Source organism: Taudactylus pleione, unplaced genomic scaffold (genome assembly GCF_031769625.1).
Source record: "Taudactylus pleione unplaced genomic scaffold, aTauple2 ptg001839l, whole genome shotgun sequence".
NCBI lineage: Eukaryota > Metazoa > Chordata > Amphibia > Anura > Myobatrachidae > Taudactylus > Taudactylus pleione.
The window spans coordinates 70,315-179,517 of record NW_028286236.1 but is presented as its reverse complement, the minus strand read 5'-3'; the positions used below and the strand labels follow the sequence as shown (position 1 = coordinate 179,517).

The window sequence follows — 109,203 nt, the reverse complement described above, 5'->3', positions numbered from 1 at the left end:
TTTATAGTCACATGATGTAATTATATACATGGATAACAGCTAGTTTTTTTCTCAACTATAAACCTTTTCTCATATTTTACTTTTTCATTTGTATATGAGTGAACTTTAGCGCCCACTGATAACGTGAGGATGAGGATTTAATAACATGGGAGAAAATGGGGCTAGATTGTATAAAAGTACATAAATATGAAGAGTATATTGTTGACTCTATTAAATGATTGAAAAATAAATTGGAATATACCTTATGAGCAAGTCATATGACAGTGGCTTTGATAATAGGGATAATAGAATATATTAACTTAATAGGAATAGGTATAATCTGAGCCCAGCTCCATCACTAGCAGGTGGAGGGATAGAGCAGTGGTAGTGAAAAGGTTTAGGAAGCACAAGGTGATGAGTTTGAGTCCTGGGAAGGGAGGTGGATCAATATTGGTGAGAACATTGAATTTAAATCAGGATATTATATCTTAAGGATGGCAAACCCCAGTTTTAACTTAAAAAATAGCTCTTCTAAATGGGGGTGCTACCATAGACACAAATTATCAATGAAACAATGGGGAAAGAGAAGCTTTGTCAGCTATGATGCACTTATAGAAACATGTAATAAAATATAACTTTGTATGTTTTATTGTAAAATATGGAATCAAGTTTTAAAACTAACAAAATAAAAACAGATAAGAAAAATTGTGAAAAGAGTGTGCAGTGTATTTTATTCACATTTTCTAACTGTCCATCAAATATGTTATCAATAAAGTTGGATGTGTAAGAAATTGTCAGTGTCCCGTGTATTTTTGGAGTGATTTATGAGTGATTACAATAAATAATCCTGACCTTATATTTGTACATATATTTATTACATATATATTATTTGGGTGGTTTTACAGATTTTTTAATAAAATCTCAATGAGCCTGTATTTATGTATATGGCACAGTATTTGCCTCAGGGATCATATATATCTCCTATTGTAAGGGATTAGAACTACTTATATAAATGTATTTGAACTTCACCAAAATGAATCTGTATGAAGAATCCAACATTGGAGGTGAAAGTACAACCAAAACTATATTATTATATAACCACACACAGATATTAACAATTGGAGATAGCTGACTTCTGGTTCTGACTGCATGGAGTGAGCGTCTCCCTCCCGGTGCTCCACCATGAACCCAGTGAATTTAACTTTTAAAGCTGATTAAACAGTCTCCAAAAGGGATTCCCATTACTATTACATTCTCCGGTGCTTTATGGAGAAATTCTCTCCTGCATCCTCTGCCACTCCAACCTAGACAAGGAAAACGCCGGGCTGAAGCTATCATGGAGGTACTCACACCAGCACACAATAAAGCTGCAACCTTTGACGCTGGTACAATACAGATCTACCTCCTACAGTACAGTAGTAGAGGCAATGACATCCACTATGGGTCCCCTTTTAAATCAAGCTGTTAGTGACATTTTGACCCAGCTACAGCAATTGTCCCACAGAGTCTGACGCAGAGCATAGAGTAGGCTCCCTCTATAACCATATGGCGGATGTTCAATACTCCATAAAAAAGTGGAAAAGGTGAATTTTCAATTGAAAAACAAACTTGATGACCTTGAAAATAGATCTGGAAGAAACATCAGGCTGGTGGGGTCACCTGAGTCTGTGAAGGGACAGGCGCTGGCAGAGTTTGTTCCATCCACGCTACCGTCACTTTTAGGCATTACAGAAGAATGCAAAGATCTGGTGATAGAGCGGGATCTCAGAGTGGGTCCTTCTCCTAGACCCACAGGTACCAGAACTAGGGTCACATTATTTAAATGCTGAAATTATCTCCACAAGGTGGCATTTTGGAGTGTTTTGCAGAAGAATAGGAATATCTCCTGGAAGGACCATAAATTATATCATCCAAGATTTTTCTGTGGATCTCACATGCCCGAAAAGCGTCCTCACCTATTTGCTCAGAACTCATCCGGGAATGCAAGAAATTCACACTGATATACCCTGCTAGACTCCGCTTGTTCCAAGAGGATTCCTTCTAAGACCTCACCTGCCCAGACGACACACAAGTATATTTACATGAGATTGCTCAATAATGAAGTGCAGATATCTCCCACCCAGTTTCTGCTCCATGGGCTTACATGCAAAATCCATATTTCCTGCTTTGCTTAAGAGCTCAGTCATGCCAACCTATTTTTCTGATTAGGGTATTTATATATAGTTTATTATACACATCTGACTTCTCTTCTTGTTTTATGTCACTATTTTCTATTAAATATATGGTTCGGTATACTCGCTATGATATTCCCCCCCTGCTTCTGTACTATAGGGGTAGTGGCTAAAAGCTCGGGATCGGAAAGTTTTCTGTATACGGTATTATAGTTCTATAGATCTGGTATAGTTACCTGCCCTGTTGAAATTCAATTTGATATCCTCTTAAGGACACTTTGAGCTGCACTAGCACTTTGGTATTTTTTGCTGCTAATTTGGTTAACAATACACCTTTCTATTATTTTGACCAGGTGTGATTACTGATTATTATTCCATGTTGTTTAACTTATATATGATGATTATATGATGTATTTTTGTCTCATTTCGTCTTAATTAATTCAAATAAAAGTTAATTTGTAATATTTATGTGACACAGTATGCCCCAGCTCTCGGCAGACTCACATCATACTCTGAGACCACAGATTGGTACCTATATAGGCAGCTCTCGGGAGACTCACATCATACTCTGAGACCACAGATTGGTACCTATATAGGCAGCTCTTGGCAGACACATCATACTCTGAGACCACAGATTGGTACCTATATAGGCATCTCTCAGCAGACCCACATTATACTCTGAGACCACAGATTGGTACCTATATAGGCATCTCTCGGCAGACCCACATTATACTCTGAGACCAGATTGGTACCTATATAGGCAGCTCTTGGCAGACTTACATCATACTCTGAGACCACAGATTGGTACCTATATAGGCAGCTCTTGGCAGACTTACATCATACTCTGAGACCACAGATTGGTACCTATATAGGCAGCTCTTGGCAGACTTACATCATACTCTGAGACCACAGATTGGTACCTATATAGGCATCTCTCACCAGGTACATCATACTCTGAGACCACAAATTGGTACCTATATAGGCAGCTCTCGGCAGACTCACATCATACTACTCATTGAGTTCTTTTATTTCCAGAATTACAGTTCAGTGTCCTGTAGGACATATATATATATGTACACACCCCTGATGAAGTCTCCTATGATGAAATGCATTGGGAGTGGCTTAAAGATGTGGATATAGTGACGTCATCCGCTGCCTCTGGACATGGCGCAGGCCCTTGGAGTTAATCTCTTATGGCTGCCCTGACTGTGTATCAGTAACCGCATGATCCCTGGGAAGCTAAGCTTGCTGTTTTAAACCTTGATGTATGTGAGCTGATTTCCAAGTAAAACTTGTCATTTTTATACTTCTCATGAGTGTGCTCTCCATGTTCAATACACTTTCAGATTTTTGGCTAAGCCGGGAAGTAGCTGCACTACATCTATATGACATAGCTCTGGAAATTTGACTGTGGACTTCCTGCGCATTACTGACAGTATTGTGTGTGTGTGTGTGTATATATATATATATATATATATAGTGTACTGGAACAGGCATCACCGGGCACAGTTTTCCATCTTGTACAGAGGAGTGCCGGCAAGACTGCATATGATCTATATATATGCATTCTGGAACATCATATTTTTTTCGTATAGACATAGCACACCATTCCATGGAGTAAGAATAGCATGTTGTTTATGTGATTGCTACTTCTGTAGTGTTTTTTTTCTTCTATTAAATACACCATATATGGAATGGGCACAAATCTTCCCCCCCCTCCTCTATTCCTCATGTGTTTTCCTATTGTTATCCCTCCTTTCTTTTATACTTTGATTTATTGTAGTGAATTATTAATGGTCCCTTTGTATAGCCAATATAAGTGTATATATAATGTAATTATTGTGATCCCTGCCTATTTTGGCATCAGAGTGTATAATTGTCTATGTTTTCTTGCTTACTCTAATGGCAGGCATGCTGTTCTGTGTGACTGGACATTTCCCTTTCTTATAACACTCAGGGATCAAATATATTTGTACTTGTTATATAATATGGCATACATGGCTATTGTTCTCAGTATTATATTCTGTTTGTATGATGAAAATCTAAATAAAACAGATTTAACTAACTGGAGGTAGTTCTAAATCACAGTGAATATATGGCCTATGTGTTAAATACACCGTGTCTGTCACCTAGAATGTATATAAATCCTTTGGGATAGAATCACTGTTAAAGTGCACAATAAACACTAGCTCTGGCTAGCTGGCACAAAAACCCTGCACTGGTGTGATGTTTCCTGTCTGCTGTGTTTTGGAGGTGTCCATCTACCCCAGGAGAGGGGCCTCTTACCCCGATCATATTACAAGTGGTGGAGAATGTGGGCATACACACTGATAACTGCAGCAATAGGAAAAGTTTATGTTTTAAATGTAAAATGACATATACCAATCTGTTATTTTGGACATCAACTTGTATCTTGTAAAATCCATGGTGATGGCATTGGCAGATGCTTAGGTAAAGCCAGATTCTGCTTTAAACCTACACCCAAAGATAACATACATAGAGGAACAGTGTTAGACCTGGCTCATGGTCACATAACTGCAGGTCACCTAGGGGTAAGAAAAACCACTGAGCAAATTTTACAGGTTTTTCTGGCCCGGGGTTCATAAAGAGGTATCTGATTATTGTGCATCCTGCCCTGAATGTCAGTATCATGCTCCAAGGCTATATTTTCATAGTCCACTTGTCCCATTGCCCATTATTGAGGTTCCGTTTCAAAGAATAGATGGATGGATTTGGTTGGACCGCTAATAAAATCTGCCCTAACAATATATTTGATGATAATGGATTATGCAACCAGGTACACAGAAGTGATACCATTGCACAATACATCAACAAAGACCATTGCTAGAGACTTAGGGCCTGATTCAGACCCTTTCGCAAACGGACGCTCACTCATATGCTACCAATGTTTTTCAATCTGTGTATGTGTACGCTTTGTATTGCACGTGCATGAACTGGTACAAGCGATAGGGAATGAGAGACAGGTCAAGCCATTTGTGTGTGGTAACAAGGGCAGGCCACTAGAAACGGGGGAGTGGAGGTGCGGACGCAGGCGTGCCTGAGAATCCGAACGCCATTTCATAGGCTTGGATAATTAACAGGCAGCTTCATAGGACATGTCATTTGGTTGAAATAGACACTGAAGTGCTCGCAGCAGGGTATAGTCAACCTCAAACGCTGTGATCGTTTCCGATGGTGGTCGATGTACCAATGGTTTTATACACTTCCGGGAGATGACGTACACAAGTGGGAGTCTTAAGACAGGCTGGTGGGCGTCTATAAACACAAGGTGATCGCTCGCCCAGACATAGTGGGCATGCTTATGACTTGTCTTGCGAGCGGCTGCCTTGATGTCACTTAGCCGAATTTCCATATGCTGGGAGCGAGCGCATCTAGCGAATGGGTCTGAATCAGGCCCTTAGTCCATGTCTTTAGCAGGTTGAGAATACCTAAGAAAATCCTGATTAACCAAGGTACCCCCTTTATCTCAAAAATCCTGAGAGTTATGCACCTGTTTAAAATTACTCAGTTAAGAACCTCTGTGTATCACCTCCAGACTGATGGGTTAGTGGAGAGGTTTAACAAAACTTTAAAAAATATGTTAAAGAAAGCAGTGGATAAATATGAAAGAGATTGGATTACCTTATTTATTGCTGGCCATAAGAGCGGTTCCCCCAATCCTCCACAGGGTTTTCACCTTTTGATTTGTTGTAAGGGAGACACCCAAGGGGATTACTGGATATTGCCAAAGAGAAATGGGAGGGGCAGTCCAGTCCATATAAAACTGTTAACATGTTTCTTAAATGCAGGAAAGAATTGCTGCAGTGGTGCCGATAGTGAGAGAGCACTTGGAACAGGCCCAACAGGCACAGCAGCGGGAGTACAACTGCAATGCCCAGTTATGCGTCTTTGCTCCTGGGGACAGAGTGTTGTTTTGGTTCCCACAGTAGAAAGTAAACTTTTGGCTAAATGGCAAAGACCCTAAGAAATCCTAGAAAAATTGGGGGAGATTAATTATAAAGTTTACCAGCCTGTGAAAAGAATGCCAGAACAGATATACCATGTAAATCTTATAAAACCTTGGAAGGATATAGCAGCTGTCCCATCCCCTAAAGTAAACCCAGGTCATTTTGTTCCCAATGTAACAATTGCTAAACCCTATCAACTGTTCAACAGCAGGAGACTAAAGATTTTCTTATAAGAAATAGGGTTTTGTTTTCAGACATACTGGGTAAAACCATGGTTATTAAACATGACATAATCACTGATTCAGGAGTTAAGATTAACCTAAAGCTCTATAGATTACCAGAAGCCCAACGTGAATCAGTGTCCAAAGAAATAAAAAAAAGTTGGAGTTGGATGTAATTGAAGAATCACATAGTGAGTGGTCAAGTCCCATTGTGCTAATTCCAAAGCCTGACAGGAGTTTGTACTTCTGCAATGATTTCTGTAAATTGAATAATGTGTCAAAGTTCGATGCCTATCCAATGCCTAGGGTGGATTTCTGCACCAGAAGGGTTGTTCCAATACAAGATGTTGCCATTTGGCTTACATGGGGCACCTGCTACCTTTCAAAGGATGATGGATAAAATTCTAAGGCCCCATAGACAGTATGATGCTAATTTAGCAGTCTCACTTACCCAGAGTACAAGCAGTGTTGGTCTACATCTATAAAGCTGGATTGACAGCCAAAAAGTGTTGTCTAGGGATGGAAGAAGTAAAGTGTTTTACATAGACCATTTTCAGGGGTTTGATGAAGCCCCAACTTAATAAAATCAAGGCACTAGAATATTGGCCATAACCCCTAAATAAGAAGCAGGTGAGAACATTCTTGGGAATCACGGGGTAGGAGTTTATACCCAATTTTGCCACCATTGCAGTCCCACTGACAGACCTTACCAAAGGCAAAGAAACAGTTATGGTTAAATGGAGTCCTGAAGCAGAAAAGGCTTTTCAAGAGTTAAAAGTAGCATTGTGCACCCAAACAGTTCTGACGATACCTAAATCTGACGAAATTCAGGTTGATTACTGGTCATGCCCCTTTAAAATGGTCAGAGAATAAAGAGAGCAATGGGAGAATAACTAGGTGGTTCTTGGTACTGCAAAATGTTACATTTTCAGTAGAGCACAGGCCAGGAAGCCAGCTGGCCAATGGAGACGCTTTGTCTCATGTGTTTTATATGGTGGCTGCAGTTGTTCCGCCCCACAGGTCAAAACAAAGGGGGGGATATGTGACAGAAGCACTGGTAAAGTGCTAAATCACATATATGTATCTAAGATTTTTGACCTATGTATTTTAAACCCCCAGGAAATGTATGTGTCTGCTTGATTAGAGTTTGGGCTTTAAGTAAAAGCCGGATAATGGGTCCTGGGGGTGTGGATGTGAGAGAATGGAGGGCTCCATTTACAAGGCTGGTTTATGTGTTGGGGCCTTCAGCCTGAGAGCAGGCTAATTAGTGACTGCAGCTGTGAGAGGCTGATAAAGGCTGTGTCAGGGTTTGGCTCAGTGTCTCATACCTGGGAGACAGGCAGCAGACACACTGTGATGTACCACTTGTAATACTGTGCATATGCCTATGTTGGTGGTTAAGGCAGTAGGCCCTATCACTTTGAGAGAGGGAATTTATTATCTAGTTAGTGCCCAGACAAAGATTTATTTTTGTTTTACATTTTTATACTGCACAATAAAAACTAGCTGTGGCTAGCTTGCACGAAAATCCTGGACTGCTGTGTTGTTTCCTGGCAGGTATGTTTTGAGGTGCACATCTACCCTAGGAGAGGGACCTCCTACCCCAATCCTATTATAGCACATACTAACACACACATGCTTACACGCACACATACTTTCTGTGATCATTTTATCCTTAATGATAATGGGTAATGAATATTTGTCAGTGTAACAGCAGTATATTTAGACATTGAAGATATAATAGCTTTAATTTTTATAAAAAATTTGCTATGCATAAAATTTGCACTACTATTGGGGTAAGAATTTGGTATTGGGATTGCGTAGAATAAAAGTATAGGACAATATTACTGTTATTCATATGCTACTGAGGACAATGCCTAGAATGTATTTCATTGTCTATACAGGAAACTATAATAACTGAGGTTAGGCTGTGGGTGAGATACTTAGACTTTGGGGGGGTTACAGTTAAGCTGTGGGGGATAGTAAGGCTGTGGGTGAAAGGCTTAGGCTGTGGGGGGGTTAGTGTTAATCTGTGGGGGGTTATGGTTAGGCTGCAGGTGGAAGGCTTAGGCTTTGGGGGAGTTATGGTTAGGCTGTGGGGTGGTTAGGGTTAAGTTGTGATGTGATTAGGTTAGGCTGTGGGCATAAGGTTTAGACTGTGTAGGGTTAGGGTTAATCTGTGGGGGTCAGTGTTAGTCTAGGAGTTATGGTTAAACTGTAGGGGATAAAGTTGGGCTGTCGGGGTAGGGTTAAGCTGTCAGGGGGTAGTGTTAGGCTGTGAGGGGATAGGGTTAGGCTGTGGGGGATAGGGTTAGGCACCTAATGGAGGATTAGCAGGATACTTACTGGAAAGTTGAAGGATCACGGGTGTGAATTTACATGACAGTTGGGACACGGAAACTGCTGCAGCCATCAGGAGCAGGTAAGTAGCTGCTGGGCCACCAGGGAGAATATGGTGACATTCTACATGGTTAATATTGACATTCTCATTGCAGCATTATAAATGTTGCCAGATCACACCATCGATGGCTTGGTTCCAATGTTAAGTGGGTTACCCAAAAAGGCTGAGGTTCCAATGTTTCCTTATCATTGACAATTCAGTTCCAATGTTAGCTCACTGTGACTGACTCCCGCGGCCAACCTTCCCCCACTAACTTCAGAGAATCTTCAACCAGACATGCAGCTTGGGCAGCGGCCAGTTGTCTGACGTGACGGTAACACTCAGTATGTCACAGCAGAGCAGCTCTGCCTGGCAATGACAAAGTGCACTGCTGATTGGCTAGGCTCAGAGTCCATCAGGACAGTCACATGGGGGTCACAGGAGGCGGAGCAGTGTGATCACTGCTGATTGGCTAAGATCAGAGTGTCAGGGCAGTCACCTGGGTGTCACAGGAGGCAGAGCAGTGTGATCACTGCTGATTGGCTAAGATCAGAGTAAGTCAGGGCAGTCACATGGGTGTCACAGGAGGCAGAGCAGTGTGTGATCACTGCTGAGCATGAAGCACAGTAACAGCCAGCCTACCATTATTAGGAGGTGGTGGCTCAGCTCAGCCAGTCCCGCTGTACCCTCGAGAAGTCTTGTGTAGAGACATCAGAACACACTTATATTTCATAACCAATGTTTAACATGAAATATTTTGTGACCAAAGCTATATACATCAGCTCTATCAATGGTTTCTTCATGTCCAATTCTTACTGTAATACAGACATCAGTAATAGTATCTAAGTTGTCATCCGAGAAAATGTGGAGACTATTTACCAGAGCTGGTTCCAGTGACAATTCCCAGCATCCTCCTCCAGTCCTCAGACCAAAGCTGGGGGATGTGCAGAGGGGCAGGTACATTAGTCCATGTATAAGGGGGAACTGTCCTATTATATCTGTATGACTGACATAGAGCAGACACTTTACTGACATAGGGAGACGCTGTGACCCATCAGATAGGCTCATACACAGGTCCTTGTACCCATTACATGATCCCACATATGGGCTGTTATGGATCACGTGTGGTGGATTCTCCCATGTTATACATTTCTTCATTGCTGATCAATACCATATACTATACACTACATGGGAACCCTGATATTACTATACTATACACTACACGGGAACTCCGGTATTACTATACTATACACTACACGGGAACCCTGGTATTACTATACTATACACGGGAACCTCGGTATTACTATACTGTACACTACACGGGAACCCCAGTATTACTATACTATACACTACACCTGAACCGCGGTATTACTATACTATACACTACACGGGAATCCTGGTATTACTATACTATACACTACACAGGAACCCCGGTATTACTATACTATTCACTACACGGGAACCCTAGTATTACTATACACTACACGGGAACCTCAGTATTACTATACTGTACACTACACGGGAACCCCGGTATTACTATACTATACACTACACCTGAACCCCGGTATTACTATACTATACACAGGAACCCCGGTATTACTATAATGTACACTACATGGGAACTCTGTAATTATTATACTGTACACTACACGGGAACCCTGGAATTACTATACTGTACACTAAACGGGAACCCTGGTATTACTATACTCTACACTACATGGGAACCCCGGTATTACTATACTCTACACTACATGGGAACCCCGGTATTACTATACTATACACTACACGGGAACCCCGGTATTACTATACTATACACTACACGGGAACCCCGGTATTACTATACACAACACGAGAACCCTGGTATTACTATACTATACTCTACACGGGAACACCGGTATTACTATACACTACACGGGAACCTCTGTATTACTATACTATACACTACATGGGAACCACAGTATTACTATACTATACACTATACGGGAACCCCGGTATTACTATACTATACACTACATTGGAACCCCGGTATATCTATACTATACACGGGAACACCGGTATTACTATACTATACACTACATGGGAACCCCAGTATTACTATACTATACACTACACGGGAACCCCGGTATATCTATACCATACAGGGAACCCCGGTATTACTATACTAAACACTACATGGGAACCCCGGTATTACTATACTATACACTACACGGGAACCCTGGTATTACTATACACTACATGGGAACCCCGGTATTACTATACTATACACTACATGGGAACCCCGGTATTACTATACAATACACTACATGGGAACCCCGGTACTACTATACTATACACTACACGGGAACCCCGACATTACTATACGCTACACGGGACCCCGGTATTACTATACTATACACTACACGGGAGCCCTGCTATTACTATACTATACACTACATGGGAACCCGTTATTACTATACTATACACTACATGGGAACCCCGGTGTTACTATACACTACACGAGAACCCCAGTATTACTATACTATACACTACACAGGTACCCCGGTATTACTATACTATACACTACATGGGAACCCCGGTGTTACTATACACTACATGGGAACCCTGATATTACTATACTATACACTACACGGGAACCCTGGTATTAATATAATAAGTTGGGGATGGGATGTTGGCCGTCAGAATACCAACAGTGGCATACAGTCAGAATCCTGATGCCTGGTGGTAAGTACCCTAATCCCCCCTCAGCCTCCTCCTTGTACCTAACCTAATACTTACTATCAGGATGTCAGCGGTGATTTTGGTTCTGGGATTCTGATCGCCAGTATTTTACCGCAGAGCTGCCGACTACATCCCAATATAATAATGGTTACAGGTATATCCCTCATTCCCCCCACACCTCGCCTTTTCCTTTATACACAAGTTATCACTAAACACAGCAGTGAGGCAGAATTTTCTACATCACTCATTTTATTGCAAGGTTACAAGAATATAGTTTCCTTCTGTAGTAACACTTGGAATGTTATTTATTGAATATTTAATACTACAGATTACTATAATACTGTGTGAATGTTTTGCTGCTAGAATAGTGCAAGAAAAGAAGATTATAAAATGAGCAGCTGCTGTATCCTGCAAACCTGGGGGCAGACACACAAGCAGAAGATAAGGTGGGTGGAGCTGGTAATCTGAAACTAAAATTAGAATGGTAACAGCAGCACAGAGTATTTTAGCTCACACAACTCCATTACAACTATGATCAGACAAGACTGACATGGATACAGCTAGGTATCAGAACAGAGTAATGATGTGAGGCTCCCGGCATACTGGTGTAGTGACGCTGTGCTGTGCACCTGTATATAGATAACAGATCATACATCCAACGCTCAGAGATGTGCAGCATCATGGCATTTTCCATCAGGTGGGGTCTGTATGTATTAGGAGCCATCCATGAGGAATAGCTGTCCTGGCTTTCTCTCTTTGGTATAATATGGTCCTTACATTAATGATGAGAGTAACATCCTGCACATAATAGTCCTGTAACGTCCAGTTACTCATACAGAGCAATTCCTGTTATTATTCATGGCTTGTGTACAATGTGTCATTTCTGTATTACTCATGTATTATAAGCTGCAGGATATGATACTCGCACAGTGCTGTCATTCCCTCCATGGCACACATACAATAGAGATTACATATTATCTAATACATATGTACTAACATAATGCTGATATATACCATGATAGAAGGTAATAGCAGGACAGGCCAGTGTATCCATGCAGGTGCCCATCAGAGAGCAAATCCCCAACACCAGAGCGGTGTCACAGTGACAGGAGAGAGGGGCACACGTGTAAGACAAAACCTTTCTTATTTGGGTATGAGAAATGGATACTAAGACAGTCACAGTATAAAGATACTAAAAGCAAATTTAGGATAAATCTAAAAAACAAAACAAAGATCTTACACCTAGGCCATCACAGAACATGTGCACCACCAAAAGGACAACTGGTCACTATTCCAGCTTTACTAACAATGTACAAAAACTTGCAGGTCAAAAAGTGTGGAAAATACTAACAAGCACCACACGCAGCTGTGTTACCCCACATGGACATCAGACAGGTCCATGCAGTGTTTGGTTTTCTTACTTGTTACCAAACTCTTTGAACTATTTTTGTAGGTTTATAACAAAGCTTGTATTGTCCTTTCTGTGATTTCCTCACTACAAATAATCTCCATCTCCTGACCCTGCACATTACTGGTGGTGTCACCACTGTGGGAGGTGAGACAGTGCAGGACATACTGAGGACAATCTGTACTGATCCTACTTATCCTGTGATGTCCCTGTATTATTCCCCAATTACTACGTACCCTGCTCACATCTGTATTCTGCTGGGGATATCAGGAGCCTGATGCACTTAATGGACATCACTGTTAGTGGTTTATACCAGGACCAGCAGCTTCCTGTGTCCCAACACTAATTACATTAACTAATCATGTATAAATTACATAAGTGATAATCATTGTAATGTCCTTATCTTTTGGAATAGTGTAAATAGTAGGTTACAAAGGATCTAATTAGAAGGAACCAGACATCAGACTGCTGTAAGGAGATTAGATCCATTTACCAGGAAACCCAACCAGAGAATACTGGATCCAGTGAGATAAAATCAGAGGTTACAGATGTCATTATATCGCCCATCTCACACCATAACTTACAGCCCAGTCATCACATGATGTCATAGTTTCCCACTTCCCATATTACATCCCCAGCACATTGTCATGGTGACAGATTAGTTATGTCCCTATATTACATCATGTGGTCTTGTTATTACACAAATAGGCTAATAGCACAATAATAATCTAATCCAGAGCTTCCAAACTCCCCCATACAGTCAAGCGTGTAAGGATATCCATGCTTGAGTCCAAATGGTTAATTCAAACTGACTGAGGCACTAAATAAGCCAACTGCGCTCAAGCATGGATATTCTTAATACCCGTCCTGTAATAAGAGGAGTTTGGGAACCTCTGATCTGATAGAATAAGGAAACTGAAAGCCATTACATGAGGAACCTGTTGGAGCTCTATGTTTGTAACATCCGTGTGGATATATAATAAAGTGTAATATATTAGTATTAAGGACCTGAGTCACCCGTGGACACATGATGATGATAGTTACACAGATAGAGCGAATATTTGCCATCACGCCTACATGTAAGTCACACTGCGCACACACAGCGATCACATTGCAAATACGGACGCACAGAGGGAACGGGGGGGTGGACAGAAAACTGCAGGCGTGTCTGTCCGTGTGATCCCATGTCATGGGTGTGTATAACTTAGCTATAGCGATGGCAGCTGTAGCATGAGACCTCTCTGCGTGTCAGGAGAGCTGCAGTGTTTGCGGCTGGTCAGACCTGATGTAAATGCTGCTTGACTACTTTATATGCGCCGATGGTACCGATGATTACACGGGAGTGCGACATTGTACAATGAGAAGGCAGCAGTGGGCGTGGTTATGGCGGCTGTGCCTCGGCATTAACATATATTAGCACCTGCGATCTGTAAGAGACTGCAGCTACATTTGCTTCAAGCAGGGACAACAATCTAGTGTAATATTATATTTATGCTTGTTCTGATAATTCCCAATGATATTACAGTACTGCAAACACCGCTGCAATTTCTATTTCATTGTAAAACATTTCCCACACTCAGGACATGGAAATGGTTTCTCACTTGTGTGACTTCTCTGATATGTAACAAAATGTGATTTCTCTATAAAACATTTCCCACACTCTGAACATGTAAATGGTCTCTCACCTGTGTGAATCTTTGTATGTCTAGTAAGAGCACCTCTCATTATAAAACATTTCCATCACTCACAACACGGAAAAGGCCTTCCAGCTGCGTGAACTCTCTTCTGATGCATAGAAAGACTCTTCTGCTTAGTAAAACCTTTCCCACACTGAGAACATGAAAATGGCTGATCACCTGTGTGACTTCTCTGATGTCTAACAAGATCTGATTTCTGTGTAAAACATTTACCACAGTCAGGACATGGAAATGGCTTCTCACCGGTGTGTGTCATCTTATGTCTAACAAGATGTGATTTCTTGGTAAAACATTTCTCACACTCAGAGCATGGAAGTAGTTTCTCTCCTGTGTGATATCTCTGATGTATAACAAGATCTGATTTCTGTGTAAAACATTTCCCACACTCAGGACATGGAAATGATTTCTCACCTGTGTGACTTCTCTGATGTGCAAAAAGATCTGATTTCTGTGTAAAACTTTTCCCACACTCAGGACATGGAAATGGTTTCTCACCTGTGTGATATCTCTGATGTATAACAAGATCTGATTTCTGTGTAAAACATTTCCCACACTCAGGACATGGAAATGGCTTCTCACCTGTATGACTTCTCAGATGTCTACCAAGACTCGATTTATCTATAAAACATTTCCCACACTCAGAGCATGAAAACGGTTTCTCACCTGTGTGACTTCTCTGATGTATGACAAGACTTGATTTATCTATAAAACATTTCCCACACTCAGAGCATGAAAACGGTTTCTCACCTGTGTGACTTCTCTTATGTGTAACAAGATGTGATTTCTGTTTAAAACATTTCCCACACTCAGAACATAAAAAAGGTTTCTCACCTGTGTGATGTCTCTGATGTTTAACAAGACTTGATTTAGCTGTAAAACATTTCCCACACTCAGAGCATGAAAATTGCTTCTCACCTGTATGAATTCTCTGATGTGTAACAAGATGTGATTTATCTATAAAACATTTCCCACACTCAGAGCATGGAAATGGCTTCTCACCTCTGTGACTTATCTGGTGTGTAACAAGAGATGATTTCATTGTAAAACATTTCCCACACACAGAGCATGGAAATGGTTTCTCACCTGTGTGACTTCTCTGATGTCTAACAAGATGTGATTTATCTATAAAACATTTCCCACACTCAGAACATGAATATGGTCTCTCACTTTTGTGAATCTTTGTATGTCTAGTAAGATCTCCTCTCATTATAAAACATTTCCCGCACTCAGAACACAGAAAAGGCCTTTCAGCTGCGTGTACTCTCTTCTGATGTTTAGAAAGACTGATCTGCTTTGTAAAACCTTTCCCACATTCAGAACATGAAAATTGTTTAACACTTGTGTGATCTGAACTATGTGTAACGCAACTAGGATTATCTTCATGGTTAGAAGGATCAGATGATATATCTGCACTATGAGATGTTGGATGTATACTAGGAGTAAAGGGGCTTTCTCCTGGAGAGTCCTGTGAGAAGTTATTATTGTCTAGGTCACAATCTGGAGATAATATGAGACGTCTCCCCGAGTTATTCCTGCAGCTTTGTCCATCTGCTGGGAAAAGAATAATGATATGGGAATTAGCACCCCTGCAGAACTATACTATACTGTGTAACTATAATAAGACGTGCCCAGTTGTACCCTTACATCCCCATACTGTGTAACTCTAATAAAATGTGCCAAGCTGTACCCCAACATCTCCATACATTCAGTGACTTCATCAAGTATTTGCTGATGATTGTCAAGAGGCGGTTTAGGTGTAAGAGTAACACTGGCCGGGGAGTAGTCCGTAAAAACGAAAAATCTCCATCTCGGCATATGTAACAGAGAGCAGGCATGGTCTATACATTATATCACACACAGGTCATACTAGCTGCATCCTGCTGTGATCTCCCACTCTCCGCATCTCCATCTCACTATGTGTAACAGAGTGCAGGCATGGTCTATACAATATATCACACACATGTCATACTAGCTGCATCCTGGTGTGTCCTCACACTCTCCGGATCTCCATCTCACTATGTGTAACAGAGTGCAGGCATGGTCTATACATTATATCACACACAGGTCATACTAGCTGCATCCTGCTGTGTCCTCACACTCTCCGGATCTCCATCTCACTATGTGTAACAGAGTGCAGGTATGGTCTATACATTATATCACACAGGTCATACTAGCTGCACCCTGCTGTGTCCTCACACTCTCCATCTCAGTATTTGTAACAGAGTGCAGGCATGGTCTATACATTATATCACACACAGGTCATACTAGCTGCATCCTGCTGTGTCCTCATACTCTCCGGATCTCCATCTCAGTATGTGTAACAGAGTGCAGGCATGGTCTATACATTATATCACACACAGATCATACTAGCTGCACCCAGCTGTGTCCTCACACTCTCCATATCTCCATCTCAGTATGTGTAACAGAGTGCAGGCATGGTCTATACATTATATCACACACAGGACATACTAGCTGTATCCTGCTGTGTCCTCACACTCTCCATATCTCCATCTCAGTATGTGTAACAGAGTGCAGGCATGGTCTATACATTATATCACACACAGGTCATACTAGCTGTATCCTGCTGTGTCCTCACACTCTCCGGATCTCCATCTCAGTATGTGTAATAGAGTGCAGGCATGGTCTATACATTATATCACACACAGATCATACTAGCTGCACCCTGGTGTGTCCTTACACTCTCCATATCTCCATCTCAGTATGTGTAACAGAGTGCAGGCATGGTCTATACATTATATCACACACAGGTCATACTAGCTGCATCCTGCTGTGTCCTCACACTCTCCGTATCTCCATCTCAGTATGTGTAACAGAGTGCAGGCATGGTCTATAAATTATATCACACACAGGTCATACTAGCTGCATCCTGCTGTGTCCTCACACTCTCCGTATCTCCATCTCAGTATGTGTAACAGAGTGCAGGCATGGTCTATACATTATATCACACACAGGTCATACTAGTTGCACCCTGCTGTATCCTCACACTCTCCGTATCCTCATCTCAGTATGTGTAACAGAGTGCAGGTATGGTCTATACATTATATTACACACAGGTCATACTAGCTGCACCCTGCTGTGTCCTCACACTCTCCATCTCAGTATGTGTAACAGAGTGCAGGCATGGTCTATACATTATATAACACACAGGTCATACTAGCTGTATCCTGCTGTGTCCTCACACTCTCCATATCTCCATCTCAGTATGTGTAACAGAGTGCAGGCATGGTCTATACATTATATCACACACAGTGCATATTAGCTGCACCCTGCTGTGTCCTCACATTCTCCGGATCTCCATCTCAGTATGTGTAAGAGTGCAGGCATGGTCTATACATTATATCACACACAGGTCATACTAGCTGCATCCTGCTGTGTCCTCACACTCTCCATATCTCCATCTCAGTATGTGTAACAGAGTGCAGGCATGGTCTATACATTATATCACACACAGGTCATACTAGCTGCACCCTGCTGTGTCCTCACACTCTCTGTATCTCCATCTCAGTATGTGTAACAGAGTACAGGCATGGTCTATACATTATATCACACACAGGTCATACTAGCTGCACCCTGCTGTGTCCTCACACTCTCCGTATCTCCATCTCAGTATAAGTAACAGAGTGCAGGCATGGTCTATACATTATATCACACACAGGTCATATTAGCTGCACCCTGCTGTGTCCTCACACTCTTCGTATCTCCATCTCAGTATGTGTAACAGAGTGCAGGCATGGTCTATACATTATATCACAGACAGGACATACTAGCTGTATCCTGCTATGTCCTCACACTCTCCGTATCTCCATCTCAGTATGTGTAACAGAGTGCAGGCATGGTCTATACATTATATTACACACAGGTCATACTAGCTGCACCCTGCTGTGTCCTCACACTCTCCGGATCTCCATCTCAGTATGTGTAACAGAGTGCAGGCATGATCTATACATTATATATCACACAAAGGTCATACTAGCTGCACCCTGCTGTGTCCTCACACTCTCCGTATCTCCATCTCAGTATGTGTAACAGAGTGCAGGCATGATCTATACATTATATATCACACACAGGTCATAATAGCTGCATTCTACTGTGATCTCCATCTTAGTATGTGCGATACACCAGAGAGTGTGGGGAGGAGACTGGTCAGATCTCTGGGCTGGTAACACACAGTGACATGATGTGAGGGGGAGAGCAGTAGTATCATAGGGGCTGATGGCTCCCAACTCCCCCACTGGGCAGATACATTTACTTCATTAGTTTGTACTGACAGAGGAGGGTGAAAGATAAGAAACTGAACAAGGAGAATGTGACTATTATGTAATAACTGTTTATTACTCACCTGTACTGATATCTTTAGGGATTTCCTCCGTCTTAAACTGCTGATTGCCCCACACAAACGTCTCTGCTTCTCCCTCTATATCTTCTGCTTTATAATCAGTCACATACGTCTCTTTTTCTCCCTCTATATATTCTGCCTTCATATCAGTCACATACGTCTCTTCTTCTCCCTCTGTATCTTCTGCCTTCATATCAGTCACATATGTCTCTTCTTCTCCCTCTATATCTTCTTCCTTCATATCAGTCACATATGCCTCTTCTTCTCCCTCTATATCTTCTGCCTTCATATCAGTCACATACGTCTTTTCTTCTCTCTCTATATCTTCTACCTTATTAGCCTGAGCTGCACCCTAAACAAAAATTGATTTGTTTTTTTAATGTTTGATTTCATTAATTGAGATTAGACTGTATAATATCCGTGCATAAAACACACACAGCTTCTCTACAGATCATATAGTGACAGTCACTGTGGTATATTGGTGAGACCCTAAATCCCATCTACCTGATGTTCCTGTGATTCTCCTCTGTACAATCCTGTGAATACAGAGGGTGGGGACATCTCTCTGGGGTCTTTCTGTTACTGGGTCCATCTGTAGGAGACACACAGTGACTGATTACATTGTATATATGTGATTAACAGGTGATGTGTGTATACAGGGGGCCCCCATACCTGCTCTCCCCTGTACAATAAATTACAGTAACCTCTTACCCAGTGATGTGAGGGGCCGGTGATTCTCCATCATCACGTCCTTGTACAGACCATTGTGATCCTCTACATACACCCCCTCCTGCATGAAGACATAGACAGTGACATCCTGACACCTTATAGGAACCTGACATACACAATGATACAGTCATCACCCAGACACATCCCCTGGTGTTACTGTATAATGTCCCATTCCCAGCAGTCACCTCTCCAGTCATCACCCAGACACATCCCCTGGTGTTACTGTATAATGTCCCATTCCCAGCAGTCACCTCTCCAATCATCACCCAGACACATCCCCTGGTGTTACTGTATAATGTCTCATTCCCAGCAGTCACCTCTCTAGTCAGCAGCTGAATGATGTTGTTGGTGAGTTCCAGGATCTTCTGGTCATTGTGTCTCTCATGTATCAGTGAGTGAGGTGGTGGCACCGTGATGGGACTCTGAGTCCTGCTCAGTCCTCCTGACACACGGGGTTGGCTGCTGGGTGTCTCATGCTCATCGGATGTCTTCTTTAGTACTGTATAACCCTTTGTATTGGGGGAAACATGGAAAGGTCACTTAAACTCCATTTAAATGAGACTGTTTATTCAGGTGTTCATTTTACACAATATGCAAAAAACTCTATTTTACAAATACTTGTCTTGTAACAATCTCCTAAATACAGGAAAATGAAGAGTATATAGTATATCCTGCAGCTCCGACATCTTTGGGTCAGTGACAACAACATACTGTGAACAATGTACTAAGTCCAAACTCTAGTGAGGACTGTGGGACTAATACTATATCTGAGACCGGCTCCCTGCTGCTCAGTTATTACTATAGGTATAAGTGATGTCACTGTCACACTCCCAGACTCTCACCTCCCCAGTCATGTCCCTGTATTATTACTATAGGTATAAGTGATGTCACTGTGACACTCCCAGATCCTTTCACTTCCCCAGTCATATCTCTGTATTATTACTATAGATATAAGTGATGTCACTGTCACACTCCCAGATCCCCTCACCTCCCCAGTCATGTCCCTGTATTATTACTATAGATATAAGTGATATCACTGTGACACTCCCAGACCCTCTCACCTCCCCAGTCATGTCCCTGTATTATTACTATAGATATAGGTTGGTTACTGTGACACTCCCAGATCCCGTCACCTCCCCTGTCACGTCCCCGTATTATTACTATAGATATAAGTGATGTCACTGTGACACTCCCAGAATCCAACACCTCCCCAGTCATGTCCCTGTATTATTACTATAGATATAAGTGATATCACTGTGACACTGTCAGACCCTCTCACCTCCCCAGTCATGTCACTGTATTATAACTATAGATATAAGTGATGTCACTGTGACACTCCCAGATCTCCTGTCATGTCCCTGTATTATTACTATAGATATAAGTGATGTCACTGTGACACTCCCAAATCCCCTCACCTCCCCAGTCATGTCCCTGTATTATTACTATAGATATAGGTGGTCACTGTGACACTCCCAGATCCCCTCACCTCCCCAGTCATATCCCTATATTATTACTATAGATATAAGTGATGTCACGATGACACTCCCAGATCCCCTCACCTCCTCAGTCATGTCCCTGTATTATTACTATAGATATAAGTGATGTCACTGTGACACTCCCAGATCCTCTCACCTCCCCAGTCATCTCCCTGTATTATTACTATAGATATGTGACGTCACTGTGACACTCCCAGATCCCCTCACCTCCCCAGTCATGTCCCTGTATTATTACTATAGATATGTGACGTCACTGTGACACTCCCAGATCCCCTCACCTCCTGTCATGTCCCTGTATTATTACTATAGATATAAGTGATGTCACTGTGACACTCCCAGATCCCCTCACTTCCTCAGTCATGTCCCTGTATTATTACTATAGATATGTGATGTCACTGTGACACTACCAGATCTCCTCGCCTCCTTAGTCATGTCCTTGTATTATTACTATAGATATAAATGATATCACTGTGACACTCCCAGATCCGCTCACCTCCCCAGTCATGTCCCTCTATTATTACTATAGATATAAGTGATGTCACTGTGACACTCCCAGACCCCCTCACCTCCCCAGTCATGTCCCTGTATTATTACTATAGATATAAGTGATGTCACTGTCACACTCCCAGATCTCCTCACCTCCCCAGTCATGTCCCTGTATTATTACTATAGGTATAAGTGATGTCACTGTCACACTCCCAGATCCCCTCACCTCCCCAGTCATGTCCCTGTATTATTACTATAGATATAAGTGATATCACTGTGACACTCCCAGACCCTCTCACCTCCCCAGTCATGTCCCTGTATTATTACTATAGATATAGGTTGGTTACTGTGACACTCCCAGATCCCGTCACCTCCCCTGTCACGTCCCCGTATTATTACTATAGATATAAGTGATGTCACTGTGACACTCCCAGAATCCAACACCTCCCCAGTCATGTCCCTGTATTATTACTATAGATATAAGTGATGTCACTGTCACACTCCCAGATCTCCTCACCTCCCCAGTCATGTCCCTGTATTATTACTATAGGTATAAGTGATGTCACTGTCACACTCCCAGATCCTCTCACCTCCCCAGTCATGTCCCTGTATTATTACTATAGATATAAGTGATATCACTGTGACACTCCCAGACCCTCTCACCTCCCCAGTCATGTCCCTGTATTATTACTATAGATATAGGTTGGTTACTGTGACACTCCCAGATCCCGTCACCTCCCCTGTCACGTCCCCGTATTATTACTATAGATATAAGTGATGTCACTGTGACACTCCCAGAATCCAACACCTCCCCAGTCATGTCCCTGTATTATTACTATAGATATAAGTGATATCACTGTGACACTGTCAGACCCTCTCACCTCCCCAGTCATGTCACTGTATTATAACTATAGATATAAGTGATGTCACTGTGACACTCCCAGATCTCCTGTCATGTCCCTGTATTATTACTATAGATATAAGTGATGTCACTGTGACACTCCCAAATCCCCTCACCTCCCCAGTCATGTCCCTGTATTATTACTATAGATATAGGTGGTCACTGTGACACTCCCAGATCCCCTCACCTCCCCAGTCATATCCCTATATTATTACTATAGATATAAGTGATGTCACGATGACACTCCCAGATCCCCTCACCTCCTCAGTCATGTCCCTGTATTATTACTATAGATATAAGTGATGTCACTGTGACACTCCCAGATCCTCTCACCTCCCCAGTCATCTCCCTGTATTATTACTATAGATATGTGACGTCACTGTGACACTCCCAGATCCCCTCACCTCCCCAGTCATGTCCCTGTATTATTACTATAGATATGTGACGTCACTGTGACACTCCCAGATCCCCTCACCTCCTGTCATGTCCCTGTATTATTACTATAGATATAAGTGATGTCACTGTGACACTCCCAGATCCCCTCACTTCCTCAGTCATGTCCCTGTATTATTACTATAGATATGTGATGTCACTGTGACACTACCAGATCTCCTCGCCTCCTTAGTCATGTCCTTGTATTATTACTATAGATATAAATGATATCACTGTGACACTCCCAGATCCGCTCACCTCCCCAGTCATGTCCCTCTATTATTACTATAGATATAAGTGATGTCACTGTGACACTCCCAGACCCCCTCACCTCCCCAGTCATGTCCCTGTATTATTACTATAGATATAAGTAATGTCACTGTGACACTCCCAGATCCCCTCACCTCCCCAGTCATGTCCCTGTTTTATTACTATAGATATAAGTGATGTCACTGTGATACTCCCAGATCCCCACACCTCCCCAGTCATGTTCCTGTACTATTACTATAGATAAAAGTGAAGTCACAGTGACACTCCCAGATCCCCTCACCTCCCCAGTCATGTCCCTGTATTATTACTATAGATATAAGTAATGGAACTGTGACACTCCCAGATCCTCTCACCTCCCCAGTCATGTCCCTGTATTATTACTATAGATATAAGTGATGTCACTGATCACAATACACAGTTCACACACCTGATAAACACTGATACCTATACACAGGTCACACTGATATCACACACTAGATACACACTGATCACTATACACACAGGTCACACTGATATCACACACCAGATACACACTGATCACTATACACAGGTCACACACCTGATAACCACACATAGTATAATACACACAAGTACACAACACCATATGACAAGATATTTCCCCAGGCCAGATCCCTCACAGACCACCCACATTTTCCTCCGCATTCCACCCTCAGGACATTCTCCCCAGTAACCTAGGATAAAGTCTCTGCCCCCATCATCTTACCCTACTTCTCTGCTCCCCCTCCCCCATTATACACCTCCGATAGTGCACCACATCTCCCAGCCAGCCTCTCTCCCCCACTACTGCCCTATTCCTCTGTCTCCTAATATCTGGGTGACTTGTGTACAGTCAGCCATCTTATTTTCTCTGCTCCCACATCTGCAATAATTACTGAGTGTCAGCAGTGTTATACAGTCTGTTACTCCGCAGCTGTAGTGGGACCATAAGTCCCAGCATGCCCTGTCATGCTGGAATCCACAGTTAGCCTATCAGGATGTACATTACATGTATCCTGCCGGCCATGTGTATGTAGCATAGGGGAGAGGATGAAGCATTTATTGGAAGATAATCACTTACACACTGAATATCTAGAACAGTGTTTCTCATCTCTAGTCACCAGGGATTCCTAACAGGGCATGTTTTCTATATCTCCTTACTAGTGCCTTCATTACTGACTGACACAATCTAAATGCTCCAGACGTGGTGATAATTATCTCACTGGTGATTTTGTGAGGAGACCTGGAAAACATGCACTATCATGGTTCCCTGAGGACTGGCACTGGGAAACGCTGGTCCCCTACACACAGGATAGTAAGAGAGAAAGTGCAGGGAGCAGAGGGGGCTGCAAACAGGTTGGTGATAATTAGAGGAATGAAACTAAAGCCTTAGGTAGGTGAGGACTCAGCAGGGCCTATTACAGAGGACGTCTGTGCATCTTATACATCACCCGGTGTACACTATGGTGTCTCTCTGTTTATTCTGTCACTTCCACACTAATAACCACCTATTGAGGGTACTGACCGCCAGCTACAGCTGATACGTTCTGTATGGGGGGGTCTGAGTGCTCCGGACACCTCCCTATCTCTATAGTTTGTTACCCACCGAGCAGTGACTGCTCCATCTGTATTATATATAACACCAGGGTCTGCTCCACCTGTATTATATGTAACACTAATAACCACCTACTGAGGGTACTGACCGCCAGCTACAGCTAATATGTTCTGTATGGGGGGGTCTGAGTGCACCGGACACCTCCCTTTCTCTATAGTCTGTTACCCACCGAGCAATGACTGCTCCAGCTGTGTTATATGTAACACCAGGGTGTGCTCCAGCTGTATTATATGTAACACCAGGGTCTGCTTCACCTGTATTATATGTAACACTAGGGTCTGCTCCACCTGTATTATATGTAACACTAATAACCACCTACTGAGGGTACTGACCGCCAGCTACAGCTGATACGTTCTGTATGGGGGGTCTGTGCTCCGGACACCTCCCTATCTCTATAGTCTGTTACCCACCGAGCAGTGACTGCTCCATCTGTATTATAAGTACCACCAGGGTCTGCTCCACCTGTATTATATGTAACACTAATAACCACCTACTGAGGATACTGACCGCCAGCTACAGCTGATACGTTCAGTATGGGGGGTCTGAGTGCTCTGGACACCTCCCTTTCTCTATAGTCTGTTACCCACCGAGCAGTGACTGCTCCACCTGTATTATAGTAACACCAGGGTCTGCTCCACCTGTATTATATGTGACACCAGGGTCTGCTCCACCAGTATTATATGTAACATTGGTGTTGGATCTACCTGCTTGATGGTAAGGCAGTACCAGAGACTGCTACAGCTATATTATACCTGAGACTGAAATCTTTCACCTGTATTATAACAGACCACTAAAACCTGCTCCACCAGTATTATATATTACACCATAGCCTGCTCTACCTGTATGTTGATAGTGCAGCACCACAGCCTACTCCCCCTATATAAAAAATAGTAAACACCCTTACCTACTGCCAGACACAGCAATGGCCGCTCTCTGCCTTTTCCTTATGGGAGGAGCTAGATCCCCATCAGTTTGAAACGCCCCTTCCAAACCCATCTCCCTGTAGCTATGGCTATAGACTTCTCCCCTTGTATAATAGTAACAGGACACCACAGGCTGCTCCCCCTGTATAATAATAACAGGACACCACAGGCTGCTCCCCCTGTATATTAATAATATTAAGAACAGGACACCACAGACTGCACAACCTGTATAATAATAACAGGACACCACAGGTCGCTCCTCCTGTATAATAATAATCATAACAGGACACCACAGGCTGCTCCCCCTGTATAATAATAATAATAATAATAATAATAATAACAGGACACCACAGGCTGCTCCCCCTGTATAATAATAATAACAGGACACCACAGCCTGCTCCCCATGTATAATAGTAACAGGAAACCACAGGCTGCTCCCCCTGTATAATAATAACAGGACACCACAGACTGCTCCCCCTGTATATTAATAATATTAAGAACAGGACACCACAGGCTGCTCACCCTGTATAATAATAACAGGACACCACAGGTCGCTCCCCCTGTATAATAATAATCATAACAGGACACCACAGGCTGCTCCCCCTGTATAATAATAATAACAGGACACCACAGGCTGCTTCCCCTGTATAATAATAACAGGACACCACAGCCTGCTCCCCATGCATAATAGTAACAGGACACCACAGGCTGCTTCCCCTGTATAATAATAATAACAGGACACCACAGGCTGCTCCCCATGTATAATAGTAACCGGACACCACAGGCTGCTCCTCCTGTATAATAATAATAACAGGACACCACTGGCTGATCCCCATGTATAATAATAACAGGACACCACAGGCTCCCCCCCTGTATAATAATAATAATAGCTGGACACCACAGGCTGCTCCCCCTGTATAATAATAATAACAGGACACCACAGGCTGCTCCACCTGTATAATAATAATAACAGGACACCACAGGCTGCTCCCCCTGTATAATAATAATAACAGGACACCACAGGCTGCTTCCCCTGTATAATAATAATAACAGGACACCACAGGCTGCTTCCCCTGTATAATAATAATAACAGGACACCACAGGCTGCTTCCCCTGTATAATAATAATAACAGGACACCACTGGCTGCTTCCCCTGTATAATAGTAATAACAGGACACCGCAGGCTGCTTCCCCTGTATAATAATAATAACAGGACACCACTGGCTGCTCCCCATGTATAATAGTAACAGGACACCAAAGGCTACTCCCCCTGTATAATAATAATAGGACACCACAGGCTGCTCCCCCTGTATAATAATAACAGGACACCGCAGGCTGCTTCCCTTGTATAATAATAGTAACAGGACACCACTGGCTGCTCCCCCTGTATAATAATAATAACAGGACACCACAGGCTGCTCCCCCTGTATAATAATAACAGGACACCACAGGCTGCTCCCCTGTATAATAATAATAATAATAACAGGACACCACAGGCTACTCCCCCTGTATAATAATAATAACAGGACACCACAGGCTGCTCCTCCTGTATAATAATAATAACAGGACACCACAAGCTGCTCCCCTGTATAATAATAATAACAGGACACCACAGGCTGCTCCCCCTGTATAATAATAACAGGACACCACAGGCTGCTCCCCTGTATAATAATAATAATAATAACAGGACACCACAGGCTACTCCCCCTGTATAATAATAATAACAGGACACCACAGGCTGCTCCTCCTGTATAATAATAATAACAGGACACCACAAGCTGCTCCCCTGTATAATAATAATAACAGGACACCACAAGCTGCTCCCCTGTATAATAATAATAACAGGACACCACAGGCTGCTCCTCCTGTATAATAATAATAACAGGACACCACAGGCTGCTCCCCCTGTATAATAATAATAACAGGACACCACAGGCTGCTTCCCCTGTATAATAATAATAAGAGGACACCACAGGCTGCTTCCCCTGTATAATAATAATAACAGGACACCACAGGCTGCTTCCCCTGTATAATAATAATAACAGGACACCACTGGCTGCTTCCCCTGTATAATAGTAATAACAGGACACCGCAGGCTGCTTCCCCTGTATAATAATAATAACAGGACACCACTGGCTGCTCCCCATGTATAATAGTAACAGGACACCAAAGGCTACTCCCCCTGTATAATAATAATAGGACACCACAGGCTGCTCCCCCTGTATAATAATAACAGGACACCGCAGGCTGCTTCCCTTGTATAATAATAGTAACAGGACACCACTGGCTGCTCCCCCTGTATAATAATAACAGGACACCACAGGCTGCTCCCCCTGTATAATAATAACAGGACACCACAGGCTGCTCCCCTGTATAATAATAATAATAATAACAGGACACCACAGGCTACTCCCCCTGTATAATAATAACAACAGGACACCACAGGCTGCTCCTCCTGTATAATAATAATAACAGGACACCACAAGCTGCTCCCCTGTATAATAATAATAACAGGACACCACAGGCTGCTCCCCCTGTATAATAATAACAGGACACCACAGGCTGCTCCCCTGTATAATAATAATAATAACAGGACACCACAGGCTACTCCCCCTGTATAATAATAATAACAGGACACCACAGGCTGCTCCTCCTGTATAATAATAATAACAGGACACCACAAGCTGCTCCCCTGTATAATAATAATAACAGGACACCACAAGCTGCTCCCCTGTATAATATTAATAACAGGACACCACAGGCCGCACCACCTGTATAATAATAATATCAGGACACCGCAGGCCGCTCCCGCTGTATAATGATAATAACAGGACACCACAGGCTGCTCCCCCTGTAGAGTAGGACACAATTACCTGCTGCTGCCGGAGACCTGGGAAACTACAACAATAGATAAGTCGAGATCGCATTTCCTGTGTGTGGAACGCACATCCCGGAAGAAGAGTGGAACGCACATCCCTGAAGAAGGGTGGAACGCACATCCCGGAGGAAGGGTGGAACGCACATCCCGGAAGAAGGGTGTGATTTCCTCAGTATTGTTTCTTTTCCTCTGACGTCATTAGGTTGCATCTAATCATGTGATCAGACCGTGTTACCGCTCACACACGAGAGGACAACTTTCTTCTTTTTTTGGACCCTCTCATTCTCTTCAGGGCGGTGATTGGCAGCAGGGAGTAGCCAATCAGGCGGCACAAAATAAGGACGTCCTGTAACTAGCAGCCACCTGCACCTGCCGCTCACAGCTTCATCACTAGAGTAATAGGAATTATAGTATAATGTTGTCCTCATGTACGGTGACCGGCGGCCATATTCTTATAGTCTCCCAGTCACAGAGCAGAGGGGGCGGGGCCACAGAGGATCTAACTGCCATTTTGTCATAGACATGCCGGAGCCAGCCAGGTGGAGGCAAGTGTCCGGCAGCAGCGGGTAACGGTGTCCTACTTTACAGGGGGAGCAGCCTGTGGTGTCCTGTTATTATTATACAGGGGGAGCAGCCTGTGGTGTCCTGTTATTATTATTATACAGGGGGAGCAGCCTGTGGTGTCCTGTTATTATAGAGGGGGAGCAGCCTGTGGTGTCCTATTATTATTATACAGGAGGAGCAGCCTGTGGTGTCCTATTATTATTATACAGGGGGAGCAGCCTGTGGTGTCCTGTTATTATTATTATTATACAGGGGAAGCAGCCTGCGGTGTCCTGTTATTTTTATTATACAGGGGGAGCAGCCTGTGGTGTCCTGTTAATATTATACAGGGGGAGAAGCCTGTGGTGTCCTGTTAATATTATTATTATACGGAGGTAGCAGCTTGTGGTGTCCTGTTATGTTAATATTATTATTATACGGGGGGAGCAGCCTGTGGTGTCCTGTTAATATTATTATTATACAGGGGAGCAGCCTGTGGTGTCCTGTTAATATTATTATACGGGGGGAGCAGCTTGTGGTGTCCTGTTATTATTATTATACAGGGGGAGCAGCCTTTGGTGTCCTGTTATTATTATACAGGGGGAGCAGCCTGTGGTGTCCTGTTATTATTATTATAGAGGGGGAGCAGCCTGTGGTGTCCTGTTATTATAGAGGGGGAGCAGCCTGTGGTGTCCTGTTAATATTATTATTATACAGGTGGAGCAGCCTTTGGTGCCCTGTTATTATTATACAGGTGGAGCAGCCTGTGGTGTCCTATTATTATTATACAGGAGGAGCAGCCTGTGGTGTCCTATTATTATACAGGGGGAGCAGCCTGTGGTGTCCTGTTATTATTATTATTATACAGGGGAAGCAGCCTGCGGTGTCCTGTTATTATTATACAGGGAGAGTAGCCTGTGGTGTCCTGTTATTATTATTATACAGGGAGAGTAGCCTGTGGAGTCCTGTTATTATTATTATTATTATACATGGGGAGCAGCCTGTGGTGTCCTGTTATTATTACACAGGGGGAGCAACCTGTGGTGTCCTGTTATTATTATTATACAGGGGGAGCAGCCTGCGGTGTCCTATTAGCTGCAGAGTAATAATATCAGTAATGAGAGGTCAGGGAATAACAGATAATAGGTATAACATGTATGTACTGTATATACCATATGATACATAACAGGAGCTGGGGAAGGATATAAGGCTGCACTCCCTGAGCTGTAACTAGTAAGGTATAATTAGCGCCAGTATCCATCCAGAGGTCAGTATTACACCCACATTAGCAATAAGACAGGTCAGCAGCCTCCTAAGGGCGACCGTGATGTCCTAATTATAAGCAACCGTCAGGGGAAATTGTGGTTGTGCTGTCAGGTGTTATTATATAATAGGAGTGAGGTAAGAGTATATAATAATAACACATTACATTTATTATAGACAATAAAACAAACCAATCCACTTAAAAGTATAATGTCAAGCTCTGAGGTGTATATCTTTATGCTACAAGGAAATATAGTTATTCAATTACCAGATAAAACTGCAGTTTTTTTTGACATGGGTGAAAATGGAGAAGAAAAACCTGGAAAAAAGTTTTCTCCATCCGAGATCATGAGAAAAAAAAAGTAAAATCTCTAGTTTTGGGGATTGTGGGGATTTATTTCAGAAACCTTTGGATCCCCCTCCCAATGATAAATCAACCAAAAAAAAATTCTTATGTTGCGAACGTTGGTGAAAAACGACCTTGCAAAATTGGGTGAAAAAAAAACACGTTGGAAATGATAGAAAGCCTTTTTTTCCCAGGAAATGACTGTCCCATGTAAATTGGGGGTACGTTAAAATGGGCACAAGTATATTTTCATGTCATAAAAACGCAATTTTAAAAACCTTTAGAAAAAACACCTGCTGTGACCTTATGTGATGTTTAAAACATTTGACGCATCCATACCACCCCCCGAAAAATCAGACCCGATACGTTAAAACCATTTTTAATGTTTTTTTTTTATTCACCCAAGATCTGCACGGTCGTTTTTTCACCAAAGTAGACAAAACTTATGATAACCGCGAGGTGTTTTGGATATTATTTTTAAACCTTACTTATTATAAGAAGAAATGGAATAATTCACACCAATACCAACTTTAAAATAAAGGACAATGTTTTACTCTAAAAGCAAATGAATTCTACATGTATTATGGTATTAATGACAAAGCAGACTTACAACATAAATAACAACAAGTACAGCAACAGTGAGAAAATGATTATGTGCAATGCCTAGCAGAGATACACAAGGTGACAGCCAGCCCTGTTTATACTTACAGCCCAGCGCCCCGCCACTCTCACGACCTACGATCTCTCCTGCTCAGCCCGACTGACTGACCCCTCCCCTTTTTGATCAATCTTTTATACTTTTTCCTCTCTGCTACTGACATATTCTAAAATGGCGAATATTAATTAATTAATTCAATATTCATGCGCACTAAACATTTCACTAATTATATGTTTTAATCATAACAAAACCTATAATCTCCTTTCTATGTTCTCAAAATACTGGTGACCGCATGTAGGCCAAGGCTGTCCTGATTAGCTCCCTTCTTGTTTATACGGATCTGGGACCTACTGTCTTCTAGTCTGTTCATACTCAACTAACCCATGATTCTATCTTGGCTAGTAAAGAAATAGTTTTCCACAGTTCTGATTTATACCTATTTCTGTAATAACACTTATACCGTTAGATTATACAATATTAAACAATAATAACTGTTGCTTCAGACACACACCTGCCTACTTTAGAGAGAGGGTAGACCTCATCTCTAGGCCTGAGGCCATTCGACACATGTCGGTCCTCCGCAACTTACAACTAATATATATTCTGAATCATTTCTATATACTTTTGCAATGAAAATAATGAAAGACATAAGCATGCATATATTCGTGAATTGCTGAAGGAATATGTACGGTCACATATTCCGGCGTTATCAGTTCCATCCTCATGAAATTTGAGGGGTCATAACTCCGAAAAAAGTTCATATCTCTGAAGAAAGTTCATATCTCTCATAGGTTGCATCGTCTGATTTCTTCTTAATGCATTGGAACATCTTCTTGAAGCATTTCACTAATATATAGAAAATCAACAACATTATCATGACAAAAAATATTAATCTTCCCGATGCGTGCATAATGTCGCCAAACCAATTTTCAACCCATGCGAACTAGGTACTGGGGTTCGACCAGGTGAACCAACTGTCGGGAATCGTACCGTCATGTTTATTCAGCAAATTCATTTTTAACCTGAGTAATTTCATTTAACCTTTATTTTATGTCTTCTGCATCAGAAGAATTTGTGATGTATGTACAACACTTTAACTCTTATACTGTTTGTAATATGACACAATATCCAAAGTTGCTGCTGTAAGGTCGTGTGTGCTGCATTTTAATTCAGTGTTTTATTGCTTGAAACTCTCTTACCACAATGTCTGCGATATTGTTTATTAATTCCCTATGTACCAAATGTTGTTATGTTACCAAATCCTAAACCAACCTTATAACTTTGGGACAGTGTAAAGAGGTGCTTTTACTTTTCCATATACCATTTGTATTTCTATTTACCATTCTTACACAGTAATTATTCCATATGTTTCTTTTAGATTTTTCTGTTGTGTTACCTTTGCATCAGGTAGCAATGTTCTTATAAGACCCATTTCAAAAGAATTAACCGGTAACCATTTATAAGCCTTATGCCCACACATACAATATAACCCCCGTGGTAGTGTCATGGTTTATTAGACAATGTGTTAGAAAAGCATTATAAGGAACATTACAACGGGCACTCTTTTCATCCACGCTTTCTTCTTGCTTGTTCCGTTCTGCGATATGATGACTGTATGTTTTATTGTACCCCAACATTCCTTCTGTTATTACACAGTTTATTAATGCACTCACATATAATTTTTTTATTAGGTTTTTGTGTATTTAATAATTTCTAAAAGATCCCCAAACAAGTTTAATTCAGTAAGATCCTCCTTGTAAGATTGTGTTACAGACACTGGTTCCCAAATAAATACCTTCAGCTCCTGTACCATTTTGATAATACACATGATGTTGTCCTGATCATACCTTGGATACCTTGTTAAGTTTAAACATAGGGAACCTGTGACATTATAAGGTTCAAGTGTGTGAGTTCCACATAGTGAGTGACGTGATGTTTGATATGAGTGCAATGAGAGAGACATTAGCACAACATTCCCTGAATGACATGGTGACTACATACCCAACAATCAACTTTATTGTTCTTCCTATGAGCTCATGATAAGTGTCCAGGGAAGAAGTGTCAGTTTGTATAGAGATGCTTTCTTTGCACCATTGTATACCCCTTTTCTGAATTTAAACCACAGTATTTACATATACACCTTGGAATTGTGAGACAATCCTTCACACCTTTGCTTTACAGTCATGGCTCTTTTTTTTCCCGATACTTCATCAGATGTATCTTGTACCTAGTACCAGTATGAGACCTTATTTACCTATAATGTATTTCTTTTTCAAACATTTTAATTATTTTTATATAGGAGTTATTAAGAATTTTCCACCTTGGTCTTTTGACCATCCTCTGATGCATACCTATACCTGGGAGTATCAGTAGTAAAATGAGTGTGTGCGTCTTTTATGACTCTTAATGTGATTAAAACCATATCCCTTATGACCATGAGTTTTAAAATAGGAGAGGAGTCTACCAATATGACCCCGGCAGTCCCCCTAGGATAACTCTCCACACCGTCCTCATCAGTCACCAGTCCTTGTCAGCTCCTATTCACTATAAAAAAATGTAAAAATGGAAAAAAGATAACTTTCCCAATCAATGGATACACAGAGACTTGATCACCAATAGCCATCTTTCCTTTTCTTTGTTCACAACCCGCAGAACACTGCTAATTAGGGGTGAGCGGGTTCAGAATTCTGTAATCCGAACCCCCCGAGCCCCCCCGATCCGAGTCAGGCTCGACTTTTCCCGCCTGACTCGGATCTGAAATCGAGGCAAAACGTCATCATCCCGCCTTCCGGGTCTTGCAGGTATTGGATCCTATATAAGGTACCCGCGTCGGCGCCATTTTCTCACTCGGCTGTGGACAGTGAAGAGGGAGGGTGGGAGTTAGGGCTGGCTGGGCTGTGTAATGTAGTGTTGTAGTGCAGTGTAGTGCAGTGTAGTGTTGTGCTGTGCTGCGCTGTGCTGCTGTTGTCCATAGGGGCTTTGTCCACTACTTCAAAGTCCATAGGGGCTGGCTGGACTGTGTTGTGCAGTCAGTTGTCCATAGGGGCTGTGTCCACTCCAAAGTCCTGTGCAGTGTCCCAGTCCTAAAGGGGTGCTGTAGTGTTGTCCAGGGGGTGCTCTGTCCGTCAAGTGCAAAAAAAAATAATATTTTTTCTGTGTTTGTGAATTGTGTGCACTGTGGCTGCACGTGCATCAACAAACGAGCAGCGCCAAGTGTGCGCCTGTGTCCCATAAGTAAAAGGCCGGCTGGCTTGTCCGTTAAAGGGTGCTCCAAACAAAATGAAATTTTTTTTTCTGTGTTTGTGAATTGTGTGCACTGTAGCCGCACGTGCATCAACAAAGGAGCAACGCCAAGCGTGCGCCTGTGTCCCATAAGTAAAGAGCCGGCTGGCTCATTTCTTAAAGGGTGGTGTAACCCACAAAGTGCACTACTCTCCAGCAAAAATAAAAAAATATTTTATGTGTTTGTGTGCGCCTTAGCCGCACGTATATATCAATATAACATAAATGGAGGACCAAACTTTCTCCGATAAAAATAAAATAGGGAAAGATCAAGAACCACTTCCTCCTAGTGCTGTTGTTGCTGCTGCTGGGAGTTGTTCATCATCCCAGAGAGGAAGTAGGAACACCACTACTTTTACTAAACAATTGACCCTCCAACAGTCCCTAGCGAGGAGGATGAAGTACGACAGCAGTCATCCTGAAGCAAAACGTATAACTGAGGCCTTGACTGCTATGTTGGTGTTAGACGTGCGTCCGGTATCCGACATTAGTGCAGTGGGATTTAGACAATTGATGGAGGTAGTGTGTCCCCGGTTCCAAATCCCGTCTAGATTCCACCTGCATCCTCAAAGCAGCAGCGACAAGCGTGCCTCTGTCTGTTAAAGGGTGATGTAACCCTCAAAGTGCGCTCCACAAACAATAAAAAAATTATTCTTTTTTTCTGTCTTTGTGACTTGTGTGCGATGTAGCCGCACGTGCATCAACACAGTAGCAGCGCCAAGCGTGCGCCTGTGTCATAAGTCAAGGGCCGGTTTGGACATCTGGTCCGGACTGAAGGACGTGCCAACAATTTCTGACAAGTCTACTGTCACTGCATATGATACTGTCCTCAAAGCAGCAGCGACAAGCGTGCGTCTGTCTGTTAAAGGGTGGTGTAACCCTCAAAGTGCGCTCCACTAACAATAAAAAAATTCTTTTTTTTCTGTCTTTGTGAAATGTGTGGGCTGTAGCCGCACCTGCATCCTTAAAGCAGCAGCGACAAGCATGCGTCTGTCTGTTAAAGGGTGGTGTGACCCTCAAAGTGTGCTCCACAAACAATAAAAAAATTCTTCTTTTTTTTCTGTCTTTGTGAAATGTGTGGGCTGTAGCCGCACCTGCATCCTTAAAGCAGCAGCGACAAGCGTCCGTCTGTCTGTTAAAGGGTGGTGTAACCCTCAAAGTGCGCTCCACAAACAATAATAAAATTCTTATTTTTTTTCCTGTCTATATGAATTGTGTGGGCTGTAGCCGCACCTGCATCCTCAAAGCAGCAGCGACAAGCGTGCGTCTGTCTGTTAAAGGATTACATCGGTGACAGCATCCAAGTAGGCATGTCAGACAGTCCATACATGTACTGGCAGGAAAAAGAGGCAATTTGGAGGCCCCTGTACAAACTGGCTCTATTTTACCTGAGTTGCCCCCCCTCCAGTGTGCACTCCGAAAGAGTGTTTAGTGCAGCTGGGAACCTTGTCAGCAAAAGGCGTAGGAGGTTGCTTCCACAAAATTTGGAGAAGATGATGTTCATAAAAATTAATTATCAACTTTTCCAGGGAGACCAGCCTCCAGAACGTACAGAGGGACCTGTGGTGGTGGATTCCAGCGGGGACGAATTAATACTCTGTGAGGATGAGGATGTACACAACACTGAAGAGGGTGAGGAATCGGTGAATGAGGAGGATGAGGACGACATCTTGCCTCCGTAGAGCCAGTTTGTGCAGGGACAGATTAATTGCCAGCTTGTTTTGTGGGGGCCCAAACGAAAAAAATAATTTCATCCGCAGTCGTGTGGCAGACCCTGGCGCTGAAATGATTGGTTTGTTAAAGTGTGCATGTCCTGTTTATACAACATAAGGTGGGTGGAGGGCCCAAGGACAATTCCATCTTGCACCTCTTTTTTTTTCTTTGCATTATGTACTGTTTGGGGCCTAGTTTTTCAAACTGCCATCCTGTCTGCCACTGCAGTGTCACTCCTAAATGGGCCACGTGTTTGTGCCGCCCACTCGTGTCGCTTAGCATAGTCATCCATCTACCTCGGTGCAACCTTTTGGACATAAAAACACTATTGTGAGGTGTGAGGTGTTCAGAATAAACTGGAAATGAGTGGAAATTAAGGTTTTTGAGGTTAATAATAGCATAGGAGCAGAAAAATCAACACATTCTGTGATTTTAGCTGTTTTTATGCTTTTTTAAAAAAAAAATAGAGATCCAAAACCCAGAACCCAAAACACTGAAGGGTGGTTTTGGCAAAACCAATCCAGATCCAAAACACGAAGAAAGATCCAGATCCAAAACCAAAAACACGAAAAGTGGCCGGTGCACACCCCTACTACTAATAATTTCCCCGATTCTGTGAACCTTATCTTGGCCTGAACTGTGACTTTGATCAGACCCATCATCAAATAAGTTCGTTAAATTTAAATGACAGTCAATGTCTTTATCTGCGTCTTCTCTGGCTTTAACTGAGCTCACCGCCGGGTCAGCAACCTTCTTGCAGTGAGATTTTTGTGAATCCAATTGTCCTTTTCAGCCACATCGAGGTTGTTAGCAGAATCTGGAACGGGCCTTGCCATCGATCTATGAGACAACCAGAACATAAGAAATTTCTCACCATTACATAGTCTCTAGGCTGGATTCCATGACAAAGACCCTCTGGGAGTCTCTTCATAAGCTTTCCTTGCTTTTCTTCAGATGCTGTGAGAATTGTATAACATAGTCCGTAGATAAATCATATAACAGTGACAAGTCCGTTGCTGGACTTACAATAAGGATAGGCAGTTTTCCAAAAAAATAGCTAACAAGGCACAGGTTAAGTGGCTGCTTTGGAGTGGTGTGAATGCTATACAAAACTAGAGGTAAAAGCCCCCAGTCAACTCATGGCGGTCTCCATACCCACCTTAGCTAACTTGTATCAATGTTAGTGTTTACACATTCAATTTAGCTTTTTTATAAACCCATATATTGACATATTGCTTGTAATACCTTCCCTGTAAAATGTGTACCTCTGTCACCTTCAACAACACATAGGATACTATATTATATCTGGAAACATAAATAACTGCACAATTTCTTAGCTGTGAATGACGCTGCACATGATGTAGGATTTCTGTGACAACATCCGGAAACTGTGAAGTCCTCACAAACAATAAATGGTTAGATAAATGTAAGGTATCCAGGACACATTGAACCTGCTAATGATAGTGAGATTAGTTGCAGGAAGGACACGAACATCAGTAATAATCATGAATTGAATCAGCTGAATCAGACCTAACAGTTCACTTCTGGGGAATGGTCATAAACAAATTGTTGATTAGAATAAACAGGCATAACTACAACAGTAAGCTTAGACATTTAATACCCCTTTTACACCAGAGCAAAAACCTGGGTTTTTGCTGGGTCTAGCCGGGTCGCAGCTCAGTGTAAAAGGGTCCCTGAAAAATAACCCAGGTCAAGTGATCCAGCAATCCAACCCAGGTAGCTACCAGGGTTGGACCCAGGTAATGGTGCAGTGTAAACGATGCAACCCAGGTTATCTGACCTTGCTCATGCCTAAAATGAGCTGATTGGTGGTTGTGGAGCATTCACCTCCCACTTTTTATGACCTCATAAGTTTAGCAGGGCATACCTGAGTTCAGTGTGAACAGGGCTGACCTGGGAGTAACCCAGATTGAAGGTGCAGTGTAAATGGGTCTGACCAGGTTTGGAACCATGTCCAATAACCCAGGTCGGACCTGGGTTTTTGGTGGAAAAGAGGTATAAGTTAGCTTCAGAGACAATAGTCTGTGAGATACAAATCTTGGTATTATTGATTAAAATAAGCAAGCATAGAGAAAGCAATAAGCTTAAGCATTACATCAACATTGTCATCACCAGAGACAGGAGCCTCTGGGGTTCAAATCTTGAAAAAAAACAAAATAAAAAACAAAAGGGGTTTCAGTTGGGCCAACTGTGAGAGCCGGGGGCGCTGCCGGTGCTGTTGTCCGACTGCCACCTTGTTCCACCTCTTAGCCTCCTGTTGCCATATTGCCAGACATTGCAAATACTTAACCCTATTCTTCACCAACTTAGACAAACTGACTGTTGCTTTCAAAGCCTCCAAAACAGATTGGTTAAATGTGCCAGCCATGGGGAAATGACCAGAGGTCCATCCAGTCATCTCACTTCATCCTGCAACAAACTTCACACTCATCTCCATACCTGTCTTTCATAACTGCATACTTGTCATTCCTAATCACATATGCTTTTGTTTTATTATTATTCCTAGATCCCGCATTACACTACCCTCATTCCCCATCCTCTGTTGCATTTCTTTAAACATATATATATATTTTTTTAAATAACTACCCTCGTAACTCTTCGCAACTCACTCGATGCCATATTAAAAAAATGTCTCTCTCTCGCTCTGCTGCAAAAATAAAACTGCATTTTTTTTTTCCTCTCAAATAGCTAATCTCTATGACCTTCAAACGGGAACACTCTTCCAGCTCCTCAAATAAGCTTTTACACTTGCAATGAGAAACATTAATTCTTTCTTTACACTTGCAATGAGAAACATTAATTCTTTCTTAAGTACAAGTTTTGTTAGTGGGATACCTATACAATTTCATGGTAAACTACCCTGACAATAATTTTCCGTTTCACCAAACCAATTCCTTCTCACCTTCATTCAAACAACCATTACCATCCAGGTGCATCACGTGCCATTCTCCCCATACTCTGTAGCTTATCAAGCTACAATCAACCTCTTCACCCTCAAATCACTTGCTCTTACCCTCTATATATCACTTACAAGAACCACCTTCAATCCCATACAAGTACTAGACAATGTTGCCTTTCAAAAAAACAAATGAGATGAACTGTTTCTTTCACTTTAAAACTGTGACACGTCTGTCAAAATGAAAACCCTAAAAAACTACCCTAATCGTGTTTCCTGTCCTTCGTTATCAGGCCAAACACATCTCAGGTACAATCTGACCTCGTTAACAGATTCAGTACTTCAATTACCTTGTGCCCCCCTTTATTAGGGTTCAGGACACCTTTTGCATCACTTGTAACTACACAAGTCTATTTATATACCTGTCTTCGTTATCAGGTATCTGTAAATTATAACTAACCACGTGGATTTCTCTCTTTGTTTACAATATTTACCCCGCAATTCACATAACCAGATTCATGCCTCTCTACTCCACTTCTCATACAAGGCATACTACAGGGGAAAATGGGAAATGCTAGCTCACCAAATGCCTCTCGTCCTAACCCCCTGCTGACAAAAAAAATTTCCTCTTTATAACCACAAAACCAACTACCAAAAATACTCAACAATACTCCCCCTAATATCTGGGAAAAATTACTCAAATACAATTTCAAATTTCTGGAAACCAGAAAACAAACAACAACCAAAAACCAAAATGACAAATCACTCTCTAACAACACTATTGGATCGAAATCCTCAAACCTCAATTTCCAAAAAAACAAAACAACATTGCATATGTCATAAAATATTAGGAAAAACTCATCTATGGTAATCAAATCCTTTACTAACTCTAACACAGCAACACATGCACAATTAAGACACATCTACCACCTAATCAGGGGTCCCTATTAATGAAAGAGAAAGACAGAAGAATGAGGAAAGGTAAAAGACAGTATGCACAACCTTTTTTTTTTTTTTTTTTTAAGAAAAAGAGTTATAGTTCACTCACACAAATTGCATACACTGCTGCCTGTTTTTTTTTTTTTGTCACAAGACCCTAATCTAACCCCAACTCCAAACGGAAGCCGTAAGCGATACTCGGGTGGGCTTCATTCCAGACCCTGCTGCCGTGAAGGTCAGCCAATTACCCAAACATACGTCTTTCAACCAATCATACGTCACTCTTTCATACAGAGCAGGGAAGGAAGAAAAAATGAAGAAAATAAACAAAAAACTGGTTTGCGCAAAAAAATAAAAATTTCTCAGAGTGAGCTACCAATAATTTCAGAAATAGATATCTCAACTAACAAACATGCCAAGAAAATCACTTAACTTGCAAATTTAAAAATCCTCTCTATTCTACACTCAACATATTTCAGTGCACGGGGAAGGAGAAGAAAAAACCCTCAGCAAATACCATTTACCTTCCCTATCTATTGGGCACACTGCCCAGACCAGAAAAGGAGGGGAGAATCCCTCCTAACGCCATTTCTCCAAAATACAAATCTTTCTTATACAAACTACACAATGGAGAAAAACCTTATTTTGAGAAACAAATCCTACCAAAACAAAATAATTCCAAAACAATTCAATACAGCACAATTTAAACTTACCACGATATCAAAGACTGTGGGAAAGAGAAAAACAAAAAACTGCACGTTTTAAAAATAAAAATTATCTAATGAGCAAAATAACTCACTGCCGTGCGCTCTCTCTCATAATCACCGATACGGAGGGCGCCAACAGGTGTATCTCGCTGGGGCCTCCAAGATTGATAACCGCGAGGTGTTTTGGATATTATTTTTAAACCTTACTTATTATAAGAAGAAATGGAATAATTCACACCAATACCAACTTTAAAATAAATGACAATGTTTTACTCTAAAAGCAAATGAATTCTACATGTATTATGGTATTAATGACAAAGCAGACTTACAACATAAATAACAACAAGTACAGCAACAGTGAGAAAATGATTATGTGCAATGCCTAGCAGAGATACACAAGGTGACAGCCAGCCCTGTTTATACTTACAGCCCAGCGCCCCGCCACTCTCACGACCTACGATCTCTCCTGCTCAGCCCGACTGACTGACCCCTCCCCTTTTTGATCAATCTTTTATACTTTTTTCTCTCTGCTACTGACATATTCTAAAATGGCGAATATTAATTAATTCAATATTCATGCGCACTAAACATTTCACTGATTATATGTTTTAATCATAACAAAACCTATAATCTCCTTTCTATGTTCTCAAAATACTGGTGACCGCATATAGGCCAAGGCTGTCCTGATTAGCTCCCTTCTTGTTTATACGGATCTGGGACCTACTGTCTTCTAGTCTGTTCATACTCAACTAACCCATGATTCTGTCTTGGCTAGTAAAGAAATAGTTTTCCACAGTTCTGATTTATACCTATTTCTGTAATAACACTTATACCGTTAGATTATACAATATTAAACAATAATAACTGTTGCTTCAGACACACACCTGCCTACTTTAGAGAGAGGGTAGACCTCATCTCTAGGCCTGAGGCCATTCGACACATGTCGGTCCTCCGCAACTTACAACTAATATATATATTCTGAATCATTTCTATATACTTTTGCAATGAAAATAATGAAAGACATAAGCATGCATATATTCGTGAATTGCTGAAGAAATATGTACGGTCACATATTCTGGCGTTATCAGTACTGTACTCACCACTATGCATACTCTGCCTCTCATATACAGGTATCATTAGCTGGTATAAGTAATGTTACTGGTATTAGCAGTCAGTGATGATGGCGTACCTCACTTTTGCATACGCATCCTGGACTGGGAGGAGTCTGCCTAGTAGCTCCCAAGCTCCACCTCCCCACCTCAATCACTGGGCATTCAGCTGCTAACTCACATGGTGATGTCACTGCACATGATGATGTCACTGCACAGGAGCGCTCTGTGTGTGCTCAGTAATAGTTTGCTACTGGAGAAGAGTGATGAGGAGGAGCGTCACAGTGACAGTGACATCAGCACCAGCAAGACTCGGAGGCCACTGTGACTGAGTGATAGGAGACAGCTGCCTGACCCTGATGAAGGGAGAGGGGGTCAGGCAGCTGCAGATAAGGGTGGGGGAGGGGAGGCTGTCTGCATTGTATATAATCTGTAATAAAGTATAAATAGCAGGAACCCCAGATTTCTTATACTAGTTTCCTGCAAGTTACAGTGAACTAATTTGAACAATGTTTGAGTACAATGTACATTGTTACATATCATTAGAGAGTGTATATACTGTGAGAGAAGCACTGGTAAAGTGATAAATGGCATATATGTGTGTCCAAGATTTCTGACCTATGTGTATTAAACCCCCAGGATATGTCTGTGTCTGCTTGATTGATTAGAGTTTGGGCTTTAAGTAAAAGCCAGATAATGGGTCCTGGGGATGTGGATGTGAGAGAAAAGGGAGGGCTCCATCCGCAAGGCAGGTTCAGGTGTTGAGGCCTCCACCCTAAGAGCAGGCTAATTAGTGACTGCAGCTGTGAGAGGCTAATGGCTGTGTCAGGGTTTGGCTCAGGGTCTCACACCTGGGAGAGCAGTCAGTCTCGTAAAGAGACACTGTGATGAACCACTCGTAAGTACTGTGCATATACCTATGTTGGTGGTTAAGGCAGTTGGCCCTACCACTTTGAGAGAGGGAATTTATTGTCTAGTTAGTGCCCAGATGGGCTAAGATTTATTTTTGTTTTACATTTTTATACTACACAATAAATACTAGCTGCAGCTAGCTTGCATGAAAACCCTGGACTGGTGTGTTGTTTCCTGGCAGGTGTGTGATTTGAGATGTCCATCTACCCTAGGAGAGGGACCTCCTACCCCGATCCTATTACAGCACATACATACACACACATGCTTACACGCACGCACACACTTTCTGTACTCATTTTATCCTTAATGATAATGGGTAATGAATATGTGTCAGTGTAACAGCAGTATATTAGTATATTTAAACATTGAAGATATCTTTCATTTTTTTTTAAATTTGCTATGAATAACATTTGCACTATTGGGGTAAGAATATGGTATTGGGATTGCGTAGAATAAAAGTATTGGGCAATATTAGTTACTGTTATTCATATGCTACTGAGGACAATGCCTAGAATTTATTTCATAGTCTATACAGGGAAATGTAATAACTAAGGTTAGGCTGTGGGTGCGAGACTTTTGGGGGGTTAGAGTTAAGCTGTGGGGGATAGAATTTGGCTGTGGGTGGAAGGCTTAGGCTTTGGGGGGTTATGGTGAATCCGTGGGGGGGTAGGGTTAAGTTGTGAGGGGATTGGGTTAGTCTGTGGGCATGAGGCTGACTGTGGGGGTAGGGTTAATCTGTGGGGAGGAAGTGTGTCTGGGGGTTAGGGTTTAGCTGTGAGGGGTTAAGGTTTAGCTGTGAGGGATAAGGTTAAGCTGTGGTGGTAGTGTTAGGCTGTGTGGGGGATAAGGTTAGGCTGTGGGGGATAGGGTTAAGCTGTGGGGGATAGTGTTAGGTTGTGAGGGATAGGGTTAGGCTGTGTGGGATAAGGTTAGGCTGTGAGGGGGTAGAGTTTGGCACTATATGGAGGATTAGCAGGATACTTACTGGAATGCTGGAGGATCCCAGGTGTGAAGTCACATGACTGGCGGGACACAGAAGCAGCTGTAGTCATCAGGAGCAGGTAAGTAGCTGCTGGGCCACCAGGGAGAATATGGCGACTTTCTACAGCTCTACATGACTATCAACATGGCTAATGTCATCATTCTCATGTCAGCATTATACATGTGGCCAGATCACACCGATTGCTTGGTTCTAATGTTCGATGGTTTACCCAACAAGGCTGTGGTTCCAATGTTTCCTCACCATTGACAATTCAGTTCCGATGTTGGCTCGCGGTGACTGACTCCCGCAGCCTGACCATCCCCCACTTACTCCAGAGACTCTTCCACCAGACACGCAGCTTGAGCGGCGTTCAGGTGTCTATGACGTGGTGGTAACACTCAGTATGTCACTATAGAGAACCTCTGCCTGGCAATGACAGAGGGCACTGCTGATTGGCTAAGCTCAGTCTGTCAGGGCAGTCACATGGGTGTCACAGGTGGTGGAGCAGTGTGTGATCACTGCTGAGCATGAAGCACAGTAACAGCCAGCCTACCATTACTAGGAGGTGGTGGGTCAGCTCAGCCCGTCCTTCCGTAACCATGAAGAGTCTTGTGTAGAGACATAAGAACACACTGATATATTGTAACCAATGTTTAAAACTAAATGTTCTGTGACCAAAGCTAAATACATCGGCTCTATCAATGTTTTCTTCATGTCCAATTCTTACTGTAATACAGACATCGGTAAAAGTATCTAAGTTGTCATCTGAGAAAATGTGGAGATGATTTACCAGAGATGGTTCCAGTGACAATTCCCAGCATCCTCCTCATCCTCAGACCAAACCTGGGGAATGTGCAGAGGGGCAGGTACATTAGTCCATGAATAAGGGGGAACTGTCCTATTATATCTGTATGACTGACATAGAGCAGACACATTACTGACATAGGGAGACGCTGTGACCCATCAGATAGGCTCATACACAGGTCCTTGTACCCATTACATGATCCCACATATGGGCTGTTATGGATCACATGTGGTAGATTCTCCCATGTTATACATTTCTTCATTGCTGAACAATACCATATACCAGTGGTTCCCAAACTGTGCGCCACGGTACCCTGGGGTGCAACGGGACACTTGCAGGGGTGCCTCAAGTTGGTGGTCCAGCACCAAATAAAATTATTTATGGTCAATGTAATGTAAATATGTGGACAAACAGAATTGCAAACCTGTCCAACACCACATAACTGACCCTAAAGATGACAGGTAAGCACAATTTACTTCACTTTACTACTTTACAACATTTCTCAATAACAAACATTTGGCCCAGGGGTGCCATGAAAACAATGCTGTTATTCTAGGGCGCCTTGATTCAAAAAAGTTTGGGAACCTCTGCCATATACTATACACTACACGGGAACCCCGGTATTACTATACTATGCACTACACGGGAACACTGATATTACTATACACTACACGGGAACCCCAGTATTACAATACTGTACACTACACGGGAACCCTGGTATTACTATACTATACGGGAACCCGTTATTACTATACCATACACTACATGGCAACCCTGATATTACTATACTATAGACTACATGGGAACCCTGGTATTACTATACTATACACTACACGGGAACCCTGGAATTACTATACTATACACTACACGGGAACCCTGGTATTACTATACACTACACGGAAACCCGGTATTACCATACTATACACTACAGGGGAACCCCGGTATTACCATACTATAGACGGGAACCCCGATATTACCATAATATACACTACACGGGAACCCCGGTATTACCATACTATACATTATACGGGAACCCCGGTATTACCATGCTATACACTACACGGGAACCCCGATATTACTATATTATACACTACACGGGAACCCCGGTATTACTATACTATACACTACACGGGAAACCCGGTATTACCATACTATACACTATAGGGGAACCCCGGTATTACCATACTATACACTACAGGGGAACCCCGGTAATACTATACACTACACGGAAGCCCCGGTATTACCATACTATACACTACACGGGAACCCCGGTATTACCATACTATACACTACACGGGAACCCCGATATTACTATTATACACTACACGGGAACCCCGGTATTACTATACTATACACTACACGGGAAACCCGGTATTACCATACTATACACTATAGGGGAACCCCGGTATTACCATACTATACACTACAGGGGAACTCCGGTAATACTATACACTACACGGAAGCCCCGGTATTACCATACTATACACTACACGGGAACCCCGGTATTACCATACTATACACTACACGGGAACCCCGGTATTACCATACTATACACTACACGGGGACCCCGGTATTACCATATTATAGACTACACGGGGACCCCGGCATTACTATACTATACACTACACTAGTATTAATATAATAGGTTGGGGATGGAATACTGATGGTTCGGATGCCTAGAGGGAAGTACCCTAATCCCCCCCCCCTGCAGCCTAACCCTCAACCTAGTACCTTACCTAATACTTACCATCAGGATGTCAGAAGTCAGGATTCCGGTGCTGGGATGCTGAGCGCCAGCATCTTACTGCAGGGCTGCTGATTACATCCCAATATAATAATGGTTACAGGTGTCTCCCTCATCCCCCCCACACCTCGCTTTCTCCTTTATACACAAGTTATCACTAAACACAGCAGTGACAGAATTTTCTACATCAGAGTCATTTTATTGCAAGTTTACAAGAATATAGTTTCCTCCTGTAGTAACACTTGGAATGTTATTTATTGAATATTTAATACTACAGATTACTATAATATTATGTGAATGTTTTGCTGCTAGAATAGTGCAAGAAACTCAGATTATAAAATGAGCAGCTGCTGTATCCTGCAAACCCACAAGCAGCAGATAAAGTGGATGGAGATAGGAATCTGTAACTTAAACATAATGGTAAAAGCAGCACAGAGTATGTCAGCTCATATAACTCCATTACAACTATGATCAGACAAGACTGACATGGATACAGCTAGGTAACAGTACAGAGTAATGATGTGAGGCTCCCGGCATACTGGTGCAGTGACGCTGTGCTGTGCACCTGTATATAGATAACAGATCATACATCCAACGCTCAGAGATGTGCAGCATCCTGGCATTTTCCATCAGGTGGGGTCTGTACGTATTAGGAGCCATCCATGAGGAATAGCTGTCCTGGCTTTCTCTCTTTGGTATAATATGGTCCTTACATTAATGATGAGAGTAACATCCTGCACATAATAGTCCTGTAACGTCCAGTTACTCATACAGAGCAATTCCTGTTATTATTCATGGCTTGTGTACAATGTGTCATTTCTGTATTACTCATGTATTATAAGCTGCAGGATATGATACTCGCACAGTGCTGTAATTCCCTCCATGGCACACATACAATAGAGATGACATATTATCTAATACATATGTACTAACATAATGCTGATATATACCATGATAGGAGGTAATAACAGGACAGGCCAGTGTATCCATGCAGGTGCCCATCAGAGAGCAAATCCCCAACACCAGAGCGGTGTCACAGTGACAGGAGACAGGAGAGAGGGGCACACGTGTAAGACAAAACCTTTCTTGTTTGGGTATGAGAAATGGATACTAAGACAGTCACAGTATAAAGATACTAAAAGCAAAGTTAGGATAAATCTAAAAAACAGGACAATAAAAACTGCATAACAAGAACCTGTGTATACAAAGAGCTGGTGTAACCCCAATATATAGCTATAATCACCCCAATATATACCTATAATCACCGGTACCTAAAGTGACAGAGTAATACAGCTTTATGTCAGTTTATATCCAGTTCTGAATGAGTCATAGTAATTGTCTGACCAATACTGACCCGGCTTATGTCTGACTGACCAATAGTGACCCGGCTTATGTCTGACTGACCAATAGTGACCCGGCTTATGTCTGTTCTTCTGTGGCCCTGACCTCGGCTTGTACTAGTCACTCACTTATCCTGTAATTATATACGTGATGGGGATAATCACCGTTATATTGTATTGTATTGCTTGGTACCTATTATTCCTTCACATGGATCCTGGTGTCATACAGGAGGGCCACTAATGCCCCTTTATTTATTTACTGCAAAGAAAAAGAGGTTTTCTACTTTAGTGCACTTACCCCCTAGTTATATACATATACTGTATTATCTGTCCAATGTATTCATGTGTTAAACTAAAACATAACTTTTATTTATATTATCACTTAAAATAAGTTTCCAAATAGCAGCGAAATATTAAAATGATAGTTGTGTATATAGATAGAAATAGTGTATAAAATCTTCCACTTGGGAGGAGAGCCCTCACGTTCCTTGTTATTAGTACTTCCTATAAGAGATTTACTGACAATCAACTGATTTCTTATGAGGTGTTATTTATTCTCTTAATCTAGTTGATGAGGGCTATGTATTACTCCCTATATAATTATTTCATATCCGTGCTTAATATTTTATTTACTTATAATATACCCTCAATAAAGAGCATAAGTCTCTAAATTGATTATTCTACCCTTTAAAGAGACCTAAAATAATATATCTTTATCAGTGACTTTCAGTGTTATTCATTTGCATGGAGATATCTCTGGCTCTCTGTATTGGGCTCAGTGTTATACATTTGCATGGAGATATCTCTGGCTCTCTGTATTGGGCCAGTGTTATACATTTGCATGGAGATATATCTGGCTCTCTGTATTGGGCTCAGTGTTATTCATTTGCATGGAGATATATCTGGCTCTCTGTATTGGGCCAGTGTTATACATTTGCATGGAGATATATCTGGCTCTCTGTATTGGGCTCAGTGTTATTCATTTGCATGGAGATCTCTCTGGCTCTCTGTATTGGGCTCAGTGTTATACATTTGCATGGAGATATATCTGGCTCTCTGTATTGAGCTCAGTGTTATACATTTGCATGGAGATATCTCTGGCTTTCTGTATTGGGCTTAGTGTTATACATTTGCATGGAGATATCTCTGGCTCTCTGTATTGGGGTCCCTGTTATTCATTTGCATGGAGATATCTCTGGCTCCCTATATTGGGCTCAGTGTTCTACATTTGCATGGAGATATCTCTGGCTCTCTGTATTGGGGTCCCTGTTATTCATTTGCATGGAGATATCTCTGGCTCTCTGTATTGGGCTCAGTGTTATACATTTGCATGGAGATATCTCTGGCTCTCTGTATTGGGCTCAGTGTTATACATTTGCATGGAGATATCGCTGGCTCTCTGTATTGGGCTCAGTGTTATACATGTGCATGGAGATATATCTGGCTCTCTGTATTGTGCTCAGTGTTATATATTTGCATGGTGTTATCTCTGACTCTCTGTATTGGGATCAGTGTTATACATGTGCATGGAGTTTATCGCTGGCTCTCTGTATTGGGCTCAGTGTTATACATTTGCATGGAGTTTATCGCTGGCTCTCTGTATTGGGCTCAGTGTTATACATTTGCATGGAGTTTATCGCTGGCTCTCTGTATTGGGCTCAGTGTTATTCTTTTGCATGGAGATATATCTGGCTCTCTGTATTGTGCTCAGTGTTATACATTTGCATGGAGATATCTCTGGCTCTCTGTATTGGGCTCAGTGTTATACATTTGCATGGAGTTTATCGCTGGCTCTCTGTATTGGGCTCAGTGTTATACATTTGCATGGAGTTTATCTCTGGCTCTCTGTATTGGGCTCAGTGTTATACATCTGCATGGAGATATATCTGGCTCTCTGTATTGGGCTCAGTGTGTATAGTTGTTACTAGGTATCTTATTTACTCGACAGACTGTCTATTTGTTTTGATACAATGTATCTAGTTTCTCCCTGATGCGGTAGAGAATCGCTTCTCTCTGAGCTGCTACTGAAATTCCACTTATATCAGTGATATTGCATCTCATTTATACGTGATGCATTTTATTAAACATCTTATGTGTTGTTATATTTCCCATGTATATATAGTTGCTGCAAAGTATAGCTGTCCCCATGTCTATATTATATTCTCCTGCCAACAGTGGCCTAGTGTGACCAGCCCGTGAGACACAGCTCACCCTCCATGCAGAAACCTCTATACTTCCTTGTGACATCTCTGGTAATATCAGTGTTTCCACTAAATCCCGTCTTACAGCAAATCACTAGCTCTTACACCTAGGCCTTCACAAAACATGTGCACCACCGAGAGGACAACTGGTCACTATTCCAGCTTTACTCACAATGTACAAAATCACTCAGGTCAAACAATGTGGTAAATACTAACAAACAAGCGCCACACGCAGCTGTGTTACCCCACATGGACGTCAGACAGGTTCGTGCTGCGTTTGGTTTTCTTACTTGTTACCAAACTCTTTATCTCACATATTTGTAGGTGTATAACAAAGCTTGTATTGTCCTTTCTGTGATTTCCTCACTACCAAATAATCTTCATCTCCTGACCCTGCACATTACTGGTGGTGACACCACTGTGGGAGGTGACAGTGCAGGACATACGAAGGACAATCTGTAAATGGTAATGATGACAGATTAGTTATGTCCCTATATTACATCATGTGGTCTTGTTATTACACAAATAGGCTAATAGCACAATAATAATATAATCCAGAGCTTCCAAACTACGCTATACAGTCAAGGGTGTAAGGATATCCATGCTTGAGTCCAAATGGTTAATTCAAACTGACTGAGGCACTAAATAAGCCAACTGCTCAAGAATGGATATCCTTAATACCCGTCCTGTAATAAGAGAAGTTTGAGAACCTCTGATCTGATAGAATAAGGAAACTGAAAGCCATTACATGAGGTACCTGTTGGAGCTCTATGTTGGTAACATCCGTGTGGATATATAATAAAGTGTAATATATTAGTATATAGGAGCTGAGTCACCCGTAGACACATGATAACGATAGTTACACAGATAGAGCGAATATTTGCCATCATGCCTAGATATAAGTCACTGCGCACACACAGCGATCACATTGCAAATACGGACGCACAGAGGGAACAGGGGGGTGGACAGAAAACTGCAGGCGTGTCTGTCCATGTGATCGCCATGTCATGGGCATAAATTAGCCATAACGATGGCAGCTGTAGCATGAGACCTCTCTGCGTGTCAAGAGAGCTGCAGTGTTTGCGGCTGGTCAGACCTGATGTAAATGCTGCGTGACTACTTGATATGCGCCGATGGTACCGATGATTACACGGGAGTGCGACATTGAACAATGAGAATGCAGCAGTGGGCGTGGTTATGGCGGCTGTGCCTCGGCATTAGCATATATTAGCACCTGCGATCTGTAAGAGACTGCAGCTACATTTGCTTCTGCTGCTGAATCAGGCCCATAGTGTGATAATGTAAATGTAATTTATCCTTCATCAAGCAGGGACAACAATCTAGGCTAACATTGTATTTATGCTTGTTCTGATAATTCCCAATGATATTACAGTACTGCAAATATCGCTGCAATTTCTATTTCATTGTAAAACATTTCCCACACTCAGGACATGGAAATGGTCTCTCACCTGTGTGAATCTTTGTTTGTCTAGTAAAAGCACCTCTGATTATAAACCATTTCCATCACTCACAACACGGAAAAGGCCTTCCAGCTGCGTGAACTCTCTTCTGATGCATAGAACGACTCTTCTGCTTAGTAAAACCTTTCCCACACTGAGAACATGAAAATGGCTGATCACCTGTGTGTCTTCTCTTATGTGTAACAAGATCTGATTTCTGTGTAAAACATTTCCCACACTCAGGACATGGAAATGGCTTCTCACCTGTGTGACTTCTCAGATGTCTAAAAAGACTTGATTTATCTATAAAACATTTCCCACACTCAGAGCATGAAAACGGTTTCTCACCTGTATGACTTCTCTGATGTCTAACAAGACTTGATTTATCTATAAAACATTTCCCACACTCAGAGCATGAAAACTGTTTCTCACCTCTGTGACTTCTTTTATGTGTAACAAGATGTGATTTCTGTTTAAAACATTTCCCACACTCAGAACATAAAAAAGGTTTCTCACCTGTATGAATTCTCTGATGTGTAACAAGATGTGGTTTATCTATAAAACATTTCCCACACACAGAACATGAATATGCTCTCTCACTTTTGTGAATCTTTGTATGTCTAGTAAGATCTCCTCTCATTATAAAACATTTCCCGCACTCAGAACACAGAAAAGGCCTTTCAGTTGCGTGTACTCTCTTCTGATGTTTAGAAAGACTGATCTGCTTTGTAAAACCTTTCCCACATTCAGAACATGAAAATTGTTTAACACTTGTGTGATCTGAACTATTTGTAATGCAACCAAGATAATCTTCATGGTTAGAAGGATCAGATTATATATCTGCACTATGAGTAAAGGGGTTTTCTCCTGGAGAGTCCTGTGAGAAGCTATTATTGTCTAGGTCACAATCTGGAGATAATATGAGTCATCTCCCCGAGTTAGTCCTGCGGCTGTGTCCATCTGCTGGGAACAGAATAATTATATGGGAATTAGCACCCCTGCAGAACTATACTATACTGTGTAACTATAATAAGACGTGCCCAGTTGTACCCCTACATCCCCATACTGTGTAACTCTAAGAAAAATGTGCCCGGCTGTACCCCAACATCTCCATACATTCAGTGACTTTATCAAGTATTTGCTGATGATTGTCAAGAGGCGGTTTAGGTGTAGGAGTAACACTGGCCGGGGAGTAGTCCGTAAAAAAGACAAATCTCCATCTCGGCATATGTAACAGAGTGCAGGCATGGTCTATACATTACATCACACACAGGTCATACTATTCTGCTGTGTCCTTACACTCTCCGTATCTCCATCTAAGTATGTGTAATAGAGTGCAGGCATGGTCTATACATTATATCACACACCCAGGTCATACTAGCTGCATCCTGCTATGTCCTCACACTCTCCGCATCTCCATCTCACTATGTGTAACAGAGTGCAGGCATGGTCTATACATTACATCACACACAGGTCATACTATTCTGCTGTGTCCTTACACTCTGTATCTCCATCTAAGTATGTGTAACAGAGTGCAGGCATGGACTATACATTATATCACACACAGGTCATACTAGCTGCACCCTGCTGTGTCCTCACACTCTCTGGATTTCCATCTCAGTATGTGTAACAGAGCGCAGGCATGATCTATACATTATATATCACACACAGGTCATAATAGCTGCATTCTACTGTGATCTCCATCTTAGTATGTGCGATACACCAGATAGTGTGGGGAGGAGACTGGTCAGATCTCTGGGCTGGTAACACACAGTGACATGATGTAAGGGGGAGAGCAGTAGTATCATAGGGGCTGATGGCTCCCAACTCTCCCACTGGGCAGATACATTTACTTCATTAGTTTGTACTGACAGAGGAGGGTGAAAGATAAGAAATTGAACAAGGAGAATGTGACTATTCTGTAATAAGTGTTTATTACGCACCTGTGCTGATATCTTTAGGGATTTCCTCCGTCTTAAACTGCTGATTGCCCCACACAAACGTTTCTGCTTCTCCCTCTATATCTTCTGCTTTATTATCAGTCACATACGTCTCTTTTTCTCCCTCTGTATCTTCTGCCTTCATATCAGTCACATATGTCTCTTCTCCCTCTATATATTCTGCCTTTGTATTAGTCACATACATCTCTTCTTCTCCCTCTATATCTTCTGCCTTCATATCAGTCACATATGTCTCTTCTTCTCCCTCTATATCTTCTGCCTTATTATCAGTCACATATGTCTCTTCTTCTCCCTCTATATCTTCTGCCTTATTATCAGTCACATATGTCTCTTCTTCTCCCTCTATATCTTCTGCCTTCAGATCACTCAGATACGTATTTTCTTCTTCCTCTGTATCTTCTGTCTTAAGATCAGTCAAATACGTCTTTTCTTCTCCCTCTATATCTTCTGCCTTCATATTAGTCACATAAATCTCTTCTTCTCCCTCTATATCTTCTGCCTTCATATCAGTCACATAAGTCTCTTCTCCCTCTATATCTTCTGTCTTCATATCAGTCACATACATCTCTTCTTCTCCCTCTATATCTTCTACCTTATTATCAGTCACATATGTCTCTTCTTCTCTCTATATATCTTCTACCTTATTAGCCTGAGCTGCACCCTAAACAAACATTGATTTGTTTTTTTAATGTTTGATTTCATTAATTGAGATTAGACAGTATAATATCCGTGCATAAGACACACACAGCTTCTCTGCAGATCATATTGTGACAGTCACTGTGGTATATTGGTGAGACCCTAAATCCCATCTACCTGATGCTCCTGTGGGATCCTGTGATTCTCCTCTGTACAATCCTGTGAATACAGAGGGTGGGGACATCTCTCTGGGGTCTTTCTGTTACTGGGTCCATCTGTAGGAGACACACACTGACTGATTACATTGTATATATGTGAATATCAGGTGATGTGTGTATATAGGGGCCCCTATACCTGCTCTCCCCTGTACAATAAATGACAGTCTCCTCTTACCCAGTGATGCAAGGGGTCGGTGATTCTCCATCATCACGTCCTTGTACAGACCATTGTGTTCCACTACATACACCCCCTCCTGCATGGAGACATAGACAGTGACATCCTGGCACCTTATAGGAACCTGACACACACAATGATACAGTCATCACCCAGACACATCCCCTGGTGTTACTGTATAATGTCCCATTCCCAGCAGTCATCTCTCCAGTCATCACCCAGACACATCCCCTGGTGTTACTGTATAATGTACCATTCCCAGCAGTCACCTCTCCAATCATCACCCAGACACATCCCCTGGTGTTACTGTATAATGTCCCATTCCCAGCAGTCACCTCTCCAGTCATCACCCAGACACATCCCCTGGTGTTACTGTATAATGTCCCATTCTCAGCAGTCACCTCTCTAGTCAGCAGCTGAATGATGTTCTTGGTGAGTTCCAGGATCTTCTGGTCATTGTGTCTCTCATGTATCAGTGAGTGAAGTGGAGGCACCGTGATGGGACTCTGGGTCCCGCTCAGTCCTCCTGACACATGGGGTTGGCGGCTGGGTGTCTCATGCTTATCGGATGTCTTCTTTAGTACTGTATAACCCTTTGTATTGGGGGAAACATGGAAAGGTCACTTAAACTCTATTTAAATGAGACTGTTTATTCAGGTGTTCATTTTACATAATATACAAAAAAAACTCTATTTTACAAATACTTGTCTTGTAACAATCTCCTAAATACAGGAAAATGAAGAGTATATAGTATATCCTGCAGCTCCGACATCTTTGGGTCAGTGACAACAACATACTGTGAACAATGTACTAAGTCCAAACTCTAGTGAGGACTGTGGGACTAATACTATATCTGAGATCGGCTCCCTGCTGCTCAGTTATTACTATAGGTATAAGTGATGTCACTGTCACACTCCCAGACTCTCACCTCCCCAGTCATGTCCCTAAATTAGTATTATTATTACCATTATTATTACCAGTTATTTATATAGCGCACACATATTCCGCAGCGCTTTACAGAGAATATCTTACCATGCACATCTGTCCCTGTCCCAGTGGAGCTCACAATCTATATTCTACCACATGCTCGCACACATACACACCATGGTCAATTGTGTGGGGAGCCAATTAACTTACCAGTATATTTCTGGAGTGTGGGAGGAAACCGGAGTACCCGGAGGAAACCCACGCAAGCACAAGGAGAATATACAAACTTCACACAGTTAGGGCCATAGTGGAAACTATAGATATAGGTGGTCACTGTGACACCCCCAGATCCCTTCACCTCCCCAGTCATGTCCCTATATTATTACTATAGATATAGGTGGTCACTGTGACACTCCCAGATCCTCTCACCTCCCCAGTCATGTCCCTGTATTATTATAGATATAAGTGATGTCACTGTGACACTCCCAGATCCCCTCACCTTCCCAGTCATGTCCCTGTATTATTACTATAGATATAAGTGATGTCACTGTGACACTCCCAGATCCCCTCACCTCCCCAGTCATGTCCCTGTATTATTACTATAGATATAAGTGATGTCACTGTGACACTCCCAGATCCTCTCACCTCCCCAGTCATGTCCCTGTATTATTACTATAGATATAAGTGATGTCACTGTGACACTCCCAGATCCTCTCACCTCCCCAGTCATGTCCCTGTATTATTACTATAGATATAAGTGATGTCACTGTGACACTCCCAGATCCCCTCACCTCCCCAGTCATGTCCCTGTATTATTACTATACATATAAGTGATGTCACTGTGGCACTCCCAGATCTCCTCACCTCCCCAGTCATGTCCCTGTACTATTAATATAGATATAGTTGGTCACTGTGACACTCCCAGATCGCCTCACCTTCCCACTCATGTCCCTCCATTATTACTATAGATATAAGTGATGTCACTGTGACACTCCCAGATCCTCTCACCTCCCCAGTCATGTCCCTGTATCAATACTATAGATATAAGTGATGTCACTATGACACTCCCAGATCCCAACACCTCCCCAATCATGTCTCTGTATTATTACTATAGATATAAGTGATGTCACTGTGACACTACCAGATCCCCTCACCTCCCCAGTCATATCCCTGTATTATTACTATAAATATAAGTGATGTCACTGTGACACTCCCAGATCCCCTCACCTCCCCAGTCATGTCCCTGTATTATTATTATAGATATAGGTGGTCACTGTGACACTCCCAGATCCCCTCACCTTCCCACTCATGTCCCTGTATTATTACTATAGATATAAGTGATGTCACTGTGACACTCTCAGATTCTCTCACCTCCCCAGTCATGTCCCTGTATTATTACTATAGCGATAAGTGATGTCACTGTGACACTCCCAGATTCTCTCACCTCCCCAGTCATGTCCCTGTATTATTACTATAAATATAAGTGATGTCACTGTGACACTCCCAGATCCCCTCACCTCCCCAGTCATGTCCCTGTATTATTACTATGGATATAGGTGGTCACTGTGACACTCCCAGATCCCCTCACCTCCCCAGTCATGTCTCTGTATTATTACTATAGATATAAGTTATGTCACTGTGACACTCCCAGATCCCAACACCTCCCCAGTCATGTCTCTGTATTATTACTATAGATATAAGTGATGTCATTGTGACACTACCAGATCCCCTCACCTCCCCAGTCATATCCCTGTATTATTTCTATAGATATAAGTGATGTCACTGTGCCACTCCCAGACTCTCACCTCCCCAGTCATGTCCTTAAATTAGTATTATTATTACCATTATTATTACCAGTTATTTATATAGCGCACACATATTCCGCAGCGCTTTACAGAGAATATCTTACCATGCACATCTGTCCGTGTCCCAGTGGAGCTCACAATCTATATTCTACCACATGCTCGCACACATACACACAATGGTCAATTGTGTGGGGAGCCAATGAACTTACCAGTATATTTCTGGTGTGTGGGAGGAAACCGGAGTACCCGGAGGAAACCCACGCAAGCACAAGGAGAATATACAAACTTCACACAGTTAGGGCCATAGTAGGAACTATAGATATAGGTGGTCACTGTGACACCCCCAGATCGCCTCACCTCCCCAGTCATGTCCCTGTGTTATTACTATAGATATAGGTGGTCACTGTGACACCCCCAGATCTCCTCACCTCCCCAGTCATGTCCCTGTATTATTACTATAGATATAAGTGATAACACAGTGACACTCCCAGATCCCCTCACCTCCCCAGTCATGTCCCTGTATTATTACTATAGATATAAGTGATGTCACTGTGACACTCCCAGAACCCTTCACCTCCCCAGTCAGCAGGTATATGATCTCCAGGGTGAGATTTAGTATCCTCTCAGTAATGTGACTTTTGTCCACGTCCATCCTCAGTGATCAGTTATTTATAGAGGACAGGTCTCACCCTTACGTGACTTCTAGTAAAGATTCTAGTGTTCCTCACGTGTCTAAAAGTAAATATAATAAAATATCAGAGTATATGTAACATATTAATTCAGGAAACACTGATTAACTAATAAGCCCTCCTCTTTCCAGAGCCATATCACACACTGGCCCTGATTCAGAGCTGGACGCTCTGAAAAAGCGCTCGCTCTGAATCAGGGAGTTTTTTTGTGCGGCATCCTGGCCGCTCGCATAGCTGTGGGTGACCACCCACAGATATAGTGAGTGGCCAGGTTGATGGTCACGATGGTCAAGACCATCGCGACCATCGGGCTTGCGACGAGACCCTTGTGGTAGGGTCTCGTGGCCGCAATCCACAGAGAGATTTCGGCTCTAACAGAGCCGGAATCTCTCCACTGACATCACTCGTGATGTCAGTGGGGCCGCCCACAAACGACAGGCGTTCTCTTGGGAACGCCTACGTTTGGATAGCCACCCCCCCTGGCCCGCCCACCAAAGGGGGCGAGCTGTCACTCAACATCGACAGCTCGTCCCCTTTGTTGCAAGACCGTGAGCGACGGAGTGCCCGGGTCTCGCGCATGCGCACGACAGAGGCGGCTCCGTCATGTGCATGCGCTCGACAGAGCCAGCTCCATCGCGCGCGTGTGCTCTGGGCCACCATCGACCCGGTTGCAAGTGCTCAGCGCTTGCGACCGGGTCTGAATCAGGACGTCTGATCACTATACACAGGTCAAACTGATATCACACACCTGATATACACAGGTCACACTGATATTACACATCTGATACACACTGATCACTATACACAGGTCACACTGATATCACAAACCTGATACACACTGATCACTATACACAGGTCAAACTGATATCACACACCTGATACACACTGAGCACTATACACAGGTCAAACTGATATCACACAACTGATACACACTGATCTCTATACACAGGTCACACTGATATCCCACACCTGATACACACTGATCACTATACACAGGTCACACACCTATTACACACTGATCACCACACACAGGTCACACACCTGATAACCTGTGATTACTACACATAGTATAATATACACAAGTACACAACACCATATGACAAGATAATTCCCCAGGCCAGATCCCTCACTGCCCACCCACCTTTTCCTCCTCATTCCACCCTCAGGTCATTCTCCCCAGTAACCTAGGATAAAGTCTCTGCCCCCATCATCTCACCCTACTTCTCTGCTCCCCCTCCCCCATTATACACCCTCCGATAGCGCACCACATCTCCCAGCCCAGCCTCTCTCCCAACTACTGCCCTATTCCTCTGTCTCCTAATATCTGGGCGACTTGTGTACAAACACCCATCTTATTTTCTCTGCTCCCCCTCCCCCATTATACGCTCTCCGATAGTGCACCACATCTCCCAGCCAGCCTCTCTTCCCCACTACTGCCCTATTCCTCTGTCTCCTAATATCTGGGCGACTTGTGTACAAACACCCATCTCATTTTCTCTGCTCCCCCTCCCCCATTATACGCTCTCCGATAGTGCACCACATCTCCCAGCCAGCCTCTCTTCCCCACTACTGCCCTATTCCTCTGTCTCCTAATATCTGGGCGACTTGTGTACTATCACCCATCTTATTTTCTCTGCTCCCACATCTGTAATAATTACTGAGTGTCAGCAGTCTGTGACTGTGCAGCCGCCCTGTCCTGCTGGATTACACAGTTAGCCTACCAGGATGTACGTTACATGTGTGACAATCCTGCCAGCCATGTGTATGTAGCATAGGGAAGAGGCTGAAGCATTTCTTGGAAGATAATCCCTTACACACTCAATATCTAGAACAGTGTTTCTCATCTCCAGTCACCAGGGATTCCTAACAGGGCATGTTTTCTATATCTCCTTACTAGTGCCTTCATTACTGACTGACACAATCTAAATGATCCAGAGGTGGTGATAATTATCTCACTGGTGATTTTGTGAGGAGACCTGGAAAACATGTACTGTCATGGCTCCCTGAGGACTGGAGCTGGGAAACGCTGGTCCCTACACGCAGGGTAGTAATAGAGAAAGTGCGGGGAGCAGAGGGAGCTCCAAACAGGTTGGTGATAATTAGAGAAATAAAAAGAAAGCTAAGAAGGCCTCAGACAGGTGAGGACTCAGCAGGGCCTATTACAGAGGACGTCTGTGCATCTTATACATCACCCGGTGTACACTATGGTGTCTCTCTGTTTATTCTGTCACTTCCACACTAATAAGAAAGATGTTAATAATCCAAGCGCTTCACGTGAATGAGATAATGCTTCAACAGGCTAATAAGGTGTCCACCCACAATACACCAAAAAATTCAACAGATAAAAAATACACAGGTAAACCTTGCGCAAAACCTCAAAGGGGAGTTTTTCTTGAATAATGATACACTCCTAGTAACCACAAAATATGAAAGAAGTCCACAAACTTGATATTACTGTAATTGTTCCTCTTATTTCAGTCAATATATGTATGAATCCTCTTCTTAAAAAGTTCACTGGTCTGCCCAAATGTTCTAAAAGTCACTTTCTGTTGTCTTTTACAACACTAAGAATAGGGGCCTCTTGTTCCTCAAAGACAAATGAAGGAAACAAAAGAGGGCCACAATAGTGTAATACAGTTTTATTATGACAACAATATATTAAAATAATGAGGCTGCGTACCAGACACAAAGGTGTATAAAAACACCATCAAGCATATAGGTTTGTAATACAGGGTACCTCCTGGGCTCAAGAATCCACCCACTCTGCCTTGGTCTGGAACAGCTACTCCTCAGTACAATCACCAACACGTTTCAGCTAACAAAGAACCTTTGTCAATAACCACCTACTGAGGGTACTGACCGCCAGCTACAGCTGATACGTTCAGTATGGGGGGTCTGAGTGCACCGGACACCTCCCTTTCTCTATAGTCTATTACCCACCGAGCAGTGACTGCTCCATCTGTATTATATGTAACACCAGGGTCTGCTCCACCTGTATGATATGTAACTAATAACCACCTACTGAGGGTACTGACCGCCAGCTACAGCTGAGTGCTCCGGACACCTCCCTTTCTCTATAGTCTGTTACCTACCGAGCAGTGACTGCTCCAGCTGTATTATATGTAACACCAGGGTCTGCTCCATCTGTATTATATGTAACCCCAGGGTCTGCTCCACCTGTATTATATGTAACGAATAACCACCTACTGAGGGTACTGACCGCCAGCTACAGCTGATACGTTCTGTATGGGGGGTCTGAGTGCTCCGGACACCTCCCTTTCTATATAGTCTGTTACCTACCGAGCAGTGACTGCTCCAGCTGTATTATATGTAACACCAGGGTCTGCTCCACCTGTATTATATGTAACACTACGGTCTGCTCCAGCTGTATTATATGTAACACTGGTGTTTGATCTACCCGCTTGATGGTAAGGCAGCACCAGAGACTGCTACAGCTATATTATACCTGTGACTGGAATCTGAGTCACCTGTATTATAATAACAGACCACTAAAGCCTGCTCCACAAGTATTATATATTACACCATACCCTGCTCTACCTGTATGATGATAATGCAGCACCGTAGTCGCTGTTACCGTATAAAAAATAGCAAACACCATTACCTACTGCCAGACACAGCAATGGCCGCTCTCTGAAGAAACGCCCCTCAAGTTAATCACGCCCCTTCCATCTAATATCCCTGTAGCTATGGGTACTGTCTGTCTCGCCCATCTTTAATAGTGACCGCAATCCTCTCATTCGCCTCAGTGCGGTGATTGGCAGCAGCGAGTAGCCAATCAGGCGGTACAAAGTAGAAAGGACGTCCTGTAACTAAGCAGCCACCTCCACCTGCTGCTCCCAGCTTCATCACTAGAGTACAAACTATTATAGTGTAATGGTGTCCTCATGTACAGTGACCGGCGGCCATATTCTTATAGTCTTCTAGTGACAGAGCAAAGGGGGCGGTGGCACGGGCTTTTAGCTGCCATTTTGTCTTAGACATTCCTGATTCAGGCGGAGCCGGTGGAATCAAGTTCCCGGCAGCAGCAGGTAATGGTGTCCTACTATACAGGGGGAGGAGCCTGTGGAGTCCTCCTATACAGGGGGAGCAGCCTGTAGTGTCCTACTATACAGTGGGAGTGTCCTGTGGTGTCCTACACAGCTTTTTGTTTCCTACTTTACAGCGGGAGCGGCCTGTGATGCAATGCTGTACACTAGGGGAGCAGCCTGTGGTGTCCTGTTAATATTATTATACGGGGGAGCAGCCTTTGGTGTCCTGTTATTATTATACAGGGGGAGCAGTCTGTGGTGTCCTGTTGTTGTTATTATTATTATTATACAGGGGGAGCAGTCTGTAGTGTCCTGTTATTAATATTATTATACAGGGGGAGCAGCCTGTGGTGTCCTCTAACTATTATTATACACGGGGAGCAGCCTGTGGTGTGCTGTTATTACTATTATTATACAGGGGGAGCAGCCTGTGGTGTCCTCTTATTATTATTGTTATTATTATTATACAGGGGGAGCAGCCTGTGGTGTCTTGTTAGTACTATTATTATTATACAGGGGGAGCAGCCTGTGGTGTCCTGTTATTATTATACAGGGGGAGCAGTCTGTGGTGTCCTGTTATTATTATTATTATACAGGGGGAGCAGTCTGTAGTGTCCTGTTATTAATATTATACAGGGGGAGCAGCCTGTGGTGTCCTCTAACTATTATTATACAGGGGGAGCAGCCTGTGGTGTCCTGTTATTACAATTATTATACAGGGGGAGCAGCTTGTGGTGTCCTCTAACTACTATTATACAGGGGGAGCAGCCTGTGGTGTCCTGTTATTACTATTATTATACAGGGGGAGCAGCCTGCAGTGTCCTCTAACAATTATTATACAGGGGGAGCAGCCTGTGGTGTCCCGTTATAACTATTATTATACAGGGGGAGAAGCCTGCGGTGTCCTGTTATTACTATTATTATACAGGGGGAGCAGCCTGTTGTGTCCTGTTATTACTATTATTATACAGGGGGAGCAGCCTGTGATGTCCTGTTATTAGTATTATTAAACAGGGGGAGCAGCCTGTGATGTCCTGTTATTACTATTATTATACAAGGGGAGCAGTCTGTGGTGTCCTGTCATTATTATTATTCAGGCGGAGAAGCCTGTGGTGCCCTGTTAATTTTATTATTATTATACAGGGGAAGCAGCCTGCGGTGTCCTGTTATTACTAATATTATACAGGGGGAGCAGCCTGTGGTGTCCTGTTAATATTATTATACGGGGGAGCAGCCTGTGGTGTCCTGTTATTATTATACAGGGGGAGCAGCCTTTGGTGTCCTGTTATTATTATACAGGGGGAGCAGTCTGTGGTGTCCTGTTGTTGTTGTTATTATTATTATTATTATTATTATTATTATTATACAGGGGGAGCAGTCTGTAGTGTCCTGTTATTAATATTATTATACAGGGGGAGCAGCCTGTGGTGTCCTCTAACTATTATTATACAGGGGGAGCAGCATGTGGTGTGCTGTTATTACTATTATTATACAGGGGGAGCAGCCTGTGGTGTCCTCTTATAATTATTATTATTATTATACAGGGGGAGCAGCGTGTGGTGTCTTGTTAGTACTATTATTATACAGGGGGAGCAGCCTGTGGTGTCCTGTTATTATTATTATACAGGGGGAGCAGTCTGTGGTGTCCTGTTATTATTATTATTATACAGGGGGAGCAGTCTGTAGTGTCCTGTTATTAATATTATTATACAGGGGGAGCAGCCTGTGGTGTCCTCTAACTATTATTATACAGGGGGAGCAGCCTGTGGTGTCCTGTTATTACAATTATTATACAGGGGGATCAGCTTGTGGTGTCCTCTAACAACTACTATACAGGGGGAGCAGCCTGTGGTGTCCTGTTATTACTATTATTATACAGGGGGAGCAGCCTGTGGTGTCCTGTTATTACTATTATTATACAGGGGGAGCAGCCTGCAGTGTCCTCTAACAATTATTATACAGGGGGAGCAGCCTGTGGTGTCCCGTTATTACTATTATTATACAGGGGGAGAAGCCTGCGGTGTCCTGTTATTACTATTATTATACAGGGGGAGCAGCCTGTTGTGTCCTGTTATTACTATTAATATACAGGGGGAGCAGCCTGTTGTGTTCTGTTATTACTATTATTATACAGGGGGAGCAGCCTGTGGTGTCCTGTTATTACTATTATTATACAGGGGGAGCAGCCTGCGGTGTCCTCTAACTATTATTATACAGGGGGAGCAGCCTGTGGTGTCCCGTTATTACTATTATTATACAGGGGGAGAAGCCTGTGGTGTCCCGTTATTACTATTATTATACAGGGGGAGAAGCCTGCGGTGTCCTGTTATTACTATTATTATACAGGGGGAGCAGCCTGCTGTGTCCTGTTATTACTATTATTATACAGGGGGAGCAGCCTGTTGTGTCCTGTTATTACTATTATTATACAGGGGGAGCAGCCTGTTGTGTCCTGTTATTACTATTATTATACAGGGGGAGCAGTCTGTAGTGTCCTGTTATTACTATTATTATACAGGGGGAGCAGTCTGTGGTGTCCTGTTATTACTATTATTATACAGGGGGAGCAGCCTGTGGTGTCTTGTTATTACTATTATTATACAGAGGGAGCAGCCTGTGGTGTCCTGTTGTTATGATTATTATACAGAGTGAGCAGCCTGTGGTGTCCTGTGTTCACTATTATTTTATACAGGGGGAGCAGCCTGTTGAGTCCTGTTATTACTATTATTTTATACAGGGGGAGCAGCCTGTGGTGTCCTGTTATTACTATTTTATACAGGGGGAGTAGCCTGTTGTGCCCTGTTATTATTAAACAGGGAAAGAAGCCTCTGGTGCCCTTTTGTTATTTTTATTATTATACAGGGGGAGCAGCCTGTGGTGTCATATTATTATTATTATACAGGAGGAGCAGGCTGTGGTGTCCGGATATTATTATTATACAGGGGGAGCAGCCTGTGGTGTCCTGTTTCTACTATTATTTTAAAAGGGGAGCAGCCTGTGGTGTCCTGTTATTACTATTATTATACAGGGGGAGCAGCCTGTGGTGTCCTGCTATTACTATTATTATACAGGGGGAGCAGCCTGTCGTGTCCTTTAACTATTATTATACAGGGGAGCAGCCTGTGGTATCCTGTTATTACTATTATTATACAGGGGGAGCAGCCTCTCGTGTCCTTTAACTATTATTATACAGGGGGAGCAGCCTGTGGTGTCCTGCTATTACTATTATTATACAGGGGGAGCAGCCTGTGGTGTCCTGCTATTACTATTATTATACAGGGGGAGCAGCCTGTGTTGTCCTGTTATTAGTAATATTATACAGGGGGAGCAGCCTGTGGTATCCTGTTATTACTATTATTATACAAGGGGAGCAGTCTGTGGTGTCCTGTCATTATTATTATTCAGGCGGAGAAGCTTGTGGTGCCCTGTTAATTTTATTATTATTATTATACAGAGGAAGCAGCCTGCGGTGTCCTGTTATTACTAATATTATACAGGGGGAGCAGCCTGTGGTGTCCTTTTATTACTATTATTATACAGGGGTAGCAGCCTGTGGTGTCCTGTTATTATACAGGGGGAGCAGCCTGCGGTGTCCTGTTATTACTATTATTATACAGGGGGAGCAGCCTGTGGTGTCCTGTTATTATGATTATTATACAGGGGGAGCAGCTTGTGGTGTCCTGTTATTACTATTATTATACAGGAGGAGCAGCTTCTGGTGTCCTGTTATTATACAAGGGGAGCAGCCTGTTGGTGTCCTGTTGTTATGATTATACAGAAGGAGCAGCCTGTGGTGTCCTGTTACTATTATTATACAGGGGAGCAGCCTGTGGTGTCCTGTTATTATTATTATTATTATTTTTATAACACAGGAGGAGCAGCTTGTTGTGCCCTGTTGTTATTATACAGGGGGAGCAGCCTGTGGTGCCCTGATATTATTGTTATACAGAGGGAGCAGGCTGTGGTGTCCTGTTATTACTATTATTATACAGGGGGAGCAGCCTGTAGTGTCCTTTTATTATGAATATTATACAGGGGGAGCAGCCTGTGGTGTCCTGTTACTATTGTTATACAGGGGGAGCAGGCTGTGGTATCCTTTTAATATTATTATTATTTTTATTATTATACAGGGGAGCAGCCTGTGGTGTCTTGTTACTATTATTGTACAGGGGGAGAAGGATGTGTTGCCTTGTTATTATTATTATTATCATACAGGGGGAGGAGCCTGTGGTGTCTTGTTAATACTGTTATTATACAGAGGGAGCAGCATGTGGTGTCCTATTTTCATTATTATTATACAGGAGAAGCAGCCTGTGGTGTCCTGTTACTATTATTGTACAGGGGGAGAAGGATGTGTTGCCTTGTTATTACTATTATTATACAGGGGGAGGAGCCTGTGGTGTCTTGTTAATACTGTTATTATACAGAGGGAGCAGCCTGTGGTGTCCTGTTATTACTATTATTATACAGGGGGGGCAGCCTGTGGTGTTCTGTTATTACTATTATTATACAGGAGGAGCAGCCTGTGGTGTACTGTTATTATTATTATACAGGGGGAGCAGCCTGTAGTGTCCTATTACTCTGATTATTATACAGGGGGAGCAGCCTGTGGTGTCCTGTTACTATTGTTATATAGGGGGAGCAGGCTGTGGTGTCCTTTTAATATTATTATTTTTATTATTATACAGGGTAGCAGCCTGTGGTGTCCTGTTACTATTATTCTACAGGGTGAGCAGCCTGTGGTGTCTTGTTACTATTATTATACTGGTGAAGCAGCCTGTGGTATCCTATTACTATTATTATACAAAGGGAGCAACCTGTGGTGTCCTGTTACTTTTACACAGGTGGAGCTGCCTTTGGTGTTCTGTTATTATTTTTATTATACAGGGGGAGCAGCCTGTGGTGTCCTTTTTATAATCATTATACAGGGGGAGCAGCCTGTGGTGTCCTATTTTCATTATTATTATTATACAGGAGAAGCAGCCTGTGGTGTCCTGTTATTATTATTGTACAGGGAGAGAAGGATGTGTTGCCTTGTTATTATTATTATTATTATTATACAGGGGGAGGAGCCTGTGGTGTCTTGTTAATACTGTTATTATACAGAGGGAGCAGCCTGTGGTGTCCTATTTTCATTATTATTATTATACAGGAGAAGCAGCCTGTGGTGTCCTGTTACTATTATTGTACAGGAGGAGAAGGATGTGTTGCCTTGGTATTACTATTATTATACAGGGGGAGGAGCCTGTGGTGTCTTGTTAATACTGTTATTATACAGAGGGAGCAGCCTGTGGTGTCCTGTTATTACTATTATTATACGGGGGGGCAGCCTGTGGTGTTCTGTTATTACTATTATTATACAGGAGGAGCAGCCTGTGGTGTCCTGTTATTATTATTATTACTATTAATATACAGGGAGAGCAGCCTGTGGTGTCCTGTTATTATTATTATTATTTTTATAACACAGGAGGAGCAGCTTGTTGTGCCCTGTTGTTATTATACAGGGGGAGCAGCCTGTGGTGCCCTGATATTATTGTTATACAGAGGGAGCAGGCTGTGGTGTCCTGTTATTACTATTATTATACAGGGGGAGCAGCCTGTAGTGTCCTTTTATTATGAATATTATACAGGGGGAGCAGCCTGTGGTGTCCTGTTACTATTGTTATACAGGGGGAGCAGGCTGTGGTGTCCTTTTAATATTATTATTATTTTTATTATTATACAGGGGAGCAGCCTGTGGTGTCTTGTTACTATTATTGTACAGGGGGAGAAGGATGTGTTGCCTTGTTATTATTATTATCATACAGGGAGAGGAGCCTGTGGTGTCTTGTTAATACTGTTATTATACAGAGGGAGCAGCATGTGGTGTCCTATTTTAATTATTATTATTATACAGGAGAAGCAGCCTGTGGTGTCCTGTTACTATTATTGTACAGGGGGAGAAGGATGTGTTGCCTTGTTATTACTATTATTATACAGGGGGAGGAGCCTGTGGTGTCTTGTTAATACTGTTATTATACAGAGGGAGCAGCCTGTGGTGTCCTGTTATTACTATTATTATACAGGGGGGGCAGCCTGTGGTGTTCTGTTATTACTATTATTATACAGGAGGAGCAGCCTGTGGTGTACTGTTATTATTATTATACAGGGGGAGCAGCCTGTAGTGTCCTATTATTATGATTATTATACAGGGGGAGCAGCCTGTGGTGTCCTGTTACTATTGTTATATAGGGGGAGCAGGCTGTGGTGTCCTTTTAATATTATTATTTTTATTATTATACAGGGTAGCAGCCTGTGGTGTCCTGTTACTATTATTCTACAGGTTGAGCAGCCTGTGGTATCTTGTTACTATTATTATACTGGTGAAGCAGCCTGTGGTATCCTATTACTATTATTATACAAAGGGAGCAACCTGTGGTGTCCTGTTACTTTTACACAGGTGGAGCTGCCTTTGGTGTTCTGTTATTATTTTTAGTATACAGGGGGAGCAGCCTGTGGTGTCCTTTTTATAATCATTATACAGGGGGAGCAGCCTGTGGTGTCCTATTTTCATTATTATTATTATACAGGAGAAGCAGCCTGTGGTGTCCTGTTATTATTATTGTACAGGGAGAGAAGGATGTCTTGCCTTCTTATTATTATTATTATTATACAGGGGGAGGAGCCTGTGGTGTCTTGTTAATACTGTTATTATACAGTGGGAGCAGCCTGTGGTGTCCTATTTTCATTATTATTATTATACAGGAGAAGCAGCCTGTGGTGTCCTGTTACTATTATTGTACAGGAGGAGAAGGATGTGTTGCCTTGTTATTACTATTATTATACAGGGGGAGGAGCCTGTGGTGTCTTGTTAATACTGTTATTATACAGAGGGAGCAGCCTGTGGTGTCCTGTTATTACTATTATTATACGGGGGGGCAGCCTGTGGTGTTCTGTTATTACTATTATTATACAGGAGGAGCAGCCTGTGGTGTCCTGTTATTATTATTATTATTACTATTATTATACAGGGGGAGCAGCCTGTGGTGTCCTGTTATTACTATTATTATACAGGGGGAGCAGTCTGTCGTGTCCTGTTATTACGATTATTATACAGAGGGAGCAGCCTGTGGTGTCCTGTTATTATTATATAGTGGAGCAGCCTGTGGTGTTTTGTTATTACTATTATTATACAGAGGGAGCAGCCTGTGGTTTCCCATTATAACTATTATTATACAGAGAGAGTAGCCTGTGGTGTCATGTTGTTATGATTATTATACAGGGGGAGCAGCCTGTGGTGTCCTGTTACTATTATTATACAGGGGGAGCAGCCTGTGGTGTCCTGTTACTATTGTTATACAGGGGGAGCAGCCTGTGGTGTCCTGTTATTATTATTATTATTATTATTATTATACAGGGGGAGCAGCCTGTTGTGCCCTATTATTATTATTATTATACATGGGGAGCAGCCTGTGGTGTCCTGTTACTATTATTATTCAGAGGGAGCAGCCTGTGGTGTCCTGTTATTATTATTATTATTATTATACAGGGGGAGCAGCCTGTTGTGCCCTATTATTTTTATTATACATGGGGAGCAGTCTGTGGTGTCCTGTTACTATTATTATACAGGGGGAGCAGCCTGTGGTGTTCTGTTATTTTTATTATTATTATTATTATTATTATTATTATTATACAGGGGGAGCAGCCTGTTGTGCCCTATTATTATTATCATTATACAGTGGGAGCAGCCTGTGGTGCCCTGTTACTATTATTATACAGGGGGAGCAGCCTGTGGTGTCCTGTTATTATTATTATTATTATTATTATTATTATACAGGGGGAGCAGCCTGTGGTGTCCTGTTACTATTTTTATACAGGGGGAGCAGCCTGTGGTGTCCTGTTATTATTATTATTATACAGGGGGAGCAGCCTGTGGTGTCCTGTTACTATTATTATACAGAGGGAGCAGCCTGTGGTGTCCTGTTATTATTATTATTATTATTATTATAATACAGGGGGAGCAGCCTGTGGTGTCCTGTTACTATTATTATACAGGGGGAGCAGCCTGTGGTGTCCTGTTGTTATTATTATTATTATTATACAGGGGGAGCAGCCTGTTGTGCCCTATTATTGTTATTATACATGGGGAGCAGCCTGTGGTGTCCTGTTACTATTATTATTCAGAGGGAGCAGCCTGTGGTGTCCTGTTATTATTATTATTATTATTATTATTATTATTATTATTATTATTATTATCATTATTATTATACAGGGGGAGCAGCCTGTTGTGCCCTATTATTATTATTATACATGGGGAGCGGTCTGTGGTGTCCTGTTACTATTATTATACAGGGGGAGCAGCCTGTGGTGTTCTGTTATTTTTATTATTATTATTATTATTGTTATTATTATTATACAGGGGGAGCAGCCTGTTGTGCCCTATTATTATTATCATTATACAGGGGGAGCAGCCTGTGGTGTCCTGTTATTATTATTATTATTATACAGGGGGAGCAGCCTGTGGTGTCCTGTTACTATTATTATACAGGGGGAGCAGCCTGTGGTGTCCTGTTATTATTATTATTATTATTATTATTATTATTATTATACAGGGGAAGCAGCCTGTGGTGTTCTGTTACTTTTATTATACAGGTGGAGCAGCCTGTGGTGTCCTGTTATTATTAATATTATTATTATTATTATTATTATTATACAGGGGGGGGGCAGCCTGTGGTGTCCTGTTACTATTATTATACAGGGGGAGCAGCCTGTGGTGTCTTGTTATTATTATTATTATTATTATTATTCAGAGGGAGCAGTCTGTGGTGTCCCATTATTACTATTATTATACAGGGGGAGCAGCCTGTGGTGTCTTGTTAATACTGTTATTATACAGAGGGAGCAGCCTGTGGTATCCCATTATTACTATTATTATACAGGGGGAACAGCCTGTGGTGTCCTGTTATTACTATTATTATACAGGGGGAGCAGCCTGTGGTGTCCTGTTACTATTATTATACAGGGGGAAAAGCCTGTGGTGTCCTGTTATTACTATTATTATTCAGGGGGAGCAGCCTGTGGTGTCCTGTTACTATTATTATACAGAGGGAGCAGCTTGTGGTATCCCATTATTACTATTATTATACAGGGGGAGCAGCCTGTGGTGTCCTGTTACTGTTATTATACAGGGGAGCAGCCTGTGGTGTCCTTTTATTATTATTATTATTATTAGAAGTAGTAGTATTTGTATACAGGGGGAGCAGCCTGTGGTGTCCAGTTACTATTATTATACAGGGGGAGCAGCCTGTGGTGTCCTGTTATTACTATTATTATACAGGCGGAACAACCTGTGGTGTCCTGTTATTACTATTATTAAACAGGGGGAGCAGCCTGTAGTGTCCTATTATTATGATTATTATACAGGGGGAGTATCCTGTGGTTTCATGTTATTATTGTTATACAGAGGGAGCAGGCTGTGGTGTCCTGTTATTACTATTATTAAACAGGGGGAGCAGCCTGTAGTGTCCTATTATTATGATTATTATACAGGGGGAGCAGCCTGTGGTGTCCTGTTACTATTGTTATACAGGGGGAGCAGGCTGTGGTGTCCTTTTAATATTATTATTTTTATTATTATACAGGGTAGCAGCCTGTTGTGTCCTGTTACTATTATTCTACAGGGTGTGCAGCCTGTGGTGTCTTGTTACTATTATTATACAGGTGAAGCAGCCTGTGGTGTCCTTTTACTATTATACAAAGGGAGCAACCTGTTGTGTCCTGTTACTTTTATACAGGTGGAGCTGCCTTTGGTGTTCTGTTATTATTAATATTATACGGGGGGAGCAGCCTGTGGTGTCCTTTTTATAATCATTATACAGGGGGAGCAGCCTGTGGTGTCCTATTTTCATTATTATTATTATTATTATACAGGAGAAGCAGCCTGTGGTGTCCTGTTATTATTATTGTACAGGAGGAGAAGGATGTGTTGCCTTGTTATTATTATTATACAGGGGGAGGAGCCTGTGGTGTCTTGTTAATACTGTTATTATACAGGGGAGCAGCCTGCGGTGTCCTATTTTCATTATTATTATTATACAGGAGAAGCAGCCTGTGGTGTCCTGTTACTATTATTGTACAGGGGGAGAAGGATGTGTTGCCTTGTTATTACTATTATTATACAGGGGGAGGAGCCTGTGGTGTCTTATTAATACTGTTATTATACAGAGGGAGCAGCCTGTGGTGTCCTGTTATTACTAATATTATACAGGGGGGGCAGCCTGTGGTGTCCTGTTGATACTATTATTATACAGGGGGGGCAGCCTGTGGTGTTCTGTTATTACTATTATTATACAGGAGGAGCAGCCTGTGGTGTCCTGTTATTATTATTATTACTATTATTATACAGGGGGAGCAGCCTGTGGTGTCCTGTTATTACTATTATTATACAGGAGGAGCAGCCTGTGGTGTTCAGTTATTACTATTATTATACAGGAGGAGCAGCCTGTGGTGTACTGTTATTACTATTATTATACAGGGGGAGCAGCCTGTGGTGTCCTGTTATTACTATTATTATACAGGGGGAGCAGTCTGTCGTGTCCTGTTATTACGATTATTATACAGAGGGAGCAGCCTGTGGTATCCTGTTATTACTATATTGTGGAGCAGCCTGTGGTGTTTTGTTATTACTATTATTATACAGAGGGAGCAGCCTGTGGTGTCCCATTATAACTTATTATACAGAGAGAGTAGCCTGTGGTGTCATGTTGTTATGATTATTATACAGGGGGAGCAGCCTGTGGTGTCCTGTTACTATTATTATACAGGAGGAGCAGCCTGTGGTGTCCTGTTATTATTATTATTATTATTATTATTATTATAATACAGGGGGAGCAGCCTGTGGTGTCCTGTTACTATTATTATACAGGGGGAGCAGCCTGTGGTGTCCTGTTATTCTTATTATTGTTATTATACAGGGGGAGCAGCCTGCTGTGCCCTATTATTACCATTATACATGGGGAGCAGCCTGTGGTGTCCTGTTACTATTATTATTCAGAGGGAGCATTCTGTGGTGTCCTGTTACTATTATTATACAGGGGGAGCAGCCTGTGGTGTCCTGTTATTATTATTATTATTATACAGGGGGAGCAGCCTGTGGTGTCCTGTTACTATTATTATACAGGGGGAGCAGCCTGTGGTGTCCTGTTATTATTATTATTATACAGGGGGAGCAGCCTGTGGTGTCCTGTTACTATTATTATACAGGGGGAGCAGCCTGTGGTGTCCTGTTATTATTATTATTATTAATATTATTATTATACAGGGGGAGCAGCCTGTCGTGTCCTGTTACTATTATTATACAGGGGGAGCAGCCTGTGGTGTCCTGTTATTATTATTATTATTATACAGGGGGAGCAGCCTGTGGTGTCTTGTTATTATTATTATTATTATTATTATTATTATTCAGAGGGAGCAGTCTGTGATGTCCCATTATTACTATTATTATACAAGGGGAGCAGCCTGTGGTGTCTTGTTAATACTGTTATTATACAGAGGGAGCAGCCTGTCGTATCCCATTATTACTATTATTATACAGGGGGAGCAGCCTGTGGTGTCCTGTTATTACTATTATTATTCAGAGGGAGTAGCCTGTGGTGTCATGTTGTTATGATTATTATACAGGGGGAGCAGCCTGTGGTGTCCTGTTACTATTATTATACAGGGGGAGCAGCCTGTGGTGTCCTGTTATTATTATTATTATTATTATAATACAGGGGGAGCAGCCTGTGGTGTCCTGTTACTATTATTATACAGGGGGAGCAGCCTGTGGTGTCCTGTTATTATTATTATTATTATTATTATTATTATTATTATTATTATAATACAGGGGGAGCAGCCTGTGGTGTCCTGTTACTATTATTATACAGGGGGAGCAGCCTGTGGTGTCCTGTTACTATTATTATACAGGGGGAGCAGCCTGTGGTGTCTTGTTATTATTATTATTCAGAGGGAGCAGTCTGTGGTGTCCCATTATTACTATTATTATACAGGGGGAGCAGCCTGTGGTGTCTTGTTAATACTGTTATTATACAGAGGGAGCAGCCTGTCGTATCCCATTATTACTATTATTATACAGGGGGAGCAGCCTGTGGTGTCCTGTTATTACTATTATTATTCAGAGGGAGTAGCCTGTGGTGTCATGTTGTTATGATTATTATACAGGAGAAGCAGCCTGTGGTGTTCTGTTTCTATTATTATTCAGAGGGAGCAGTCTGTGGTGTCCTGTTACTATTATTATACAGGGGGAGCAGCCTGTGGTGTCCTGTTATTATTATTATTATTATTAGTATTATTATTATTATACAGGGGGAGCAGCCTGTTGTGCCCTATTATTATTATTATTATTATTATACAGGGGGAGCAGCCTGTGGTGTCCTGTTATTACTATTATTATACAGGAGGAGCAGCCTGTGGTGTTCTGTTATTACTATTATTATACAGGAGGAGCAGCCTGTGGTGTACTGTTATTACTATTATTATACAGGGGGAGCAGCCTGTTGTGTCCTGTTATTACTATTATTATACAGGGGGAGCAGTCTGTCGTGTCCTGTTATTACGATTATTATACAGAGGGAGCAGCCTGTGGTGTCCCATTATAACTTATTATACAGAGAGAGTAGCCTGTGGTGTCATGTTGTTATGATTATTATACAGGGGGAGCAGCCTGTGATGTCCTGTTACTATTATTATACAGGAGGAGCAGCCTGTGGTGTCCTGTTATTATTATTATAATACAGGGGGAGCAGCCTGTGGTGTCCTGTTACTATTATTATACAGGGGGAGCAGCCTGTGGTGTCCTGTTATTATTATTATTATTATCATTATACATGGGGAGCAGCCTGTGGTGTCCTGTTACTATTATTATACAGGGGGAGCAGCCTGTGGTGTCCTGTTATTATTATTATTATTATACAGGGGGAGCAGCCTGTCGTGTCCTGTTACTATTATTATACAGGGGGAGCAGCCTGTGGTGTCCTGTTATTATTATTATTATTATACAGGGGGAGCAGCCTGTGGTGTCTTGTTATTATTGTTATTATTATTCAGAGGGAGCAGTCTGTGGTGTCCCATTATTACTATTATTATACAGGGGGAGCAGCCTGTGGTGTCTTGTTAATACTGTTATTATACAGAGGGAGCAGCCTGTCGTATCCCATTATTACTATTATTATACAGGGGGAGCAGCCTGTGGTGTCCTGTTATTACTATTATTATTCAGAGGGAGTAGCCTGTGGTGTCATGTTGTTATGATTATTATACAGGGGGAGCAGCCTGTGGTGTCCTGTTACTATTATTATACAGGGGGAGCAGCCTGTGGTGTCCTGTTATTATTATTATTATTATTATTATAATACAGGGGGAGCAGCCTGTGGTGTCCTGTTACTATTATTATACAGGGGGAGCAGCCTGTGGTGTCCTGTTATTATTATTATTATTATTTTACAGGGGGAGCAGCCTGTTGTGCCCTATTATTATTATTATACATGGGGAGCAGCCTGTGGTGTCCTGTTACTATTATTATTCAGAGGGAGCAGCCTGTGGTGTCCTGTTGTTATTATTATTATTATTATTATACAGGGGGAGCAGCCTGTTGTGCCCTATTATTATTATTATACATGGGGAGCAGTCTGTGGTGTCCTGTTACTATTATTATACAGGGGGAGCAGCCTGTGGTGTCCTGTTATTATTATTATTATTATTATTATTATTATAGAGGGGGAGCAGCCTGTTGTGCCCTATTATTATTATTATTATACAGGGGGAGCAGCCTGTGGTGTCCTGTTACTATTATTATACAGGGGGAGCAGCCTCTGGTGTCCTGTTATTATTATTATTATTATTATACAGTGGGAGCAGCCTCTGGTGTCCTGTTACTATTATTATACAGGGGGAGCAGCCTGTGGTGTCCTGTTATTATTATTATTATACAGGGGGAGCAGCCTGTGGTGTCCTGTTACTATTATTATACAGGGGGAGCAGCCTGTGGTGTCCTGTTATTATTATTATTATTATTATTATTATTATACAGGGGGAGCAGCCTGTGGTGTCCTGTTACTATTATTATACAGGGGGAGCAGCCTGTGGTGTCCTGTTATTACTATTATTATACAGGGGGAGCAGCCTGTGGTGTCCTGTCACTATTATTATACAGGGGGAGCAGGCTGTGGTGTCCTGTTTATTACTATTATTATACAGGGGAGCAGCCTGTGGTGTCCTGTTACTATTATTATACAGGGGGAAGAGCCTGTGGTGTCCTGTTATTACTATTATTATACAGGGGGAGCTGCCTGTGGTGTCCTGTTACTATTATTATACAGAGGGAGCAGCCTGTGGTATCCCATTATTACTATTTTTATACAGGGGGAGCAGCCTGTGGTGTCCTGTTACTGTTATTATACAGGGGAGCAGCCTGTGGTGTCCTTTTATTATTATTATTATTGTTATTATTATTATTATTATTAGAAGTAGTAGTATTTGTATACAGGGGGAGCAGCCTGTGGTGTCCTGTTACTATTATTATACAGGGGGAGCAGCCTGTGGTGTCCTGTTATTACTATTATTATACAGGCGGAACAACCTGTGGTGTCCTGTTATTACTATTATTAAACAGGGGGAGCAGCCTGTAGTGTCCTATTATTATGATTATTATACAGGGGGAGCAGCCTGTGGTGTCCTGTTACTATTGTTATACAGGGGGAGCAGGCTGTGGTGTCCTTTTAATATTATTATTATTTTTATTATTATACAGGGTAGCAGCCTGTTGTGTCCTGTTACTATTATTCTACAGGGTGAGGAGCCTGTGGTGTCTTGTTACTATTATTATACAGGTGAAGCAGCCTGTGGTGTCCTATTACTATTATACAAAGGGAGCAACCTGTTGTGTCCTGTTACTTTTATACAGGTGGAGCTGCCTTTGGTGTTCTGTTATTATTAATATTATACGGGGGGAGCAGCCTGTGGTGTCCTTTTTATAATCATTATACAGGGGGAGCAGCCTGTGGTGTCCTATTTTCATTATTATTATACAGGAGAAGCAGCCTGTGGTGTCCTGTTATTATTATTGTACAGGGGGAGAAGGATGTGTTGCCTTGTTATTATTGTTATACAGGGGGAGGAGCCTGTGGTGTCTTGTTAATACTGTTATTATACAGGGGGTGCAGCCTGTGGTGTCCTATTTTCATTATTATTATTATACAGGAGAAGCAGCCTGTGGTGTCCTGTTACTATTATTGTACAGGGGGAGAAGGATGTGTTGCCTTGTTATTACTATTATTATACAGGAGGAGCAGCCTGTGGTGTCCTGTTATTATTATTATTATTACTATTATTATACAGGGGGGGTAGCCTGTGGTGTCCTGTTATTACTATTATTATACAGGAGGAGCAGCCTGTGGTGTTCTGTTATTACTATTATTATACAGGAGGAGCAGCCTGTGGTGTACTGTTATTACTATTATTATACAGGGGGAGCAGCCTGTGGTGTCCTGTTATTACTATTATTATACAGGGGGAGCAGTCTGTCGTGTCCTGTTATTACGATTATTATACAGAGGGAGCAGTCTGTGGTGTCCTGTTATTATTATATAGTGGAGCAGCCTGTGGTGTTTTGTTATTACTATTATTATACAGAGGGAGCAGCCTGTGGTGTCCCATTATAACTATATTTATACAGAGAGAGTAGCCTGTGGTGTCATGTTGTTATGATTATTATACAGGGGGAGCAGCCTGTGGTGTCCTGTTACTATTATTATACAGGAAGAGCAGCCTGTGGTGTCCTGTTATTTTTATTATAATACAGGGGGAGCAGCCTGTGGTGTCCTGTTATTATTATTATTATTATTATTATACAGGGGGAGCAGCCTGTTGTGCCCTATTATTATCATTATACATGGGGAGCAGCCTGTGGTGTCCTGTTACTATTATTATTCAGAGGGAGCAGTCTGTGGTGTCCTGTTACTATTATTATACAGGGGGAGCAGCCTGTGGTGTCCTGTTATTATTATTATTATTATTATTATTATTATACAGGGGGAGCAGCCTTTTGTGCCCTATTATTATTATTATTATTATACAGGGGGAGCAGCCTGTGGTGTCCTGTTACTATTATTATACAGGGGGAGCAGCCTGTGGTGTCCTGTTATTATTATTATTATTATTATTATACAGGGGGAGCAGCCTGTGGTGTCCTGTTACTATTATTATACAGGGGGAGCAGCCTGTGGTGTCCTGTTATTATTATTATTATTATTATTATTATTATTATACAGGGGGAGCAGCCTGTGGTGTCCTGTTACTATTATTATACAGGGGGAGCAGCCTGTGGTGTCCTGTTATTAATATTATTATTATTATTATTATTATTATTATTATTATACAGGGGGAGCAGCCTGTTGTTTCTTGTTATTATTATTATTATTATTATTCAGAGGGAGCAGTCTGTGGTGTCCCATTATTACTATTATTATACAGGGGGAGCAGCCTGTGGTGTCTTGTTAATACTGTTATTATACAGAGGGAGCAGCCTGTCGTATCCCATTATTACTATTATTATACAGGGGGAGCAGTCTGTGGTGTCCCATTATTACTATTATTATACAGGGGAGCAGCCTGTGGTGTCCTGTTACTATTATTATACAGGGGGAAGAGCCTGTGGTGTCCTGTTATTACTATTATTATACAGGGGGAGCAGCCTGTGGTGTCCTGTTACTATTATTATACAGAGGGAGCAGCCTGTGGTATCCCATTATTACTATTATTATACAGGGGGAGCAGCCTGTGGTGTCCTGTTACTATTATTATACAGGGGGAGCAGCCTGTGGTGTCCTTTTACTATTATTGTACAGGGGGAGCAGCCTGTTGTGTCCTATTATTATTATACAGGGGGAGCAGCCTGTGGTGTCCTGTTACTACTATTATTATACAGGGGGAGCAGCCTGTGGTGTCCTTTTATTAGTATTATTATACAGGGAGAGCAGGCTGTCGTGTCGTGTTACTATTATTATTCAGGGGGAGCAGCCTGTGGTGTCCTGTTGTTACTGTTATTATACAGGGGGAGCAGCTAGTGGTGTCCTGTTATTACAATTATTATACAGGGGGAGCAGCCTGTCGTGTCCTGTTACTATTATTATACAGGGGGAGCAGCCTGTGGTTTCCTGTTATTACTAATATACAGAGAGAACAACCTGTGGTGTCCTGTTATTACTATTATTATACAGGGGGAGCAGCCTGTGGTGTCCTGTTACTATTATTATACAGAGGGAGCAGCCTGTGGTGTACTGTTATTACTATTATTATACAGGGGGAGCAGCCTGTGGTGTCCTGTTATTACTATTATTATACAGGGGGAGCAGCCTGTGGTGTACTGTTATTAATATTATTATACAGGGGGAGCAGCCTGTGGTGTATTGTTATTACTATTATTATACAGGGGGAGCAGCCTGTGGTGTCCTGTTATTACTATTATTATACAGGGGGAGCAGCCTGTGGTGTCCTGTTATTACTATTATTATACAGACGGAGCAGCCTGTGGTGTCCTGTCATTACTATTATTATACAAGGGGAGCTGCCTGTGGTGTCCTGTTACTAATATTACCTCTGAATGCTGTATGTAACTATACAGGGATTGATTTAAAGGGATCAGTAATATCACTGATTGTGTGGTTTATGTTCCTACTTATCCTAGCATCCCTAGGTGGCTTGATCACGTGCCTAGGTAATGTGGAATACCATTGGATAAACATTTGGAGACAGCTGGAGGTGATTCTATTTATGCATGTAACTTTTGGATTGGTGGGTGGGGGTATTTAAGGACCATTAGCTCACAAGAGGAGTTACTTACCTATTCAGCCTTGAAGAAGACCCAAGCACGGGTAGAAACACGTTGGTGTGGCAAAGTGACTTTTTAGGAAGGAGACGGTACCTGGCAGAGATCGCGAATTGAGAGGGAGCCCCGGGACTTCCATCTTTCTATTTAGAACTTGTAACTTGGATGTTACTCAAAGTTCTAAAAGCCCTGCCGGTGATTTGTCTCCATGTCAATGACAGGATTTCTGCTTTTATGTTTATTTGTATATTTTAACTGTTGTTATGGCTCATTAAATAGTATTACACTATATATTATTTTTCTCTCTTACTTTTATATCGGATTTATCTGCATTCATGAGAGAAAAATGATCTTCACTGAAGAAGAAGGTGTACTATGTGACTAAATCCATTTGGATGAAAGCACTCATATGACTTTATAAAGTAACGTAATTGTACTCACTTTATATATAGCTCTGATGGTTTTCTTCCAGAAGAAGCTCGGAGCGACAGCTTTTTCCTCATGGTGTGATTCGGTGTCATCCACCCTTTGCTCCTCCTACGGCTCCATGGGATTTCCATCTCGTACTTTTCCTCTTACAGTCTCCTCTGGTTGAACCTCTGCAGTCGGTGGAGTTAATAATATACCTCTCCTGGTAGGAATCAGAAAAGAAAGTACCTGTAGTGTGAGACTACAGAGGTGCACTCCAGGGCCTCCTCGGAGATATTGACTCCTAGATAATATTAAAATATAACTTTTATTAACCTATTTATTAAGATCACGGACAAAATTTAAAAACGCAAATAGTAAAGAAAGTGCTATAAGAGTAGAAATTATGTACTAATAATATGCTTCAAAAACCATTCTGCTGAATCACTCTTTTGTTATCAGTTGCTCTGTATTAATTAAGGTCCTTATATAACATATAATGATGGTATGATCCACCTACGTGGTTTAGTCTGTACTGTCTCTTCCACATGTAACATTGTAAACTGATGTTGTTTCAATGTTACTGGGCTCCAGATATAATGTTAGTGTAACTGTATCCTATTTCTAAGGCAGTTTATAGGAAGATATAAAACATGATGGGGGGAGATGATAAGCAAATTAATGATTTCTTTAATATGTCATGCAGGGATTGGGGACATTATACCCCGCTTGTGTATTGATCCCCCTTCCTATTACTAACAGAAATAGTGTGGGAATGCGGCCGCGGGTCTGACACTGCCCGCCGCTAATAATTCCCCTACCCTATCTGCGGCCGTGTGTGACAGCAGCCTCGGGTCTGACACTGCCCGCCGCTAATAATTCCCCTACCCTATCTGCGGCCGTGTGTGAGAGCAGCCTCGTGGATCTGACACTGCTCGCCGCCGCTTCTCATTAAGTCCCGTGTGCTCCGGACTTAGGCGCTGTTATTGCGCGGTCATTCAGATAGGTTCACTATACATGTGCGCCATCTAGTGGTGATTCAGCAGTATGCCGATACGTATTTCGCCGGATGTCCGGCTTCCTCAGGGCAAGCCGAGTTGCCATCTTAGCTGGGTTTAAACACCTCAAGGACATAGTAACCGTTGCTAGGGTGTGTGTCGAAGGGTTTCCTCCTTCGGTTTTCATGGAAATCCGGTTCCATTATTGAATATAAAAATTCTATAAAGGTTTATGAGTTAGTTATGATAGTTACGTTTTTTAGTTATACAGTTGCTTATTGTTACTAATATTGATAATATTAAATAAAATAATGTAGGAAACTGGTCTGATATAATGCCGCTATAACGCTTCCCGCTTCGCCTCTTTACCGAGGCGAAGCAGGAAGCACTACCGGTGAGATGTATAAACATCTCATCGGCCGGAGAGGGGGAGCGTTAACTCCCCCCTCCGGCGCTACCCGCTACAGACCACATCGCATCAGCCTAGTGCTGATGCGATGTGCGTCAGGCCCGGACGGCTCCATTGAGCATGCGCGGGATCTCGCAAGTATCGCGAGATCCCCGCGCGCAGCCTGGAGCCGGCAGCCGCCACAGCAGGGACAGCGCTGTCCCTGCTGTGGGGATAGGCTAGCGCCAGGCTGTAGCTGTCGATGACGACAGCTACAGCCGTCCGAACGGTCATGCGTTATGACCGTTCGTACATGGCCCTGCCGCTCGGCGCTGCTATCTTGTAGATAGCAGCGCCGATAATGACAGGGGCGCATAGTGCCCCTGTCATTTACTGCCCAGACCCCCGATCATACATCGGGGAGAAGCGGTATCAGTGCACATAACGTGCGCTGATACCGCTTCTGGGCTTCGTACAGCTTCCCCAATGGATATTACAATCAAATCGTATTTACATTGAGTGTCTATTAGGAAAAAACTGCTGGTATAATGCAATAAATATTGAAATAAAATCATATGTAAACTGAGGGCCTGATTCAGAGCCGTTCGCTATTAGCGCTCGCTCGTTCAGAAAAAGGGGCTGGCTATTCAAATGAACTGTTCGCTCTTTGCGGTCTGTTGCCGCCTCTATGTCTGAACGAGCGAACAAAACATGCGGTCGTTTTTTGGATAAAGACACGCCCTGGCCGCTCGCATCATACGTCATGTCCGCTATTTATTAGATTAATCGAGTACATCGACCAGCGTATCAACTGCTCGCTATTCTTGTGGTTGGTTTTTCCTACCACAAATTTGCGAGCAGTTCTGGCTATAAAATAACCCAGTGACGTGGTCGCTGACGCTGCTGTATTAATTATGCACACCCATAAACCGCCCGTTTTGACCTTTAAGCACGCCTGCGTTCTGATCTCCACTCCCCGTTTTCAAGCACCTTCCCCTGTTACCACCCACATACGCCTCATTCTGTCACTCATATTAGCAGGCATTCGCTATTTAGCGAACAAACGATTTTCGGCCGCACTGACTGGTTCGCGCATGCATATTACGGTCTGTACGCATGCGCAGTTGGGCAAACATCGCTCCGAACGAACGAGCGGCCACTTACGAGCGGCTCTGAATCGGGCCCTGAGTGTCCATTACAAGAAATCCACTATATATAAATGTACTAACAATAATATTAATTTATTGTGATTAATATGTGCAATAATATAGTTTATACATTTAAAAAAAATAATATTGGTTCAGTGAAAAGAAGTGAAAAAACTCATAAAAAATATAATAAAATAATTCTAGTGCAAAAATGAAATTATCATTTGAACATATTCGTATTTAGTGTTAATTATCCGAAACTGTCTATAAGTGCTGAGTAACATGAACATATTGAATAGTAATGGTGGTGTATTATAAAAGCATAGAGTTATTAGACCTATGTAAGTGCTTGGTGTGAGAATAGAATTGGAAAACTACAATAGTGTGAAGGTATATACTCCTATATCTATATGGGTATAATGATCTATTATAAAATAGTGTCCCTTAGGTAAAGTGTTTCTAGTGAGAATATGGTGTGAAAGTGTCAAATAAATAATTCTACCATGTGTTCTAATACTCTGAGTTATATAAAAATATTGCAGATCTTTTATTGAGTACACATGGGTAATGGATTCCCACATATATGTAAAGAATAGGAATAATACTCTAATCCCCATTTCATAGGGGGGGATACATGTTTCATTATTAATCCAAAAAGACTGTATTGTTATTATTTTCATTCAGTTCATTAGGGATGATTGTATTCATCATATAGATCATCTTTGTTTCTCTTTGTGCTGTTTTCTTCAAATCTCCTCCTCTAGTCCCCAATAGTACCTTTTCTATACCAAAAGCCTTCAGGCCTTCTGGATTGTCTCCATGTTCCATCAGAAAATGACGAGCCACGCTGGTGAACTGTTTCATTTTGGTTTTGTCTTTTCTCAGCGTTCCTGATATTTCCCACATGTTCTAATATCCTTTGCTTCAATTTAGTACTGGTCATCCCTATATATCTTTTATTGCATTCACATTCCAAACAATATATCACACCTAGGGTATTACAGTTGATATATCCCTTTATCGTGTTGATATGTCCATACCTGTCCGTGTAATTTTTCATCTTTTTCATGTAGTTACAAGCTTTACAATGTCCACATAGGTAATTTCTTTCAAGTTTCACTTCTTCTTGCTCCGGCCTTAGCAAGGAGGGTGCTGGAATACTTGGTCCTCCAGACTTGGTTTTTCATGAGGATAGAGCGGAACTCCGTACAACATTGGACTTTGGGCCTGATTCAGAGCCGGACTCTCTTTCAGAGCGCTCGCTCTGAATCAGTGCCTGCCTTTTTTTTGAGAACGGCCTCCTGGCCGCTTGCATAGCTGTGGGTGACCACCCACAGCTAGTGCGAGCAGCCAGGATGATGGTCAAGACCATCGCGACCATCGGGCTTGCGACGAAACCCTTGTGGTAGGGTCTCGTTGCTCACAAGCCAAAGGGAGCTTCCTGCTCAGATCGAGCAGGAAGCTCCCCACTGACATCACTTGTGATGTCACTTGTGATGTCAGTGGGGCGGGCCTTCAACGGCAGGCGTTCTCATGGGAACGACTCCATTTGGCCGGGCACGCCCCCGGCCCGCCCACCAAACGGAACGAGCTGTCATTCAAAATTGACAGCTCGCCCCCTTTGGTGCGAGACCAGGAGCAACGGACTGGCTGTCGCTATCCTGGTCTCGCGCATGCGCACGACGGAACCAGGTCCGTCGTGCGTATGCGCACTGCCCCACTGTCGATCCGCTTGCGAGCGCTCAGCGCTCGCGAGCGGGTCTGAATCAGGCCCTTTGTTCCAAGGGTGATTTCGGCTTTCAAGACTCCAACCGTTTGTGGTACTGGTTCTTCCACAAGATTCACCTTTTGTTCTAGACCCTTAACAGTAAGGGTGTTCATATTTCTGTGGACAGGACTACAGTCATACTTAAAACAGACACTCTAATTGTTTTGTATGATGATGTTTGTCCTGGCTAGCCAGCCTCAAAACTGTCGCTGGCCTGCTGAAATTGTCTGACCTTCAGACAGGCGGTTATGGCATCATCTAGGGAGCCTCCACCTTTTTTTTCATTACCGAGCAATCCTCTCGCTCAGTCGGTTCCACGTGGGCGGCTGGTCGCGGGGTTTATCCATGGAGTTTCTTTGTAAAGAGGCTACTTGGTCTGGCCGGTATACCTTTATTATTTTTTATAGATTTTAAATGCTTGTGGCCTCTGCAGCGCAGTATGGCCGTTCTGTTTTGCAGGGTTCTCAGCGCTTTCCTGCCCATAATGGAAGCTCTGGGATGTCCCCACTGTCTTTAGCCTCCACTATCCCCTAGTGGATGAAGGATAAAACAGGGTTTTGGTGCTCAATGATAAATCCCTTTCTCCGATTCCATAGAGGACACTGGACACCCGTACCCTGCTCTGTTCATTCATACCAGGGTTGGGATCTTTCTATGTTATGACTTTTAGTGAACAGTTTTATGTCTCTGGTTGTGTTACTGTTATTTCAACCTTATCTTATGTTCTGTTCTTATCTTATGTTCTGCTTCACCGCCTCCTTCCATTTGCTTTTTCTCAGCTCCCCATTGGCACAGTTTTCTTAGACTGGGGCTTTGAGGGGGGTATAGAGGGGGAGGGGCTAGTGACACTTCTTGAAATTTAGTGCCAGCTCCACTTAGCACCGCCTATACCCACTGTCTTCAGTCGCCAGTGTCCCCTATGGAATCGGAGAAAGGGATTTATCTGTAAGTACCAAAATCAAATTACTGCAGATGTGGGAGTAGAGAAAATAAGATCACTGACTGTACAAAATTCGCCCAGATATTTAGGAGACAGAGGAATAGGGCAGTAGTGGGGAGAGAGGCTGGGCTGGGAGATGTGGTGCGCTATCGGAGGGCGTATAATGGGGAGGGAGAGCAGAGAAGTAGGGTAAGGTGATGGGGCAGAGACTTTTTCCCAGGTTACTGGGGAGAAGACCTGAGGGTGGAATGAGGAGGAAAAGGTGGGTGGTCTGTGAGGGATCTGGCCTGGGGAAATATCTTGTCATATGGTGTTGTGTACTTGTATATATTATACTATGTGTAGTAATCACTGGTTATAATGTCTGTGACCTGTGTATAGGGATCAGTGTGTATCAGGTGTGTGATATTAGTGTGACCTGTGTGTATCAGGTGGGTGATATGGATCAGGGAAGAGGAGAGCTAAATGTTTACTCAGTTTTTCATGTTTGAATATGTTACACGTACTCTGATATTTATTATACTATATTTACTCCTAGACAAGTGGACAGTGAAGAACCAGAGAGTCTTTACTAGAAATAACGTGAGGTTTAGAGGTGTTCTGTATAAATCACTGATTACTAAGGATGGATACGGACAGGAGTCACAGGACCGACAAAATAATAGGGGCCTGATTCAGACTCGCTCACGAGTGCATAGGGCTCGCAAGCGGGTCAATGGTGGCCCAGTGCGCATGCACGGCGTGCGAGCCCCGGAGCGAGTGCAAATTCACTTGCTGCGGGGCTCGCAACAAAACGGGGCTGCTTTCGATGTTGATCGACAGCTCGCCCTGTTTTGTAGGCAGGTAGGGGGGGTGGCTGCACAAACGTAGGCGTTCCCGAAGTGGACTTCCTGCTCTGTTAGAGCAGGAAGTCCACTTGGCATTGTGAGTGCTGAGACCCTACCTTAGGGTCTTCTCACAATGCCGATGGTCGCGATAATCGTTACCATCTCCAGCCCGCTCGCACAAGCTGTGGGTGGGCACCCACAGCTTAGCGAGCAGGTTGGTTAAAAAAAAAAAACTGCGAGCACCTCTGAATCAGACCCAAAATCTCACCCTGGAGATCATCTACCTGCTGACTGGGGAGGTGAGAGAGTCTGGGAGTGTCACAGTGACATCACTTATATCTATAGTAATAATACCGGGTCATGACTGAGGGGGTGAGGGGATCTGTGAGTGTCACAGTGACATCACTTATATCTATGTAATAATAATACAGGGACATGACTGGGGAGGTGAGGGGATATGGGAGTGTCACAGTGACATCACTTATATCTATAGTAATACATGGACATGACTGAGGGGGTGAGGAGATCTGGGAGTGTCACAGTGACATCACTTATATCTATAGTAATAATACAGGGACATGACTGGGGAGGTGAGGGGATCTGGGAGTGTATGCAGTGATATTTGGTGTATCCCCCATTACACAGGATTACACAGTAGTGAAGAAGACATCCGGTGAGTGTGAGACACCCAGCAGTAATCCCCGTGTGTCAGGAAGACTGAGCAGGACCCAGAGCCCCATCACGGTTCCTCCACCTCACTCACTGGTAAACAAGAGACACAATGACCAGAAGATTCTGGAACTCGTCGACAAGATCATTCGGCTGCTGACTGAAGAGGTGACTGCTGGGAATGGGACATTATACAGTAACACCAGGGGTTGTGTCTGGGTGATAACTGGAGAGGTGACTTCTGGGAATGGGACATTATACAGTAACACCAGGGAATGTGTCTGGGTGGTGACTTTAGAGGTGACTGCTGGGAACGGGACATTATACAGTAACACCAGGGGTTGTGTCTGGGTGATGACTGGAGAGGTGACTGCTGGGAATGGGACATTATGCAGTAACACCAGGGGTTGTGTCTGGGTGATGACTGGAGAGGTGACTGCTGGGAATGGGACATTATACAGTAACACCAGGGAATGTGTCTGGGTGATGACTGGAGAGGTGACTGCTGGGAATGGGACAGTAACACCAGGGAGTGTGTCTGGGTGATGACTGGAGAGGTGACTGCTGGGAATGGGACATTATACAGTAACACCAGGGGATGTGTCTGGGTGATGACTGGATAGGTGACTGCTGTGAATGGGACATTATACAGTAATACCAGGGGATGTGTCTGGGTGGTGACTTTAGAGGTGACTGCTGGGAATGGGACAGTAACACCAGGGAGTGTGTCTGGGTGATGACTGGAGAGGTGACTGCTGGGAATGGGACATTATACAGTAACACCAGGGGATGTGTCTGGGTGATGACTGGAGAGGTGACTGCTGGGAATGGGACATTATACAGTAACACCAGGGAATGTGTCTGGGTGATGACTGGAGAGGTGACTGCTGGGAATGGGACAGTAACACCAGGGAGTGTGTCTGGGTGATGACTGGAGAGGTGACTGCTGGGAATGGGACATTATACAGTAACACCAGGGGATGTGTCTGGGTGATGACTGGATAGGTGACTGCTGTGAATGGGACATTATACAGTAATACCAGGGGATGTGTCTGGGTGGTGACTTTAGAGGTGACTGCTGGGAATGGGACATTATACAGTAACACCAGGGGATGTGTCTGGGTGATGACTAGGGTGACTGCTGGGAATGGGACATTATACAGTAACACCGGGGGATGTGTCTGGGTGATGACTGGAGAGGTGACTTCTGGGAATGGGACATTATACAGTAACACCAGGGAAAGTGTCTGGGTGATGACTGGAGAGGTGACTGCTGGGAATGGGACATTATACAGTAACACCAGGGAATGTGTCTGGGTGATGACTGGAGAGGTGACTGCTGGGAATGGGACATTATACATTAACACCAGGGGATGTGTCTGGGTGGTGACTTTAGTGGTGACTGCTGGGAATGGGACATTATACAGTAATACCAGGGGTTGTGTCTGGGTGATGACTGGAGAGGTGACTGCTGGGAATGGGACATTATACAGTAACACCAGGGAATGTGTCTGGGTGATGACTGGAGAGGTGACTGCTGGGAATGGGACATTATACAGTAACACCAGGGAATGTGTCTGGGTGATGACTGGAGAGGTGACTGCTGGGAATGGGACATTATACAGTAACACCAGGGGATGTGTCTGGGTGATGACTAGAGAGGTGACTGCTGGGAATGGGACATTATACAGTATACAGTAACACCGGGGGATGTGTCTGGGTGATAACTGGAGAGGTGACTTCTGGGAATGGGACATTATACAGTAACACCAGGGAATGTGTCTGGGTGATGACTGGAGAGGTGACTGCTGGGAATGGGACATTATACAGTAACACCAGGGAATGTGTCTGGGTGATGACTGGAGAGGTGACTTCTGGGAATGGGACATTATACATTAACACCAGGGGATGTGTCTGGGTGGTGACTTTAGTGGTGACTGCTGGGAATGGGACATTATACAGTAACATCAGGGGATGTGTCTGGGTGGTGACTTTAGAGGTGACTTCTGGGAATGGGACATGATACAGTAACACCAGGGGTTGTGTCTGGGTGATGACAGGAGAGGTGACTGCTGGGAATGGGACATTATACAGTAACACCAGGGAATGTGTCTGGGTGATGACTGGAGTGGTGACTGCTGGGAATGGGACATTATACAGTAACACCAGGGGGTGTGTCTGGGTGGTGACTTTAGAGGTGACTGCTGGGAATGGGACATTATACAGTAACACCAGGGGTTGTGTCTGGGTGATGACTGGAGAGGTGACTGCTGGGAATGGGACATTATACATTAACACCAGGGGATGTGTCTGGGTGGTGACTTTAGTGGTGACTGCTGAGAATGGGACATTATACAGTAACACCAGGGAATGTGTCTGGGTGATGACTGGAGAGGTGACTGCTGGGTATGGGACATTATACAGTAACACCAGGGAATGTGTCTGGGTGATGACTGGAGAGGTGACTGCTGGGAATGGGACATTATACAGTAACACCAGGGGATGTGTCTGGGTGATGACTGGATAGGTGACTTCTGGGAATGGGACATTATACAGTAACACCAGGGAATATGTCTGGGTGATGACTGGAGTGGTGACTGCTGGGAATGGGACATTATACAGTAACACCAGGGGGTGTGTCTGGGTGATGACTGGAGAGGTGACTGCTGGGAATGGGACATTATACAGTAACACCAGGGGTTGTGTCTGGGTGATGACTTGAGAGGTGAAAGCTGGGAATGGGACATTATACAGTAACACCAGGGAATGTGTCTGGGTGATTACTGGATAGGTGACTTCTGGGAATGGGACATTATACAGTAACACCAGGGGTTGTGTCTGGGTGATGACTGGAGAGGTGACTGCTGGGAATGGGACATTATACAGTAACACCAGGGGATGTGTCTGGGTGATGACTGGATAGGTGACTTCTGGGAATGGGACATTATACAGTAACACCAGGGGATGTGTCTGGGTGGTGACTAGAGAGGTGACTGCTGGGAATGGGACATTATACAGTAACACCAGGGGATGTGTCTGGGTGATGACTGGAGAGGTGACTGCTGGGAATGGGACATTATACAGTAACTCCAGGGGATGTCTTTGGGTGATGACTGGAGAGGTGACTGCTGGGAATGGGGCATTATACAGTAACACCAGGGGATGTGTCTGGGTGATGACTGTATCATTGTGTGTGTCACATTCCTATAAGGTGTCAGAATGTCACTGTCTATGTCTCCATGCAGGAGGAGTATATAGAGGAACACAGGGGTCTGTACAAGGATGTGATGATGGAGAATCACCGGCCCCTCACATCACTGGGTAAGAGGAGACTGTCATTCTTTGTACAGAGGAAAACAGCTATGGGGGCCCCCTATTATTATCATTTTTACCCTTTATTTATATGACGCCACATAGGTTCCGCAGCGCCTTACACAGTACATAAGTGAGGACACAAGAAAAACAGTTAATAGTAATACAAAACAATGCAGGACAAGGACATGGTTTGTACACATAGCTTAGCTGCATAACACAAGCAGCAGGGCCTCAGCCACCAAATGTTGGGTGCCAATTGGCGAGTTAGGAGTAAATGATACAATAAGTTATGGGCGGAGAAGCATGTGAGGGGTGAGGGCCCTGTTCGTGAGAGCTTACATTCTAAAGGGGAGGGGCTTACAGACAGGGGCGACACAGAGGGGTAGATAGTGAGGAAGGAGCATGGAGCAGTGGGTTAGGATATGTGCTGCGGAATGCGTGTGTTTAAGATAAACTGATGTTATGTCAAAATTAAGTCCTTCATTCATCTATTTCTATGACAGAAAATAGATTTTATTTATGTGTTATTTACATGAGAGATGTACAAAATAAAGTTATAGCACTTTAATTTTTTTGTGTTGCATTTTAGCATCTAAATACATCCTTCTAAAAATGCAGCTCCTGCCATCCTAATACAATAGTGAATACTTTAGTCCCAGCTGCTGGGTGCTATGCCATACTCCTGTGAGTGGGTGCATCTCACATGCTAGACCCACCCACAAATGGATGCAGCCATGCCCAACATGCTGTGGTCCCACAGGATGTTGCTGTATCCAGGCCCAGAATTTCTCTTGGCAGCCCTGGAGGTGTCAGGCAGAACCAGGATGGAATGGGTCTTAGTGGTGGGGTAGCAAGGCCATGGAGGGAGGGAGGTGGTTGAGAGTGGAGGAACAGGAAAGGTGGGGGAAAGAAGCAGAGGATTGGAAAGCAGACTGATGAGAGAAAATAGGGGGAACAGCAAGTGGAGGAGACAAGAGGGGGAGGATAGGGATGGATAAAGTAGAGGATTATGTGGACACTGAATAAGGGGGGTGTTTGAAGAAAAGGTGTTCATGCTGTGGACGAGGTAATAAGTGAGATGAAAACTGGAGTGGAGACTGTGAGATAGACAGTGTGGATAAAAGTTGTTAAATGTTCAAAAATACAGATAAAAGAACAGTGCTGCTAATGTATGAGTGCAGCACCAAAAGTGATATATAAAGAGAGGTTTGTGAGTAGAGGGTGCTGGAATTAGTTGTTAAAAGAATGGTTAAAGTGGATTGATGTGATGCAATGGAAAAAGACAATACCTACAAGATTTTCTGTAGTATGAAGGCAAAATCTACACATCATCTGATAATCACATATATGCAATGTAATCAGTCACTGTGTGTCTCCTAAAGATGGACCCAGTAACAGAAATACCCCAGAGAGATGTCCCCCTCCTCTTTATTCCCAGGATTGTACAGCGGAGAATCACAGGATCCCACAGGAGCATCAGGTAGGTGGGATTTATGGTCTCACCAATATACCACAGTGACTGTCACTATATTATGTGTAGAGAAGCTGTATCTTATTAACCACAAATCTACTTATTGTGATTTAATGAAATCTGACATTTTTATTCTGTTTTCTTATGTTTTGTTAGGGAGAAGAGGAGACGTATGTGACTGATATCAAGGCAGAAGATATAGAGGGAGAAGAGGAGACATATGTGACTGATATAAAGGTAGAAGATATAGAGGGAGAAGAAGAGACGTATGTGACTGATATAAAGGTAGAAGATATAGAGGGAGAAGAGGAGACATATGTGACTGATATAAAGGTCGAAGATATAGAGTTAGAAGAGGAGACATATGTGACTGATATGAAGGAAGAAGATACAGAGGAAGAAGGAGATACGTATGTGACTGATATAAAGGTAGAAGATATAGAGGGAGAAGAGGAGACATATGTGACTGATATAAAGGTAGAAGATATAGAGGGAGAAGAAGAGACGTATGTGACTGATATAAAGGTAGAAGATATAGAGGGAGAAGAAGAGACGTATGTGACTGATATGAAGGCAGAAGATACAGAGGAAGAAGAGACGTATGTGACTGATATGAAGGCAGAAGATACAGAGGAAGAAGAGACGTATGTGACTGATATGAAGGCAGAAGATACAGAGGAAGAAGAGACGTATGTGACTGATATGAACACAGAAGATATTGAGGGAGAAGAGATGTATGTGATGGGTCATCAGCAGTGTAGGGAAAAGGAAATCTCTACAGATATCAACAGAGGTGAGTAATAAACACTTATTACAGAAAAGAGTCACATATTCTTGAGGGAAATGTATCTGCCCAGTGGTGGAGTCAGGAGCCATCAGCCCCTATTATACTCCTGCTCTCCCCCTCACATCATGTCACTGTGTGTTACCAGCCCAGAAATCTGACCAGTCTCCTCCCCACACTCTCTGGCGTATCTCATACATCAGGAGCCATCAACCCCTATTATACTCCTGCTCCCCCCCTCACATCATGTCACTGTGTGTTACCAGCCCAGAGATCTGACCAGTCTCCTCCCCACACTCTCTATGCAATGTGCTGGTGTGAGGTACATGGGTATGGAGACTTAGCTTATTACGTAGCCCAGCATATTTTTATTACGGTTCATTGATTACACAGGTAGGTTACATCTGTATCTTTATTGTGTGTTATGGTAGCAATACAATACAGTACATCACACTAAGTGGTACCTAAAGCAGTCGCCATGTTAATCGCCAGTCCCCTAGATCAGATGTTACCCACACAGTGTACCTGGGAGGAGGCAGCAGCCCACACTCCAAGTAGTGCCGGATGTCAGTCACTGCAATTACCTCCTGTATGCCCATCCAGTAACACAACTCTCAGGTGCAATGTTCTGCAGAAGTGTGACTGGATACCTAGTCCAGCAGCCTAACACCACCAAGGCCGGGACATCTTCCCACTATACCATTCTGTAATACTGTCCTTCTGGTAGGAGACAAAGCTCCATTCTCCAGTATCTCCTTGTAGGAGCCTAAACTCCACACCCCAGAGGACGTTACACAGTACTGAGCCCCAACCCCCTCCTGTCCTGTCCTTGTAATAGAGCTCAGTGCCCACAATGTAGGTGTACACCCCTGTGCAGGTAACTCATTAGTGTGTCCTCTGCAGTGTTCTCCCCAGAAATTTTTTCCAGCCGGGTGGCATCAAGAAGTAGCCGGGTGGGGACCTGCGCAATAATAAAAAATTTTAAATCCTGCCCTTATAATGATTTAAACTTGAAATAACAATTTATATTTAATTATCTTCTTCTTAGAGGCCCAGATACTGTCCCCACTTGCAGGCTACACAGAATGTATATTTTATACAGCTCTACAAATACTGGCCCCATTTGCAGGCTACACAGAATGTATTTTTTTATACAGCTCTACAGATACTGTCCCCACTTGCAGGCTACACAGAATGTATATTTTATACAGCTCTACAGATACTGTCCCTACTTGCAGGCTACACAGAATGTATTTTTTATACATCTCTACAAATACTGGCCACACTTGCAGGCTCTTTAATCAGTTTAGGTGACTGTTCCCGTCTGAACTTTTATACAGGAGGAGGGATCTTTGTCCTCCAGCCTGACACCGCCCCTGCACTGTGATGGACAACTACCCCCCACCCCAATGCCACATCCCCTGCTCGGCACTCTCCCTGGCCTAATGCTGTGTCCCCTGCCCCAATGCCGCGTCCCCTGCCCAGCACCTCCCCCTGCCCCAATGCCGCGTCCCCTGCCTGGCACCTCCCCCCGCCCCAATGCACCGTGTGTCGTCACCTGGAACCTTCACTAACATGTCCTTATTGCCGGTGGACACGGAGCCTCCAATGTGAAGAATGTGACGTTGGCGGCAACAAGGACACATTGAGGGTGACTGGGAATGCGGTGCATTGGGGCGGGGGGGAAGTGCCGGGCAGTAGGCTATTTCTGCCGGGCGATGAGCCCACAGAAAACAGCCTGGGGAGAATACTGCCCCTGGTATTGGGTATTCCTGCAGGGGGGCTGGGTGTGATGTACACTCCCCCCTGATTACTAGTTACCCCCTGTGGTGTGAGTGCCTTTGTGTCTGAGAGTTACCGGGATAGAACAATGGTACTCAGAGGATTGGTAATGAGGGGGATCTATGATAATGAGGGGTCCCTCCTCTAGTTATCTCCTCATAGTCATGTGTGACATTCCGCACCCTCCAGCTGTTCTGTGCTTCCTGCCTCAGAGACAGACAGAGGACATGGACACAGAAAGACTTCCTCTAATACCTTTCATACGAGGGTTGTTCAAAAAGTAATGCCTAAATGCTCACAACTCAAATTTTATTATAAATACAGATTTGAAAATTTGCAGTAAAATACTTTGAAGTCTTAGTAACAGAATGACTCTACTCAAAAAAATCACCATCTGTCCTTAAATATTTTTTTCACCTCTTAACCCAAGATGTGAAACTACTTTGGAAAATTTCCAGTGGTTGGTGTTTGACCCAGGAACGTATGGCGTTTTTAACAAACTCTATGTCTTCAAAATGTTGACCCCGGAGACAGTATTTGAGAAGGCCAAACAGATGAAAGTCAGAAGGGCTAAATCAGGACTGTATGGTGGATGTGGCATTATTGCCCACCCCATTTTGGCAATGGCCGCAGATGTTAACATGAAAGAGTGAGGCCTGGCATTGTCGTGGTGTAAGATGACATTTGACAGTCGAATTGTTTACCTTTTTTTGTGGATGCCTTCTTTCAGCTTCTTAAGTGTAATAATGTATCGGTCACTGTTGATTGATTGGTTTGGTTCCAAGTAATATGAGAATAACACCTTGGCAATCCCAGAAGAATGTGGCCATGACTTTGTTTACGGATCGCTGTGATTTAAACTTTTTTGGCCTAGGTGAAGCTGTGTGTTTCCATTGCTTTGATAGGGCCTTTGTTTCTGGGTCATAAAGGAATACCCAGGTCTCTTCTCCTGTAATGACATTTTCCAAAAACGTCTCATGGTTGGTTTCAAAGATGGTCAAAAGATCATTGCACACTTCCGCCCTCTGGGCCTTATGATCCCTGGTTAATTGCTTTGGAACCCATTTAGCACACACCTTACGATATCCCAAATCATTGATTAGTGTCTCTACAGTTGATGGTCTGCCACCACGAGGTTTGTCGCACACAGATGATTCTCCCAAATGAAAACACTTCATACACCTTCTGACATTGCTATAGTCACTTGTACGCTCACCATACACCTTCTGACATTGCTATAGTCACTTGTACGCTCACCATACACTTTTTTCAGTCTTCTGTGGATTTCTGTAGCACTGCAGCCTTCTTTTTCCAGAAATTCAAGGACAGCTCTTTGTTTCATCTTGGATTCCATGGTATTTCTTGGACTACCTAAACAAAACTACATATATAGTTAGCAGACATATTAAACTACAAACTGACAAAGTTTCAAATAAATGTTGCATATTATTTCATAGTTATGAGCATTTAGGCATTACTTTTAGGACGACCCTCGTATGTTACCTGGCAATGTTACTTATACACAACATGTCAGCTTCACTGTACACATTACTACTATACACCCCCTTATGTGCTGTCTATACCCCTCACCCACAGTATATGCTGCACATTACTACTATACACCCCTTATGTGCTGTCTATACCCCTCACCTACAGTATATGCTGCACATTACTACTATAAACCCTTTATGTGCTGTATATACCCATCACCCACAGAGTATGCTGCACATTACTACTATACACCCCCTTATGTGCTATCTATACCCGTCACCTACAGTATATGCTGCACATTACTACTATACACCCTTTATGTGCTGTATATACCCATCACCCACAGTATAAGCTGCACATTACTACTATACACCCCTTATGTGCTGTCTATACCCCTCACCCACAGTATATGCTGCACATTGCTACTATACACCCCTTATGTGCTGTCTATACCCCTCACCTACAGTATATGCTGCACATTATTACTATACACCCCCCTTATGTGCTGTCTATACCCCTCACCCACACAGTATATGCTGCACATTACTACTATACACCCCCTTATGTGCTGTCTATACCCCTCACCTACAGTATATGCTGCACATTACTACTATACACCCTCATATGTGCTGTATATACCCCTCACCCACACAGTATATGCTGCACAGTACTACTATACACCCCCTTATGTGCTGTCTATACCCCTCTCCCACAGTGTATATGCTGCACATTACTACTATACACCCCCTTATGTGCTGTCTATACCCCTCACCTACAGTATATGCTGCACATTACTACTATACACCCCCATATGTGCTGTATATACCCCTCACCTACAGTATATGCTGCACATTACTACTATACACCCCTTATGTGCTGTCTATACCCCTCACCCACACAGTATATGCTGCACATTACTACTATACACCCCTTATTTGCTGTCCATACCCCTCACCCACACAGTATATGCTGCACAGTACTACTATACACCCCCTTATGTGCTGACTATACCCCTCACCCACAGTGTATGCTACACATTACTACTATACACCCCTTATGTGCTGTCCATACCCCTCACCCACAGTATATGCTGCACATTACTACTATACACCCCCTTATGTGCTGTCTATACCCCTCACCTACAGTATATGCTGCACATTACTACGATACACCCCCTTATGTGCTGTCTATACCTCTTACCCACAGTATATGCTGCACAGTACTACGATACACCCCCTTATATGCTGTCTATACCCCTCACCCACAATGTATGCTGCACATTACTACTATACACCCCCTTATGTGCTGTCTTTACCCCTCACCCACAGTATATGCTGCACATTACTACTATACACCCCTTATGTGCTGTCTATACCCCTCCTCTACTGTATATGCTGCACATTACTACTATACACCCCCTTATGTGCTGTCTATACCCCTCACCCACAGTATACGCTGCACAGTACTACTATACACCCCTTATGTGCTGTCTATACCCCTCACCCACAGTATACGCTGCACAGTACTACTATACACCCCCTTATGTGCTGTCTATACCCCTCACCTATAGTATATGCTGCACATTACTACTATACACCCCCTTATGTGCTGTCTATACCCCTCACCCACAGTATATGCTGCACAGTACTGCTATACACCCCTTATGTGCTGTCTATACCTCTCACCCACAGTATATGCTGCACAGTACTACTATACACCCCCTTTTGTGCTGTCTATACCCCTCACCCACAGTATATACTGCACAGTACTACTATACACCCCTTATGTGCTGTCTATACCCCTCACCCACAGTATATGCTGCACATTACTACTATACACCCCCTTATGTGCTGCCTATTCCTCACCCACAGTATATACTGCACATTACTACTATACACCCTTTATGTGCTGTATATACCCCTCACCTACAGTATATGCTGCACATTACTACTATACACCCCTTATGTGCTGTCTATACCCCTCACCCACACAGTATATGCTGCACATTACTACTATACACCCCTTATTTGCTGTCCATACCCCTCACCCACACAGTATATGCTGCACAGTACTACTATACACCCCCTTATGTGCTGACTATACCCCTCACCCACAGTGTATGCTACACATTACTACTATACACCCCTTATGTGCTGTCCATACCCCTCACCCACAGTATATGCTGCACATTACTACTATACACCCCCTTATGTGCTGTCTATACCCCTCACCTACAGTATATGCTGCACATTACTACGATACACCCCCTTATGTGCTGTCTATACCTCTTACCCACAGTATATGCTGCACAGTACTACGATACACCCCCTTATATGCTGTCTATACCCCTCACCCACAATGTATGCTGCACATTACTACTATACACCCCCTTATGTGCTGTCTTTACCCCTCACCCACAGTATATGCTGCACATTACTACTATACACCCCTTATGTGCTGTCTATACCCCTCCTCTACTGTATATGCTGCACATTACTACTATACACCCCCTTATGTGCTGTCTATACCCCTCACCCACAGTATACGCTGCACAGTACTACTATACACCCCTTATGTGCTGTCTATACCCCTCACCCACAGTATACGCTGCACAGTACTACTATACACCCCCTTATGTGCTGTCTATACCCCTCACCTATAGTATATGCTGCACATTACTACTATACACCCCCTTATGTGCTGTCTATACCCCTCACCCACAGTATATGCTGCACAGTACTGCTATACACCCCTTATGTGCTGTCTATACCTCTCACCCACAGTATATGCTGCACAGTACTACTATACACCCCCTTTTGTGCTGTCTATACCCCTCACCCACAGTATATACTGCACAGTACTACTATACACCCCTTATGTGCTGTCTATACCCCTCACCCACAGTATATGCTGCACATTACTACTATACACCCCCTTATGTGCTGCCTATTCCTCACCCACAGTATATACTGCACATTACTACTATACACCCCCTTATGTGCTGTCTATACCCCTCACCTACAGTATATGCTGCACATTACTACGATACACCCCCTTATGTGCTGTCTATACCTCTTACCCACAGTATATGCTGCACAGTACTACGATACACCCCCTTATGTGCTGTCTATACCTCTTACCCACAGTATATGCTGCACAGTACTACGATACACCCCCTTATATGCTGTCTATACCCCTCACCCACAATGTATGCTGCACATTACTACTATACACCCCCTTATGTGCTGTCTTTACCCCTCACCCACAGTATATGCTGCACATTACTACTATACACCCCTTATGTGCTGTCTATACCCCTCCTCTACTGTATATGCTGCACATTACTACTATACACCCCCTTATGTGCTGTCTATACCCCTCACCCACAGTATACGCTGCACAGTACTACTATACACCCCTTATGTGCTGTCTATACCCCTCACCCACAGTATACGCTGCACAGTACTACTATACACCCCCTTATGTGCTGTCTATACCCCTCACCTATAGTATATGCTGCACATTACTACTATACACCCCCTTATGTGCTGTCTATACCCCTCACCCACAGTATATGCTGCACAGTACTGCTATACACCCCTTATGTGCTGTCTATACCTCTCACCCACAGTATATGCTGCACAGTACTACTATACACCCCCTTTTGTGCTGTCTATACCCCTCACCCACAGTATATACTGCACAGTACTACTATACACCCCTTATGTGCTGTCTATACCCCTCACCCACAGTATATGCTGCACATTACTACTATACACCCCCTTATGTGCTGCCTATTCCTCACCCACAGTATATACTGCACATTACTACTATACACCCTTTATGTGCTGTATATACCCCTCACCTACAGTATATGCTGCACATTACTACTATACACCCCTTATGTGCTGTCTATACCCCTCACCCACACAGTATATGCTGCAAATTACTACTATACACCCCTTATTTGCTGTCCATACCCCTCACCCACACAGTATATGCTGCACAGTACTACTATACACCCCCTTATGTGCTGACTATACCCCTCACCCACAGTGTATGCTACACATTACTACTATACACCCCTTATGTGCTGTCCATACCCCTCACCCACAGTATATGCTGCACATTACTACTATACACCCCCTTATGTGCTGTCTATACCCCTCACCTACAGTATATGCTGCACATTACTACGATACACCCCCTTATGTGCTGTCTATACCTCTTACCCACAGTATATGCTGCACAGTACTACGATACACCCCCTTATATGCTGTCTATACACCTCACCCACAATGTATGCTGCACATTACTACTATACACCCCCTTATGTGCTGTCTTTACCCCTCACCCACAGTATATGCTGCACATTACTACTATACACCCCTTATGTGCTGTCTATACCCCTCCTCTACTGTATATGCTGCACATTACTACTATACACCCCCTTATGTGCTGTCTATACCCCTCACCCACAGTATACGCTGCACAGTACTACTATACACCCCTTATGTGCTGTCTATACCCCTCACCCACAGTATACGCTGCACAGTACTACTATACACCCCCTTATGTGCTGTCTATACCCCTCACCTATAGTATATGCTGCACATTACTACTATACACCCCCTTATGTGCTGTCTATACCCCTCACCCACAGTATATGCTGCACAGTACTGCTATACACCCCTTATGTGCTGTCTATACCTCTCACCCACAGTATATGCTGCACAGTACTACTATACACCCCCTTTTGTGCTGTCTATACCCCTCACCCACAGTATATACTGCACAGTACTACTATACACCCCTTATGTGCTGTCTATACCCCTCACCCACAGTATATGCTGCACATTACTACTATACACCCCCTTATGTGCTGCCTATTCCTCACCCACAGTATATACTGCACATTACTACTATACACCCTTTATGTGCCGTCTATACCCCTCACCCACAGTGTATGCTGCACATTACTACTATACACCCCCTTATGTGCCGTCTATGCCCCTCACCCACAGTGTATGCTGCACATTACTACTATACACCCCATTATGTGCTGCCTATACCCCTCACCTACAGTATATGCTGCACATTACTACTATACACCCCCTTATGTGCTGTCTATACCCCTCACCCACAGTGTATGCTGCACATTACTACTATACACCCCCACAGTGTATGCTGCACATTATTACTATACACCCCTTATGTGCTGTCTATACCCCTCACCTACAGTATAGTATATGCTGCACATTACAACTATACACCCCCTTATGTGCTGTCTATACCCCTCACCAACAGTATGTGCTGCACATTACTACTATACACCCCCTTATGTGCTGTCTATGCCCCTCACCCACAGTATATGCTGCACAGTACTGCTATACACCCCCTTATGTGCTGTCTATACCCCTCACCCACAGTATATGCTGCACATTACTACTATACACCCCCTTATGTGCTGCTTATACCCCTCACCCACAGTATATGCTGCACATTACTACTATACACCCCCTTATGTGCTGCCTATACCCCTCACCCACAGTATATGCTGCACAGTACTACTATACACCCCCTTAGTGCTGTCAATACCCCTCACCCACAGTATATGCTGCACATTACTACTATACACCCCTTATGTGCTGTCTATACTCCTCACCCACAGTATATTCTGCACGTTACTACTATACCCCTCCCCCACAGTATATGCTGCACATTACTACTATACACCCCCTTATGTGCTGCCTATACCCCTCACCTACTGTCTATGCTGCACATTACTACTATACACCCCCTTATGTGCTGCCTATTCCCCTCCCCCACAGTATATGCTGCACATTACTACTATACACCCCCTTATGTGCTGCCTATACCCCTCACCTACAGTATATGCTGCACATTACTACTATACACCCCCTTATGTGCTGTCTATACCCCTCACCTACAGTATATGCTGCACATTACTACTATACACCCCCTTAGTGCTGTCTATACCCCTCCCCCACAGTATATGCTGCACATTACTACTATACACCCCTTATGTGCTGTATATACCCCTCACCTACAGTATATGCTGCACATTACTACTATACACCCCCTTATGTGCTGTCTATACCCCTCACCCACAGTGTATGCTGCACATTACTACTATACACCCCCTTATATGCTGTCTATACCCCTCACCCACAGTATATGCTGCACATTACTACTATACACCCCTTATGTGCTGTCTATACCCCTCACAAACACTGTATGCTGCACATTACTACTATACACCCCCTTATGTGCTGTCTATACCCCTCACCCACAGTATATGCTGCACATTACTACTATACACCCCCTTATGTGCTGCCTATACCCCTCACCCACAGTATATGCTGCACAATACTACTATACACCCCCTTTTGTGCTGCCTATACCAGTCACCTACAGTATATGCTGCACAGTACTACTATACAGCCCTTATGTGCTGTCTATACCCCTCACCCACAGTATATGCTGCACATTACTACTATATACCCCTTATGTGCTGTCTATACCCCTCACCCACAGTGTATGCTGCACATTACTACTATACACCCCCTTATGTGCTGTCTATACCCCTCACCCACACTGTATGCTGCACATTACTACTATACACCCCATTATGTGCTGCCTATACCCCTCACCCACAGTGTATGATGCACATTACTACTATACACCCCATTATGTGCTGCCTATACCCCTCACCCACAGTATATGCTGCACAGTACTACTATACACCCCATTATGTGCTGCCTATACCCCTCACCCACAGTATATGCTGCACAGTACTACTATACACCCCCTTATGTGCTGCCTATACCCCTCACTCCAGTATATTGTTGAAATACCCAATGCAAACTGATGAGGGCTGTCACAGCTGGGTGATATGGTTCTTTGTATATTTTAAGACAAGAGTCATCTTTTTTATTTTGTAAATGTATAATAATAACTGGCAAAAATTAACAAAACCACAAAACACTGAGAACTTATGCTGGGCATACACTGTGAGATTTCTCTCACAGTGTATTTGGCAGACATCTGCGCTCCGCCCCGGGGGAGGAGACATTTCCCTGTTCCTTCCGTAGGAAGGAACGATATTTCCCGTTAAACTGTCAGCCGCATCGGGCAGTGTATGCCCAGCTGCGGCCAACAGTTTAACGGGAAATATCGCATCGGACGGGCATGCTAGACAATCCAGCATGCCCGACCGAGCAATATTTAACCCTTGGTCGCCCCCTCACACGCTACAATTATCGCGGCTATCCGCCAAAATCGGGCCAGCATAAGTAATAGTAGTAGAATTCTTACATACATTTTATATTCATTCCTATAGATGGACGCACAATCAAGACCTCGGAGGGAGATGTTATTTTGAGCCAACATTTTAAAATGGAAGATAACATCAGACAGTTTTCTCCAGGAGACATCCCCATTACTCTAAATTTGCATCCAATACGTCACAGTGCAGATATATCTTCTGGTCCCTCTATTTATGAGAAATTTTCCCCTGATAACTCTAATATTGCTACACACAGTACAGCTCACATAGGTGATAAAGGATTTATCTGTTCTGAATGTGGGAAATGTTTCACAAAGAAATCATATCTTATTACACATCAGAGATGTCACACAGGGGAGAAACTATTTACATGCTCTCAGTGTGGAAAATGTTTTACACAAATAACAACTCTTGTTAGACATCAGAGATGTCACACAGGGGAGAAACCATGTTCATGTCCTGAGTGTGGGAAATGTTTTACAGTGAAAACAAATCTTGTTACACATAAGAGAAGTCACAGAGGTGAGAAACCTTTTCCATGTTCTGAGTGTGGGAAATGTTTCAGAGACAAAACACATCTTGCTATACATCAGAGAAGTCACACAGGTGAGAAGCCATTTCCATGTTCTGAATGTGGGAAATGTTTCACAGAGAAAGCACATCCTGTTAGACATCAGAGATGTCACACAGGGGAGAAACCATTTTCATGTGCAGAATGTGGGAAATGTTTTTCACATAAAGGAAATCTTGTTACACATCTGAGAACTCACACAGGTGAGAAGCCATTTTCATGTTCTGAGTGTGGGAAATGTTTTACAGCCAAATCAAATCTTATTACACATCAAATAATACATAAAAAAACATGAACTTTCTAAAGGTTTACTGTCTTTATTGTTTTTGAGATGGGCCCCTCCAATTTACAGAGATCTGCCCCTCCCTATGTAGATTCTCTAGTGTTATGTTGCTATGCGCCCCTGGATCCGGCCTAATTTTCTTTTAGTTCCTCCTGTTATCATTCCTGAAGAGACGTGTCTGGCGTCGCATGGCTGAGACTTTAATTTTTCTATATAAACTCCTAATGTTTGATAACTGATTGGTAAAGTGTTTTGCACAGCTGTTTTATTTCATGACATGTGTTTGTTGTTCTATATGCTATTTCATTTGTGTTTCTTATATTCTTTTGCTATCCCACTCCCCCGCCTTGCCTTTCCTGCTTTTCATACTGAGATTTAGTCATGCCCTATACCATTACCTTTGACCTCTTAACCCTATTTTTTTTTCTTTTCCTTTCTCCTCACATCCCACATACATTCTGCTAAAATGTTTACTTTTATAATTTTAAGGCTATGGGGTTCCCCCCCTCTCTCTTATGTCACCTCTTCAGAATTACGGCTTCACTTTGCCGTGCCCCCTCAGGGTTTTCTACCCACCTGCTGAACTATGCGCCTTTCCAACGCATAGCATTCCTTCCCCCTGTCAGCACCTATGGCCCTGGCCCTTGGTGCCAGTAGGCCGCACCTCCTCCCCTCCCTCATTCCGGTCTTCCCTCCTTTTCCAACAGGACATTCTTTATCTTCTTCCATCTCTGAAGATATCCTTTTTCTCCCTACCTATCCATTTCTGATTTTTCTTTTTCTTCTTTAGCTACCTTTTCGACCGTCGCACATGGGTCTTAAACTACTCTCGTTTAATGTGAAGGGCCTCAACAGCCCCCAAAAGCGTACCAAACATTTTTCTACCCTTAACATTTACAAAGGTGACCTAGTGTTCTTACAGGAGACCCACTTCTTGCAAAACCTCCACCCAGAGTTGCGCTCTAAGGCATACCCTACTACTATTTCACGCCTGTGACGCTAAACAAAAAAACGGGGGGTTGCCATTCTCATGGCCCGACACCTCACTTTTGATCTGATTGACTCCCACCGAGATAAATAGGGTCATTTTCTTATACTTATAGGCACTCTCAACAACACTTTGTGCACTATTGTTAACATATGCTCCTAATCAAAACAAACATGCTTTTTTTACTAAATTAGATAATCTTCTGTCCTGTAAGAATCAGGGCCCTCTTATTTTATCAGGGGACTTTAATGCGGTTTTTAATCCCACACTGGATAGATCTACCTCGGGGGCCACCAACTCCAGCGGAGCGGACCTCCGCAATTCCAAAGCTCTCCTTGATCTCATGAAGTCCTAGCTTCTCTACGACTCCTGGCGGGTTCGGGAACCACTAATTCGAGATTACACCTTTTCCCAAGTACATAGCTACTACTCCCGCATGGACGTGATTCTGCTCAGCCATGACCTAGCCCTCCATCTCATGAATGTTCAGGTCTATTCCTTGACCTGGTCTGACCATGCACCTATCTCAGCTGACCTTTCAGGTATCACTGAACGCCCACGCCCATTGACGTGGCATATGAATGACACTCTCCTCCACAACCAGGACATAGTCATACGACTTAATAAACACCTTATGGACTACTCTCAGTTAAATGCCCTCCCAGATACCTCCCCTTATACTGTCTGGATAACCCATAAGGCTGTGCTGAAGACTTTCTGACCCGTACGAATACTCTCTCTATTAAACTCCAACAAATGGAGGCCCACCACAAACAATCTCCTGACCCTTCTATCTTGAAGGAGCTTCTTACTGTCCACTCCCTTGCCCTCCTTATCTCCCAACATACTGCTAAATGCCTGAAATGGCTCCACCAGACATTTTGCAAAAAAGGCAATAAGGCAGATAAGATCCTGATCCATAAAAATATTCTCATGATCAAAAATTCTAAGCGTCACCTCCATGACCCTGCCGCCATTCGATCTGAATTTCAAAACTACTATAGCAAGTTATATAACTTGCAGTCTGCCTTCCTCCCCTCCTCTACCCCACCTACTGATGCAGCAATCCAAAGCTTTCTTGCTGCTGCTCACCTCCCTCGATTATCCCAGGAAACCCTGCATGAACTGAGCAAAGAGATCTCAGAGGAAGAAATAGTAGCATCTATTAAAGAGCAGAAATCGGGTAAATCTCCTGGGCCTGACGGCTATACTTCTGCATACTTTAAGAAGTTTGGAGGTCTTCTAGTTCCCCACCTGCACTCCCTTTTTAATAATGTTCTGCAGGGAGGGGCCTTCCCTGCGAAAATGCTTGAGGCCCGAATTGTTGCGATACCTAAAGAGGGCAAAGACCCCAGTGTTTGTGCAAGCTATAGACCTATTTCCCTGCTTAACCTTGATGTTAAAATTTACGTGAAAATTCTGGCTAAGGCTCAATCTTGTCCTTCCCTCTTTAGTCCACTACGACCGAGTTGGTTTCATACCAGGTCGCCAGCCACGGGATAATACCAGCAGGACAGTAGATCTGATTCATATTATTAACTCCAGGAGATCCCCAGCTATTTTTCTTTCTCTGGATGCTGAAAAAGCATTTGATAGGATCTCCTGGGGTTTCATGTCTCATGCGCTACAGTCCTTTGGGTTGTCTGGGGACTTCCTGCCGGGCGTCATGGCCCTCTATTCTGCCCTTTCAGCTAGAGTCTCTATTAATGGAATCCCATCTAATTTATTTTCCATTTCCAACAGCACCAGACAGGGATGTCCCCTCTCCTCCTTAATCTTTGCCCTGATAATTGAGCCTCTAGCCTCCCTTGTCCGCCTTAATCCTAGCATCAGGGGTGTGCAGGTCGGGAACATCTCTAAAATTGCCCTTTTTGCGGATGACATTCTGCTTACGCTTCCTCAACCTCGGATGTCTTTGCCCAATCTTTAGGACCTCCTGGATAATTATAGCGCACTTTCCGGGTACAAAATTAATTACTCTAAATCGGAGTCCATGCTTTTTCATGTCCCCCATTGGGATGCTGAATCCCTCAAGTCCTTTTATAATTTTAAATGGCAACATGAAAAACTTAAACTATATTATTTGGCTACCCACTTTTCTAAAATTGCTTCCTCCTATTCTCCCCCTGGAACAACATCCTGGCTTGACATTGGAGCCAGCCTTATTAATTTTCCAGATTTGTCCTCTCTCTGGGGCTTACAAAAGAGATACCGCCCCCCCCCTCCAGCCTCCCACCTACTCTTTAATTCCTACTACATCTGTGGAATCTATACTCCATTAAATTCTCAATCACCTCTCCTATGTCTCCCCTCACACCCATCTGGAACAATCCCTGTTAGCCACCAGGCCTACAAATGACCCGCATGGCATGGTGGACATATCTGGTCCTCAAATTTCCTGTGGATTTTAGTGCAGGTGGGCATTGGCTTTCCCTCTCAGAACTACAGTCGAAAGCTTCTACCCAACCCCTCCACCCCTTTGAATATTGCCAAATACGGCACTTTCTACAATCTATGCCACAAGATTTACTTCTATGCACCCTCACCCCCTTTGAATGCCTCTGCAAGTTCAACCCCATGTCCAAAGGGATGATTTCCCAAATTTATAGTATCCTTATTGATGCTGCTTTTTTAACTCATAATCCACACAAATCTTCTTGGGAGGCAGACCTTGGCCCGCCACCAGATGAGGAGGTTTGGGACGACATGAGACAGGCTATTGCCAGATCCTCCATTTCTACACAGTTTAAGGAAACATCATATAAATTATAATACCGCTAGTACTATACCCCAGTGCAATTCTCACAAATGTTTCCTTCTACCTCACCCCTCTGCTGGAGAAATTTTGGCCTCCAGGGTACTCTTACCCATATCTGGTGGACTTGCCCGGTCCTTAATACTTTTTGGACCTCGGTCCATACCCTTACAAATCAGCTCTTTGAAGCTCTGATCCCACGGGACCCAGAAATTGTTGTCCCATATTCTAGTAGCTGCCAAACAATTAATAGCCCGCCAATGGAAAAACCCTCTCTCTGCCATCTCTTTCTGCTTTGAAATAGCAAACTTGGCATATTGCAGCAATGGAGAATATTACTTATTATCTCCATGATAGGGGCCATCTAAGTGTGGGCTCCTTGGCTCTCCTGTGAGAGCACCCCCCCACACTTGACCCTTGTATTTGCTCCACTGAACCCATGTGCGGTGGGAGGGTCTTACTCCCCACCCCATTCTTTCTTGTTTGCTTTATTACCTTGGATAGGTACTCCTCATTTTTGTTTTAATATCTCTTAAACATCCTTCAGATGTCCTAATCTCTCTAGTAGTCCTGTTTCCCTCTCTTACACCTTCATCCCCCCGTACCCTGTTTTCTATTGATTTTGTTTACATGTACAGATCTATATTGTATTTTCTCTATATATTTAAAAATATGTCTCATTGTTGAGGCTATTTGCACTCATGTCTGCTTATATGCTAAAATACAATACTTTAAATAATTCAAACTCTTCAAATCTTTTAGAAAATCTTTTGTGCTTTCAGTACCAGTAACAGTAGTGTAACAATACACAGCGCCATCAGTAGACTAAACATTGGTACATTTTCCACACAACAATCAACCTGTAATAAAAGTATATATTACACAGTCATAGGGAACAGACAAAGGAAAGAACAGGGAGGGAAAGATGTATTTTGTGTTGCTAATGTCGAAGACTAATTTACATAATTCCATATTTACATATGCTTTATGCTGTATAATGAAGCAGTACATGAGATTTAACAGGGCATTGGTACTTCCATTTTGTTTCTCTGTCCAAACTTAGTTTTAAATGGAAATGAGTGTATGTCTTTAAGGCCACACCCGAGGGAAACTGTTTATCTAACACAGTGAAGAGATAATGCCCATATATGTGTCCTTGTGCTGGGGAAACTATTCAGACTAAATATGGGATGTAATACTCCATGAGTATCACTCAAAAGGAATTCAGTTTCGAGTCTGTTTGTCAAGGAGGAGTTAACAAGAGCAAGCTTTGTCTATTATCTGATAATGGTAGTGGGTGTTAAAGGGGCGTATAATCTGAATATTGTAATAATGTATAAGTATTGTGTGACAATGTCAATCGTTGTTATTCCTGCATTATAACCCTGGGAGAACATGTCCCAGTTAAGGGCTTGATCTAATTATTTAATTAATTAATAAA

At 42.9% G+C, this 109,203-nt stretch overlaps 2 protein-coding genes and 1 pseudogene across 3 annotated transcripts; 1 reads left to right on the top strand and 2 right to left on the bottom strand.

Annotated features, from left to right (window-relative positions):
* Positions 1-11,721: 11,721 nt before the first annotated feature.
* On the bottom strand, positions 11,722-56,411 carry LOC148436299 (uncharacterized; annotated as a pseudogene). The gene is made up of 7 exons (XR_015876473.1): positions 56,400-56,411; positions 54,939-55,130; positions 54,538-54,616; positions 54,322-54,419; positions 53,491-54,169; positions 51,721-52,381; positions 11,722-15,702 (listed from the first exon to the last, which is right to left on the bottom strand). The product of XR_015876473.1 is annotated as an uncharacterized LOC148436299 (transcript).
* LOC148436300 (uncharacterized) lies at positions 18,895-28,675 on the bottom strand. Its single transcript, XM_088465055.1, has 5 exons — positions 28,622-28,675; positions 19,946-20,137; positions 19,611-19,689; positions 19,432-19,491; positions 18,895-18,989 (listed from the first exon to the last, which is right to left on the bottom strand). Exons 1-5 carry the CDS (start codon positions 28,673-28,675, stop codon positions 18,895-18,897), a joined length of 480 nt encoding a protein of 159 aa, XP_088321181.1.
* A 4,972-nt stretch (positions 56,412-61,383) lies between the features above and the next one.
* Positions 61,384-104,275, top strand: LOC148436298 (uncharacterized). The gene is made up of 7 exons (XM_088465057.1): positions 61,384-61,485; positions 61,972-62,007; positions 86,990-87,181; positions 90,259-90,334; positions 91,711-91,808; positions 91,956-92,592; positions 103,220-104,275. The coding sequence occupies exons 1-7, from the start codon at positions 61,384-61,386 to the stop codon at positions 104,029-104,031; spliced, it is 1,953 nt and encodes a 650-aa protein (XP_088321183.1). The 3' UTR covers positions 104,032-104,275.
* The last annotated feature ends 4,928 nt before the right edge of the window (positions 104,276-109,203 follow it).

What these genes read in the sequence shown, in the direction of transcription:
- LOC148436300 (XM_088465055.1), bottom strand. Translation starts at nt 28,675, where the DNA reads ATGCGATCTCGACTTATCTATTGTTGTAGTTTCCCAGGTCTCCGGCAG. An exon ending in CAGGTCTCCGGCAGCAGCAG is followed by an intron (nt 20,138 to 28,621) that starts GTAATTGTGTCC and finishes CCCAATACAAAG; the next exon opens with GGTTATACAGTACTAAAGAA. An exon ending in CCCTCTGTATTCACAGGATT is followed by an intron (nt 18,990 to 19,431) that starts GTACAGAGGAGA and finishes CTGATTATAAAG; the next exon opens with CAGAAGATATAGAGGGAGAA.
- LOC148436298 (XM_088465057.1), top strand. Translation starts at nt 61,384, where the DNA reads ATGGTAAGGCAGCACCAGAGACTGCTACAGCTATATTATACCTGTGAC. An exon ending in CAAGTTCCCGGCAGCAGCAG is followed by an intron (nt 62,008 to 86,989) that starts GTAATGGTGTCC and finishes CCCATTACACAG; the next exon opens with GATTACACAGTAGTGAAGAA. An exon ending in TTCGGCTGCTGACTGAAGAG is followed by an intron (nt 87,182 to 90,258) that starts GTGACTGCTGGG and finishes GTCTCCATGCAG; the next exon opens with GAGGAGTATATAGAGGAACA.